This window comes from Mustelus asterias, chromosome 17, assembly GCF_964213995.1.
Source record: "Mustelus asterias chromosome 17, sMusAst1.hap1.1, whole genome shotgun sequence".
NCBI lineage: Eukaryota > Metazoa > Chordata > Chondrichthyes > Carcharhiniformes > Triakidae > Mustelus > Mustelus asterias.
In genome coordinates, this window is record NC_135817.1 from 63,356,309 (window position 1) to 63,500,487 (window position 144,179).

The 144,179-nt window shown below is 43.7% G+C and overlaps 2 protein-coding genes across 4 annotated transcripts; one reads left to right on the forward strand and one right to left on the reverse strand.

Annotated features, from left to right (window-relative positions):
• Positions 1-607: 607 nt before the first annotated feature.
• On the reverse strand, positions 608-106,081 carry urb1 (URB1 ribosome biogenesis homolog). Of its 2 annotated transcripts, none has more exons than XM_078232825.1 (39): positions 105,890-106,081; positions 104,434-104,573; positions 99,706-99,857; positions 97,881-98,013; positions 97,037-97,133; positions 96,468-96,553; positions 93,809-93,934; positions 89,798-89,928; positions 87,291-87,486; positions 82,928-83,065; positions 80,994-81,167; positions 78,697-78,859; positions 75,977-76,099; positions 73,055-73,167; positions 71,944-72,063; positions 67,780-67,896; positions 64,616-64,754; positions 63,037-63,207; positions 60,968-61,167; positions 55,955-56,179; positions 53,010-53,186; positions 49,934-50,798; positions 48,924-49,128; positions 47,289-47,475; positions 47,113-47,171; positions 43,618-43,808; positions 41,213-41,323; positions 41,065-41,128; positions 39,061-39,229; positions 38,774-38,876; positions 29,214-29,374; positions 23,216-23,327; positions 16,568-16,674; positions 13,191-13,334; positions 12,622-12,731; positions 11,945-12,100; positions 10,741-10,982; positions 4,982-5,566; positions 608-1,085 (listed from the first exon to the last, which is right to left on the reverse strand). In XM_078232825.1, exons 1-39 carry the CDS (start codon positions 106,020-106,022, stop codon positions 874-876), a joined length of 6,837 nt encoding a protein of 2,278 aa, XP_078088951.1. In that variant the 5' UTR covers positions 106,023-106,081; the 3' UTR covers positions 608-873. The 2 variants fall into 2 exon arrangements, with proteins under 2 accessions (XP_078088951.1, XP_078088952.1); XM_078232826.1 differs by having other exon boundaries at positions 75,977-76,095; positions 78,693-78,859.
• A 47-nt stretch (positions 106,082-106,128) lies between these two features.
• hemk2 (HemK methyltransferase 2, ETF1 glutamine and histone H4 lysine) lies at positions 106,129-121,079 on the forward strand. Of its 2 annotated transcripts, XM_078232831.1 has the most exons (7): positions 106,175-106,259; positions 109,278-109,409; positions 113,666-113,752; positions 114,395-114,485; positions 115,955-116,038; positions 117,557-117,698; positions 120,565-121,079. In XM_078232831.1, exons 2-7 carry the CDS (start codon positions 109,282-109,284, stop codon positions 120,669-120,671), a joined length of 639 nt encoding a protein of 212 aa, XP_078088957.1. In that variant the 5' UTR covers positions 106,175-106,259; positions 109,278-109,281; the 3' UTR covers positions 120,672-121,079. The 2 variants fall into 2 exon arrangements, with proteins under 2 accessions (XP_078088958.1, XP_078088957.1); XM_078232832.1 differs by lacking the exon at positions 113,666-113,752 and having other exon boundaries at positions 106,129-106,259.
• Positions 121,080-144,179: the final 23,100 nt, after the last annotated feature.

Below are 144,179 nucleotides of genomic sequence, written 5' to 3' on the forward strand. Positions count from 1 at the left end.
TTCAACACCGCCAGCAGAGGAAATTATTTACACCATCGGTTTTCAACCTACCGACCTCCGTGAAAGAATGCCTCATTGGATTTTGATTCTGGACCTATGTGAAACAATAATCTTTTCCTCCATGGTCTCTGCACTGCAATCTTTCTTTGCTCTATCTCTATGAATGCAAAGGCGGCAACATTGCGACTCTCTTCCTGCAATTCAGGTTCGTGCAAATAAACTAACGGACTGGAGGTCATCCTGTCCGACTTCTGCTGTGAGGTTACTGATAGAAAACTGGATTGCAATTAAGCTGAGGGGTTGGGGAATATGCTGCCGCTTATAAAGGAGCAAGCAAATCAAAACCCATTTCAGCTTACAGAAGGGTGATGAGAGGAGAAATTAGTGCTGTTTAAATTAAACCCCCCTCCTGTCCAAAACAGCTGACAATTTGGGCCATTTATTTATAAACCACGGTGTTGTGAAGATTCAGTGATGGAGGAGTAAACTGTGTGAGCGATTAATGTACTATTTACAGTTTGGAGAATTGATTTCTGTTAGACATTCAAAAGAAGACTATTGTGTGTTTGCAAGTGCCTGTGGAATAATTGCTAGCTCCAATTAACTGTAAAGTGCAGACTGCCATTTACTACAGGGAAACCATTGTACTCGTACATGCACGTGCTAAATCGTATTTACAGATTTATTCAAAACTTAATAGATTTTCAACATTGACAGGCTTAGTATCCAAAATACTGCATCTCTTGATGGGGCCTGAAGCATACATACACGCAACACATTCAATAACACAATTGTCAACTCTCCGATTTCCAGTAAAAAATATAATAAGATCTGTCTTTGATAGTAAGTGCAACTAACTGTGCCACTTTTCAATTACTGTCCTCCTATAAGGGAATCAATGTCTTCACAGAGAGATCCAATGGCATCTGTTGGCTTCTTTTGTTTTGCTTTAGGGCTTTTTGCAAACATTGGTGTTTCTTCAGGAGCTCCCGAGATCAATCTTACACGAGCTAGAAAGAATTGAGGTTCCCGTACTCCAAGCCACAAGTCCCACAAGTAATCAGACAGCAGAAACAATGCTGCAGCTGTGAGAGAAGACAGAATCGCACATTTTTAAAACATCTTACTTGTACTTAAAATGGTCAGATACATTTTACTGGGGACAATCTTTGGACTATTTTTGCTTTTTGAGGGTTACCTTGTAGAAGCATGTGACTATTTTCTTCCTCCCAAAGGCCCTACCCCCTCAAGCCATAGAACATAACATAGTTGAGAAGGGAGCTTGTGCCATCAACTGTAATGTTGATCATGTTGAAATCTATGGTGGCCTTGCCTCTCCCTTCCTCCAGCCCTAAAATCCTCCTCCAAATCTTGACCTATTGTGCCACTTCCTTTGTCTTACTGCTGGTGCCCTTGCTTTCAGCTGTCTAGCCCCCCCCGACCTGACTAGCCCCCACTACCCAACTCCCTTTCCGACACTCCCAACCCTACCTGCCTAGCCCCTACCATTCGACTCCCTTCAGGCACCTCCTTGACCTGACTAGCCCTCACCATCTGACTTCCTTCCTACCACCCACACCTAACTCGACCTGACTAGCCGCCACCACCTGACTCCCTGCCCGCACCCCGCAAATCGACCTGATTAGATCCCACTACTTGGCTCCCTACTTACTCACTGACTCTCATCCCCCTCAACCATCTGATCTGACTAATCTCCCACACCCCCGCCCTATCCCTGTAACCCCATGCATTTACCGCAGTTAATCCACTTGACTTACACATCTTTGGACACGAAGGGGTAATTTAGCATGAAGTTTAACAACACCAGGTTAAAGTCCAACAGGTTTATTTGGTAGCAAAAGCCACACAAGCTTTCGAAGCTGCAAGCCCCTTCTTCAGGTGAGTGGGAATTCTGTTCACAAACAGAGTTTATAAAGACACAGACTCAATTTACATGAATACTGGTTGGAATGCGAATACTTACAACTAATCAAGTCTTTAAGAAACAAAACAATGGGAGTGGAGAGAGCATCAAGACAGGCTAAAAAGATGTGTATTGTCTCTGGAGACAATACACATCTTTTTAGCCTGTCTTGATGCTCTCTCCACTCCCATTGTTTTGTTTCTTAAAGACTTAATTAGTTGTAAGTATTCGCATTCCAACCAGTATTCATGTAAATTGAGTCTGTGTCTTTATAAACTCTGTTTGTGAACAGAATTCCCACTCACCTGAAGAAGGGGCTTGCAGCTTCGAAAGCTTGTGTGGCTTTTGCTACCAAATAAACCTGTTGGACTTTAACCTGGTGTTGTTAAACTTCTTACTGTGTTTACCCCAGTCCAACGCCGGCATCTCCACATCATAATTTAGCATGGCCAGCCCACCTAACCTGCACATCTTTGGACTGTGGGAGGAAACCGGAGCACCCGGAGGAAACCCATGTAGACAGGGGGAGAACGTGCAAACTCCAAACAGTCACTCAAGTAGATCGCTGGCACTGTGAGGCAGCAGTGCTAACCACTATGCCACCGTGCCACCCTTAATTCAATTATTAATCAACAAGTATATTAGCAGAGTATATTGGATCTCATGGGATAAAGGGAGAGGTGGCTAGATGGGTGGAGAACTAGCTTGGTCACAGAAGACAGAGAGTGGTAGTGGAAGGGTCTTTTTCCGGCTGGATGCCTTGTGACTAGTGGTGTTCCGCAGGGCTCTGTATTGGGACCTCTGCTGTTTGTGATTTATATAAACGATCTGGAAGAAGGTGTAACTGGGGTGATCAGTAAGTTTGCGGACGACACGAAAATGGCTGGACTTGCAGATAGTGAGGAACATTGTCAGAGGCTACAGAAGTATATAGATAGGCTAGAAATTTGGGCAAAGAAATGGCAGATGGAGTTCAATCCAGATAAAAGCGAAGAGATGCATTTTGGTAGAACTAACGTAGGGGGGAGCTATACGATAAATGGCAGAACCATAAAGGGTGTAGATACGCAGAGGGACCTGGGTGTGCAAGTCCACAGATCCTTGAAGGTGACGTCACAGGTGGAGAAGGTAGTGAATAAGGCATATGGCATGCTTGCCTTTATAGGACGGGGCATAGAGTATAAAAGTTGGGGTCTGATGTTGCAGTTGTATAGAACGTTGGTTCGGCCGCATTTGGAATACTGCGCCCAGTTCTGGTCGCCACACTACCAGAAGGACATAGAGGCTTTAGAGAGAGTGCAGAGGAGGTTTACCAGGATGTTGCCTGGTATGGAAGGGCTTAATTATGAGGAGAGATTGGGTAAACTGGGGTTGTTCTCTCTGGAAATACGGAGGATGAGGGGTGACCTAATAGAGGTGTATAAAATTTCATATAAAATTATGAAAGGCATAGATAGGGTGAACGGTGGTGACGTTCACGAGGGGTCATAGGTTCAAGGTGAAGGGTGGGAGGTTTAACACGGATATCAGAAGGACGTATTTTACACAGAGGGTGGTGGGGGCCTGGAATGCGCTGCCGGGCAAGGTGGTGGAGGCAGACACACTGGGAACGTTTAAGACTTATCTAGATAGCCACATGAACGGAGTGGGAATGGAGGGACACAAAAGAATGGTCTAGTTTGGACCAGGGAGCGGCGCGGGCTTGGAGGGCCGAAGGGCCTGTTCCTGTGCTGTATTGTTCTTTGTTCAGAGGGAGGAAATTAAATCTTTCGGTTGGTAACAGTGTTTTGAAATGCACTTTAAAATAAAGGAGGTGTTCTGATCTTTAGACCTCCTCAAACGTTACAGTATTATTGTTTTATAGCATGGCCTATTATTGAAATTTTGGCCTTTCGTGCTGATCAAAACATGGAAATCAGGACAAGGAGAATGAAAAAGATAAAATGAGTTAATGTAAAAAACAGAAATCAAACAGACCAGAACTGTAAAAAAAAACCAGACTTTATAGCAATTCAAAGTGAATAATGACTCTTAGGATGGGAATAGAGGGATATGGTCCCCGGAAGGGTAGGGGGTTTTCGTTAAGTCGGGCAGCATGGTCGGTGCAGGCTTGGAGGGCCGAAGGGCCTGTTCCTGTGCTGTAATTTTCTTTGTTCTTTGACTGAAGTTTTGAGGAGAATATCATTAACCTAACCTTATGGACGGCACGGTGGCACAGTGGTTCACACTGCTGCCTCACAGCTCCAGGGACCTGGGTTTGATTCCCGGCTTGGGTCACTGTCTACGTGGAGTTTGCACATTCTCCCCGTGTCTGCGTGGGTTTCCTCCGGGTGCTCCGGTTTCCTCCCACACTCCAAAATTATGCAGGTTAGCTGCATTGGCCATGCTAAATTGCCACTTAGTGTCCAGGGATAGGTAGGCTAGAGGGATTAGTGAGGTAAATATGTGGGGTTACAGGGATAAGGCCTAGGTGGGATTCTTGTCTGTGCAGTCTTGATGGGCCGAATGGCCTCCTTCTGCACTGTAGGGATTCTATGATTTTCTTATTCAATTCAAGTTTCACCAGTTTCAACTTAGATGTTACTGATAGTTTTATAAGATTACAACAAAGTAAATCTTACACCAGCCCTATTTCTTATCATTTTAAGTGTCAAATCAAATATGGCAATTAGAGCCATTTAATGGACTAGGCTTTTAAGAGTTAAACCAAACAAGATCCTTTTACTGGGACCTTTCGACAAATTGGGTAAAAAGAAATATTATTTATATTAATTCGTGACACAGATTTCTCATGATGCTTTAACTGGGGAAACACATACTTTTGGAAGAGCTCCCCATTAAAATTTGAGTTTGTTAGTTTTTGTATTGAGGCGATCTGGCTCAAGCTGTATTCAAGTACTTTACAATAACTCTTGTGGTTAAATATGAATTTGGCAGAAATAAAAGTTAAAAAATCATTTCTGAAGCTTGATTTCATTGCGGCAGGAACTTGTAAATTTGGGAGTGGGGACACAAGACAATCAGAAAACAAAGGCCGGAGATAGATAAAACACTCACCTTTCCTTTCGTGATCCTGGTCTTTTAGTGCAGGAAGACAGACTGGTTTGATAACACTCTTGTATATGTCGTTGTCTACTAGGCCTCGAACCTCCAGCAGCTGAAGCATGATGGTGGTGAAAAGACACGAAGCCTCCCCTCTCAAACCATCTTCATCTATTTCATTGGTGACTCTACTGTAAAACTGCAGAAGATAATGCCGGAAAGCATTGTCCTTCAGAAGCTCTTGAGTCACAGCGCTGCAAGGCAGGATATTTCTCTGAAGCCATCTTAATAGAACCAAACTCTGAGGTTCACTCATTGGACTTTCAATTCCTGATTTTATAACCCATTTAACCAGCACACACGTGGTTTCTTTAACAGCGCTGCACACTTCAACCTGGCTTTCCAGAGAGTCAAAAGTCTCATTTGGGAAGACTGCATCCCAGTGAGTGAAAATGGACCTCAAAGATGTTCTACAGTCCTCTCGGCACGACTCTTCCACTTGGCTCTCTGTATCCTCTTGTGTATCATCTCTTTTCTTTCTGCTGTGCCGAGTTACTCCCCAACCAAGTACTTTAGGTTTGTTCCTCTCCTTGATAACTTCTGAAAGATTCATATAATGGAATCAAAGAACAAAGAACAGTACAGCACAGGAAACAGGCCCTTCGGCCCTCCAAGCCTGTGCCGCTCCTTGGTCCAACTAGACCAATCGTTTGTATCCCTCCATTCCCAGGCTGCTCATGTGACTATCCAGGTAAGTCTTAAACGATGTCAGTGTGGCTGTCTCCACCACCCTACTTGGCAGCGCATTCCAGGCCCCCACCACCCTCTGTGTAAAAAACGTCCCTCTGATGTCTGAGTTATACTTCGCCCCTCTCAGCTTCAGCCCGTGACCCCTCGTGATCGTCACCTCCGACCTGGGAAAAAGCTTCCCACTGTTCACCCTATCTATACCCTTCATAATCTTGTATACCTCTATTAGATCTCCCCTCATTCTCCGTCTTTCCAAGGAGAACAACCCCAGTCTACCCAATCTCTCCTCATAGCTAAGACCCTCCATACCAGGCAACATCCTGGTAAACCTTCTCTGCACTCTCTCCAATGCCTCCACGTCCTTCTGGTAGTGCGGCGACCAGAACTGGACGCAGTACTCCAAATGTGGCCTAACCAGCGTTCTATACAGCTGCATCATCAGACTCCAGCTTTTATACTCTATACCCCGTCCTATAAAGGCAAGCATACCATATGCCTTCTTCACCACCTTCTCCACCTGTGTTGCCACCTTCAAGGATTTGTGGACTTGCACACCTAGGTCCCTCTGTGTTTCTATACTCCTGATGACTCTGCCATTTATTGTATAACTCCTCCCTACATTATTCCTTCCAAAATGCATCACTTCGCATTTATCCGGATTAAATTCCATCTGCCACCTCTCCGCCCAATTTTCCAGCCTATCTATATCCTGCTGTATTGCCCGACAATGCTCTTCGCTATCCGCAATTCCAGCCATCTTCGTGTCATCCGCAAACTTGCTGATTACACCAGTTACACCTTCTTCCAAATCATTTATATATATCACAAATAGCAGAGGTCCTAGTACAGAGCCCTGCGGAACACCACTGGTCACAGACCTCCAGCCGGAAAAAGACCCTTCGACCACTACCCTCTGTCTCCTATGGCCAAGCCAGTTCTCCACCCATCGAGCCACTTCTCCTTGTATCCCATGAGCCTTAACCTTCTTAACCAACCTGCCATGTGGGACTTTGTCAAATGCCTTACTGAAATCCATATAGACGACATCCACGGCCCTTCCTTCATCAACCGTTTTTGTCACTCAAAAAACTCCACCAAATTTGTAAGGCACGACCTCCCTCTTACAAAACCATGCTGTCTGTCACTAATGAGATTGTTCCGTTCTAAATGCGCATACATCCTGTCTCTAAGAATCCTCTCCAACAACTTCCCTACCACGGACGTCAAGCTCACCGGCCTATAATTTCCTGGGTTATCCCTGCTACCCTTCTTAAACAACGGGACCACATTCGCTATCCTCCAATCAGTAACAGTTTGTAAGGACGCCTATTTATATAGGTAAGAATAACCTTCCATTTAAAAGGAATTTATTACATACCTATAATCTGTAGCCATCCCAACAGGCAAATGACTTTTATCTCATCAACAATTTGAAACATTCTATAGTTTAAGTAACTAATTTTGCCTCCTGTAAAATATTCCTTTAATATCAAATGATGGATTTTGGACAATAACTATTTGGGTTTGATGTTAATGCAAAAAAAGTAATTCTTTTAAGTTTTATTTATTAGCATCACTAGGAGGCTTACATTAACTCTGCAATGAAGTTACTGTGAAAATCCCCTAGTGGCCACACTCTGGCGCCTGTTCGGGTACACGGAGGGAGAATTTAGCATGGCCAAAGCACCTAACCAGCATATTTTTCTAATTGTGGGAGGAAACCGGAGCACCCGGAGGAAACCCATGCAGACACAGGGAGAACATGCAGACTCTGCACAGACAGTGACCCAAGCTGGGAATCGAACCTGGGTCCCTGGCGCTGTGAGGCAGCAGTGCTAACCACTGTGCCACCGTGCCGCCATTGGTACTGTCTGCATGATGTTTGTTATAGTTAGTTGGTGCAGGTTCACGTTACACCATTGTTAGAAACATGGTTTGTGGCAGGTTAGTTATATACCATATATACTTGTGTAAAAGTTGACCTCATGTAAAAAATGACCCCAGGACCTTTGGCCTAATAAAAAAGCCACAATTTTTCATAAACCCCATGTTAAAGTCAACTTTATTTTTCCAGGATCAAAGCCCATAATTGTAAAACCAAAGTGTATGTAGGATTGGGCTAGGCAGGAATGAAACCAACCAAATACTTCTCAAGGTGGGTAACAATAGTGAAAAGTAAATCCTAGTTGTCATAAAAGTTACAAAGCGATAATGCCAGTTTATTTTCTTTTTAAGAAGGGAGAGAATATTGTCTGAAATTTTGCATAGTGCATGATGGTCTCATTCAAAAAGCAAGGATGGATATTTGAACAAAATGCTTCAGAAGTACAATTACAGACTAGGTTTTATTGAGCAGAGAATCTGGTTTGAAAAATTTATTTAATAGACCTCAGCTCCCTTCATAAAAAAAATTGTTGAAATTAATTTGGAAATTAGTCAGTTTCCTAGCCACCACAGATCATTTTTCCATTCTATCTGGCCCAAGTCAAGCACGACCCCTTAGAAACACTACCCGTGTAATAGTCGACCCAATGAATTTTGGCCGAAAAATATTGGCTTCAAAAAATTCCAACTTTTACACAAGTATATATTCGTAACATCTCTAGTAAGACTGGTCAGAATAATTGTTCACATAAACGGGCTCAGTGTGACATCATGTAAGAAATAAACGGTGATAAAAATAAAAAAATACTGGAAGTAAATCATGATGAAACATAAGGAGCAATTTCCTTGAGCAATATGTCATTTGGTAGTAAATGGACTCCAGCTGTTTTGTTTACAACATGGTCTCTATCTCTCCAGCCAGCCATGCACAAGGCAAAATGACCATCCCAGTATAGCCTCGGGAGTTATAAAATCGTGGCAAGACTTAAACAAGGCAAGGTAAACTTAGTAATTTGTTGGTTCATTAGGGACCACTTATTTTTACGGCCTCCCATGGATTATTTCTTTAAATGTAAGCAGCTGTGTCAACAGATGAGCTGTCAGTCGATTAACCTACAAACTACACTTTGCAAATAGAGTAACCCATTTAAATGAGTTCATTCCAGTTAATTTAGAGATGCAGCTTTTTGTTGCATTTACATCTTCCACTAACTGGAGTGTAGCAAAGCATTGCGTGGTCAGGTAGCATCTGTGGAGAGAAGAATAGACTAAACATTTTGGTTCGATGACCTTGCAATAGAAGCAATGACAGGTCATTTGAACTGAAACATAGGGTAGAACTTTTCCAGATCGGGGGAGGCGGCTTTGGAGGCGGGAACTGGAAAATGGGCTAAAACAGCATCCGGCCAGCTGTTGACGTACACCCATCTCTTTATCCTCTTCCCAGAGATGGGCACGGGTAGCAAAGATGAGAATCTGTTCGACAGCAGTGGGAATCCAATCAAGGTAATTAAACAGCACTGGTTATGGACAACAACATAGCAATTTTGCAAGCATTACATTGGTTTCGTTGTTATGTCCATACTGGCCACTAGAAGGGGGTGACTGCACAGTGGGACATCGAAGCTGCTTTGTGACTGGAGGGGTTTTACGTGCTGCCAGCAGAAAATGGCAAGGCTGATGACTTCACGTCTCACAGCCTTGCCATCAAGCAAGGATTTTCTGGAGATGGACATCTCCAATCGCCAAGGGCCTAATGAAGTCTCAGCCACCCTACCCCTGCGGCACTCTCTGTGCCCAATTGTGGAGGTGGCTTGCTAGTGACAGTGAGTGGAGTCAGGACTTGGAAACGGTCCCATCTTTCAATTATTCTCAATATTGGTAAAATTCAGCCCTTCATCTCAGTTTCACTCTCCCCAAAACCTGTCTGGCCAGTTGAGCACTTGGTTTTTATTTTAAATATTTAACATCTGAACTGTTTTACTTCTGTTTCATGTATGGTCAACGTATCCGTATTTTCATATGACCAATGTACCCAATTGTTGGAAACACGTATACAAAGGCTCATCACTGGTTCAGTGTGGGAAGCTTTACCATGCACTTAATGATTTGCTGTATTATAACTGAGGCAGTAAAGGCATGACATCTTTCCTGAGCTCACAGGGTTATCCTGGAATGTTTACTGTGTGGATCCTGATACTTCGTCAAGAAAACCTAAGTATAAATAACTGTGGCAAGCCTAGCAGCTTGACAGCACTTGCACAATGCAGATCATGAAATTGTGACAATATATTTGGAGGTGTTAATATCAGGCTCCCTTGCTGAGGAACAGAAGCAAGATTCAGCTGTTGCACATCACTGAATCACAGAATTGTTACGGCGTAGGAGGCCATTTGGCCCATTGTATCCGCACCAATTCTCTAAACGAGCACTATGCTTAGTGCCATTCCCCTGTCTTTTCCCTGTACCCCTGCATATTGTTTCTATTCAAGTAATCATTGAATGTCTTCTTGAATGCCTCAATTGAACCTGCCTCCAACATACTTCTAGCCAGGATTTCAGCAGCAAATTTACATCTTTACTAACATAACACCAGGAAAACACAACCCATGGAGCACTCTGCATGGGGGGCATGGTGGCACAGTGATTAGCACTGCTGCCTCACAGTACCAGGGACCCGGGTTCGCTTCCCGGCTTGGGTCACTGTCTGTGCGGAGTCTGAACGTTGTCCCTGTGTCTGCATGGGTTTCCTCTGGTTTCCTTCCACAGTCTGAAAGACATGCTAGTTAGGTGCATTGGCCATGCTAAAAGTGTGGAGACCACGGGATTTTTGCAGTAACTTCAGTGCAGTGTTAATGTAAGTCTACTTGTGACACTAATAAATAAAACTTTAAAATAAACTTTAAAAACTACAAAACTCTATATCTAAATTATAAAAACAACAGATTCTTGGGTTCAGATTGAAGTCATATCTGACCTTTCGGATAAGCAGCAGACTTTTGAACCTGACCTTGTGGAAGGATCTTGAAATACAATTTATTTGAAGCCCATGGTTTAAGACACCTACCAATAATTCTAATAGTTAGTATTTCAATATTAAAATTGATTAGTTCGAAACAATGGAAAAAAGAAAAACTTACTTAGCAACTCCTTAACATTGTATTTATGGGCCAGAGTTTGCAAAGCCTCCTGTAAATGGAACTCCCTTCCCACAATGCTCCATTTATGTAACAGTAACAAGGCCTCATTGTGAGACATAACTCTTTCATTTATGGTAATCCGTCCCATTTCCTTGTAGTCATCAAAGGCACCAGAGCGATGATGCAAAACCGAACTCAATATCTGTAAAAATTCTGTAAATGTTCTGGCGTCAATCTTGATCCTGCCAAAACAAAGGAAATCAATGATTTGAAGCACAACATTTTCCTATTTTAGAAACAAAATTTATGAAGTGGAGTTGAAAGAGTGTTCTACAGATTTTCAAATTCTTTGCCAGATTGTGTACGATGTTTGATCCTGATATCACCCGAAGATTTGCGTGAGGGGTGGCACGGTGGCGCAGTAGTTAGCAGTGTTGCCTCACAGCTCCAGGGACTCGGGTTCAATTCTAGCTTATGTGTGTGGAGTTTGCACATTTTCACAGTGTCTGTGTGGGCTTCCTCCGGGTGCTTCGGTTTCCTCCCACAGTCCAAAGATGTGGGGGTTAGGTGGATTGGCCATGCATAATTGCCCTTAGTGTCCCAAGATGTGTAGGTTAGATGAATGAGCCATGGTAAATGGGTTATTGCGATAGGGCAGAGATGAGGTCCTGGGTAAGACACTATGTCGGTCCAGACCCAATGGGCCAAATGGCCTCTTCTGCACTATAGGGATTCTATGAGCATTGGAATGTTTTGCTGCAACACTTATGGGCATGAACTGATGTCCCACCATTGTGATCCTCTAACATATTCATGTGTTAGCCTGGCTCAGTTCATTATACACTAGTATGGAGCAGAACCACACCAGAGCTTTAGCACATAAGCAAGGCTTACATACTCTACTGAAAGGATTCTATGCTGTTGGAGATGGTGTCCTTTAGATGTTAGACCAGATTCCAATTCTAAATGGACAGTGAAGATCCGATGACATTAATGACAGAATAGCAGGGAATTCTCCTGATGTACCTCGGTCAATATCACCTTAAATGGGTTGACTGTTCATTCAGTGCTTGCTTTTCTGCATAACAGCAAAACTTTGAAGAACTTAAACCTGTAAAGTGCCGAGTAATTTCAAGCATTACGTCAGTAAGAATTCTTGCAGATTCTCATTGAGCAACATACATTACTTACATAGATTACTTACCAAATGTGTCGTATCAGAACAGTCAGAACATAGAGAAATTCATTTATAAGCAGAAGAGGCAGAAACCTCTTAGTCTTTTCTTTGTTTCCTAGGTTAGTGAACCACAAAGTGTGCAGCAGTGAGATTAAATCCGGTATCAATCTCTGCTCTAAAACTCTAAAAAAATACAAATGAGTTCAAATCAAATCCAATAGGCAATTATCTTTAAAAGTTAGTCTTTAAAAATCTTTAAAAGTATGCTTTAAAAGTTAAAGTAATGGTTTCTAAACAGCACGATAAAGCAATACAAAATCACGAATTAGCAAGATATCACAGGCTATAAGTAAACTTTCTTTGGAAGATTTCAAAACATCTTAAAAAATAAAAAAGTAAGTCATGGACATTATGTTGTGCCTTCATAGCTGTTTTGCAGTGGGTTGTACAACCACGCTTAAGCTGAGTGATATGCTCTCTTTCCAAAGTATTACAATTGGGAATAATAATTACAATTAATTAAAATATAAAATTGACACAAATATTATATTGCACAGTGACCATGTACAACATTTTAAAAACAAAAAAAAATGTACTCAGCATATTATGGCCTGGTAATTAACGACTTTGTTTAAACAGATGAAAAATATCTTCAATTACTTTGAAGGAAAGCTACTTGTCAATACCATACAGTGTGAATGTACCTTCTTTGTAAGATATGCAATATCCACGTCAGGAGGTTGTGGTCCTGGGTCAGCTGATATGCTGCTTTTGTTATGCGTGCAGCACGTAACAGAATCTGCATAATCTGTTTCTTTAAATTGAAGAAAAAGTTATTAAAATGATGTGAAAACATAAAAATTTGAAACCTAAACCAACTGTAAGAGCGGCACGGTGGCACAGTGGTTAGCACTGTTGTCTCACAGCGCTAGGGACCTGGGTTCAATTCCCGGCTTGGGTCAGTGTCTGTGCGGAGTTTGCACTTTCTCCCTGTGCCTTGTGGGTTTCCTCCAGGTACTCTGGTTTCCTCCCATAGTCTGAAAGACGTGCTGGTTAGGTGCATTGGCCATGCTAAATTCTCCCTCAGTCTACCTGAACAAGTGCCGGAGTGTGGCGACTAGGAGATTTTCACAGTAACTTCATTGCAGTAAGTCTTACTTGTGACTAATAAATAAACTAAATCAACTATAATATTCAATGACCGCTCCTGTTGCTAGAATTTCACATTTTACTGCCATTTTAGCATCCCTTCAGAATAGAAACTGTATCCTACCTCTGCTGTCTCATCACACAATGGGCTGTTGAAAAAGGCTAGGAGAACATGGATAATTTTCTGATGGTCGCAAAGCTCATAGCAGTGTTTGTCCTTTACGCCGTTGATGAGAAGTTCAAAAAGCCATTCACGTTCAGTCTTGTGCTGAAAAATTAAATGAAGGACGAAACATGAAAACGGGTATCGAAGGTAGGCATTCAGCTTGTTGCATCTGTCCCATTGCTACCTGCCTCCAGCGGGATCTTACATTGAAACTGGAACCGTTCACGTTTAGATTTGGCCAATAATTTCCTCTTCCCAAATCCCTCATCACTTGGTGGAAGTGCCTTAAGCTGCTGTATGGTTCCATGGACAATGATAAAAGTCCTTGGAAGACATTCTTCATGTGAAAGCCTAGATAATAATAATAAGCCTCAGGGATCGGTGCTGGGTCCACTGTTATTTGTCATTTATATTAATGATTTGGATGAGAATTTAGTAGACATTGTTAGTAAGTTTGCAGATGACACCAAGATTGGTGGCATAGTGGACAGTAAAGAAGGTTATCTAGGATTGCAACGGGATCTTGATCAATTGGGTCACAGGAGGACAGAGTGGTGAAGAAGGCATTTGTCATGCTTGGTTTCATTGGTCAGAACATTGAATACAGGAGTTGTGAGGTCGTTGAAGTGGTACAAGACATTGGTAAGGCAACACTTGGAATACTGTGTACAGTTCTGGTCGCACTATCATAGAAAGGATATTATTAAACTAGAAAGGGTGCACAAAGGATTTACTAGGATGCTACCGGGACTTGATGGTTTGAGTTATAAGGAGAGGCTGGACAGACTGGGACATTTTTCCTCTGGAACGCAGGAGACTTAGGGGTGATCTTACAGAGGTCTATAAAATAATGAAGGGCATAGATCAGCTAGATAGTCAATATCTTTTCCCAAAGGTAGAGGAGTCTAAAACTAGATGGCATAGGTTTAGGGTGTGAGGGGAGGGATACAAAAGGGCCCAGAGGGGCACTTTTTTCACACAGAGGGTGGTGAGTGCCTGGAACAAGCTGCTAGAGGTAGTAGTAGAGGCGGGTACAGTTTTCTTTTAAAATGTGCTTAGACAGTTACATGGGTAAGATGGGTACAGTGGGATATGGGCCAAACGCGGGCAATTGGGACTAGCTTAGGGGTTAAAAAAAGGGCAGCATGGACAAGTTGGGCCGAAGGGCCTGTTTCCATGCTGTAAACCTCTATGGCTCTATAATAAATTCTGGCAGATGAATGACATGTGTGCTTCCAGATGGATTGTGAACAGGAATGGAAACACTGCCCAAGATTTTTCTTGCCTTAAATCAGGGCACACGCACGCACAGTCCCACAGTCTGAAAGATAGAAACTAGAAGCAGGAGTAGGCCATTCGGCCCTTCGAGTCTGCTCCTGCCATTCATTATGATCATGGCTGATTTGATCCTTTCCCATCCCCCCATATCTCTTGATCCATTTAGTCCCAAGAGGTAAATCTAATTTCTTCTTGAAATCAGACAACATTTTGGCCTCAACAATATTCGGTGGTAGTGAATTCCACACATTCACCTGCCTCTGGATGAAGAGATTTCTCAACTCAGTTCTTAAAGGTTTACCCCTTATCCTCAAACTATGACTCATAATTCTGAACTCCCCCACCATTGGCCCGATTCTCCTGTTCCGACACGCACACTTTTTGGCTTGTCAGGTTGGGAAAATCGCGTGTAGGCCATTTTATGGGATTCGCGCATGTGTTCCCGACGCATGTGCGTTTCCCACAACCAGAGAACAGTCGCAGTCGGGACCACGCTGGAAACTGTCAGGAAGAGAGGTAAGTGATTTAAATCTGTTTTTACTGTATTTTAAATCTCATTATCAGGCCCGGCAAGGATTTCTCCGGGCCCAATAGCATCTCCCACCCCGTCAGGAGTATTTCACTCCAGCGGGGTTTAGAGTAGTTCCCCACTTGTGGGGAACTAGCAAGAGACCCTGCCAGAGTGAAGGGGGGGAGCAATCAGGGTTCCCAGGGGGTTGGGCGGCGGGGCGGGGGTAGATGGGTGGTGCCCCTGGGCATGGGCACCCTGGCAGTGCCAACCTATGGCCCTTAGCACTGCCCAAGAGGCAAAGTGCCCAGGCCCAGGAGGCACCCACCACCCCCCGCCAATTGGACATCAGGCAGTGCCAAGGGGACAGGGCCTTGGGGCCTATTGTGGGCAGGGCCAAGGGGGTGATTGGTGGGGGGTCCTGCTGCCACTCTGCATTGGGATCAGTCAGGGCTGGAGGGAGGCCAGCGATGGGGTGGGGTGGGGGGGCATTTGCCCCCCGGAGGGGGGGGAGGTGGTGTGTGTGTGTGTTTGGGGGGGGATGGGGGGAAAATCGCCACTGCTGGGGTGGTGGGGTGTGTGATCAGGGCTGGCCCAGAATGCTCCTGGGGGCTGTGATCAGGCTGTGGGGGGGCTTAGGGTGGCAGCACTGTGGGGGTCCCAGCAAACAGGAGTCTGACAGATCGGAGTACTGCGCATGTGCAGAGTTCCAGAGCTGTTAGACTCTGGCGTGAATAGGCCCCGCCCCCGAACTTTAAATGAGATTCACGATTGTGATGTGTGCATTACACAGGTTGTGGGAGATTCAGGCCTGAACTCCCACTGAAAAACAGATGTGATTTACACCAGTTTTCTCGTCAATTTAGCACTTTTGGGAGAATCTGGCCCATTGTTTCTGAATCCACCTTGTCTAACCCTGTCAGAATTGTATACATTTCCCTGAGATCCCCTCTCACTCTACTAAACACCAGTGAATATAATCCTAACCTATTTAGTCTCTCCTCATATGACATACATCATCCCAGGAATCAGTCTGGTAAATTTTCGTTGTATTCCCTCTATAGGAAGGATATCCTTCCTCCGATAAGGACGCCAAAACTGCACACAATAGTCCAGGTGTGGCCCAACCAACACCCTATACAATTGCAGCCAAACATCCCTATCCCTATATTCAAATCCTCACTATATGTGCTGGTTAGGTGCATTGGCCGTGCTAAATTCTCCCTCAGTGTACCCGAACACTGGCGTCGGAGTGTAGCGACTAGGGGATTTTCACGGTAACTTCATTGCAGTGTTAATGTAAGCCTACTTGTGACACTAATAACTAAACTTTAAACATGTGCGCACACACACACAAAGACTGACCAATACTACAGATGAGGAATTGAATTAACGAGACTTTGTTGCTCTGTGTGACTCAGCACCAGGCCACATAATGCCTTTGGTTATTGATGGAACAGTTATTTTCTTCTGTCATATTTGACATTTACATTGACTTTCAATTACCTAGAAAACAGCAGAACATAATTAAAAAGGAAAACAACTTTACCTCCATGTCAAAGCCGTAGAACAACTTGAAAAACCCAGGCACTTTCTTCAAATCCAAATACTGATGTGCCAGGAGGAACCTATTAATCTTCACGTACATGTGTTCCTCTTCAAGGAAATGGGAAAAATAATTTTTTAGAATTTATTTTAACAAAGAAAACCAACATTATACTTTCAAAGGTTTGCTTTCAAACATAACTCTTGGTATTTTCATTTAGATTTGATTGTTGCTTTCATTTTTGCCTTTCAATTACAAACCGATCACTCTTTTGTCAATAATAACGTTTCTTTGTCTAAGTTTCAAACCTTTCCTTGCTTTGTTTTTTAGCATTTAAGCTTGCCTTAACAAATTTGTTTTCAAATCAAATAAACAGAGTAAACAGAAGTGTCTCTTTTACTGTATGTAAACTTTTAAAAATGTTTAAACTTAGTGAAGAGTCAAGGGCTCACTATAGGTGATTAGTGAAGCGCTGTACAATGGTTTACACCGACCTGATTAAACTGCCGTTACGCATTGCTGACTTCCACTTTTGATCTCAAAACACAGAGGCAAACTAACATTGGTAACTTGACTCATTTACACATCTATCTGTGGAACAATGCTTTACCTGGGTACTGGACCCTGACTGCAGGACCTAGCTATGACTATAAATTGTCAAAATGCTCCTTGTGCTAGGTATTCATTATGTTATATGAATAGTTTATAATTCCACCTTATCAGGAATTTTTGTCTTAAAATGTGGCTTAAGAGCTATTAAATCGACATATAAATGACTCAAATGTCCCCTAAATTCAGATTTTTGTTCCATTTCTGGTAATTTGGAAGAATAAAGAGAAATTTTAAATGGACATTCTTTTTGTTGTACATTATTTAGCATCATAAGTGTATGACGATTGCTATTGAGGGATTCGTTCCAGTTCTCACTATGGTCTGTTGGACTTCTACCTGGAGCCATAAATCTTGGCACACTTCAATAAGCACATCTCAGCTATTAATATTTCCATGCATTCTATTTTCCAGTTCACATGCCATTTCAGCTTTTGACTTCTGTAAACAAAAGTAATCTTCTTTCCCTGTCTGGAACTTAATGAATATTCAAGTACCTAGATCAGAAAATTAACTATCGAAATCTTCAGAGATTTATCCATACAACTGTGTTAAAATTTGAAAGCTGATTTAATTTCAAACAAATTCCATAGTACAAAATTATAAATGGTATTGGAACAAATATGATTAATGACAGGTGACTCACAGATGATTCAGAAATACCATTTTACCAGAATGGAAACAGGAATGAGGAACTTTCTGTGGAGAGATGAGAGAAGCTGTGTTTTTTTCTATTACATGAGGGAGGACGAAGGGGAGATTGAACAGAGGTATTCAAAATTTTGGTGTGTTTTGACAGGGTACATAGGTGGAAACTGGCTCATTGTTGGGAGGATTGGTAACCAGAGGACAAAGGTTTAAGATAATTGGCAAAAGGCTGGGGAGAGGGTGGGGAAATCTGGAAAAGGCGGCATGCTGGCACAGTGGTTACTACTGCTGCCTCACAGCGCCAAGCATCTGGGTTTAGTTCTGGCCTCGGGTGACTGTGTGAAATTTGAACATTCTCCCAGTGTCTGCGTGGATTTCCTCCGGGTGGGTTTCCTCCGGTGCTGTGGGTTCCTCCCATAGTCCAAAGATGTGCGGGTTAGGTTGATTGGACATGCTAAATTGAACCTTACTGTCAGAGGGACTAGCAGGGTAAATACGTGGGGTTTACGAGGATAGGACCTGGGTGGGATTGCTGTCAGCGCAGACTCGCTGAGCTGAATTGCCTCCTTTTGCACTGTAGGGATTCTATGATATTTTTTCATGCAGTGAGTCACAAGGAATGCACTGAAATGGTGGAAGCAGAGTCAATAATAATTTTCAAAGGGGAATTGGATAAATGTTAGAAGGGTGCTATGGGGGAAAGAGGGCTAAAATGAACAACTCTTTCAAAACTCCGGCACTGGGACAACTGTCTGAAGGGACAACTGTCTGAATGAACACCTTCTGTGCTGTAGGATTCTATGATGCCAGCAGGTTCCTGAAACTAATACTGCCACCACAGAATTAATTAACACGAGCTTGAAATAGAGAGGTTGTAAACTTACTGATCAGAAATACCCCCCACCCTTCCAAAGTAGAAGAAATGTGAGACAGATTCCTACCAAATTTAGTGAATGGAAGAAGGTGGCTTGAATATGGAAGCCATGGAGTTGATATGCATGTATAGACATAGAGGAACAAATACTCAATGGAATATGGTGGTAAGCCAGCTTCATTGAAAGCAGGAAAGCTTATCCATAAAATGCAATTGATAAAGTTCAAACATTGCTGATATTAGATTGCTAATGTAACATTATTATTCCACTATCTTCAGGCCAGGAAAAGGGTTCAGAATTTTATCTATAGATACTTGAGGTCAAAAGAGAACCCTTTGACATTGCAAAATATACATAAGCTGTTGAAGGAACAGACTTGATAGACGACATGGGCTTTCTGATCCATATCTTCTTACGATCTCATCAGTCCCTAAAAGCTTCCATCAGATGGAACAGCAAATGGAACAAAAGTACCAGGCAATGGTACTTGAGACGAGAGACAATCCAACCATCTCCCCATGACATTCAATGGCATTACCATCGCTGAATCCCCCACTATCATCATCCTGCGGGTTACCATTGACCAAAACCTAAATTGTGCCATATAAGTACTGTGGCTACAAGAGCAGGTCAAAGTCTGGAAATTCCGCAGTGATTAACTCACCTCCTGGCTCCCAAAGGCCTGGCCAGTATCTACAAGGTAAAAGTGATGGAATACTCTCCATTTGTCTGGATGAGTGTGGCTCCAACACCACTCAAGAAGCTCGACACCATCCAGGAAAGAGAGGCCTGCTTGAATAGCATCCTATCTACCATCTTCAATATTCCACCCCTCCACCACTGACACACAGTGACATCTACACAGTGGCATTTACACCACTGATAAGATGAACTGCAGCAAAACACCAAGACTTCTTTGACAGTACCTTCCAAACCTGTGACCGTTACCACCTAGGACAAGCACAGGCAGATACACGGGAATGTCATCATCTGCAGGCTCTCCTCCGAGCACAGCACCATCCTGACTTGGAACTATATCGCTGTTCATTCTCTGTCACTGTGTCATAGTCCAGGAACTTGCTTCCTAAGTTTAAGTTTATTAATCTCACAAGTAGGCTTACATTAACACTGCAATGAAGTTACTGTGAAAATCCCCTAATCACCACACTCCGGCGCCTGTTCGGGTACACTGCGGGAGAATTTAGTATGGCCAAAGCACCTAACCAGCACGTCTTTCAGACTGTGGGAAGAAACCGGAGCACCCGGAGGAAACCCACGCAGACACGGGGAGAACGTACAGACTCCACACAGACAGTGACCCAAGCTGGGAATTGAACCCGGGTCCCTGGCGCTGTGAGGCAGCAGTGCTAACCACTGTGCTACCATGCCCCCCATTGCCACCTAGCAGCCCTGTGAGTATACCGACATTACACGGACTGCAGTGGTTCAAGGAAGTGGCTCACCACCGCCTTTTCAGGGACAATTAGGGATGAGCAATAAATGGTGACCTAGGCAGGGTCACATCCTGTGAAATAAAAATTTGTCATGCATGATAATTTTATATTAATTATGTTTAATTATATGCAGGTGAGGGACTTAGCTGGGCAGTCACTTGAGTCCCTATAAATAGACACAAATTAAAAATCGTGGTTATTGGGTTCGGAGGTCTAAGCCTGTACATGGGATCAGGAAGCTTTCAATCTTCAAGCCTGCCCTGCCATTCAACAAGATTATGCTCGCCTGATTGTGGTTTCAACTCCACTTTCCTGTCTGCCCCACATGGCTCTGTTGTCCATCAGAAACCTGTCCAACTCAGCCTTGAATAAATTCAATAATCCAGGCTCCACCGCTCTCCGAGGAAGAGAATTCCACACCAAGTCATTGATATGGATCATCATTTTTCAAGGCCTGTGGCACTCCACTAGTTACAGCTTGCCAACCTGAAAATAATCTTTTCATCCCTATTCTCGGCTTCCTGTTACCTAACCAATTCCCAATCCATGCTAACATGTTATCCCTTCCAATATGAGCTCTTATTTTATGGAGCAAGCTTTGATCTAACACCTTATCAACTGCCTTTTGAAAATCTAAGCACACCTCATCTATAGGTTCGGCCTTTACTGACGCTGCTTGTTATTTCCTCAATGAACTTAAACACACAATCACCATGCTAACTCTGCAAGGTCCCACCTCTGCTCTCAAGACCCCATTACGATTTTCTAAGTATCCTGCTATAACCTTTTTAAAATGGATTCGAGTTATTTCCCCATGACAGATGTTAGGCCAACCGGTCTACAGATTCCTGCTTTCTATCTCTTTTCTTTCTTGAACAAAGGTGTTGTGTGCATAGTGTATAACTCTAACTAAATATGGAAGTGCGCAAAGCTGGACTCCAGTGCATTCCTTCACCAACTGGTTTTTTGGAATGGAACAAAGTTTGGTATAACACATGGAAAACTCACTCAGCAGAGATTAATCTGCCTGAGTAAACAGTCTTACGTTTTGCTGAATTTAGCCACTGTGGACAAAAAAAATAAAGACCGTATTGCATATGCTGCTACACAAATAGTTTTTCTTCAGGCAATGGGCTTTGTTCCAACATCTGCCAACCACATTTAAGCAAAATTATTTGCAAATCATGTGAAGCCTCTTTTAGCCACTAACATTCAGCTTCCTGATTCAGCCACCATAAATCAAAATGCCACAGTGATCTTAATCATTCATGTTAAGTTCAAAAGACAGAAAGCAAATTTATTATTTTCTAACATTTTAATAGTTCACATTATGTGTCATGTTATGCACTACTGACCTGGCTGCTAGAGACACCGGCAAAGACCTCGCCAATCACACTTCAAATCTGAATGTGTGAAAACTCTGACAGTGCCATCAGAGATTCCGGGTCCCTCACAAAATACAACGCATTTCAACAGTCAGTGATCCAACCACCAGTCGAATCCTTTTCCCCTCATAAAGCCTGATCATACTATTCACCTAAAGCAGTGGTTCCCAACTGGTGTGCCATGAAGAACCCCTCCAAGTGCGCCGTGAAAATTATTCAAAGTGAGTCAAAGTTCATGTAATTAAACTAAAACTAACCTTTGTCTTCAGCTCTGTGGTTGGCATGTCCAAGACCCGATGAATCTTGGGCCTCCAGCACACGTGCAGCTTTTTCCCAGCCAGCGCATGTGTGGTTTAGATTTTTTATGTGGGTCAGGCCCGTGCCCATGACCAATCTGGGCTCCTCCTTGGAGCTGAAGACAGAGGCCTCATGTGCCTGAACCAAGAGTGAAAACTCAAAAAGGGGGCAAAAACCCTGGGAGAAGCAAGAGAGACAGAGGTTAAAAAAAACAAAACAGATGAGAGGACAGGGAGAAGTTCAAAACAAAGTTTCCAGGAAGGGAAGAAGACAGAGAAAATAGGAGGTATGCCTCAATTTTTTGTATACTGCGTAAAGGTGTGACATGACATATAAAAGATTGGGACCCACTGACCTAAAGGCTGCTGACTTGAATGGGCTACAACCACGTACCAAACTAGGAGAATGAGGAGCTCAAATAAAGTATTTGATTCATTGAAACAAACATTAACATAACTCCATAAATATTCCATGCCCACCTAAGTGGACTCTTGTGCAACTCAAATAAAAGCAAAATACTGCAGGTCTGAGATAAAAACAGAAAGCGCTGGGAAAACTCAGCAGGTCTGGCAGCATCCGCAGAGGGAGTGAGACAGAGTTTATGGGCAGTAACCTCCAAGCTCCCCAGTGTTGGATGGGGGGTGGGTATCCCAAAGATGTGCGAGGGAACTCTTCTCGGAACTTCAAAGATAAAGGCTTGCACGGCAACTACCCAGAAGTGCAAACTTCCTCTGGGCACTCGTCCTGTGCTGGGAATCATCCGAAAATCCGATTTAAATTACAAAAAGAATTACCCAGAAAAAGGTAGAAAAATTAAAACTCTTGTAACATCTGGGTAACTATTGTAAAGATGCAGACCTGTCCTCTGGCACTATCAACTACCGTAAGAAGTTTAACAACACCAGGTTAAAGTCCAACAGGCGTATTTGGTAGCAAAAGCCACATCAACTACCCACATCCCTCCACACAAACACCACACCAACTATCCTCCTCCACAATATTTCTCTGAGGTCAGATGCCCCCAAAACTCTCACCAATGTCTGACCAACCCCTCCCCGAAGTTCCAACCACCCCCACTCCCCTCACACCCACAGAGTCCGCCTCCCCCACCTCATTAATTTGAATCAGACCTTTAAACTTTTCTGATTTACAGCAGGAGACAGCTGGGCTGCCTGGATCTCGCTTTGCCAGATTTGGAAAGTCAAAGAAATTTTGCAAAATAACTGGGCACAGAGTAGTAATCCGAAAGATGATTACCATCACCTTCTGGCAGCTCACCACCACCTTCTCAAAGGCAACTAGGGATGAGCAACGTTAACCCACATGGATCAATCATTTTCAGCCTTAAAATGGATACAAGTTGAAAGCACTATTTTCACAAACCTGGTTTAAGCATCTGTTGAGCAACTTTAGCAATGTAAAGTGCCAAGCAAAAAGTGAACCTGATGTTAGGTTGTCGGATGCCATTTTTCACCACATCCAATAGATACAGCAGCTAGACAACAGAAAGAAAAGGGAAGTAACACATCATTAGAATCTGGATAACGTTAAAATGGGGAATAGGTACTCGTGCTTGGTTGAATGTAGGTTTGCGAGTCCAGTGACTTAAATAGGAAGAAAGTAATGCGGATGGAAAAAGAACGATATCGGGCACTGAAACTGAAAGGTCATCTTGCCACTTTATAAATCACCACTGTGACACAACTTAGAACAATGTGTACAATTCTGATCATCATAGTATTAAAAGGACATCACATCTATTGAAAGAATACATAAAAGAGCAACTAAAAAGATTGAAAGGCTGGTGGGATTGGATTATGAGCAGTGGTTATCGAAACTGGGTATGTTTGCATTGGAAAGCAAAAGGTGGGTGGAGATGTGATACGATAGCATTTCAGAGGATTTCTCAAGATACTAGATATTGCAGGCAATAGCAAACCAGTCCACCTTGTCCAGAACCGCAGAACGAGGAGACATAGAAAGTACTTGACGGGGATAAATTCAAAGTTAACAGAATTTCCATGAGCAAGTTGTCTATCAATGGAACAGACTTGTTGGAAGACAGCCAGATGCAGTTAGCATTGATCAATTCAAATTAAGATTCCTTTCAGAGAATAACATTTTGGAATACATATATATGAGTAATTTGAGACGTCGGCGGGATTCTCCGGTCTTGCAGGCAGTGCGCTCCCGCCCACGGCTTTCCCGCCAGCATGGGGTGGCGTCAATGGGAATTTCTATTGACATCGGTGGGACCAGAGAATCTCACTGCCAGCAAACAATGCGCTACCACCAGGTAGATTATCCTGCAATTATCCCTCTCTCCACTGTCTGTACCTGTAAAGACTTGATTATCTGTAAAGACTCTCATTCCAACCATTAGAGTCATAGAGGTTTACAGCATGGAAACAGGCCCTTTGGCCCAACTTGTCCATGCCGCCCAGTTTTTATCACTAAGCTAGTCCCAATTGCCTGCGTTTCACAGAATCATAGAATCTACAGTGCAGGAGAAGGCCACTTGGCCCATTGAGCCTTCATCAACAACAATCCCACACAAGTCCTGTCCCATCCCTGCAACCCCATACAGCCATCCTCCTAATCCCCCTGACATTAAGGGACAATGTGTCATGGTCAATCAATCCAACTCGCACACATTTGGCCCATATTCCTCTATACCAATCTTACCCATGTAACTGTCTAAATGCTTCTTAAAAGATAAAATTGAACCCGTCTCTACTACTACCTCAGGCAGCTCATTCCAGACACTCATCACCCTGTGTGTGAAATATTTTCCCCTCTGGACCCTTTTGTATCTCTCCCTAAACCTATGCTCTCCAGTTTTAGACTCCCATACCTTTGCGAAAATATATTGACTCTCTAGCTGATTTATGCCCCTCATTATTTTATAGACCTCTATAAGATCACTCTTAAGCTTCCTATGCTCCAGAGAAAAAAGTCCCAGTCTATGAGGCCTCTCCTTATAACCCAAACCATCAAGTCCCACTAGCATCCTAGTAAATCTTTTCTGCACTCTTTCTAGTTTAATAATATCCTTTCTATAATAGATGTGCAGGTTAAGTGGAGTGGCCATGCTAAATTGCCCCCCCAATGTTCCACGATGTGTAAATCAGGTGAAGTAGACATGGTAAATGCAGAGAGCCACAGAGATAGGGCAGGAGGATTGGATGTGGGTAAGATTTTTTCAGAGAGTTGATGTAGACTCGATGGGCCAAATGGCCTCCTCCTACACTGGAGGGTTTCCATGGTTCCATGACGAGGAACGCCTGAAATTGAAGTGAGGCAGGTGATTTTTGACCCATTCTTGACTACCAGCCGAGGGGTTGCGGTTTTAATTCATAAGAATGTGCCTTTTAGACTGGAGAACTGTGAAGGATAAGTGGGGAAGGTATGTGATCACTAAGGGGCCACACAGGGAAGGCATTTTGATAATAAATGTCTAACCTCCCCCGCCAATTACTCGCCTGATTTTGAACAAAGATTATCTTGCAATTGCGTCGCTGTCTACACATGCCGTGTTTGTGACCATCTCTCTACCTACCTGATGAGGGAGCAGCACTCCGAAAGCTCGTGATTCCAGATAAACCTGTTGGACTTTAACCTGGTGTTGTGAGGCTTCTCACAATTCCTATGTTGTTATCTCAATATTAATTTTCACTTTCAAGTAGAAAACCAAAATTTTGTGGATGCTGGAAATCCAAAAGGAAAACAGAAATACTGAAACTATTCAGCAGGTTAGGCAGCCTCTGAGGAGAAACAGAGTTTAGATTTACAAGAATGTTGTCAGGGTTTGAAAATTGCAGTCATGTGGAAAGTTTGGATGGGCTAGGTTTGTTTTCCTTAGAACAGAGGAGGCTGAATTGAAGTTTACAAAATTATGAGGGGCCGAGATGGAGTAGACAGGGAGGACCAGTTTTAGCTAAGGGATCAATTGCCAGGAGGCATAAAGGAATACGGAGAGAAGGTAGGAGAGTAGTACTAAGTGATTTGCTCATTCAGAGAGCCGGTGCAGGCTCTGATTCAGTTGTCAAGAAAATGCTGTAATGTACTATTAAGGAAGTCTAACAATTCACTTTGAAATTCATAATGTGATCAACATGCTTTTATCAAAAGGGAAGTTGTGTTTGACAACTTTATTCAAGTTCTTTTGAAGGTGTAACTTTTGGGTTAGATAAAGGAGGACCAGTAGATGTACTATGCCTGGATTTCCATGGGACCACACTAAAGGTTAATAAGCAAGAGCACTTGTGAGTTTGGGGTAATACAATAGCATGAAGGGAGGATTGATTTATGCACAGGAAGAAGACAGTAAGCATTAACTGGACATTTTAATGTTGGAAAGCTGTAACTAGCAAAGTGCGACAAGGATCAGTGTTGAGGCTTCAGCTATTTACAATCTAGATTTATGTCTTCTATAAAGAGACCAAAACTAATGTATTTACATTTGTTGATAATGTAATATGTATTTAATTTGTGTCTTCTACTGTGAAGACAGACACAAAATATTTGCTTCGTTTAATTTAGAAAAATGTGCTTGAATATGTAACAAAACTATCGCATTGGCACGCATGCGAGTCCTGCTACTTCACACTAAATGAGAGGTCAAACCATCACAAGGTATCATTAATGAGAATGACAAGATGTGTTGAGAACTGATAAAAGCTGCAGCCAGCGAAGCAGATTGGGAACAGATTTGATGATACAGCGTGTATGCCCTAAAGCGGTAGTGAGGATTCACAACTTCAATCAAGTGTTGGTCCTTGGTACTGAGCGGTACTGTGTAACCAGTCACTGCCAGATCAAGGTGATTTCCAAGATTTAGTTTCCCTCTGTGGAGAAGTAGAAATACAATCAGTGAGGCTGCAAAGAGAGATAATATTATAGATAGCTAGATAGACAGATAGATAAATAGCTAGATAGCTAGCTAGCTAGATAGATAGATAAATAGCTAGATAGATAGTTTAGGCACCACATCCAATGCCGCTTGGAACCAGGCTAACCGGGTCTGAGTTCCCTACTTTCTCTCTCCATCTTTCCTTTAATAGCAATATTATAATTGCTAACATTCAATCCACTGGGCATATTCTAGACTCTAGGAAATTTTGGAGAATCATAACCAGTGCATCTACTATCTTTGCAGCTATCTCTTTTAGAAGAATAGGACGTAAGCCATGAGATCATAGAGATTTGTCAGTTTTTAAGATCAAAGAACATTACAGCACAGGAACAGGCTCTTCGGCCCACCAAGCCTGCACCGAGCACGCTGCCCGACTTAACTAAAACCCCCTACCCTTCTGGGGACCACATCCCTCAATTCCCATCCTATTCATGTATTTGTCAAGACGCCCCTTAAAAGTCACCACTGTATCCGCTTCCACTACCTCCCGGCAACGAGTTCCTTGCATTCACTACTCTCTTGTGTAAAAAAAAAATCTGCCTCGTACATCTCCTTTAAACCTTGCCCCTCTCACCTTAAACCTGTGCCCCCTAATAATTGACTCTTCCACCCTGGGAAAAAGCTTCTGACTATCCACGCTGTCCATGCCTCTCATAATCTTGTAGACTTCTATCAGGTCACCCCTCAACCTCTGTCGTTCCAGTGAGAACAAACCAAGTTTCTCCAACCTCTCCTCATAGCTAATGCCCTCCATACCAGGCAACATCCCGGTAAATCTTTTCTGTACCCTCTCCAAAGCCTCCACCACATCCTTCTGGTAGTGTGGCGACCAGAATTGAAGTTTTTAGTCCCTTAATTTTCTCCAATACTTTTCTCTGCTGATATTAATTACCTTAAGCTCCTCACTCTCATTAGCCCCTTGGTTACCCTCAGATTTCTGGTATTTAATTTGTGTCTTCCTAATATGAAGACAGACACAAAATACTTGCTCAGTTTAATTTAGGAAATTGTGCTTGAATATGGAACAAGATTATCACATCAGCATGCATGCGAGTCCTGCTGCTTTACTCTATATGACAGGTCAAACCATCACAAGGCATCACGAATGAGGATGACAAGATGTGTCGAGAACTGAAAAAAGTTGCAGCCAGCGATGCAGATGATTGGTAACAGCGTGTATACCCTAAAGCGATAGTGAGGATTCACAACTTCAATCACATGTTTGTTCTTGGTACTGAGTGGCACTGTGTAACCAGTCACTGCCAGATCAAGGTGACTTCCAACATTTAGAGGGGGGGGGGGGATTCTCCCAAAAAAGTTGCAAGTGCTGAATTCGCGGGAAAACTGGTGTAAATCATGATTATTTTTTCAGTGGGAGTTCAGGCTCGAATCTCCCGCACTCTACGCATTGCAGAGGTCACAATAACGAATATCATTAAAACCCGGGGGGGGGCGGCCTATTCGCGCCGGAATCTGACAGCTCCAGAACTCTGCAGATGCGCAGTGGACCCGATCTACCAGCCTCTGGTACGCTGGCCAGGACCCTCGCAGTGCTGCCCCCCCCCTCCACCCAGCAACCCCCACAGCCTGATTGCAGCCCCCACAAGCATTCCCGGGTCAGCCCCGCCCCCATCCAGGAGCACCCTGATCTCCAGCACCAACCCCCCCCCCTGCCAGCAATCCAGCCACAGCAGTGACGATCCCCCCCCCCCCAATTGCTAGCTTCCCTCCAGTCCTGACTGGCTCCCAATGCAGATTGGCAACGGGACCCTCATCCCCACCAATCGCCCCTCAGCCCCTCCCCCTTGGCATTGCCCCATGCCCGGTGGGCAGTGCCAAGGTGCCCCCTGGGCTTGGGCACTTCACCCCTTGTGCAGTGCTAGGGGGCACAGGCTGGCACTGCCAGGGAGCACCCCTCTTGCTGCCCGACCCCCTGGGGGAGGGGCCCCGATTGCCCCCCGCCCCCCTTCACTCCAGCGGAGTCTCCCGCTAGTTCCCCGAAAGTGGGGAGTTACTCCAAACCCCGCTGGAGTGAAATGGCACTGGTGGGGTGGGAGATGCTATTGGGCCCGGAGAATTCAGTCCCTAGCCCGATAATCACTTTCAAATAACATTAAAATAAGATTAAAATTACTGCCGGTTTCCAGTGTGGGCCCGACTGCGTCGGATATCCGTTGCTGGGAGATACGTGCATGTTGGGAATGCATGCATGAATCCCGTGAATCGGCGCACATGCGGTTCTCCTGGCCTGACCCGCCAAAAAATTAGCGGGTCAGGAAGGGAGAATCGCGGCCTTAGTTTCTCTCTGAGTAGGTCAGCACACATCATGGATTACGCACAGTATGGGAAGCTCATAAACAGACTTCATTGGATTGGATGGATGCATTTTGGTAGCTTCTACAAAGCTGTAAAGGACATTCCTTAGTCTAAGATTGAAGTAAACTGTGTGCCATGCATTCCACTTACCTGCTGCTTTTCCTTAAAACGGGCAACTTCTAGATGCGTGTAGTAATTACCCAGGATGTGATAGGCAGCTGCTCTCACTTTAGGATCATAACTACTCAGAGCTGCCACAGTTAATCCCAAAGCATTAACATCCACAAACTTATAGCACTCCACCACAGATTCTGCAAGAGAAAAAGAAAACAAAGCTTTTAATTATCTGATGTCTCTTCACAGGAAAGTTTAATGTTGCTTCACATACACAGAATTATTTTTGAAGTGCCGTCACTTCTTTTGGGCCAAATGTGACAATCATTTTGCACATAGCAACATATCGCAAACTGCAGTGAGCTGAAATGACCAATTGCTTGGTGTTGGTCAAGGAAAGAATGTCAACTGGACGAATGAAAGATCTCCCTGTTCTCCCTGAAAGGACAGTGTTTGGAAAGCCTTACTTACAAAGCAGATACTAGAGCATGTGCTCACGGATCTAGAGCATATTGTCTATCATGGAGAAGTTGCACAGCCAGGAAAATTCTATCAAAACTCTATGGCAGCGATTCTACCATCCCGGCTGCGCGGGCTCGGAGAATTGCTCGGGGGAGGGGTTCCCGCAAGCGTTCGTGCCCCGCTAGTGTCTTCCAGTGTCGGATTTCTGGCGCAGTCTGCTCTGCACTGGAAATCGTCGGGGCTAGCATTTAAATGATACTAGCGGGCCCGGGGCGGAATTCTCTGGACCCGCTAAGTCTCTCCCACCCAGCCCAGAGTGTTTCACTCCAGCGGGGATTTCACTAGCTCCCCACTTTCGGGGAGTTAGCGGCCCAACCCCCCGCTGGAGGGGGGGGCAATCGGAGCCCCCCAGGGTGTCAGGCAGCATGGAGGAGGGGGGGTGCCCCCCTGGTTATGTGCTCCCTGGCAGTGCCAACCTGTGCCCCTAGCACTATAAGAAGTTTAACAACACCAGGTTAAAGTCCAACAGGTTTATTTGGTAGCAAAACCACAAGCTTTCGGAGCCTTAAGCCCCTTCTTCAGGTGAGTGGGAATTCTGTTCACAAAAATCTCCACATCATGACCCCTAGCACTACCCAAGGATCAAACTTCTCAAGCCCTGGGGGCACCTTGGCATTGCCTAATGGGCAGTGCCAAGGGGCAGGGCATATGGGGGCTGGGGCCTATTGCGGGGCTTAGGGCGTGATTGGTGGGAGTGGGGGTTCCCGCTGCCACTCTGCATTGGGATGGGGGCGGGCTGGGGTCTCTGCCTCGGGGGGGGGGGGGAGAGGCTGGAGATCGGTGTGGTCTGGGATGGGGATGAGGGCCGCGATTGTTCCAGGCTTGGGTCACTATCCGTGCGGAGTCTGCATGTTCTCCCCGTGTCTGCGTCGGTTCCCTCCAGGTCCTCCCACAGTCCAAAAGACATACTGGTTAGGTGCATTGACCCGAACAGGCACTGGAGTGTGACAACGAGGGGATTTTCACAGTAACTTCATTGCAGTGTTAATGTAAGCCTACTTGTGACTAATAAATAAACTTTAAAGATCAAAAATTAATTCATTTTCCACAGAATGGAAATGACGCACTCTGTATACACTGGTCTCATTCTGCGAACAGAGACTTTCATTAAAACAGACAAGGCTGCTTCTGAACTCCAGGAGAGAAAATTGATGATTTGAGCCTGTCTTGCATGTGACTGCATTTTGTTTTGATCTGGATTTCACGCAGTGTAGTGAACCAGCACATTGATGATGTTGCGTCACAGAGCAGAAGGGCACAAGCACTTAGCTGAAATTCATAGCAATGAAGCCAGTTAACCCTCACTCTGCCTTTCGTAACTTCAAGTTTCACAATGGTTTCGGTAAAGTTTGGCTGTTTGCCAAATCTCAACCAATGAACACAATAGTTTAAAACAATGCACCAGGATGCATTTAGAAAGTGGATAGGAGAAACTGTACAAATCATTTTGATGCAGCTAAATTAGCTGACATCCTGATATGTATCAAACTGTCTTAATTTCTTTCTCTGCAATTGTTCCCCTAACTTGTGGTTTCAACACTGAATTACAATTTTGAACTTATAAATGCGATTTTCCATTTACTTAATGCAATAGATTCGGTTAAAAGACAAGTACTGAGCTAGCTGTCGATAGATTCTCAGAATCAGGGATGCAATTATGGAACAAATTACAAAGTAGAGATTGTTATATTCCACGCACCTGGACCTTAACATCGTTGGTTAAGGTTGAAACTCATTGGCCAGTAACATGCTGGCTCCCCGGTGTTGTTCTGGGGATGTATCCCAAAAATACACTGGGAAAATCCCTCTTGAAAGTCCCTAGGTAAGGGTTTATGTGGCAATTGTCCAGAAGCGCCAACTTGCCCTGGACAATTGCACTATTCTGGGAACCTTCCGGCAAAGCAATTCTAATCACTAACTTTGGATTGTTCAGTCAGTGTTACGCTAATAGTTACTCTGAAAGAGTTAGAAGAAATAAAACCACTTCTAACTTCAGCATAACTATCTTAAATACCCAGACCAATCCCACACAGGTCTCCCCCACATTTTCGGTCTCCCACTCTCCCGACCCCCAAGGGAACTCCCCCCAATTTCTCCAAAATGAGCGATTTTTTGCCAGGTTATTTGAAATTGTTTTGCAGAAAGTATAGCAAAAGGAGAGTCGGCCTCAGCCAAGCTCTCACACAAGTTTACATTGATAGAAATCAAGACCAATTATTTTATAGGCACATCAAAAGACTGAAAACTATAAATCGCCAATCCAGAAGGCGGCTGAAACCATAAACAAGATCAGGAGCTGAGAGTCTTCTGAAAATTACAGAACAAAAACTTGCTTATCTTGTGGTTCCTGGGTCCTTGTACAGTACCAGTGGTGGGTCACATGGGAGATGCTCTAGATGTAGTAATTATATAAAAATTAGGGGTTTACTGACGCATGTGATCTTCAATAACCAACTGATTAGCCAAGTTCATATGATGAATGCCAGCTACCAAACTGAACAAATGCATACAGACGCTCTTTCAACATGGGATCGAGACACATCAGTGAGGTCAACTTTAAAGGGAGCGCTGCGTAATTACTCTGCTTTTCAGGTTAATACCGACTCTGGGTGTCAAAATTGATTCATTTACCATCCTTTTTTTAAATTCATTCGTAGGGCACGGGTGTCACTGGCTGGGCCAGCATTTATTGCCCATCCCTAGTTGCCCGAGCACAGTTGAGAGTCAACCACATTGCTGTGGCTCTGGAGTCACATGTAGGCCAGACCATGTGCAGATTTCCTTCCCTAAAGAATATTAGTGAACCAGGTGGGTTTTTCTGACAATCGACAATTTTCGTCGTTATCAGTTTCGTGGTTATCACGTAGATTCTTAATTCCAGATTTTTAAAAAATTGAATTCAAACTCCACCATCTGCCAGGATTCGAACCCGGGTCACCAGAACGTTGTCTGAGTTTCTGGATTAATAGTCTAGCGATAATACCAATAGGCCATCGCCTTCCTCCAGTACAGATTTTTACAAAGATAACAACTCTTTGCAACAAATGCATGAAACACTGAACCGACAGGCACATCTTCTTTGTACATTAATGACATCCATTTTAATGGTGTCTCTCAGAAACGTCTCAAAGGTCTTTATTCTGAAAAGTATTATGTAGAATCCCTACAGTGCAGGAGGAGGCCATTTGGCCCGTCAAGTCTGCACCGACCACAATCCCACCCAGGCCCTATCCCCATAATCCCATGCATATACCCTAGCTAGCCCCCTGACACTAAGGGGCAATTTAGCATGGCCAATCCATCTAACTCACACATCTTTGGGCTGTGGAAGGAAACCGGAGCACCTGGACGAAACCCACACAGCCACGGGGAGAAAGTGCAATCTCCACACAGACAGTGACCCAAGCCGGGAATCAAACCCAGTCCCTGGCATTGTGAGGCATCAGTGCTAACCACTGTGCTACCATGCCATCCACATGTAGCTGGACTCAGGAGCTGTTAGTTAAAAAAACAAGTCAGTAGTCTCACAACACCAGGTTAAACTTCTTACTGTGCCCACCCCAGTCCAACGCCAGCACCTCCACCTCATTAAAAAAAACAAGATCCATCAAACAATTGCACAATCCATCTTGGCTCATGGAGAGAAGCATGTTGGTCGAACATTGAGGAAACCTCGTGTTCCTTTACCAAATTGTGCTATGGCATTTTCCACAGAAAACGATTGGAACAAACGTGGCTCATAGAAATCATAGAAACCCTACAGTGCAGAAGGAGGCCATTCGGCCCATCGAGTCTGCACCGACCACAATCCCACCCAGGCCCTACCCCCACATATTTACCCGCTAATCCCGCTAACCTACGCATCTGAGGACTCTAAGGGGCAATTTTTAACCTGGCCAATCAACCTAACCCGCACATCTTTGGACTGTGGGAGGAAACCGGAGCACCCGGAGGAAACCCACGCAGACACGAGGAGAATGTGCAAACTCCACACAGACAGTGATCCGAGCCAGGAATCGAACCCGGGACCCTGGAGCTGTGAAGCAGCAGTGCTAACCACTGTGCTACCGTGCCGCAGGCTCGACACCTTTTCTAAAAAATGGCATTTTGACAACGCCGTACTCCTTTTTGCAGATGAAAATTGAACCAACTGGGCCAAGCTGAGACGGACCAGCTGAAATTGAATACTAAATTATGTTCTCAGGATGGGGACTTGTCTGAGGGATGTGTATTGAGACACCGCAGGGGTCTGCAACTTCTCACATTCTGCTCTCAACGGGCTTAGATCTAAGCTGAGAATGTGCGATCTTAAAAGAAAATTCCTATCTAGTTGCTAAAAGTGGAAAAGATATTGCACAGAAGGAATTAGCTTTCATGTGGAGATCAAAATCTCCTGAAATAGAAAGAAACCAGTCTGCTTTCCAAAAGAGAGATTATGCCCTTGACCTGGACAACTTCACTCTGAACTACAGCCACATAAATAGCATTTAATAACCTTGAAAAGTGAAATGTGCCTAAAATCGTAAAGAAACTTGTAGCGACAGATTTATGTTGGGCAAATGCAGTTTCTTTCAGATTTCAAGGTAAGAAATTCTTATAAAGCAGCTACATATATCACAGCTACTCGAGACAGAATGACACTTTTAGTTAAGATGCAGCAGAGACAGTAAATAGTCAGATTGTAGACTGGTTAGGGAAGGAGGGCAGAAAAGTGGCTTTGCTTAATAAAAGCTCATCAGAATATTTTCACTGTAATTATGACAAGTTAAAACTTAAAAATTCGACCATCTTATTGCTGACCACAACCACTAGTAACATCCAGCATAACATTTTCAATTATTTATGGCAATCTTTGGAGCTGCGGATTAATAACATTTTTAATGGTGTTTGTTTGCGATAATCACATTTATCCAAACACAGATGTTGAAACTCTGCAGACAGGTTTAAGGGAACAGTAAAACAGAGTTCAAAGGAAACCATTGAGTGGCCTAGAGGAATAAAGTTCAAATTACACCAGGTACAGACACTGGCGCAAATGTTAAGTGCTTACATAATATTTTTTGTAAATATTAAGAGTATCTAACAGTAGGGAAATGTGGGCAAATCATATTTAAAACACAAGTCGTACACTTGATAATTTGGATGGACAGGGTTAGAGCCGTGTAAAACTCCTTCTTTCTAATCTTGACTCATTTATTACAGAAAACTAGACGTAACGGACTCGATTTTAACTCATTCAAAATTCATCCACTTGCTAAGAGTTAACATTCAGCGCCTGATTTAACAAAAAAATGATCTTCAATTCACAAGACACCTCCTGAGGGCTCTCCTCACTATTGATAGCCATCTGCTGCTCTCCTTTGCCCTGTCTCCCCCCCCATCTTCTCTTTCCACTGTTTCAAGTCTCCCTGACTACAAGTTAGCCACTGGTTTTAAAATGTCTCTGCTCGCCAGTTTAAAACCCTATCCCTCAACCACGTTTGCTCTTTCAGATTTGGATCGTCAAATTCCTGGGTTTCTCAGGACCTCAAGACCAATCTCGGCAATGGACTACCTTGCATTAAAATATAAAATTCAGTCGCTGCCTTTGATTAACTTTCATTAACCTAATGACCTTTCCGCCACCGCTGGTCTAAATGAGAGACTTGAATCCCATGCTGAGCCTGCGACTGGCCACTGGTTACACAGATGTTTCACCTTCTGCTCCAGCCTGCTCCTGGCCAGAGATTCACTCATCTCGGTCAAAGTACAAACCCCTGCCGCCCTCTGGGTTTTGTGGTGACCATCAACTTTGTTTAAAGTTTAAGTTTGTTCATTAGTATCACAAGTAGGCTTACCTTAACTGCAATGAATTTACTGTGAAAATCCCCTAGTCGCCACACTCTGGAGCCTGTTCGGGTACACTGAGGGATAACCGAGCATGGCGAATGTACCTAGTCAGCACGTCTTTCGGACTGTGGGAGGAAACCGGAGCATCCGGGGGAAACCCACGCAGACACGGGGAGAACGTGCAGACTCCACACAGACAGTGACCCAAGCCGGGAATCGAACCCGGGTCCCTGGTGCTGTGCGACAGCAATGCCAACCACTATGCCACCACGATGCCCATCAGGCCTCTCTTCCCTTGAATTTAGAACAATAAAAGGCGATCTCATGAAATTCTTAATGGACTTGACAAAGTCTGTGCTCGGAGGTTGTTTTCTGTGGCCGGGAATCTCGAATTAGCAGCCGTTCTCCAGCACTCCCCCAATTGAGATAACGTGAACCATGGTGTCATGTTTAGTGCCAAGGACTGGAAGAATGGGCCGCATCTAAGTGGGGATATGGACAGTCATAATCAGTGCTGTGGCGTCAATGGAAATGTCATCCATGCTCTTGCTCGGACCTTGCTCGTTTGCTATACTTGCTTTTAAACCAGGGTAACCTTTGTCTTTCTGATCAGGTTAACATGTTTTGATGGATCCCTTGAAACCTTCTTGTGAGGCCTTTGGGGGCTGCAGACTATTTGAGTACCCCTACCTTAAGTGGCCAGTAAGAAGTCTCACAACACCAGGTTCAAGTCCAACAGGTTTATTTGGCAGCACGAGCTTTCGGAGTGTCACTCCTTCTTCAGATGAGTCAAATGGCCAGCCCAGTTCTCGATGGCAGTACATTATTGTGCAGCATCTGCCATCTAGTGGCCTTATTGCAGAACTGATGGAACTACAAAACTACTTACTATTTTGACATGATGTGGAGATGACGGCGTTGGACTGGGGTAAACACAGTAAGAAGTCTCACAACACCAGATTAAAGTCCAACAGGTTTATTTGGTAGCACAAGCCACTAGCTTTCAGAGCGCTCACCTGATGAAGGAGCAGCGCTCTGAAAGCTTGTGGCTTGTGCTACCAAATAAACCTGTTGGACTTTAACCTGGTGTTGTGAGACTTCTTACTGTATTATTTTGACAATTAAATAGTAATATTTCATACATAGAGAATACCCTGAACCCAAGGACGGATGCAGTGACAGAAATCAATGATAAATGACCAAAATAAGACACTTTTCTGACTTCAGGGTTACCTGTAGCCTTCACCCTAACACAGATTGTGAATCTATAGCTCAGTGACGGGCAACCGAAGCGAGTGAGTGGGCTGCATGAATGGCCCTCCTTCACCTGAGTGGACTGCAAGATTGAAACCAGGCTTATTCACTAACCATAACCCCATGAATAAGATTAAATACATTTAATACACACTGAATATTTCATAACGAGTTACAGAAAAGGCTCAATCATTTATATATTGATGGAACTAGCATAAACTTCAAATGATAAAAACAAAAGAAATATTTGGATGCAGAGGGAGCACATGGCTCCACAGTCAATGTTGTATGTAATCAGTACGAACCTCACTTCACTTGCCCTTGCTTTAGGTGCATGTCACCTCAGTTTTTTTTAGTTCATTTATTAGTTCCATAGGTAGGCTTACATTAACACTGCAATGAAGTTACTGTGAAAATCCCCTATTCGCCACACTCCGGTGCCTGTTCGGGTACACTGAGGGAGAATTTAGCATGGCCAATGCACCTAACCAGCACATCTTCCGGACTGTGGGAGGAAACCGGAGCACCCGGAGGAAACCAACACAGACACAGGAAGAACGTACAGACTCCGCACAAACAGTCACCCAAGGCCAGAATTGAACCCGGGTCCCTGGCGCCATGAGCAGCAGTGCTAACCACTGTGCCACCGTGTCGCTCAGTCATACAGGTGTGAAAAAACTACATTGACGGAAATCAACAGAATGTGGCAACCCTGCGCAACAGCCTACAAAATGTCTCGTGGGCCATACTCAGAACCCAGATAGCTCGCATGTGGCCCCCGGGCCCCAGGTTGCCCACCACTATAGCTATAGCTTCTACAAAGGATAGGAATCATGTATTACTTTTATAGTAAACTTCTGGCATTGATGTGGTGTCTTCTTGGGTGTTAATGAAATGCCAAAAATGCACTGCTTAAAAAAAAAGGAAATGGCTTATTGGGGATGGGGTGTGCTGGGTGTGTGTGTGTGCTGGGTGTGTGTGTGTGCTGGGTGTGGGTGTGTGTGTGTGCTGGGTGTGTGTGTGTGCTGGGTGTGTGTGTGTGTGTGTGTGTGTGTGTGTGTGTGTGTGTGTGTGTGTGTGTGTGTGTGTGTGTGTGTGGGGGGGGGGGGGGTTGAGGGGGGGTGATACTGTACATGAAATAACCTAGGAGAGGTGGAACTGTTTTTATGGACACTGGCTGTGGTGTAAAAGGGGCGGAAGTAAAGTCTCAACAGGAAAAGCTAAAATCAATGTCACCTTTCACATTTCAATGATGGGTACTTTGTAATCATTAAAAATCATTCCAGCCAATGACACTTGATGTCATGTTTGTGACTCGCAGTAAGTTACCCCAGTTTCCTAATGCCTTGACACGAGGGAACCCACCTCCCCGCCCACCACGCCTCACCCTGAAGCAACCCTGCATGAGCCTGCTTGTTGTCCTCCCTGCAGGGTGAGCACCCGTGTTATCCACCACTGGGCCCTTAAGTGAGCACCAATTATCCATTTAAGGGCCACCCATGGGACCTCCCACCAAGAACTTAACAGAGTGGATGTGGAAGTTTAGGAGGGGGGGGGGGGGATGGGGAGAGGAGGTGGGGGTGGGAGTCCTGCCTGCCACCCTCCCACCTGATTAAATGCTAGCCTCACCTCCAACATCACCACGAGGGCGAGGGGGGGGGGGTTAGCACTACTCACACAGCCAAGAACCTGTGTTCGATTCATGGCTTGGGTGACTGTGCAGACTCTACACACACATTCTCCCCGTGTCTGCGTGGGTTTCCTCCGGGTGCTCCGGTTTCATCCCACAGTCTGAAAGACCATGCCGGTTAGGTGCATTGATCCGAACAGATACCGGAGTGTGGTGACTGGGCAAATTTCACAGTAACTTCATTTCATTGTTAATGTAAGCCTGACTTGCGACTAATAAATAAACTTTAAATATCTTCATTTTTGATAGGCTCAGTAAGCTAGAGCTGGAAGGGTCACCTTTTCAATAAATTTTTACATACCTGGTGTCATTAATCCACTGAAGAGAGGCAGCAAGAAACAAGGGTCGTAGAGATTGTGGGGCTCCTTAATGCTGTAATCTTTGAAGATTAACTCCTTTCCCTCCTGAAATACAAACAAAATAGCGATACGGATCTGACTGTGTTGTAAAATACGGTTCGGCATAAAATTGGACATGTTCAGAGTGACGGTTAACTTGACTTTCCATCAGCCGACTCCTAATGCCCTCGGAACGTATTAATATACGAGGAGAGTAAAAAAAACCCGAAGCGATATAACTAAAACGCACCTCTGGCAGGATATGGCGACGCTGTGGGAAGTTGATAATTGTCTGGAACATCTTCTCCCTGTCCAGTAGCGTTAGGATATCCTCCATGCTTGGCTGTTGCCATAGGGACTGCCCCAAGCTCTTGCGAATCTTGAGGTGTTCAACCGCAGCTGGGCCCCACAACAGCAGCCTGAGAAACAGATGTTTAACACCATTTATCTGAAATTCAACTATGCATCTCTGTTCAAAAGCTCAGTGGAAATTGTGTCACTGGCACATACGTTTTCTTAGCCTGAAATGTTCACAAGGGGTTTTGTACCGTGAAAAATGCGTCAATGAAGCAGAACATTGTTTGGTAACTAAGGACATCACGCTCAGTTTCAGTCACCCCATGAGGGGCGGTATAGTTGAAACAATGGAATTTTCTACGACCATCTTTCACAATTCTTAGTGTTTCTTTTAAGAAGATACATGTTTTGCTGGAAAACAAAAGATCAGCAAGACCTTCCTCTTATCAGGATTTACAATCCCATCCTTCTCCAATTACAAATTCCTTTCCTCTTAAAGCACAGGTTCCTGAATGGTGGGGTCAGTTTCCAGATGCTAGGTGCTGTGGATGGTCTTACGTTAAGGAATGTTCACCAAACTATCAAAGAAAACATAATTAACATCAGTGTTCTGAAGAAAGTCATATTCGACTCGAAACGTTAACTGATTTTCCCTCTCTACAGGTGCCCCCAGACCAAGTGAGTTTTTCCAGCACTTTTCACTTCAATTTTAGATTTCAAGCATTTGGTTAAGAAAGCCCAACGCTTCCATTTTCTCAAAAGGCTAAGGAAATTCGGCATGTCCAATGCCGACTCTCAACAATTTTCACAGATGCACCATAGAAAGCATCCTTTCCAAATGCATCACAGCTTGGTATGGCTCCTGTTCTGTCCAAGACTGCAAGAAATTGTGAATATAGCCCAGTCTATCACGCAAACCAGCCTCCCATCCATTGACTCCATCTACACTTCCTGCTGCCTTGGAAAAGCAACCAGCATAATCAAGGACCCCACGCGCCCCGAACATACTTTCCTCCACCTTCTTCTGTCGAGAAATAGATACAAGAGTCTGAGAACACGTACCAACCGACTCAAGAACAGCTTCTTCCCTGCTGCCAGTCTTTTGAATGGTCCTATCATATATTATGCTGATTTTTTTCCTTACCCTATCAGTAACTGCAACACGATATTCTGCACCCCAGCCTTTCCTTCCCCCCTATGTACTCTATGAACGGTATGTTTTGTCTGTATAGTGCGCAAGGAACAATACTTTTCACTGTATCCCAATACATGCGACAATAATAAATCAAATCAATTCCGCAGTATTTTTTTGTATAATTAACATTATTTTGTGAAACCAAACAACACAAGTTCTTTGCACTTTATCTTTTTACTAATTTTTCTCCATCAACTTTATCCATTCCTTTCACCTGAAATGTTTACTCCTTGATAGGAAATGATACGCAAGTCCTAATGCCCCCCTGTACTTTGCCCGACTGGTCATTCTTCACATGGGGTTTTTGGCAGCGCATGTCAGTAAAGTATTGGATCCCGAGAGGCAGCAGGGAAGAAGCTGTTCTTGAGTCGGTTGGTACGTGTTCTCAGACTCTTGTATCTATTTCTCGACAGAAGAAGGTGGAAGGGAGTATGTTCGGGCGCATGGGGTCCTTGATTATGCTGGCTGCTTTTCCAAGGCAGCAGGAAGTGTAGATGGAGTCAATGGATGGGAGGCTGGTTTGCGTGATAGACTGGGCTATATTCACAATTTCTTGCAGTCTTGGACAGAACAGTCCAAAGACGTGCAGGTTAGGTTGATTAGCCATGATAAATGCTCAGGCCTGGGTGGAATGTTCTTTCAGAGGGTTGGTGCAGATTCGATGGGCCGAATGGCCTCTTTCTGCACTATAGGGATTCTATGGTTCCATGGGTTACACTATTATATTAAATGCAGATTTCACTTGAAGCAAAATGAACTCACCTGAACTCAGCAAGACTTATGTTGTTTTTCTCATAAGACTGAAGGATCATCAGCAGTTTCTGATCTTCACAAAGGAAAAGGATAAATAATAAAATGGGAATGATCACATTTGCTGTTCAGTTGTGTAATTTAAACATAGAAGATTTACCTGTGTCACAGAGTGTTGCTCCATAAGCCCCCAGTAAAACACCAAAATGACTGCTGTTGCACACAGATGGACATTTTCTGACCAAAACCAGTAACACGTCAATTAGAGCATCTAAAAGAATCACAACATTTTAATCAAGGACCTTTAGGAGTGGTGTTATTTCATGTTGTAATACATTGTGCCAGATTACATCAATAATCACAATGTATATCACCAGCAGCAGTCATGTTCAGTTTTGGGCGCTGAAACTCAGTAAGGACATAAAGACTTTGTATGAAGAGTAAGTGAATCACAGAATCCCTACAGTGCAGAAGGAGGCCATTGAGACCATCGAGTCTGCACCCAGTGCCTAACAGATAATGTTACCCAGGCCCTCTGCCCTGCAAGAAATAAAGGGGGGATGTGAGGGGGAATTTTGAGTGGTAATGATAGTGAGTGCTAATGATCTTGCACGCCACCTACAGCTGGTGGAAGTGGAGATGATCAAAGATTTCAAAAGGAAACTGGATGGCCACTTGAGGGAAATAAAACTTCCAGCGCCACCAGGATAGAACAGGAGAATGGGGCAGATTGAATTCCTCTGGAGAGCCAGTATGAACTCAACGGGCATGGAAGTATTATGAGGAGAGGCTGAGTAGGTTGGGCCTGTGACTCATTGGAGTTCGGAACAAGGAAGTGCCAGTTTCTCTTCATAATTACAACCCGCTAATGAAACTGGGCAAAGTGGCTTTGACATCTGCGATTTTTGAGAACATATTTTGTTACCAGTGGTTAAAAACAAAAAAAGAGGAAAAAAGGTATTTTTGAAATGTTTCTGTATTTTTTTTGTTGACATTGTTGCACTGCTACTGCTCTGTTCACCGTCGTGGAGTTTGATCACTGGGTTTGGTGCCACATGACATTAGAACAGTTGATCCGGGTTAAACTGCGGCCAACTGGCAGGAATAAACAACTCACTGAGTAATAATCAAATTACAAAATCACGCATGTGGATTATTTTGCTTCCAGAATGGAATTTTGGTTTTAGCTGATCAGCATGTGAGATTACCGAGCGGATTGCATTTGACATTACAGCTCTCTACCATAACAAGAAGCCTTGAAAGGGAAGAACAGGAGGAGAAATAACTGTGTGTCTGGAAACTTGCTGCTGAAAATAGTTTGGATTATAGCCAGCAGAAAGCGTATGTTCAAAATTCTACAATATTTTCTCTTTTTCTTAATGATTAAATGAGGTTATCACCCTAGTGCAACAATTCTAACAGTTATTCACCCCCTTTTATACACAAAACACATACTTCCAGGAGACATCTCTACATGAGGCAGCACAGTGGTTAGCACTGCTGCCTCACAGTGCCAGGGACCCGGGTTCGATTCCTGGCTTGGGTCACTGTCTGTGTGGAGTTTGCACATTCTCCCCATGTCGGTGTGGGTTTCCTTCGGGTGCTCCGGTTTCCTCCCACAGTCTGAAAGACGTGCTGGTTGGGTGCGTTGACCCGGGGAATTTCGCATTAATAAAAAATAAACAGATAGTGGCCAAACGGGCCATCTAAAATGGCAATTTGTAAAGCACTCTGGGACAATTGAGCAAGAACTAAAACGACAGGCTGCAGCCTAAAAGACAAAGATAAACAGGCTGCAACCCAGACGAGTGAATACACAGGATATGGGTCATCTCCAGGACAAAAGAGACTTTCTGGTCAAACTGGGTTGTTTACTAGACATAGGGGCGCCGTAACCCCTTATTTGGGAGGGAGGCGTGTATTCTACATGCCCTCAGCACCATAGACATGGCCGTTGGGGGACACACCCAGAGATTGGTGTGGCAGCACCCAATTGGACTTTATCGATCAGGGTAATCAAGTCCTGATCGATTGATTGGCAATGGCCAAAAGGGGCACGAAACCCAACGGGGTATAAAGGGTGCTGCGCAACCAAGAATCTCTCTCTCTCTCTCTGACCCCACGAACGAGCTACAACAACGGTGACCGTCGCCAGCGACGACCAGCACGAGGAGAGCCACCACACCCGAGAAGGAAGGAAGACCAGAGCCAGAGTGCCAGACCAGACCAAAGGACCAGACTACACCGAGGATAACCGAGATCAGCGCACAGATAAAGGCCAATATCTGCTTGGGTATTTGTCAGTCACACAAAGTTAAGTCAAGGTCTTGTATTGGACTTGAACTTTAGTATTTTCTGTAAGATAACTTATTGTTGGTTGGGTGGGTGATTATTGATTGTGTGTTTTAAATAAATATTGGTTGTACTAACAAGACCTCTACTCGCAGTTATTTGTCCGCCGTATAAGGATTAAAACAGACTGTGCGGCAGGCACAAGAAGATAAACAAATAGAAAACCATTTATGATCCAGTGCCAATCCCAGGGGTCAGTTTATATGGTCATACCTCTCGCTTTTGCATTTTCATCCGGATCCTCTCTGGCCCCCAGCATGGTTGGCAGAAACAGGGAGTGATTTGTTACCATCACATGGATCATAGGCAATGGAATCAAACCTTGAGCCAGATCTTCATTCTCATATAATACGGTTATTAATTTATGAAGGGTTTCCATAAATGCCCAATCTCTGTAGCGATACCTGCCATTGTAAGAGGGAGATCATTCGAAGCAGAAATATAATTGGAACTATGTACATGGACTCTGACTTGTGCAATTAGGTTTACTAATTTATCCATTCTATTGTGCTTGATGCTCTGGTGAAAATTCCTTTCCTAAGCTCTAAATACACCACCTTTCATGCATTCTCCTCCTTGCACTTTCAACATCTAGAAACAAAAACTACTTGCACCATCTTTTGCTCCACAACATTATTTCATAAGATCTCAAACTTCACTACTCACCCTCCCCAGTCTTTCGTTCTTCCTTCTCCAGGTTTTAGAGAAGCTTAACTTGGCCCCAGCCTTGCCAGTCCCCGACACAATTCAAAATGAGCTAGAAATGAGCTTGTCCAGACCCGTAGGATGATATCACATTCCGACCTCAGCCTGCCCCACTCCTCTAGTATGTTTACTGTTTGAATATCTCAGTCTCTTAACATCTTGTTCAACTTTCTCTGTTTATTCCCATTACCCCCTCTTTCTCGCTCACCATTTTCTTGTCAAATTCAGTAAATTTGCTGATGACACCAAGATTGGTGGAGTAGTGGATGAGGTGGAGGGCTGTTGTAGGCTGCAAAGAGACATTGATAGGATGCAGAGCCGGGCTGAAAAATGGCAAATGGAGTTTAACCCTGATAAATGTGAGGTGATTCATTTTGGTAGGACTAATTTAAATGTGGATTACACAGTCAAAGGTAGGGTTCTGAAGACTGTGGAGGAACAGAGAGATCTTGGGGTCCATATCCACAGATCTCTAAAGGTTGCCACTCAAGTGGATAGAGCTGTGAAGAAGGCCTATAGTGTGTTAGCTTTTATTAACAGGGGGTTGGAGTTTAAGAGCCGTGGGGTTATGCTGCAACTGTACAGGACCTTGGTGAGACCACATTTGGAATATTGTGTGCAGTTCTGGTCACCTCACTATAAGAAGGATGTGGAAGCGCTGGAAAGAGTGCAAAGGAGATTTACTAGGATGCTGCCTGGTTTGGAGGGTATGTCTTATGAGGAAAGGTTGAGGGAGCTAGGGCTGTTCTCTCTGGAGCGGAGGAGGCCGAGGGAGACTTAATAGAGGTTTATAAAATGATGAAGGGGATAGATAGAGTGAACGTTCAAAGACTATTTCCTCGGGTGGATGGAGCTATTACAAGGGGGCATAACTATAGGGTTCGTGGTGGGAGATACAGGAAGGATATCAGAGGTAGGTTCTTTACGCAGAGAGTGGTTGGGGTGTGGAATGGACTGCCTGCAGTGATAGTGGAGTCAGACACTTTAGAAACATTTAAGCGGTTATTGGATAGGCACATGTAGCACACCAGGATGATAGGGAGTGGGATAGCTTGATCTTGGTTTCAGATAAAGCTCGGCACAACATCGTGGGCCGAAGGGCCTGTTATGTGCTGTACTGTTCTATGTTCTAAATTCAATCTTCATTCAAAGTCAACTTGCTTTTCCCTTCCAACTTCTCTGCCCACTCACGTTCTCAACCTCAGCTTCCATATCCATTAGCCGTCTTGCTATTATTTATGACACCTGGGCCTCAATGTTCACCAAGATGTGGAGTCTGGCTGAAAATGGAGATTCTAGCAATCTTAAAGACAGGATCTCATTAACAATTTTAAGCTCTTTTTCTCTCCTGGGAGCTGGGAAAATGAAGGGAAACTTTGTGGCAGTATGCCAAAACCAGAAGCTCTTGGGGTCACCCAAAAGCTACTGGGGGATTCGAGAGGCCTATGATAGGGAGGGCTGGAGGAGGATGTCAGCCGGGGGCTGGGGGAGGCCAAATGCTTCCCTGAGGGGCCAGGGAAAGGAAAGCATAAATAGTTTACAAATTATTACCAGCATTATTATCACTAATGCTTCCTCTTCCCTTCTCTTCTCATTATCCTTCCTTCTTGTCCCTTTGCTCTGAGGCTGGAGGTTGCCAGCTCACATGGTGTGCTGCAACATCCACTTGTTGGCAGCTTCCTACTCCACTTCACCGAATCTCCCGACGTCTGGGAAACCCATGCCACAAGAGTCAATTTTAAATCAGGTTCCCATTTGCATTGTAGGAATTAATGTCAAGGCCACAATTTCAATTACTCAGGCTTAAATTTCTTTGAAGCGTTGGCTGGGAAAACATCCCCACCAACTCCAGCAGCCCCAGAGCCAAATTACACTCTAACGAGCACTGACTGGCATAGAATTCTGCTCCTCACTCAGAAGTCCTGCCTTGGAGAGCTACTGGTCAATCAGATTGGCCGGCAGATCTCCAGTCCTTCCAGGCACAGTGTTGCAGTGGCCAGAAGAGGCATTGCAGGGAGCTGTCTGGCACGAAGTCCCAGGACCCAGAGGATAGGTAAGTTGCTGGGGTCCCAGGGTTGGGAGGGTAGGGAACACCTGTTGGGTGGAATTGCCAGGGAGGTCCAAAGGTGAGCGGGCCTTTAGGGAAGAGTGCCTTCAGTCACAAGGGGTCTTCTGGTGGAGCCTCCCCTCCACTTATCTCCCACCTAAGATCAAACTTACTTTATTTTCACACTGCTCCCCTTATGCCTAAAAATTGAGGCTGGGCAGGAAATGGCCATTAAATGACTACAGGAGGGCGTCTCATCCATGGCCCTGCCTGGTCCAACATAAAATGCCAACCAGGTCGGTGTGGGCAGAAATCCGGAGGGAATACCATAATTGCAATTTCATGCTCCCCCTCCCCCCATAATCTTAGAACTTGTCGGGAGAGCGTATAAATTCTGTCCCAGGAAAACATTTGCCAACCACTTCCATATCTGCATCCCTATTGCAGAAACCCACCCTTTCCCTCCCCAGTGGGCCACTTGTCACTTGTTCTTAGGTTTTGCTGCATTTTTGTTGCAATCTCTTCGAGCTCTACTCTGGTCCACCACCTTGTACGGTATATAATCAAACATTTCCCCTCTCTTTAGTTCGGATGAAGAGTCGTGTGGACTTGAAATGTTAACTCTGTTTTCTCCCCCCACAGATGCTGTCGGACCTGCTGAGTGTTTCCCAACATTCTGTTTTTTGTTTGAGATTCCAGCCTCTGCAGTATTTTGCTTTCATTTCCCGAACACCTCACTCATTCCTCTAGTGCCCTCTATACTTCTGACCTTTAACACTCGTGTACGTGCATACACCCAAGACCATCAACTTCCACTCAGCATTCATTCAAACGATAGCCAGAATCTGGGAGTCAACAGTGTGCAGTATCACAAGAATATGGTTTAACAATTAACATGCTTTTTATGCAGCGCTATTATTACATTTAAATGTAAATGAGTATACATTTTAACTTACTTTAGTCCTTTCATTAAAAAACTGCTCCAATCATCTGAGTTGACCTCACCAATTGAAACCTGCAAATAGAACAGAATACAATGGAAATAAATTTGGGTCCAGTGGTTTGGAAGTGCAACATGATTGATCTTTGCTGGTTGAATCTGAGTAAAGATATATATATATAGAAAATTTACCACCAGCTCCTGTAACCTGCCCAGCATCACCATTTCAGTCTCCTTCATGTTCTCCTCCTGCACCTTGCTGCTGCTGTAGGTGACTGTTATCCAGCAGAGACAGGCCTTTATTAGGGATTTCCTCCAAGAACATTGGTCCGCAGGGTATTCCCCCAGTGCACTGGAGACTGCATCTGCCAAAGTCCATCTGCAATTAAATGACTCTACGTTACAAAATCTGCGAGTTAGAAAAGAAATGGGGCCTGTGAAACTGACTACAGAACACAAAATAATACATATAGCTAACACTGAGTGCCTCTGAAGTTTGCATAAATGCACTGCTCACAACAGCCAAGTATCCCCTGATGACCAATCATGTAAATTTATGAGGGCTATGAAATAGAATTAGAGAAGACCACAATATTTAGGAACGTGGTTTTGGAATAGAGCAAGCTAAATTCATACGCAGCATTTGAAGTCCTCAACAGCTTGCTCAGTGGGTCCTGCTTTTGTTTCTGAGTCAGCGATTTACGGGTTCAGGCCCTATGCCACAACTTTGGGCAGACAATCCTGGTGGTCCTGCATCAGAAGTGCACTGCAGGGGTGCTAACTTTTGAATGTGATGTTAAACTCTGGCCCCTCTATAAGTGTACACAAAAATGTCTGTGGTACTACACTCAAGTAGTACTGCGGGGGGCCGGAGGGGGGGGGGGTGGGGGTGGTGGTGGTAGTTCTCACTATGTCCTGGTCAACATTTATCCCTCAATTGACACCCAAAACAAATTACGTGTCATTTCTTTCATTGCTGTTAAAGTTTATTTAGTAGTCACAAGTAAGGCTTACATTAACACTGCAATGAAGTTACTGTGAAATTCCCCTTGTCACCACACTCCGATGCCTGTTCGGGTCAATCAACTAACCAGAAAATCTTTCAGACTGTGGGAGGAAACCAGAGCACCTGGAGGAAACCCACGCAGACATGGGGAGAACGTGCAAACTCCACACAGACAGTGACCTAAGTTGGGAATTGAACCCAGGTCCCGCTGTCAGCTGCAGTGCTAACCACTGTGCTACCATGCTGCTGTTTGTGGGAACTTGCCGTGTTCAAGCCTGCTGCTGGTTATTTCCTACATTGCAACAGAGACTAGTCTTCAAAGATAGTTAATTGGCTGGAAAAGTGCAATGGGACATATAAAAGCTGCTCCATAAATGCAATTAATTCATTCATTTGTTCTATCAAGGTTTCATGAAATCCACAAACTGAAAAATACAGTTAAGAACCCATAGAACACTTTAGAATCATTTATGGACCGATGCAAAAATGACATTAATGATACTAACCTCTCCCCCATCCCTTCAAATGGAGCAGAAAATTCAGTTGTATCGAGAACCATAAACCACGAAAAGGAATATCGGAATTTCAGTGACTTCAGGTGCATGGATTCAGTGTTCGAAATTCCTTATATACACCCCTCAACGTCTCTACCCTAACCCATTTCTAAAGAGCCTCCTCAACATCCATTCTCCCACCCAACATTTTAGGCAACCCTCCTTCTTTGATTCAGTATTGTTTCCTTATGTCGCTTTGGGATGCTTCTCTATTAAAGGCACTATGTGAATGCACATCATTGTTGGAAAGAAAATGAAGGAATCTACCTTGAAGAGTTTGTTGTTTTCTCCAGCACTGTGGGTAGCTGTTCCATTATACACGACACATCCTCACGTGACGACAATAGCTGTGTCAATCTGGCAAGCATTTGCATCTGCAAATCAAGTTCATCAGACGGGTCATCTGAAGCAATGGAGCTCACGAGTTTCTTCCATAAGGCCTGTCTGATAACCATCAGGACGTCTGCAAGTACTAAATTAGGACAAGAAGACATCTTTAGACCCTGCCAAAGAGTTGAGTGGATTACTTGGTCCTACTGGGTATGTCACAAAGGTGTCAATTTAATACTGGTTTGTTTCAATGTTCCATTTTGTTATTTCTGCAGAGGCAGCACCATCTGCAACGACTGGGGCATGACAAAAGTTCATCTGGAGTACATTTTTATTGAAGCCACTTCCAATTTCAGATAAGCATTTCAGATAAGATTTATCACTGAAGGTTCACTTTCACTGCCAAGAATAACATCAGTTTGAGAAATTACAGCTTGAGACAATCCAATGGATCTGCTACGTCTGCACGCCTTGCACACAAGAACAGCAATCAACTGTGGCAAAGTTAGCAAGACACACCATGGCCGGAATTCTACCGTCCCGCCCGCCACAGGAATCGGAGCGGGTGAAGGGTGGACCATGGAAAGGTCTGTTGACCTCAGGGCGGGATTTTACGGTTTCGGGACGAGCAAGGCCATAAAACCCCGGCCCATATCCCCCATCAACCCAACTCATAGCCCTCTGAGGCCTGGAGAGTGAGTCAGTTTATACATCAGGAGAAATGGTACACGACCAGTGGCTGCAGCAACAACTTACTGTCAATAACAAATTAAAACATTTCGATCATGGCCTTTGCAAAACGTTAATGGCAACAAGAGAACCCGAAAGATTTTCATCACAGCCACCATTTTAATAATTTTCCCTGAAATAAGCGAGGCAGACTTAAGAGGGAGAGAGAAGAATAGTAATAGAACATTATATATTATACATACTAAAAAGCTAATCACCTTTCTTTGGTCGGGCATAGTCATTCTTTCCTCGGTACTGCAGATACGTGCCAAGAAGTGAAAGGTAAACTCCCACATTTTTCCGGAGATATTTAATTCTCCCTGCATCTAAGCACCAAAGTTCCAACTGTAAAAGGTGAGTCCTACCATGCTGAATGAGGAGCTTGCAAATAGAGAGGGAAGTTTCAGTCATGTGATTCAAGCAATGAGCAAATACATCTGACCCAATGAGCTGTGCGTAGATTGGTTCTTTCTCTAGGGCTCCAAGAAGAACCTTCATCAACTCTTCGCTGTTGGAGGACTGCAAGAGTGCTCCTAAAGCACTGAAATGGTTGCATGACAGCATGAGCTCGCCTCTGTCTGGAGTCTCCTGGTTATTTTCTGTAAGGATTTTGACCAAAGTCTTGCCATACATGCTTAACTGTTTCGTTCCATCGCCGCCATTCTCAGGTTCACTTGGAATGACCAAAAGCTCTTCTGAGAGTTCCAACATGGATGCCACAACCTCTTTGAGCTGAGCTGTGTCCATGTAGCCATGCAAAATGTCCAGGCCTTCTAAAGGTAAGGACTTCTTATTCCCCACTGTTGATTTCTCCTTGGCTATCTTTTTCATTTCAAGTTCCTTCAATGCACCTTCTGCTATAGCTTTAAAATAAGTTAACAGTATATTCGTGCGGCCAAGTCTATGCAACGATGGGGCACTCTGCTGGAGGAGGTTCAAGGTGCCAGAAGTAAGGTGGGCTGACAGCATTTTGAAACTGACGGGGTTCAGGCTATGCAGTGGTGGGGTCTGTAATTCCAAAGCCAAGAACCACTGTTCCAGTGTCGGGTGTTTAAAAATTGCCAACAACATGCTTTCCAGAACCTGAAATTAACAGTGGAAGATTAAAGACACAACATCAACAGTGAACCAGTTGTTTGGTAGGACAGAACTTGAATATTGCTGAAAAGGCCGACATTTTGCCAAGGTTTGTTGCCTTGCATTTATCAGGACAAACACAGGAATGCCAAATTTCAAACAATCACAACAAGACTGAAGGGTGCTGATTGGTTGGCAAGTCGACTCTAATTGCTCAAAGCATTGCCATGGAGAAAGCAAGGGGGAACTATAGGCTCCCCAAGCTCCTGAGGAATTCATAAAGAAGGCACAAGACTTCAACATATTCCTTTTGTTTGCAGAGAACTATCACTAACAACCAATTTAAGATATGATATAGTATGCTTTGTCTGTATAGCGTGAAAGAAACAATACTTTTCACTGTATACTAATACATGTGACAATAATAAATCAAAGTAAATCAAGATAATCAGTCGAGTTTGTAACATGACTCATTTATACTGGTGGAAGTGACAACATTCATACATTAGGACCCATTCTCTGCAAACAAAAGGAATATAATCAAGCTTTATGCTTTTTTAATTACCTGGGAGCTCGGGGAACTTATAGTTCCCATTGCTTTCTCCATGACAATGTCTCGGCCTATCAATCAGCACTGTTTTCTCCTCTGGCATAAAATGTTGTGATGGTTTGAAATTTGGCATTCTTGGTATGTCCTGATGAGTCAAAGCTTCGCCAACATGTCTCACTCTTTAACAATAAGCAGTGAAAACTAAAGTGGGAATAGAAAATGTTGCAAATGCTTATAATTAGGATAGCATTCCAAAGGAAAAGGCAAATTAAAATTTCAGGTGGACTATTTTATTAGATTCAACATACTCAACCTACTCTGACAGAGTCCCATCAGAAATATCAGCCTATTTTTTCCTCTTTCAGATAATTAACCTACCTTGTTGGCTTTATTTCCGGAAATAGCAATGATATTAATCACTGACTCCATCACTACCCAGCACTGTACAACTTTAAGAAAATCTTTCCTCCCAGCGACTTTGAAGCATTGAAAGCCAAAAAGAAATCCAGGGTATAGATGGTGTCCTCTAACCTTTATGTAAACACAATCTCTTCAGTCTGGTAACCTCTGAAAGGAGAATTCAGGAAATTCAAAGCATCCATTTTCTCCCTTAACTCATACCAAGGATGCTCCAGGTTTGATTATCAAGTTTGTGCAGTTAGGTCATTTTAGTTAGGGAAACAATAGAGGCCTTGAACCCAAAGCCTCTAGATCGGTAATGGAAAGAAAATCATGTAGGTTTCCAAATGATTATCCTGCAAGTCCTACTAAAGTTCCCATTTCTGAATACTGGGTGGGGTCAAGTTCAGCAACAATCAAGGCATCCCTGTGGTCAAATAGGGCAACTCGCCTTTACATTCCCACAAGAATTCAACAGGGGTTTAGACAGGAAAAAGTTAGCAAGAAAAACAATACCAACACAGCCATGATTTTAAAACATACATTCTCAAAAGAATACTCTCATATGACATAAATCATCCCTCGACTGAGACCATTCATAGGCTGCACTACAGACAGAGGGCGGGAATTTCCGTGTGCCCGTGTGGCATGTTTCGTGGCAGAGGCAGCCCCCCCCACTGGCTGGCGCTGTCACCGGGGTTTCCTATTCAATGCACCCACACTGCCGGGAAACCCACGGCAGGGGTTCGCCATCAGCGGGACTGAAAGATCCCGCAGGCGAGAACAGCCTGAAAATTTGCGTACAAGATTATGAGGGGCATGGACAGAGTGGATGAGGAGCAGCTGTTCCCCTTAGTTGAAGGGTCAGTCATGAGGGGACACAAGTTCAAGGTGAGGGGCAGGAGGTTTAGATGTGATGTGAGGAAAATCTTTTTTACCCAGAGGGTGGTGATGGTCTGGAATGCACTGCCTAGGAGGGTGGTAGAGGAGGGTTGCCTTGCAAATCTTTAAAAAGTACCTGGATGAGCACTTGGCACGTCATAACATTCAAGGCTATGGGCCAAGTGCTGATAAATGGGATTAGGTGGGAGGTCAGGTGTTTCACATGTGTGGGTGCAGACCTGATGGGCCAAAGGGCCTTTTCTTGCAGTATGATTCCGGCCAGAGATGCTATTTTGGGTCTCTTCAACATGTGGAAAATTGCACTTTAACCATAAAGACACAAAAGCCTCAATGTAGAAACAGAACAAAGTACTCTGAGGGATTACCTGATCCTTCATTAGTTCTCCATCCATGATTGAATCAATGTCGATGAAAAGCTCAGTTTCACCTTCATTAATAAATTTAGTCTCAATGGTATCATCAATCTGTTCACATCTCCGTAATAGCAATTTTAAGAGATCCATAAATAGTCCGATCAGTGCTAATCCAATGCCTCGTCCCAGCTGAAATAACAAACAGACTAATAACAAGTTGAAGGGTGATTTAAAAAAACAAACTGTATTCTTCAAGGAATTACAAAATGGTTACTAATGAAGTAATTATTCTTCAGCTCCTATTTATTCCTCAGAATTATTACCAAAATTGCTAAGTGGGGAACATTTTCAGGAGTAATAACACTGCTTTGAGACAACTGACATACTCCCGAAGTTCTGGTCCAACACACTGAAGAATCACAAGACCAATGGCAGGCTGCACTACTGACAGAGATGCTGTTTTAGGCATCTTCAACATATGGACAGTGAAATACTAATGAGCACAAAATCACAGGAGCAATGACTAAAAATAAAACCCTCAAAAGTCCAATGAACATCTTGTAGAAAAATTAGTGAATTTTCACAATCAATTGCTGGCACGTGGCCGGATTGAGTGATGCAGTGTGTCACCTGAGTTCTAAGTGTGAATCCAACCTGACTGTTTGCTATTAACTGTTTTATATACAAACACACAACAAATGATCAACAGGATAAGATCTACTGGACCATTCTGCCTGATCTAAATGATTGTAACGTTTTATGCATTCACTCCCCATTGTGAATAGATAGTTCGAATCATACTGAGCAGGAAAGAACTAAAAATGTCACTGAAAGTCAAGGTGCCAAAGGTGATATTGTGGAAAGTGCTGCACTTTCTTTAGGGCCATGTCAAAAGGGCTTTGAGAAATGTTTTATAGATAGGAGATAGGTCACTAGACATAGAACACAGGCAGACATTTCATAGAAACATAAAAGATAGGAACAAGAGGAGGCCATTTGGCCCTTCGAGCCTGCTCGGCCATTCATTACGACCATGGCTGATCATCCAACTCAATAGCCTAATCTTGCTTTTCCCCCATAACCTTTGATCCCATTTGCCCCAAGTGCTATATCCAGCTGACTCTTGAATACATTCAGTGTTTTGGCATCAACTACTTCCTGTGGTAATGAATTCCACAGGCTCACCACTCTTTGGGTGAAGAAATGTCTCCTTACCTCCGTCCTAAATGGTCTACCCTGAATGCTCAGACTCTGATCCCTGGTTCTGGACTCCCCCGCTATTGGGAACATCCTCCCTGCACCTATCAAGTCTAGACCTGTTAGAATTTTATATGTCTCTATAAGATTCCCCCCTTATTCGTCTGAACTCCAGCGAAAACAATCCTAACCTAGTCAATCTCTCCTCATATATCAGTCCTGCCATCCCCAGAATCAGCCTGGTAAACCTTCGCTGCCCTCCTGCGAGAGGAAGAACATCCTTCCTCAGAAATCATCGATCAGTTTTTACACAATATAATACACATCATAGAAATCATAGAAACCCGACAGTGCAGAAGGAGGCCATTCGGCCCATCGAGTCTGCACCGACCACAATCCCACCCAGGCCCTACCCCCACATATTTACCCGCTAATCCCTCCAACCTACACATCTCAGGACTCTAAGGGGCAATTTTTAACCTGGCCAATCAACCTAACCCGCACATCTTTGGACTGTCACATAGGCCATCTCACAGACTGAAACGGTACACTGCTGCCCCCCCGCAACCATGTAAATACTACAGGAGTGTTGTTCCAATTGGAGCCAACCTGACCCTTACACATTATATGTGTACAGTATTCTCTCTGTAAGCTCATGTGAAACTATCTATTTTCAATAGCAAGAATTTGCATTTTATATAGTGCTTTTCAAACACTTGGTACTCCAAGTAGAATAATTACTTTATCAGCAATATTTATGCCCAGGGGACAGTAAATAATGTAATTTTGCATTCGAATTTCCAATACTTCTCTTAAACAAATTAACTAAATCAGCATTTCTTGCAACTCTTGATTTGAGAGCAGAATGCTTTCAAAGGAAAATCTTGTGATGTGCTTTAAAATAAGCAGAACCAAGGGGCGATCCTCTTTTCCTATTGGAAGTAAGCAGCAATACAAAAGTAAAATGCTGTGGATGCTGAAAATCTGAGACATAATCAGGAAACGACGGAAATGCTCAGCAGGTCGGGCAGCAGTGGTACACTGGGGAGACCATGCTACGACAACGGATGAATGAACACCGCTCGACAATCACCAGGCAAGAGTGTTCTCTTCCTGTTGGGGAACACTTCAGCGGTCACGGGCATTCGGCCTCTGATCTTCGGGTAAGCGTTCTCCAAGGCGGCTTTCACGACACACGACAGCGCAGAGTCGCTGAGCAGAGACTGATAGCCAAGTTCCGCACACATGAGGACGGCCTCAACTGGGATCTTGGGTTCATGTCACACTATCTGTAACCCCCACGACGGCTTGCAAAATCTCACTAACTGTCCTGTCTGGAGACAATACACATCTCTTTAACCTGTGCTTAACGCGCTCTCCACTCACATTGTCTGTACCTTTAAGACTTGATTACCTATAAAGACTCGCATTCCAACCATTATTTTGTAAATTGAGTTTGTGTCTTTATATACCGTTTGTGAACAGAACTCCCACTTACCTGACGAAGGAGCAGCGCTCCGAAAGCCAATGGCTTTTGCTACCAAATAAACCTGTTGGACTTCTTACTGTGTTTACCCCAGTCCAACGCCGGCATCTCCGCATCATTGCTGAATACTTCCAGCATTTCATATTTTTATTTTCAAGGCAGGCCTAGTGTAAGATACTGCGGGGAAGTTATTACAACATTAAATGGACAGATAATCACTGGATCTAAACACATTCTTTTCCCCAGTTATCCTGGTAACAAATACCACACTCACTTTTCGAAAGTTCTCCACGGAGGTTCGGATGTACAAAATCACCTGCTTCACAGCCAGAACTAGATCGCAGAGATGCAGTTTTGTAATTGCTTGCTTCAAATCTTCTTTCACCTCACCATTTAGGAGGCTGCTGGCTCCCATTTCATACACACCCATTAGAAGACTGCAGAACGTAACATCTTTCAACGGTGCTGAATTAGTTGCATCTGAACCAAACTGTTCAAACTGTGGGCAAGTTCCAAGACAAAAAAAAGTTGGTTTTTGCGATTCATTAAGACATGAACATACCGCAACAAAAACCATTTCCTGCATCTTCAGATCTTTTAGCACAGTTGGAGAGTGTTTTACCTTAAGAACAGGTTTATGATTTTATTTCCCACGGTGCATAATGTAAATTCTTTCCCGGCATTTATAATGAATAACTTAAAGTTTAAAAACAATGCTCCCACTTTGTTGAAACAGTTAAAAATTTTGCTTGAATTCTTCAGATGCAATGCATTTATATGTTGGGGGTAATTCTCCCAGCTCGCTGCTGGAGACCTAAGCAAAGGCTGTTTAGTGGGCTCTCCGCTGGGCACCATGGCCTCTGCACGTCTCCGGGCCCCGGATTTCTGGCGTCGTGAGCTCCACGCCAGAAATCTGCACGGAGCTGGTTAAAATATTTAAATCTTCATTTTAATATCATTAGTGAGCCCGGGACTGAAGTCTCCAGGCCTGCTAGCCTCTGCCCCCACCTGCCAGGAGTGGTTCACTCCAGCGGGGTTTATAACAGCTCCCCACTAACAGAGAGCTGGCAGCCTGACATCGCTGGAGTAAAGGGGGGGCTATGGAGTCCTCTCCCGGAGGCCAGAGTTAAGGAAGGGTGCCGCTTGGGCATTGTCAGATGGGCAGTGCCAGCCCGTCCCCAGCACTGCCCAAGGGGCAAAGTGGTAATGCCCAGATGGCATGTTGGCACTACTCACCGGGCATTGGGCAGTGCCAAGGGGGCAGCGCCTATGGGGGAGGGTAGATCGGTGGGGGTGGGGGACCCTGTTGCCACTTGGGATCGGTGACAGAGGGAGGGGGGACAGCGATTGGGACTGGCCATCGGGGTGGGTGGGTGGATTGGCATGCCGTGGGGGGGGGGGGGGGGGGGGGGGGGGGGGGGGAATCAGCGCTTGCGCAATGGCTCACTCAGTGCTATGCTGTCGGCCTCTCCAGCGGGAATAGGTCACGCCCACTAATTTTTATCATGATTCGTGCTAGGGCACTCTGCAGAGCACAGAGTGTGGGAGATTCATTTTGAAAATCCCACTGAAAAAAACCAGCGGAAGTTACTCCAGGTTTTACACAAATTCAGCACTTGGAATTTTTTTGGGAGAATCCCGGCCGTTGTTTTACATGATCTCAGGATGTAGCAAAGCACATCTTAGGCGGCATGGTGGTTAGCATTGCTGCCTCACAGCGCCAGGGATCAGAGTTTGATTCCGGCCTTAGGTCACTGTCTGTGTGGAGTTTGCACGTTCTCCCCGTGTCTGCGTGGGTTTCCACTGGGTGCTACAGTTTCCTCCCACCATCCAAAGATATGCAGGGTCGGTAGATTGGCCACGCTAAATTGGCCCTCAGTGCCAGTGTAAATTAGCAGGATAAATATGTGGAGCTACAGGGATAGGGCCTGGGCGGGATTGTAGTTGGTGCAGACTTGATGGGCCAAGTGGCCTCCTTCTGCACTGTAGGGATTCTATGATTCTCTATCACAGCCAGTAACTTACTTTGTGAGGCATTGGTGTTGCTGTAGGGAAATGCAGTGGCCACGTTACATAGCAAAGTCCCACAAACAGCAATGAGATAAATGACCAGGGCTGGGATTTTCACCAGCCACATCCCTCCAAACCCCTCACAGCAGGTTTTCTGACAGCGGACGTTGCTGGCTATTGGAGGCCAGTAGGATCTTTCAGTCCTGCCAGTCAATGGCCATTTGTGCTTCTCGCCGATTGCGCCACTTGGGATCCCACCAACCAATAGCAATCCAGGCTCACCACTGGAAAACCCGCCATGAGGGAAGGGGCGGGGGGAATCCGGTCCGGAATTTTTGTGCTGATGTTAGTTGAAGGATGCATTTTCATTAGAACACCCCGGGAGACAGCTCCTATCCACCTTTGAAGAGTGAATTGGGATCCATTTCACCCGGGATGGTAAATCAGGCATTGATTTAACAACTCTTGCAGAAGACAGCACCTCCAACAGTCATGCATTTCTTCAATAATTAATTGAACTGTCGGCCTAGATTGCAACTAGGGCATGAACTTCATGTTCCCCCGCCGGGGGGGTTTGTGGGCGACGAGGGTTGGTGCTGAGCGTGAAAAAGCACAGATGGGATTGTGGCTGGATTCCTACCCACTCCAGGGTGGACGAGCCCTCAGGGGAAGCCAGCCCCAATTTTAGGCTGGCAGAAGTAGTTCCCGAATATGGGGAAAGCCTGAAAATAATTGGTTGTAATCCTCGGGTGGGAAGATGCCGGGGGGGGGGGGGGGAAAGAGACGACGACACACACCATGTCCAGTAAACACCAGATCTCCTCTCCCCGAACAAACCAATCCCCCACTGTCCACACCCCCAGGTCCCCCCTACCCTCTCCACACTGCGAGATCCCCCTTTCTGGGATCCTAGGGCTTAGGCTCCGGGGACTGATTGCAGTCCCAGTCCTGCCCACTGCTGCTGCTGGCAGGGACCAGGGAGCTGTTGGTCAATCTGATTGGCCAGCAGTTCTCCAAGGCAGGCTCCCTCCATCCTGAGTGAGAAGTGGAGGTCCTGTCTGTACCCATTAGCGCTCACTGGAGTGTGAAGTGGTTGTGGGGATGTGTTCTCCGCTGACCCTTCAGATGGCAGGATGGGAAACCCCACCATTCCAAAAATCCTGGCCTGGGAATTTTCTCGAGGCTTCCTCTGCTCCATTGCTGGAGTTTTATTGGAAGTTTACCAGACACTAGGGATGTAGTGGTGGAACAAGCAACCAAAAGGTGGAACAAATGGAGGATGGGTGAGGAAAACATTCGGTGTTAGAGGAGTGCTGCGAGGAGGAGGAGGGGGAGGAGGGGGGGGGGGTGGAAGAAGAGATAAGGCTGGGGGAGTTCACAAAGCTATTGAGAAATTTGAAAATAAGGATCAGAATTATGAAAAACTGACATGCTGGGGAATGGGGAGTCTGTGGAGTGAGGATGTTGAGAATGTGGACTTTGATAGAGTATGGATTTATGGTACTTATAATTGACATTTTTGAGAGTCAATTCAGGGCTGGGGAGTTAAAGGGGGAGGAGACAGAGCCTGAAATGGGAAACATTGTGGAAGTAGAAATGATCTTGGTGATGGAATGGATTTACATATCTATCTATGTAAATCCATTCCATCACCAAGATCATTTCTACTTCCACAATGTTTCCTATTCCAGGCTCTGTCTCCTCCCCCTTTAACTCCCCAGCCCTGAATTGACTCTCAAAAATTTGCGGATTTGCAGAAGGAAACTGTACTTGTGGTCAAGCAGGACATCATACTGACTTAACCCAAGGTCAGAGACTTGGAGGTATTGTCTAGAGTTTAACGGTGAGTTTAGGAGCACAAAATTTTCTAATACTTAGCTGGAGGACCCTTGGTTCATTCAGGTCTTGACACACTGATCAATTACGTAGATAAAATAAACTGTCCTTTAATCAATAGATGGTGGAGAGAGGCCTGAAGGCAAAGGATTAGGGGTGGAGAGAGAGCACAAGGTGGGGGGTGGGGGGGTGTTGGCAGACTGTCAGGGACAGGGAGAGAGCATAAGATGGAGGGTCATGGACAGGAAAAGGTCACAAGGCGGAGGGTCAGAGATGGGGAGAGAGCACAAGGCAGAGTGTCAGCGATGGGAAGAGGCCACAGGCAGAGGGTCAGTGACGGGGAAAGGTCACAAGGCAGAGGGTCAGTGATGGGGAGAGAGCACAAGGCAGAGTGTCAGCGATGGGAAGAGGCCACAGGCAGAGGGTCAGTGACGGGGAAAGGTCACAAGGCAGAGGGTCAGTGATGAGGAAGGATCTGTAGTGACCAGGAAAATCCGAGAGCGAAAGACCCAGGAAGCAGGCTTGTGAGCAAACAGGAAGTACTGTACTTAGAAAGTTACATTTTCATTTTATATTTTAAAATGTACCTATTTTTTACTTTCTCCCTAAGTCGGAATTCCAACCTACAGGGTGTAATGTTCAATGTTTTTCTAATGAGGAAGGTCCTACAAAACCTAACTTCAATCTTAACTGTGATATCTATGGGAACCGATGTTTTGCTTAAATTAAAATTCAGAAACACAACCACAATTTGAAGTGTGGACTTTCTGTACTGTGAATGGGGTGGAGAGCAAATGGAACGCTAAAACAAAATGTCGAGCATTCCATGATTTAGGCATTCCATGTCTAAAGAAAGCTTTAGACAGGGTAAGATTATTGCTTAATTGACTCTGAGTATTAAAGTTCAAAAAAAATCTTTTTAAAGTTTATTTATTAGTGTCACAAGTAGGCTTATATTAACACTGCAATGAAGTTACTTAAAATCCCCTAGCTACCACACTCCAGCTCCTGTACACTGAAGGAGAATTTAGCATGGCCAATGCACTTAACCAGCACATCTTTTGGACTGTGGGAGGAAGTCGGAGCACCCAGAGGAAACCCGCGCAGACATGGGGAGAACATGCAAACTCCACACAGACAGTGACCCAAGCCGGGAATCGAACCCAGGGGTCCCTGGTGCTGTGAGGTAGCACTGCTAACCACTGTGCCACCCTATTAACAGTAAAACATACATAATTAAATTAAATTAAATTATAGATTCTGTAGTGCCAATAAAAACTCTGACATTTCTAGGAATCCACACATTGACAATCAATATGTAAACCATAAAGGAAGCAGTTTGAAATTAATATTAATACTAACAAGACGGGCACCCAGTGATTCCACTATTAAGTGTCAAACCCCACTGTTGGAGCGAACTCTTGTGGAATTCAATTCTTACCAGCGTTTCCTTGGCTTGCTGTGGGATCCAAAGACTGTAATATTTATGCAGCTGGAGATTAATTTTGTGCACAGGTTTGTTTTCAGGCAAGGAATCCAATTCCTTGTCATACATCTGCAATACTAGACACAAAGCCAATGGATCTTGTTGAACATGTAGAATGTCAGTCGTAACAGCAAAAAGGTATCTCAAAACAGCATCTGAAACAGCACACAGTAAGATGGGGATCAGTAAGTGAGACAGCTGCCGATTTAGTTTGATTTGATTTATTATTGTCACAAGAATTAGCATAGTGAGAAGTATTGTTTCTTGCACGCTATACAAAGCATACCGCTCATAGAAAAGGAGACAGTGCTGACTGTAGTGTTACAGTCATAGCTAGGGTGTAGAGAAATATCAATTTAACGTGAGGTAGGTCTATTCAAAAGTCTGACGGCAGTAGGGAAGAAGCTGTTCTTGAGTCGGTTGGTACGCGACCTCAGACTTTTGTATTCTTTTCCTGATGAAAGAAGGTGGAAGAGAGTATGTCCGGGGTGCGTGAGGTCCTTAATTTTGCTGGCTGCTTTGCCGAGGCAGCGCGAAGTGTAGACAGTGTCAATGGGTGGGTCACTGGTTTGAGTGAAGGACTGGGCTTTGTTCACGACCATTTGTAGTTTCTTGCGGTCTTGGACAGAGCAGGAGCCATACCAAACTGTGATACAACCAGAAAGAATGCTTTGTATGGTGCATCTGCAAAGGTTGGTGAGAGTCGTAGCTGACATGCCAAATTTCCTTAGTCTTCTGAGAAAGTAGAGGCGTTGGTGGCCTTTCTTGACTATAGTGTTGGCATGGGGGGACCAGGGCAGGTTGTTGGTGATCTGGACACCTAAAAACCTGAGGCTTTTGACCATTTCTACTTCATCCCCATTGATGAAGACAGGGACATGTCTTCCACTACGTCGATGACTATCTTCTTTGTCTTGTTGACATTGGGGGAGAGATTATTGTCGTCGCGCCAGTTCACCAGATGCTCTAGCTCTTTCCTGTACTCGGTTTTAATATTGTTTAAGATCCGACCCACTATGATGGTGTCATCAGCAAACTTGAAAATCGAATTGATGGGGGTATAATCATTAGGTGTATAAGTATAGTAAGGGGCTAAGAACATGGCTTTGTGGGGTACCAGTGCTGAGGATGATCGTGGAGGAGTGTTGTTGCCTATCCATACTGATTGAGGTCTGTGGGTTAGGAAGTTCAGGATCCAGTCACAGAGGGAGGAGTTGATAGTTCCATTCAATTGAGGCTGAGGGACAGGTTTAAGATGTCAGATTACATTACCTCTAAAGTAAAGACCTCACCCATTAAAACTCATTCAAATGTATTGGTTTTTGAAAAATATTTCTTAGCTGCTATTGTTAGTGATAAAACCAAATAACATGCTATAACCCACTTCAACAGTTGTGTGGGAATTCTGAGCTAGTCTGGCAATAAAAGTGAGCAAAGAAGGACGATGCTGAATTCTGAATCATGAGAGATGGCATGACTGGCCTTCTCCTGAGGACTTGTCAACAAGGATCCATGGAACTATTTTGAATAAGATGGGGAGGGAAGAGAAAACAAAATCACTCCACCTGTCACTTTCTACAACTGTCCACTTCCATACAGCTTCTTCCCTGCTGCCATCAGACTTTTGAATGGACCTACCTTGCATTAAGTTGATCTTTCTCTACACCCTAGCTATGACTGTAACACTACATTCGGCATCCTCTCCTTTCCTTCTCTAGGAACGATACGCTTTGTCTGTATAGCGCACAAGAAACACTACTTTTCACTATATACCAGTACATGTGACAATAACAAATCAAATCAAATACACTTTCATGATGGGTTAATTTGATGTTATCTGGAATGTTATGTGAACGAAATTGAGCATACGCACCGGGATTCCAATCAAAATACCTCGTTTGTGTTTGTGTCAGTAAAAAATGCAAAACTTCAACAAAGATATCAAGATTAAAATCAGAGGGATAGGGAGTTCCACCATTCACAGTGAAGCTCTTTTCAAAAAGGTCATTCAGCGAGCGGTTCACCTGTTCCACTACAGTTTCCTGAAATCATTTTGTTCTTGACTTCCAGAGCGGCTGCGACCACAGGACTGAAAGGAAAGGTCTGTACAATCATATCCTCGTTCAGCGTAAACCCAACCTCATCATCCAGACCCTCACTGGTCTCCATCATAACGTCTACCATATCCAGAACATCTGAAGGAGAAGAAACGGTTGGAGAATCATTGCATACGAAATGAATATAATTGGCTTAATAATCTTCCATTTGACCTTGTGCAGTTCATGGTAGTTCCAAGAGCTTAGCTAGACAAAGTTCATTTTACAGGGATATTTATTCTAGCACAATTTATTCCTCATTATACATTCAAATTAATAGGGCACTGCTGATTTATAGGAACAGCTTATGTTGAAGTTTGCACATTAATTTCATATGGGGAATAAATATAGGGTACTTCACATGAGAATTGTACCACTACAGTTGGCAGGGGATTTGATTATACATTGGTGTTTTCATCTTCACAATCTAGGTTCAAATTCAGCCCAGATGACAGAATGAAAGTGTCTCCATTCTGCTGGGCAAAACATCCTCTATAGAAGCGGTATAGATGGTCTTATTTCAATTGTTAGTACACGTGAGTCGACAACACAACATTGTTCCTATCAGCAATGCGACTCGGAAAATCCACAAAATCACTGCTGTAGAAAGCAGAAAATTGTTACACCTATATAAGGAGGCACTCTCTTCTGAAGTCAGGAATGAAGTACATGGTTGGGGTCGGAGTAAAAGGAGTTCTAACTGTGCAAGATTTGTCTTCAGGAATTCTCGAGGGAAAGCGTTTTACTGACCAGGGCTAACAACAACCTTTATGTAAATAAACAGCTAACCACAAAAACAGCATTGTTTGCTTCAAGGGGTCAGCAAATGCTAGAAACGTACATGGAAAGATTCAGCACCCCCACTGCATGCCATTTGCGAAACATGAAAAGTAACATTAAAGCACGGTGGCACAGTGGTTAGCACTGCTGCCTCACAGCTTCAAGGACCTGGGTTCGATTCTTGGCTTGGGTCACAGTCTGTGTGCAGGTTGCACATTCTCCCTGTGTCTGCGTGGTTTTCCTCCGAATACTCTGGTTTCCTCCCACAGTCCAAAGATGTGCAGGTTAGGTTGATTGGCCATGCTAAATTGCCCCTTTAGTGTCCCGGGATGTGTAGGTTAGGGGGATTAACTGGGTAAATGTGTTGGGTTGTGGGGATAGGGCCTGGGGTGGGATTGTTGACGGTGCAGTCTCAATGGGCCGAATGGCCTCCTTCTGCACTGTAGCATTTCTGTGATTCTATGATAATGGTCAGAAGATTATGGGTATGAACAATTTTCTAACATCTGGTTCTGGAGTGTATTATAAATGCTGAAGTGGAAAACCCCAGTCCAGGGTCTGTCTCAACTATGCATTTCGTTCCACCGAAACTAGCGTTATTGGTTGAAACATTTAACTGACTGATTAAATTATCATTTACTTTCAGAACGGTTTGGATTTGCTGGTTGTATTTTGTGCAGTTACTGTAAGAGCATCAGCACTTTTCTTTAATTTCTTCCCTGCTCACCATCAATATGCGAGATAGGCAAACTGACAGTATCCAAGTCCTGTCCACCAAGGTCTGCTTGCAGCATGCTAGCTTCTCGTATTACATCTGAAATCCTGTCTGTGTAAGGATATGGATTTGATATTAACTGCATCAAAACCTAGGAATAACACACAAAGCATAAACTAAAATAACACATATGGGAAAAGGAAACAAATATTTGTGAAATTATACAATCTCAAGTCAAGAGAAACTGAAAATCTAATTAGTTTCACTCAGCGGCATCATGCTAACTGCTTCACTTGTTGGATCCAGTTAGTCTGTAGTTTTTAAATGCTGCAATTTCTTATGATATCAAGCGAAGGAGTCAGGTGATGGTACAGCACCAGTGGCCAGTGCCATGGAGAGGGGCGATACAGATATCCACTCTGTCAGGTTTCTGATCTTTCGGTGTGGGCACTTTTCTCTAAACTAGTGGAGAGAGAAAACAGGCTTCTGGCTCAGTGTTTGCCACCACAGGAAAGAATGACCAGGCTGTACAATCATACAACACTACCTACAGCATGGATCCTCTCACAGGGAGCATACCAACTGTTTGTAAAAGTTTCTATGGGAATGTGAGGAGAAAAAGATTGGTGAAGACTAACGTAGGTCCCTTACAATCAGAAGGAATCTACCCTTAGGGCTTTCACTCTAATGAGAGCTGCTTACTGGTAGGCAGCTCTTTTACAGGGATCCAGACAACTATCCAGTAACCCATTGGCTCCTTTTTGGGTCCCAGGCTGGGATCCCCCAACCATCCCAACTAAATTGGCACTTCTGCAAATTTTCTCCATTTTTCACTTGCCATCAAAACAACATCCGGCAAACTACTCGGGCTCTATCACTGCAAGAAGATGAAAGGTTAGCCAAAGAGCCCAGGTCCCACCTGCACGAGCAGCAGCCGGGTCCAAGTTGACTAATGGCTCCCCCTGGCCTGTCTTCGGCCTTGCTACTGGCAGAGATCTTCCAGGCTTTCGGACTCTCCCTCCTACATTTTCTTTTTCTGCTTCTCCTTGGCCTCCCGCAAGATGTTGAACAGGTCAAACCCATTGTTCAGCAGCTGGTTGAAAAGCGATTGGTGACAGTGCAATGGAAAATCTCCTGCCTGGTGGCAGCAGGACCAGCCAGACTAATTGTTCATTGGCCTCTAATCACAGGTTCCCATCCTCCTGTCCTTGCTGCTCCTCCAATCATAGACTCTGGTCGCTGGAGGAGTGCCTAGAGCAGGAGGAGGAAATCTGTGATTGGAGGAGTTGAAGCAGTGAGCTTGAGAGAGACAGAATCTGTGATTGGAGGAGCAGTTCTGTCTCTCCCACGTTTGCTGCTCCTCCAATCACAACTCTGCAGTCAGTTCCCAATCTGACTGCAAGACAGCAGAGTCACAATTTGCTTTCAGCCCCTTGGATAAGCTTTGGAAGTCAGAACATATATCTAAAATGGCGGATTTCTGAAATACCAATGTTGGGAATGCACCAAATGGTGGAAACTTCTCAACCCTGTAACGCTTATATTTATTTAGTACCATTCTTGGGCCGAATTCTCCCCCAAAAATTCTAGTGGGAGTTCAGAGAAGAATCTCCCACACTCTGTGCAATGGATATCATTAAATATCACTGGGTGGGGCTTATTCCCACTCGGGAGGCCAGCAGCATAGTGCTGAGGAGGCCACTGCGCATGCGCCGAACCATCAGTGCCGAGATTGGGCACGCACAGTAGCCCCACACTGCCAGCCTCCCGATTGCTGGCCAGCACCCTCGCAACACCGCCCTCCACCCCCCTCTCTCCCAACAGCCATTTCCAGGGCAGCCCCGAACCTCCTCCCCCCAGCACCTCCCCAACTCCCGATTCCGACCCCCTGCAGTCCTGGCCCCCACAGCAGGCTAACCATCCCCACACCCACAGTCCACCCTGATCGCTGGCTTCCCTCACCGATCCTGTCTGCAGAGTGGCAGCGGGACCCTCCACCCCCACTGATTGGCACTTTGCCTTTTGGGCAGTGCCAGGGGGCTCAGGTTGGCACTGCCAAGCTGCCAATGCCCAGGGGGCACCCACCCCGCTGCCCAACCCACTGATTGCCCCTCCCCTCTTCACTCCAGCAGGATCGGGTCGCCATTTCCCCATTAGTGGGGAACTACTGTAATCCCCGGTGGAGTGAACCACTCTGGCGGGGGGATGCTGGCAGCCCGGAGACTTCAGTCGCGGACTTGCTAATCACATTTAAATGATATTAAAATGACCATTTAAATGGTCTTTGCACCTCCCCGCCGATTTCCAATGCGGATGTGACACTGTCGGAAATCCGGCGCTGGGAGACGCTATTGGGGCAGGAACGAATGTGCGAACCCCACGAATCGGCCGACATGAGAATCTTCTGGCCCACTGCGTTAACAAATTAGCATAGCGGGATGGGAGAATCACTCCCATGATTTCAGGTTATTGGAAAGTGTTTTAAGAGTCAAATATGAGTGCCATCATTGCTGTGATGTAGGTGTGCATAGCAACCAATTAGTGCACAGCAAGATTCAACCAACTGTGATTGAGATCCTCTGTTTCTGGTGGTATTTGTTGAGGGATATATGTTGGCCATGACATTGAGAGAATTCCCCTGCTATTCTGTAAATAGTGTCATGGAATCATGTACATCAAACTGGAGGGGGAAATGGGGCCTTGGTTTATTTCAATTTGGAGACCAAGGTTCCATATTGGAAATATATCACTGTTCCTTCACTGTTGCTGACTCAAAATTCTGGAACGACCTCTCTAACAACATTGTGGGTGTACCTACACCACATGGACTGCAGTGGTTTAAGAAGACGACTCACCACCACATTGCTGTGGGCAATTAGAGATGGGCAATAAATGTTGGTCTGGTCAGCAATGCCTATAATCAAAGAATGAATTAAACAAAAAAGCAGAGACTGACACTTAATCTCCAGAACAACCGCTCCAACCAACATAAATGTTAAAGAGTAATGAGGTTTAAATAAAATCACCTCAGACCTGCCACCAAAATCATCTCCCACTCTAACTGATTGTGGAATTGGACTGAGTGCTGAGCGCTTAAAGAGCAAGTATTAATTGTTGCATTTCCAAGTAGTTATTATTTACATTATACAAGACCTATCAGTATAATCCATACTTACTCTTTCAAGAAATAAAATGACACTCTCTTGTTCTGATTCAGAAACAGACCAAAGACCTTTCATCCACATCTCTAGTTCTTTCCAGGTGTATTCAAAAATTCCACTCTCTTTTAAAACCTAGGCAGGAAACAAAAGCATGCAACACTTCATGGTTACCCCCAGGGAGATTAAATGTTGCAGGAGAACATAGGGTAAAGGAAAGTCAAGGAATGCTTGGTAATAGTTATTAAACACTGGATAAAATTTATTTAAATTGTGGTTCTGAATTGATTCAAAAGCTAAACCTTGTAGCTTTATTTGAAAGGACAACCCACCAATACATACACATGTAATCTAGTGCCCTAAGTTTTCAGTTTAAAGTTTATTTATTAGTGTCACAAGTAGGCTGCAATGAAGTTGGGGCGGCACGGTAGCACAGTGGTTCACAGCTCCAGGGACCTGGGTTCGATTCCCGGCTTGGGTCACTGTCTGTGTGGAGTTTGCACATTCTCCTCGTGTCTGCGTGGGTTTCCTCCGGGTGCTCCGGTTTCCTCCCACAGTCCAAAGATGTGCGGGTTAGGTTAATTGGCCATGCTAAAATTGCCCCTTAGTGTCCTGGGATGCGTAGATTAGAGGGATTAGCGGTTAAAAATATGTAGAGATATCTGGGTGGGATTGTGGTCGGTGCAGACTCGATGGGCCGAATGGCCTCTTTCTGTACTGTAGGGTTACTATGATTTCTATGATATGAAGTTAATGTGAAAATCCCTAGTCGCCACACTCCAGCGCCTGTTCGAGTACACGAAGGGAGAATTTAGCATGGTCAATGCACCAACCAGCACATCTTTCGGACTGTGGGAGGAAACTGGAGCACCCGGAAGAAACCCATGCAGATACGGGGAGAACGTGCAAACTCCACACAGACAGTGACCCAAGCCGGGAATCGACTGTGAGGTAGTAATGCTAACCACTGTGTTACCATGCCATCCCAATTCCTTTGATTTCAAAGGAAATCAACAGCACTGCATCCAAAAGGTAGGTCTTCCGACACTGAGAACTAAAATCCCTGATCTGCTATTCACCATTTAATGGGCTCACAAGAAATTCAGTTTAATAGTGAATCATTATAGACTTGCGCAACAGAGTACCTCAGACTGTCTTTCTCAAAGAACAATGAGCTGGATTTTAAAGCTCCCTTGCCAGTGGGTTTGATGGGGAAGACCTGTAAAATCCAGTAGCCGGCCTTCCTGCTGCCTACCCACCAACCAACCTGTCTCAGACAGGAGGGTGGGGGAGACATTGGGCAGCCCCGCCATTTAAGGGCCTCATATTACCACCGCTGGTATTTTATCAATGGTGGAGGCAGGCCCACGACATGCAAGAAGCCTGGCACCGGGAATGGTCTGTGTGGAGTGCAATTGCATGGCCCCACCATTGAAGGCCACCTGGACGCATCAGAATCACTCTTTCCTGACCAAGCTCAACTCCTCCTTTGTCCCTACCCCTCCTGGACTCTTGAAATCGGCCCCTCACTGAGATCCCCGACCCTGGGCTGCTCAGTATAGAGGACAACCCTGTAGTACTAGCTGTGGCCACCCTTCCTGGTGGCGCTGCTGGGACAACAGAATCTCGGGCCACCCAACTGGCCGGCAGCTCTCTTAAGGTGGGAATTATCCCCGAGAAAGGGGTGGAAGTGCGGTCTTGAACTAATTAACACTGCCCTCAGTGTTAAATTGCCACAGAACAGCCGTCAAGATTGTTGGTGGATTCCCCTGATGGTGACCAAGATCCCCCATAACATCCAGCCTAATACCTTGCTTTCCTTTACTGGGACACTTGTTGGTTTGAATTTGCTGTGTCACATCAGCATATATTCACTGAACAACCTGCACATATTCGTCACGTATTTTAAAGAAATATTGCATGCTACGATTAGAGACACTTCATTCCAGATTTTTGTTCTCTTCTACTCTCCCAACAAGTCACCTTTGGACAGGATGCAAGAATAGGCAGTTTCACCTCACTGGTTTGTAGCTTGCATGATCACAATTTAGTATTATAGAACAGATAAATTATGATTCTGAACGTCATTTGTATGACGGGTGTACAAATCCATGGTTTAAGACCGATTTCTTATTCAAAACGGCAATGTTCATGGTATTGTTAGGGTGCCAGATCAGAACAAACAAAGAACAAAGAGAACAAAGAACAATACAGCACAGGAACAGGCCCTTCGGCCCTCCAAGCCCGCGCCGCTCCCCGGTCCAGGATTGAATCCTGAATCCAGGATCCCCGCCCAATTTTCCAGCCTATCTACATACCAATATCCTATCCACCGAGCTGTCCCTCACAGCTATGATGCTTTGTTCATCACAACCTATTAACTCACCCCCACCCCCCCCCATTCCAGACCATGTGATCTCCAGGGAGAGGCGAAAACCCAGAGTGAAAACCCCAGGGCCAATATGGGGGAAAAAAATCTGGGAAATTCCTCTCCGACCCCCTGAGGCGATCGAAACGAGTCCAGGAGATCACAATGGCCCTGATCGGAAAATGCTTCCCAACCCTAGTCATTTCCACTTCCACGAACACCATATGAATTCCCTGCCCCCGAGACTGGTTCCCAACTATCCGCAGTCTCGCTCTGTACTGGCACCAGCAAGATGATCATAGAATGAAGCCTTGAAACGAGAAACAAGGAACAATTAGCCCGCGCCGCTCCCTGGTCCAAACGAAACCACTCTTTTGTATCCCTCCATTCCCACTCCGTTCATATAGCTGTCTAGATAAGTCTTAAACGTTCCCAGTGTGTCCGCCTCCACCACCTTGCCCGGCAACACATTCCAGGCCCCCACGACCCTCTGTGTGAAATATGTCCTTCTGATATCTGTGTTAAACCTCCCCCCCTTCACCTTGAACCTATGACCCCTCGTGAACGTCACCACCGACCCGGGGAAAAGCTTCCCACCGTTCACCCTATCTATGCCTTTCATAATTTTATACACCTCTATTAAGTCTCCCCTCATCCTCCGTCTTTCCAAGGAGAACAACCCCAGTTTCCCCAATCTCTCCTCATAACCAAGCCCCTCCATACCAGGCAACATCCTGGTAAACCTCCTCTGTACTCTCTCCAAAGCCTCCACGTCCTTCTGGTAGTGTGGCGACCAGAACTGGACGCAGTATTCCAAATGCGGCCGAACCAACGTTCTATACATCTGCAACATCAGACCCCAACTCTTATACTCTATGCCCCGTCCTATAAAGGCAAGCATGCCATATGCCTTCTTCACCACCTTCTCCACCTGTGACGTCACCTTCAAAGATCTGTGGACTTGCACACCCAGGTCCCTCTGCGTCTCTACACCCTTTATGGTTCTTCCATTTATCGTGTAGCTCCTCCCTATATTATTCCTACCAAAATGCATCACTTCGCATTTAGCGAAGCCTCAAGGGTATCTTATGAAGCCAAATTAGAGACCAACAATTTTTCTATTTTGGTCTAAATGTGAGGAAAGGATGCTTTACTGCAGGAGTAATTCCAAATCAGAAGCTAATTATGAACCTGATTGTCCACTTTATTGGCTTGGGTTATTTGAAAATGTGCAAAAAGGCAAACTGTACGTTTTTCATGTTGCTCATTAAAGCATAGTTTATATTAAGGGGAGGTGATAGCCCAGTGGTATTACCGCTAGACTATTAATCCAGAAAATCAGCTAATGTTCTGGGGATCCGGGTTCGAATCCCGCCACGGCAGATGGAATTAAGAATCTACAGATGACCATGAAACCATTGTCGATTGCCAGGAAAACCTATCTGGTTCACCCATTTCCTTTCAGGAAGGAAATCTGCTGTCCTTACCCGGTCTGGCCTACATGTGACTCCAGAGCCACAGCAATGTAGTCGACTCGCAACTGCCCTCAGAAATGGCCTGGCAAGCTACTCAGTTCAAGGGCAACTAGGGATGGGCAATAAATGCTGGCCAGCCAATGGCACCCATGTCCCATGAATGAATAAAGAAAATAAAGCACATCAATTACATTTAATTAGATTTAACAGACCTTGGGTGATACATTAATGGTAAATTTTCCTGACACATTCCAGCCAAATTCACAAATGTTATTTAAAGCTAACAGTATGCATATATTAGATTATAGGAACTAAATGGCAATTAAAATCTCAACTCACCTTTATAATGAGATGCTTGGTTGATGTTTGTAGTTGAGAGTTCTTGCTAGTCACATACATTTTAATCAACAAATAAAACACTGACTGTTCTCCACTATTCTTGTCCATATCTGTTATATCCTACATACAAATAAGAACTAGAAATCAGTTGTTGCAGTCTCTTAACATCTCCTCATCAGAATCATGAATCTCTTTATGAATACATCCAGCATTATGATCAGGTACACTATGGACCTTTGCAGTTTCTAAACATATTACATTTTTCAGGATTACTACCAGAATGCCCTGAAAACTATTTCAAAGTTCACATTTGTAGAACCCATTTATCATGATATACCCATGCTTTCCTCCCTCAAAGGAGAACTAGATTCTAGCTTGTTGAAAAAGTGCCACAGAAATAGGTTCCACATAAAGAAACAAAAGACTTGCATTTCTCTGCACAGCCAGAGTAAAGTTCTGGCCACCACATTACACAGGAGATTTATGGGAAAGCTGCAAGGAATGGAGAACTTTAGCTATGAAGGTTGGGTAGACTGCTTTATTTTCTTGCAGTAAAAAAGGCTGAGGGAAGAATTAACTCAGGTGTATAAAATGGTGAGGGCCCACATAGTGTGGATGGGAAGAACCTATTTCCCTTCGCATTTAAAGTGACTAGCAGAAGGATTCATGAGGGGGCTTGAGGAGGAGTTTTGTTTCACGGAAAAATGGTGGAGATCTGGAAATCAACCGGAAAGGATGAGTAAGAGGCAGAAACGCTCAGCTTTTCTTTGAAATGCCGTCATAGGATCCATTACATTCTCCCGTGAGGACAGACTTGGCTCAACATCTCATCTGAAAGACAGAACCTCTGACAATACAGCATTTCCTCGGTACTGCACTGAGGTGTTAGTCTAGATTCAGTGCTCAAGTCTCTGGAGTGGGACTTGGAACTCCCAACCTTCTAAGTTATAGGCGAAGGCGGCAGTATGAAGCCAGAGTTGAAGTCATTCGGCAATTAATACTGAATTAATTTGATTTTGACAGTCAACTGAAAAGGAGATATTGCAACTTTATACCTAAAATGCCATTCCAATCTAAACAGACACAAAAGGTTTGTCTAATAGAATTGTACCTGAACTCTGAACCATGCAAACTTATTGGCAGGCAACTCCAGGGAAAGCTGCAGTATGCGGTGCTGTAGAACAGGAGCAATTTCCTGTCTCACTCCCTTCTCGCTTACGATGCCTGGAAAACAGGAGTTGAACACCTCACCATCAGTGCAGAACTCAACATATTCCTCACATGGAAATTACAGCACACAGACATGTCATTCAGCCCAAACAGTTGTCTATTTGTTCCCGAGTTTACGCTCCACACAAGTCTCCTCCCAGCCCTCCCATGTAATCCTATCATCAACTGCCAATCCCTTTCTCCCTCATGTGGTTATCTAGTTTTCTTTTGAATGCACCCAAGCTTTCTTCGTTAACCATTCCCTTTCAGAGCAATTTCCACATTCTAACCACTCCTTATTCAGGAATGGAAGACAATCCTTTGAGAAACAATCTATTTGTAATTGTCGCAAATTTAAATTTAAGATGAATGCGCTCACTGGATGTGAACATAGGAAAAAATATACAAACATGATTGACATCATTCTTATTTAAGAAGGCTTGTTGCGCTAAGTTGAGAGATGTCGATGCTGCAGAATAGAACAAGTGATCTATTCAGTGACATTATGAAGTAACGCAGATATCATTGTGGTTTCCATCCCTAAATTAAATTTAATTGGCGCCAAGTTGGAAATAGATCAGTGCTATGTAACAAGATCCACCAGTAATTGAACTGGGATCCCCAAAACAATTTCAGTTAGGGCCAATGCAGAGAGAAGGAACATTCATTTATTGGTCTGGGCTGGATTCCAACCCCTGTCCTAGTTGTGAAGGGGCACTGGTGAAATCTAATGTTCTAAATATTCCCCATCAGCTTTTTCCTCACTCACTTCTTGTCTTAATTTGCAGCTCTCTGCTTTAATCAATCTTCCAATTGTGCAGCTCATTAGTGCATCACTGTACTGACTTTAGAAAATAGTTGTTAAACTCACTGTTACAACCCCAATCAACTGCTCTATCTGTGGCTTAAAGGAATTAATATTCTTCAACTAAAAGCAGAAAATCATGGGACTGGCCATTGATTTCCTAATATGTGATCCCAGTGAATGAGGTTTTTCACCAGGAGAATATATTTTTACTCAATCATTAGAAGTAAATGAAATAACATTATAAATAATGACAATGTCTTTCATTGCATATAGGCTGCCTTACTCCTGGGAAAACGCACAATTATCAATTGCTTATATATAAACCACAACCTGAATGTAACCAGTTTTTGGTGCTTAAAATGTGCAAACCATCTTTCAGTAAATCATCCACCACCTTAAACATTCATTTGCTTGATCACTGACGGACTCTGGCTGCATAGAGGGCCATATACCAGAGGCACTGCAGCAACTGGCCAAAGCACCTCAAACAGCAATCCCTAACCCACAAGCTCCACCGCATGGAAAGACAAGGCCAGCAGGCCCTGTTATTTGTCATTTATATTAATGATTTGGATGAGAATATAGGGGGCATGGTTAGTAAATTTGCAGATGACACCAAGATTGGTGGCATGGTGGACAGTGAGGAAGGTTATCTCCAATTGCAGCGGGATCTTGATCAATTGGGCCAGTGGGCTGACGAATGGCAGATGGAGTTTAATTTAGACAAATGCAAAGTAATGCATTTTGGTAGATTGAACCAGGGCAGGACTTACTCAGTTAATGGTAGGGCGTTGGGGAGAGTTACAGAACAAAGAGATCTAGGGGTACATGTTCATAGTTCCTTGAAAGTGGAGTCACAGGTGGACAGAGTGGTGAAGAAGGCATTCGGCATGCTTGGTTTCATCGGTCAGAACATTGAATACAGGAGTTGGGACGTCCTGTGGAAGTTGTACAAGACATTGGTAAGGCCACACTTGGAATACTGTGTGCAATTCTGGTCACCCTATTATAGAAAGGATATTATTAAACTAGAAAGAGTGCAGAAAAGATTTACTTGGATGCTACCGGGACTTGATGGATTGAGTTATAAGGAGAGGCTGAATAGACTGGGACTTTTTTCTCTGGAGCGTAGGAGGCCGAGGGGTGACCTTATAGAGGTCTATAAAATAATGAGGGGCATAGACAAGGTAGATAGTCAATATCTTTTCCCCAAGGTAGGGGAGTCTAAAACTAGAGGGCATAGGTTTAAGGTGAGAAGGGAGAGATCCAAAAGTGTCCAGAGGGGCAATTTTTTCACACAAAGGGTGGTGAGTGTCTGGAACAAGCTGCCAGAGGTAGTAGTAGAGGCGGGTACAATTTTATCTTTTAAAAAGCATTTAGATAGTTACATGGGTACGATGGGTATAGAGGGATATGGGCCAAATGCGGGCAATTGGGATTAGCTTAGGGGTTTTAAAAAAAAAGGGCAGCATGGACAAGTTGGGCCAAAGGGCCTGTTTCCATGCTGTCAACCTCTATGACTCTAGGCCCATGGTGACACATCCATGTTCCCCTCTAAGTCACACTCCATCCTGATTTGGGAGTATTTCACCATTCCTTAATTGTCACTGGATCAAACTCCTGGAACTCTCTCCCTGATGGCACTGTGGAAACATCTCCACCACACTGACTCTAGGGACCCAAGAAGGTGGGTTGCTACACCTTATCGACAACAATTCCACACCTTATCGACAATAATTAGGCAATGGCAATAAATGCTTGCCTTGTTGGCGATGCAGCATCCAGGTAGTGAAAAAATAAAGAGAAATTATGCTACATTTTCACATAAGTAACCATTGGTACCTAACTTCATATAAAAAGAGACCATTGTCCGTGAATGAAAAGATGCCACCTGCAATGAGTTAATGCATCTAATTTGGATCCACCCAATTCCACTTTTCAAACTGCCAGTGGTTTGTGAGCAACGCATTTCCCAGTAGCCATGTAGTTTTGAAGAAATATAGAATATTTACATACCTTTAAGTAATTTACTGAAATCAAATGTACACTGTGAAACCAGGTGAGGGACCACTTTCTGGTAAAGGCACATAACCTCGAGCACAATTGCCTTCAGAACAGTGGTCTCAGCATCATCTCTACCTAGAGAAGAAGATAGGAAATCTGACTTTACTAAGATAAATTACATTAATGTAATTAATTTATTAATTAATGGCGGCACGATAGCACAGTGCCAGGGGGCCTGGGTTCGATTTCCGGCTTGGGTCACTGTCTATGTGGAGTTTGCATGTTCTCCCCGTGTCTGCGTGGGTTTCCTCCGGATGCTCTGGTTTCCTCCCACAATCTGAAAGACATGCTGGTTAGGTGCACCAACCCGAACAGGCGCCGGAGTGTAGCGACTAGGGGAATTTCACAGTGGCTTCACTGCAGTGTTAATGTAAGCCTTACTTGTGACTAATAAACTTTTAAAAATTAATGCACAGATTGCATGTTTAATATGACCAAAAGTGTTTAAAAACTTTAATTACAGGTTTAATTTTTTTTTAAATCAAGGGTTTGCAATCGTAAAAATAAAGCGCGAGGCTTGTAAAGTTTTGCTGCTCTCAACTATTTGACTACTGCTGTCATGTACTGAGCACTGGTCACAATTGTTTAACACATGTTAACAATGATGGAATAATTCAAAGCAAGAATCATAACTTTGATGATAAGATTAATGAGGTGACATAGTGAAAGAAACTGAGTAATGCTATCACACATTCAACCAGACTACCCAAGTACCTCAACATAATCCACACAGCTGTACTGTTAACTTGAGGATTGCGCGCAATTCACCGTCGGATTTGGTTTTATTTCTCATAGAAATAATTTACTAAGAAATGTACGAGCAACTACAAAGAAAAAAATCATTTCAATGTTATGTTAAACTTGCCATTTATTTTTTAAACATACTTTCCCCCGTTTTCCACCTGACTTTGAACCATATATCTCACACTTTGCTGATCATCCACAATTTCGCAATGTCCAATGGTGATTTTTGAATTGTTTGTGAAATGAATGAGAGACTGACTGGGGCATATTTATTTCCCAGCCTGAATTGGCTTACAGCAGTGGAAGGGGTCCTTGTTTTTGGTCCCCACAGTGGTAGTGGACCCATCGTGGGAGTGATTCAAGCAGTGGGAACTTGGACGGTGACAACATTGAATACAGGGGCGGCACGGTAGCACAGTGGTTAGCACTGCTGCTTCACAGCTCCAGGGACCTGGGTTCGATTCCCGGCTTGGGTCACTGTCTGTGTGGAGTTTGCACATTCTCCTCGTGTCTGCGTGGGTTTCCTCCGGGTGCTCCGGTTTCCTCCCACAGTCCAAAGATGTGCGGGTTAGGTTGATTGGCCATGCTAAAATTGCCCCTTAGTGTCCTGGGATGTGTAGATTAGAGGGATTAGTGGGTAAAACGTGTAGGGATATGGGGGTAGGGCCTGGGTGGGATTGTGGTCGGTGCAGACTCGATGGGCCGAACGGCCTCTTTCTGTACTGTAGGGTTTCTATGATTCTATGAGTAGCTTAGCTAGGAACAGACCATACTTAGGGAACATTTTGGTGAAGGCAGCATGAGTGACAAACAGTTTTTGGCCCGGTCATCCATTATTTCTACCAGAAGCGTTAAGAACCTATTTTTGCTTTTAACATATTTACTACGTATTGGGTCAAACATTGTTGGGCAACTCAGGCGTGTCCAGTGAAGCTTTCACCTGCACCCTTTAGCTGGAAACCTTTTGGCTTTAGAAGTAGTTAAGAGTAAGAGTGGATAATGATACAGCAAGATCATCAGCCGCACGATTGGGTCTCTCGAATCAACGAGAGTTAAGGATCGAGAGAAACAGAGGGCAAACGTGGGTGGGTGAATTCAAGGCAACATCAAATCAGCTACAGAAAGAGAAAAAATAAGGGGGAAAGACTGCTTTAAGAGAGAAAGAGAAGATAAGGTTGTTTTTAATTTTAAAATCAGACATTTAAAAAAAATCTTGAACAATTCACTAACTGAAGGAATGATAATCCATACTTTTATTGTTCCCTTTCTGACAATCATTACCGATTGTCACATCATTAAAGGGCTCTTAAAATTATTAATTACTAAAATAAGGTTTATGTGGTAAGCTTATTGGTTAATTAATGTGAAATGAAGCAACATGGGGAGGTTAACGACCATTTTGTCAAAGTTAACGTCAGAGAGTCTCGAATAGGGGGACAAAGCTACAAGATAAAGGGGAGGTCATTTAAAATTGAGGTGCGTAGAAATTTCTTCTCGCAGAGGGTGGTGAATCTCTGGAATTCTCCGCCTCAGAGGGTGGTGGAGGCTGGATCATTAGAAGTATTTAAAGTGGAGGTGGATAAATATTTGATAGATCAAGGAATAGAGGGCTATGGGGAAAAGGCACAGAAAAGGAGTTGAAGGCGGCATCGATCAGCCATGATCGTATTGAATGGCGGGGCAGGCTTGAAAGGCCTGGTGGCCGACTCCTGCTTCTGTTTCATGAGTGAGTGGAACAAATCATCCTGCAAGTTTGGGTGACTTGCAATTATGGATTGTCTCTTTCTCACTACAAGTTGCTGGCCTATTTGCACGTTAACATTGTGCATCATTCACATGCTGTTATTTTGTCTGCAAAATATTAACTTTTACAATTTAAACCACACAAGCAACTTCCCCTCCCTTCCCACTCTGAGAAAAAAACCTACCATGATGCTCTGTAAAATCCGATATCTCATTTGCTTCCTCTGGTGCACGGGTGCTTTTTGGGTTTTTCTCATCCCCCTGTTCTCCTTTCCCATCTTCCTCTTTTCTTTCATTTTTTAAAAGAGATTGCCATGTAGCTACAATGCTATTCATGTCTGGCAAATGCTGTGTCAAAAAAAACACATTCGTGTCACAGAATAGTATAGGCATTCCAGAAAGTGGTATTTCTGCAGACGTAAGGATTATTAAAATAGCTTTTGTAAATCTGGATTTTACTGATGGAAATTATTACTGAATTTGACCTAATATTCTTGTGAAGTAGTTTACTTATTAGTCACAAGTAGACTTACATTAAGACTGCAATGATGTTACTGTGAAAATCCCTTCGTCGTTGAACTCTGGCACCTGCTTGGATACACTGAGGGAGAATTAAGCATAGCCAATGCACCTAACCTGTATATCAGTGGACTGTGGGAGAAAACCGGAGCACCCAGAGGAAACCCACACAGACACGAGGAGAATGTGCAAACTCCACACAGGCAGTGACCCAAGCCGGGAATCGAACCTGGGTCCCTGGTGCTGTGAGGCAGCAGTGCTAACCACTGTGCCACCCATGTGACAACTTTAATCCTAAAGGATTAGAATGATTTGACAGGGCGTAAACTGTAATACTGTAAATTGGTGTGAACATAAATGTTTGGTAATAATTATGGAAGTGAATGTTAGATTATTTTGATCATTACCCATTCAATTTTTAAAAATGTTTAAATATTATCATTCATGCCAATTAGTAACTTTCATTCCTATCCCCTAATAGAATGCATCTCATTTACACATCTTCCCAAATGATTTCACCTCTTGCTAATGGGGAGCCTGTAGGTGATTTATATCCAGAAGGCATTCGATAAGATGCCACACAAAAGTTAACACACAAGGTTAGTTCACATGGGCCAAAAATAGAAAATGCTGGAAAATCTCAGCACGTCTGTCAGCATGTGTGTGGAGAGAATAGCGCCAACGTTTTGAGGCTAGATGGCCCTTTGTCAGAGCTTTGTCAGCTCTGACGAAGGATCATCTAGGCTCGAAACATTGGCTCTATTCTCTCCACACAGATGCTGACAGACGTGCTGACATTTTCCAGCATTTTCTGTTTTTGTTTCAGATTCCAACATTCGCAGTATTTTGCTTTTATTTTAGTTCACATGGGATTAAGGGTAATTCATTAGCTTGGATAGAGGATTGGCCAACCAACAGAAAGTCGGGATAAATAGATATTTTTCATTGGCCATGCTAAAAAAATTCTCCCTCAGCGTATCCGAACAGGCGCTGGAGTGTGGTGAATGGGGGGATTTTCACAGTAACTTCATTGCAGTGTTAATGTAAGCCTACTTGTGACACCAATAAATAAACTTTTCTGGTTGGCAAGATGGAACTAGTGGGGTGCCACAGGGTTCAATCCTCAGGTTCCAGCTCTTTACCATCTATGTTAATGACTTGGATGCAGCGATAATAGGTACCATAACCAAATTTGCAGATGACGCGAAAATAGGTGGGATAGTAAGTTGTAATGATGAAATAAGAAATTTACAATGGATATGGGTAGGTTAAGTAAATGGGGCAGAAAATTGGCAGATGGAAAAATGCAAAGGCAAATTATCTAAATGAAGAGAAACTTCTGTGTGCTTCAGTGCAGAGAAAATACATTCATAAATGGATATGAATAGGTTAGGTAAATGGGCTAAAGTTTGCCAGATGGAGTTTAATGTAGATAAGTGAGGTTATCCACTTTGGTCAGAAAAATAGAAAAGCAAATTATTACCTAAATGGAGAGAAGCTTCATAGTGCTTTGGTGCAGAGAAATCTGGGTGACCTTGTGCATGAACCACAGGAAACTAGTATGCAGGTAATAAGGAAACAGCAGGAAATAAGGAAGGCAAATGGAATCTTGGCGGTTATTGCTAAAGCAATAGAATATAAAATTAGTGAAGAGTTGCTGCTACTGTACACCTCTGTGAAGCGTACTGACGTATTCTCCACATTGAAGGTGCCACATAAGTACAAGTCGTAACCAAAATCTGATCCAAAAGCAGTTTGTCCAGTGTAACTTGTTAACATTGGAATCCTTTTACAATGAAGTGCACGTGTTAGTTTGTAGGTGAGAACAGCTATTACTAATTGGGGAAAGATTAGGCAATTAATTTTAAGTCTATAAGAACTGGTTTACACCAGGGTATGGGAGGAAAAAAGATTATTTGCTGGTGCTCTGGTGTCTTCTTGACATGACGGCAGTCCCAAATACCTTGCTGAAGGTCTCTCTGTACTGTTGTGCAAAGTCCGCCATTGTACTGGGAGTGTAAATCTCAGAGTTTTGCCACACTTCCTCATTTAGGCAATGTTCAACGTTCTTCAGAGCCCTCTTCATAAAATATGCAAGCAAGGAGAAGGTATTGTGTTGGACTACCTTATTTGTAAACTGAAAGTAAAAAGAGACAATTCACTAAATTTACTTTTCGATGTGTGACATTATGAGACTGATAAGAAAATAGTCTCCATTGCGATTTTTAAAAATTGGAAATAAAAGCAGAACACGACTGAGACAGTGAGCCTATCAAAGTCAGAGAGTTGAGTTACATTTTGCATGTGATTCTTAGATAAAAATACACTTGACAGAAATTATCACTACGTCTCATTTTTTTAGAAGAAAAAAACTGGAGGGTTAAAATAAAGTACCTTCATTATTACAGAAACCTTACTTTATTTTATAGCTGCACACTTCAGTGTTATGGAAGTCAGCAGCTCGAATTGGATCAGGGGGATAATTTAGTTCTGCTAATGTTCTCAGCATAGTTATATGGCCCAAAAAATTAAAGAATCAATGTTCCTTTTACTTTTGCAACAGGAAACGCCAATTTCTGCAGGTGCAAAGGTCAGGAAAGAGGGCCAAAGACCCATCATGGACGCTGCCTCCTCTTACGATCCAAGGCTTTGCTTGTGGAGCAGAATAGGAACAACGTGGTACGAAATGGGCATTTCCAGGCACAGGGGAACCCCGGGCAGCGGGATTCAGTTCGCGTTGGCTTTAGCAGTGAATGGGTGAGCAGCTGGATATCCCAGTTCCTTCACTGGATACTTCAGCCTTAGCACCCTGGACCTCAGCAATCATGCAGCAGGATCCTCGTCTTTTTCCGAACAAAAAGCCCTGCCAATAGGTACACTTGTGCCAAGAGTAAAAGTCGGCAACATTAAAGTCGGAGATGCCGGATGAGTCACAGCTCTATCTAGGAAGACACTTTTGGCACACTGTACCTGCCCACCACCTGGGCTTGTGGCAGGGAATTAGCCCAAAATCCCCCAAGCAAGTCATCTGTTTTGTGCAAATTACCTGGGACCACCTCCAGCACTTGTTAACTAACATAACCTTTGTGATAAGTACAGTTTAAAAGCAGTGCAAGTTAAAAGCTTTGTAACAACGTCTGCAGTGGACACAAACAAACCTAGTCACGTTTACACAAGTAGTTGATTCAAGTCCAGTCCCCCTGGATGCAATTCTGGTTATAAATGGCCAAATTTTCTATTTTTGTCCTGATATACTGTACCTTCCCATACTTGTAAGGCAGTGCAGGCAATTGATAGTTTTTGAATTTTTTTAACTCATTTACGGCTTGGCCCGCATTTATTGCCCATGTCTAATTGCCTTTGCACTGCCATTTCAGAGGTTGCTGTGGATCTGGAGACACATGTAGTAGAGCAGACTAGGTGAGGACGGCAGATTTCCTTCCCCAAAGTACATTAGTGAACCAGATGGGTTTTTATGACGATCGGCAATGGTTTCATTGGTCTTTTAATTCCAGATTTTTATTGAATTTAAATTTCACCATTCGAATCCAGGTCCCCAGAGCTTTACACTGGGTCGCTGGATTACTAGTCCAGTGACAATACCACTACCCCACCACCTTCTCAGATGCACACCAGTCCTATGTTTTACTATGTACCATATTGCATTTTCTGGCTCCTGATGCAAGAAAGGAATCATATTAGGCAGATCAGTAGTAAAATTGGTTGTAGAGTGTGCAGTAATTTGCCTTTCTGCTGACAAATGTTTTGTATATTCTGAATAATTTGGATTTTAAGAAACAAATAATTAGTAATTTTTTGTTTACACTGATTCCCTGAGTAAATATGGCTTTAATTTTGATTTTAAGAAACAAATAAATATTAAATGTTTTTTCTTACACTGATTCCCTGCGTAAACATGATTTTAGTAGCCACTGGAGGTAATGTTGTGACCATCACCATCGAGAGGAGACGAGGGACTGGGATGAACTCTTTTGTCCTGAAGGCCTTGGAAATCTCTGGCTGAGCTTCGTAAATCTAGAATAGAAGTTCATAGTACAAAACAAAATTTATGAGGAGTATGCATGATCCAGTGTTCACTTAGATAAATCGTTTCTTACTCAGGTACCTTTAATAAAAGTTTAAATATTTACTCTATTCACTGTCTATTCTCAGTTTAGTTTTAAACAAATACCACACTGTAGAGATTAAACATACAAAGAATTTACTGTGAAGTATCACAAGTTTGCTTGTCAAATTGTTTTCCTCAGTTATTGCTAACACTTGCCGTGAATAAATCGAAACTGAGATAGCATGAATGTGCTGGCTTAAAGTTGGCAAACTAAAGGCTGCAGTTTTCGCCAATATTTCCTCTAGGCTGCTTGGCTGCACACTAACACAAAAGTCCCTACTCAGAGTGTACACAAGTTATCGCAAAAAAAGTAAAGACCTTCACAAACACGTACGCACACGCAAAGAAAGATCTGGTTTCAACAAGAGTTTTCAGGGAGAGAGTATCTGCTTTGCAGAGTTCCCTTCATCCCATACATACAGTGGTCCTGTTTTAACAGATTGTGGCTATTTCTGTGCACTAACAGACTATTTCTGACTTTGATGGACCCTGAAAGAAAACACTCCTCAGTTGCAATTATACTACAAATTTGTGCTTGTGAACACCATCTTGCTCAGCTGTGGGCCAGGTGGTGCATAATCTTCAAACTACTTTTTGAATGTTGTGCTTTTCTCCCTGTCGATGGAATTTTCCGGTGCCACCCGCCATGGGAATCATAGTGGGCAGGACAGGGACCATGCAAAGGTCCGTCGACCCCGGGTGGGACGTCAACCCCGACCTAAGTGCTGGCTCTGATTTTGCAGTCAGTGGTGAAGCATGGGTGCTTGCTGCTGACCTTGAAGAAAGCTGCCCACAAAGATCCAGCAATCTTTTCAGTGTGGCTTTCCCCTTTCCTTATGGCAGTTCAAATCTGGGAGCAAGTCAAGGGGATTGTCTTGGTGTGAAGTAGCAGTGATGTCAGCAAGCAGGGAATGAGTCATACGTACTGAAGTAATCGCACACAGTTACCCAGGAAGTTAAAGGCACCCAACTTCTTTAACTTGCAATTTAAAATTTCGGACAGCAAAGTAAGTTATGATTGGATTAGCATAGAAACTGAAATAAAGATAAACGATTGAAAAAAAAGATTTTACTGAAATGTGCATTTTATTATGGAGAAACTTGACATTCCACAAATATAAAATTAGATTTTCAGTGTCAGTGAGGGTGTTTAGCAGTAATTATGAAGTCAATATGTGATTGAAAACCCGATTAGACCTCTTTCAAGGATTTTTACATCAAGACCAACAGTGCCTTGATGTAAAAAGAGTAATTAAGAGTGCATGTTCTTGTCAAATTATAGATTTCCCTTTGATATTTTCTGGTAGTGTCTCAACAGTGAACCGAAACAAAGTCACAGACAGCAACCTCTGGATTTCCGCATTATTCTGCGCTCGCGCGAGCTTAGAAATTGCTGTCAGTTTCAGTGCAGCAATGGTGATGTACACCAGCAGCTTTGTTGTCATTATCAAAGGAAGTCCAGACCTTTCCAAATTTATTGATTACAAATCAATTAAGTGCTCTTTCACAGGCATAGCATTTTTGTTTTCTTACTAAGATTCCTCCTTTCTTTACAGATGGTGCCTGACCTATCGAATGTCCAGCATTTCCTGTTTGTCTTTCAAACACTTGTGTTGTTAATGCATCAAACCCATAGTCCCAGGTTCATTGATTCCATTGAAACCAATTAATATAAATTCATTGCATGAATTAATGGACATAGCACCAGTGTTTTAAACTGTTCTCTTTGCGTGGATATTTTCTAAAGTAATTGAACAGGAGTTTGCCCTTGAGTTAAAGTTTATTTATCAGTCACAAGTAGGCTTACATTTACACTGCAATGAAGTTACTGTGAAAATTCCTTAGTCGCCACACTCTGGCGTTCCTGTACACTGAAGGAGAATTTAGCATGGCCAATCCACCTAACCTGCACACCTTTGGACTGTGGGAGGAAACCGGAGCACCCGGAGGAAACCCACGCAGACACAGGAAGAATGCGCAAACTCCACATAGAGTGACCCAAGCTGGGAATTGAACCCGGGTCCCTGGCACTGTAAGGCAGCAGTGCTAATCACTGTGCCACCCCGGATATGTTTTCACATATCCTTCACCCCATGATGATAGAACTACTGAACGGTCTGTTAGGGTTTGTTAACGTTAAGAGAAATCGGAACACCCACTGATCCACTAAAAGAAGCTATGCCACAATATTTCATTTTTTAAACTAAAACAAACTTCTCTGTATATAAAGAGGAATGAAACAATTAAAGGAAGTACTGATCACTTAATACTATAGCTTACAAAGATTTATGCTATAAACATATATCTCCTTTTTATTTGTCCCCAGAGTGCCCATTTATATTACAAGACTCTTGAAACTTCATTCATGACTTTAAGGACCAACCCAAAGGAATGCCACAACTCTCTGGAATTCACTTTAATTCTCCTCGATGTTCCTCCAATGCTTTAAGATAAGATTTTATGTGGATCCTTTCTTTCATTTTATGACTAAGCCCTGTCATTTTTCTTTAAGGCCTCAAAGTTGCCGACTCCTTGGTCTGGTTGCTGGCAGGTACCAAATTACCTTCTCACCGCCTTCCAACTCTGCAAAATGATTTCTGCCAACAAGGCTCTGTGAAGACCATTGTAGGTTTCTTCCTCTAGCTTCAAACTAGGCAAATCTTCCTCTTCCTCCCCGTACAAATTTCAAACTGAGCTCAGGTCCCCCATCTGCATTGCACGCAATGAGTGATAAGGATAGTGCTTTTTCCGCTTTAGGTGCAGAGCAGGTATAACTAACATTCATCTTCTTTGGCTCTTCCAGCTCAGCGAGCTGCAGTCTATATCAAACTAAAGCTGCCTTCTGTGAGAAACACCCAGCTAAATTAAACAAATGAACCTTCTATTCCCCCATAGTCCATCTCCATAACAACGTGGCATGTTTTGTGATGTTCTCAAAAAAGAATGTGAATTAATCATTTTACCTACAATATTAACTCTTTGATTCTGTAACTTATACAACTAATTTATATCTCTTATGGAGTTTTGCAACCCTCCTCTCCCAGAATTGATGGCCCTTTAAAGGAACTCTCTTGTTTACAATTGGCTTTCAGCTTCCTTTCATCTGAGACTTACATAAACAACTTAAATGTTTTAATGAAGGATAGATCTTCTGATTTCTTACAAGCTGAAAGATGGGTCATTCATTGCTCAATGCCTTCACATTTTATCCTCTGACCTTGTAAGACAGGTTAATTAAACCTAGGGCAAAATCTTGAGCCCACATTCGCCGTCTGCGAGGTTGCCGGTGGGGATTCAAGGCCCGGAAGTATCAGTTCTCACTAGTGAGGACATGCTTTCAGACCTTCTTTGCCCCCTCGCTGGCGACATCATCAGGTTCACGCTCACAGTGATTGAGCAAGGGGTGGTGGCAAAGAGAGAAGGGGCCGACAATCATTTTGGGGGCTGGGAGGCGGGTAGAGAAGGGGCTGATGATCACACTGGGGGGTGGGGCCAAAGAGAGAAGGGGCTGATGATCACACTGGGGGGTGGGGCCAAAGAGAGAAGGGGCTGATGATCGTGGGGGGTAGAACTCCGAGTGAATGTTCGCTCCAATCGTGGGTGGGGAGGGGAGCCCCTGAGGCCTCAGTGGTGGGGTTGAGGGAGGCATATTGGAGCTCTGATTAAAGGGGGCCCCGAAAGATGACGCCCTGATCTCTGAGTAGTCAGGCTTTGCCATCGTGTTTAAGCCCCACCCCCCTCCATGACGGCATAACAGGCCCTTGATTTTTGTTGTCAGAGTGTGGTAGAATATGCAGAGAATACCGACCAGTCTTACCAGAGTAAACACACCAGTTTTCTCATAACACAGCCATTTGTTGATAAGATTTTGCTCCTAGTCTTGTTTGATTTGCAGTTACATTGGGGTTGTTTATCAGTTTCTTAATTATTCATTTATCTTACATTTAACACTTTACTCTCCAACCTAAACGTTATAACCAAAAAATGAAGATCAACGATGAAATTAGATGATTATGCTAACCAGCATTTCACATGTGCTCCAGAATTAATTTATTGATGTCTTACAACTGTAATACATTATAATCAGCACCAAGTCTGAAAGCATCTGCGAGCGAGTTAGTTGCTCCCTACCTTTCGAAGTAGTTTGACATTGTCCAACCAGACTGTCTTAGGTCTAGGGATAAAGGAATACTGTGTTTCCTTGAAGAATCTGTTCAATAAATCAGGACACACTTTGAGGATGTTCGTCATCAAGTCAGCCACCAGTGCATCTTCTGTGGCTGTCTTTAAACACAGCAGAAATCTCAGCAGCGCAATATTTCCTCCCCTGCATGTGCAATCATAGTTCACAATTAAAAAAATCTCTTTAGATCCGCAGACAATCCATTAATGAACACCAATAAGTTCATAAGCAATGTAAAAATTAAAACAAAATATGAAGCAACTCATGTTAATGACCACTTTCTGCATTTCAACAAATATCCCCTAAAATCCGAGAAGCCAAGTAAAGACAGATGTGTTACAACCCATGGTTAGGCACTTGTGAAAACAAAGAAGAGGCCAAATGGAAATACCCTGCTCAAGTAGCTAAACCTCCATGAATCCAAGTGGCGCCACAAAAAGCTACTTACCCCCAATCACTTCCATGGCAGAAGTTCTACATTTTCACCATTCTCTGGTGAAGAGATTTCTTCTGAATTCCCTATTTTCTTTCTTGGTGGCAATCTTATATTGACGATCTCTCTAGTTTTGCCCTTTCCCACAAGTGGAAAACTTCTCCGTGTCTACTTTGCCAGAGACTTTCATAAATTTTAAAGGTCACTCCACTTGCCAACCAAACAGCACTCTCTTCTCATACAGTTTAGATGTGTTGTCTCCCTTGGATTATCGAGAAATGTCCCGATGAAAAACTTTTGACAAAAAATAGCTATTTCAGCAATATCTGATACTCTATTTTGGGCATGTCTGGGGAGTTTGTGCGAATGTTGCTTTTGCCTTAGTGGGTAGTTGGACATGTTTGTATATTTTAAAACTTTTTGTTAAAAATTTCTGTTTTTTTTACCCAAGTGAGTTGTGGTAATAAAACTAACTTCTTACTAGTTAACCCGAGGAATCTGGTTGCTTTATTTCATACACTGATAAATATATATTGAATTGATAATATAGTATCACCTCATTTCTAAATTCAAACAATGTTTATAACCAACCCAAGAGTGGGGACAAAGAGCGAAGTGAGTTCACCCCCTTCTAACCTGGTCGTGTCACTGTAAAGAATTTAACAGATTAGTTTAGTAAGACCTTTCCTTTTAAAATTAATGCTGACTATTTATTATTATATTTTTGGTTTTAGATGTTTTTTCTATTTTCTCCTTTAGCAGGGATTCCATTCCTTAAGCTAACGTAAAAGGAGATCCAAAGATCTTCTCTCGAGATATTAAGAGTAAAACGATTGTTACCGAAGCGATGAGGCTGATTTGGCACCAAAATAGAAATTTATTGTGGAGGTAGGTTGTGGCCGAAGTATTAAATGAGTATTTTGCATCAGTGTTCACCAAGAAAGAGAGCTTTGCCAAATCTATACGAATAGAGGAGGTCGCTTGGATGCTCAATGAGACAAAACTATCTAAAGAGGAGGCACAAGGACCACGGGCAGTAACTAAAGTAGATAAGCCCCCAGTCTGGATGGGACATCTGCTAAGCTGCTGAGGGAAGTAAAGCTAGAAATTGCAGAATTGCCAGCACAATTTTCTAATGGGGACACTGCCAAATATTCATTCTCCCCTTATTCAGAAGAAGGGGAGAATGATAAACCTGGCAAATACAGGCTAGTAAGTGGTGAGGAACTTTTCAAAATGATTATGTGGACAAGTAACGATGATAAAAGCAGAGCCAGTGTGAACTTGCATTCGAGTGATTTGATTACGTTTTTTGATGAGGTAAAAGAGAGGGCAGATGAGGGCACGGCCGTGTATTTTCTGTAACTAAACTTTGAAAGATGTTTGATAACCATATGAGGCTTGTTAGCAAAACTGCAGCTACTGGATGTGATGACAACATGAATACAGAATTGGCAAAGGGATAGAAAACATGGTTGCGGTGGATAACTGTTTTTGGTAAAAGATAAAGTCGCCATAGTCCCAGATGCCTGTAGGCTGCTCTCCCCTTTGAGAGAGAAAGCTGACTGGTGGTGATTTAACCTGAGGATCACCACACCTCAGGCGAGGGGCAAGGCTGAGAATGAATAACCTTAGCTGGTACAGAAATTGAACCCGTGCTGTTGGCATCGCTCTGCATCACTACTAACCAGCTGTCCAGCTAACTGAGCTAATCTGTAATCACATATAGGCCAGACCAGAAACGGACAGCAGGTTTCCTTTCCTAAAGGAAATAGTGAACCATATGAGTTTTTATGACAATTGACAATGGTTTCGTGGTCATCTTTAAGCTTTTAATTCCAGATTGTTATCAAATTCAAATTTCAACATCTGCCATGGTGGGATTCGAACCAAGGTCCCCAGAGGTGTCTGTATTACTAGTCCAGTGACAATACCACTATGCCATCACCTCCCCAAAATATTAATATTACGACATACAAAAGTGGCTTTGGCGCAAAGCTGCCAGTGCAGTGAGATTCCTACCTTTTAGCTGTACCCAAACTAGAATCATAGAAATTGATGCCATGTTTCAATGAGCAGCAGAGATCCATCAAGAAGCTGTGTACAAGTTCTCGAACCAAGTCTCTCCCAGCCACTATGGAATACTGGTCACCCTGAATGGATTTAAGAAAGATGCAAATGTTTAATTTTACAGTATGTTCACAGAGTATCACATTGCACGTGCAGCAGAGAAATAGGCAATTTGTCCAATTGGCTGGAGTTTATTTTCCACATGAGACTTCCTCCCCCACATCTCACTTTATTAACATACCCTTCCTCTCCCATGCATCTAACTATCTTCCCCAGAATTGTGTTTATGCGGTTTGCCTCAACTACTGCACGTGGGAGCAAGTTTCACGTTCTAAATATTCCCCGAAGTAAAGAAGTTTCTCCTAAATTCCTTACTAGATTTTGCAATATTCAGTATTGCATTTTCAGTATTATGTTTATGATTCTTATCTAAAACACAGACTTCATTCATGCTGGAACCCTTTTCAAATATTTACAATGTAAGTATTCACAACAGGCTTCACTATCAATTATTTTTTTAAAGCACAGCTACTGTTGTCCTTTGTGTACAGATGTAACAGCCAAACTTGGTACAGCAAAGTCCAATGAAAAGCAACCAGTTACACTATTCTGGTGGTGCTGGTTGAAGAAGAAATATTGGCCAGAGCTCCCTCAGGCTCTGTAGAAAGCTGTTACAGAATCTTCTAGGTTCACTTGAGTAGGCAGAGAGGACCGTGTTTTAATAATTCATTCAAATAGCAGTACTACTGACAATATAATATTTGCTCAGTACTGAAATGCCAGCCTAGGTTCTGCGCTTAAGTCGTGGTGTTTACCCCCACAAGTTTCAGACTGAAAATATAGCAGAAGATTTTGACAAGTTATACGGATGGCGCTATGTATAAATCCTTAAATACATCTATATGAAATCCTTTGCCCATTACTTCACAAGTTTAAAATTAAGATGTCTATGCCTCTGTGAAATTCCGATAAAGGATTTTGCTCTCACCCTGTTTTTTAGAAATTCATTGAAGAGATGTGGGTTTCACTGGCCTCAGTGCTCAGCGCCAACTGCCAGTTTCCAGATGCAATTTTACATCTCATCCGCTTCATCCTGGACCACAATATCTTCACCTTCAACAACCAGTTCTTCATCCAGACACACGGAACAGCCATGGGGACCAAATTCGCACCTCAATATGCCAACATCTTCATGCACAGGTTCGGACAAGACTTCTTCACAGCACGGGACCTTCAACCGATGCTATACACTAGATACATCGATGACATTTTCTTCCTTTGGACTCATGGTGAACAATCACTGAAACAACTCTATGATGACATCAACAAGTTCCATCCCACCATCAGACTCACCATAGACTACTCTCCGGAATCAGTTGCATTCTTGGACACACGCATCTCCATTAAGGACGGTCATCTCAGCACCTCACTGTACCCCAAGCCCACGGATAACCTCACGATGCTCCACTTCTCCAGCTTCCACCCTAAACACGTTAAAGAAGCCATCCCCTACGGACAAGCCCTCCGTATACACAGGATCTGCTCGGATGAGGAGGATCGCAACAGACACCTCCAGACGCTGAAAGATGCCCTCATAAGAACAGGATATGGCGCTCGACTCATTGATCAACAGTTCCAACGCGCCACAGCGAAAAACCGCACCGACCTCCTCAGAAGACAAACACGGGACACAGTGGACAGAGTACCCTTCGTTGTCCAGTACTTCCCCGGAGCGGAGAAGCTACGGCATCTCCTCCGGAGCCTTCAACATGTCATTGATGAAGACGAACATCTCGCCAAGGCCATCCCCACACCCCCACTTCTTGCCTTCAAACAACCGCACAACCTCAAACAGACCATTGTCCGCAGCAAACTACCCAGCCTTCAGGAGAACAGTGACCATGACACCATACAACCCTGCCACAGCAACCTCTGCAAGACGTGCCGGATCATCGACACAGATACCATCATCTCACGTGAGAAAACCATCCACCAGGTACACGGTACATACTCTTGCAACTCGGCCAACGTTGTCTACCTGATACGCTGCAAGAAAGGATGTCCCGAGGCATGGTACATTGGGGAAACTATGCAGACGCTGTGACAACGGATGATGACAATCACCAGGCAAGACTGTTCTCTTCCTGTTGGGGAGCACTTCAGCGGTCATGAGAATTCGGCCTCTGATATTCGGGTAAGCGTTCTCCAAGGCGGCCTTCGCGACACACGACGGCGCAGAGTCGCTGAGCAGGAACTGATAGCCAAGTTCCGCACACACGAGGACGGCCTCAACCGGGATATTGGGTTCATGTCCCACTATTTGTAACCCCCACAGAGTTTCACTGGCTGTCTTGTCTGGAGACAAAACACATCTTTTTAGCCTGTCTTGATGCTCTCTCCACTCATGCTGTTTTGTTTCTTAAAGACTTGATTAGTTGTAAGTATTCGCATTCCAACCATTATTCATGTAAATTGAGTTTGTGTCTTTATATGCTCTGTTTGTGAACAGAATTCCCACTCACCTGAAGAAGGGGCTTGCAGCTCCGAAAGCTTGTGTGGCTTTTGCTACCAAATAAACCTGTTGGACTTTAACCTGGTGTTGTTAAACTTCTTACTGTGTTTACCCCAGTCCAACGCCGGCATCTCCACATCTTCACTGGCTAGGCCAGCGTATATTGTCTATCCCTAATTGCCCTTGAGATGGTGGTGGTGAGCTGCCTTCCATGGGGTGTAGGTACACCCAAAACGCTGTGAAGGAGGGAGTTCCAGGATTTTGACCGAGGGACAGTGAAGGAATGGCAATTTAATTTCAAGTCAGGATGGCACTTTCAGGTGGTGGTGTTCCATAAAATCTGCTGCCGTTGTCCTTCTCGAGGGTAGTGGTCGTGAGTTAGGAAGCCGCTGTCTAAGGAGACTTGGTGAGTTGCTGCAGTGCATTTTGTAGATGGTAAACACCGCTGCTACTGTGTGTCGGTGGTTAAAGGAGGGAATGCTTGTGGATGGGGCGCTAATCAAGTGGGCTGCTTTGTCCTGGACAGTGTCAAGCCTTCTTAAGTGTTGGAGCTGCACTCACCCAGGCAAGTGGAGAGCAATTCTTTGCACTCCTGACTTGTGCCTTGAAAATTGTGGACAGGCTTTGGGGAGTCAGGATGTGAGGTACTCGCTGCAGGATTAGGGAATTAAATATCAACCACCCGATTTAATCTCAAATGTGCCCTATTAGGCAATTATTAACATTTGAATTTTAGAACATAGAACATAGAAAAGCTACAGCACAAACAGGCCCTTCGGCCCACAAGTTGCGCCGAACATGTCCCTACCTACTAGGCTTACCTATAACCCTCTATCTTACTAACTTCCATGAACTTATCCAAAAGTCTCTTAAAAGACCCTATCGAATCCGCCTCCACCACCACTACCGGCAGCCGATTCCACGCACCCACCATCCTCTGAGTGAAAAACTTACCCCTAACATTTCCTCTGTACCTACTCCCCAGCACCCTAAACCTGTGACCTCTTGTGGCAACCATTACAGCCCTGGGTAAAAGCCTCTGAGAATCCACTCTATCAATACCCCTCAACATCTTACACACCTCTATCAGATCACCCCTTTCTTTGACATTAAGGAGTTATTCAAAAACCAACAACAAATTGAAATATAATATTCCACAAAGAAAAAGTACTCGCACTGTATGAATGCAGCGCCAGAGCCAATATGTCTGCCTCAACACCAGTGAAAGAAACTCATTCCATTTACCGGTGTTGCATATAAATACAGCCCTACCATGGATTACCCCAGATAGAAGGGAGCTTGATACTGATAAAGGTCAGTTAATTGCAGTGGCTACTAAGAAGAGAATGAGATCAGACATGGCACTAGCAGGTCATAGTTCAAGTCAGGCATTTTGATTCTACAACAGAGAAATCAAGCCATTAGAATTGTTTTTAAAAAAAGAGACTCACCTTGTCATTATCTACATGGACATCAACAATTCCATTCCATTGATATAATGAATGAATATGGTTCAAAACACCTGCACTGAAAAGACGAACCTTCTGTGTTTTACTTATGGCTTTATTTTGGACCACCTAGAAGACAGAAACGATATGAAAGAATTTTCAATCTCATTGATATAATCCTTAAACCAAGAGCTTCTCGAGGTTAAAGATGACGCGATTAAATAAAAAGAAAATCCAGAGCTTGCACCCACAATTTTCCACACTTACAAGTACATTCCTCCAGTTAATGTGCACAAAATAGTTAATCTGAATGAAAAGCTGTTTCTTGCTCACAACGAATTTCCACTCACAGTCGCACCCAGGGGAAAATATAGACAGAAATCTTAGCCAAACCTTAATGATGTAAAGTGTGAAGGCTGAATGACTGTAGAGTACATCTCAGTGCAGTTAGGCAGCAGCATTGGTAGAAACCTAGCTTAAATGCATGGAGATAAGATTTGAAATCCGTATTTTGTTTTACTGTATTTGTATATTTGATTTGGGCACCTGGCATACAAACCAATTTAATTTATAAAAATGTATACTGCATTGCATAGAACATAGAACATAGAAAGCCACAGCACAAACAGGCCCTTCGGCCCACAAGTTGCGCCGATCACATCCCCACCTCTAGGCCTATCTATAGCCCTCAATCCCATTAAATCCCATGTACTCATCCAGAAGTCTCTTAAAAGACCCCAACGAGTTTGCCTCCACCACCACCGACGTCAGCCGATTCCACTCACCCACCACCCTCTGAGTGAAAAACTTACCCCTGACATCTCCTCTGTACCTACCCCCCAGCACCTTAAACCTGTGTCCTCTCGTAGCAACCATTTCAGCCCTTGGAAATAGCCTCTGAGAGTCTACCCTATCCAGACCTCTCAACATCTTGTAAACCTCTATCAGGTCACCTCTCATCCTTCGTCTCTCCAGGGAGAAGAGACCAAGCTCCCTCAACCTATCCTCATAAGGCATGCCCCCCCAATCCAGGCAACATCCTTGTAAATCTCCTCTGCACCCTTTCAATGGCTTCAACATCTTTCCTGTAATGAGGTGACCAGAACTGCGCGCAGTACTCCAAGTGGGGTCTAACCAGGGTCCTATAAAGCTGCAGCATTATCTCCCGACTCCTAAACTCAATCCCTCGATTAATGAAGGCCAGTACGCCATACGCCTTCTTGACCGCATCCTCCACCTGCGAGGCCGATTTAAGAGTCCTATGGACCCGGACCCCACGGTCCTTCTGATCCTCTACACTGCTAAGAATGGTACCCTTCATATTATACTGCTGCATTATTACATTTCATATCCTGTTATCTTGTTCAGTTGTCTTTTCATAAAAAGGCCCAGGTTCTCAGTCAGTGACAAAATGGCAGCATTTGCCACTGACTATACAAAAGAATCTGTACTTAGCTGGTTTTAGGCTGCAGTGAAAACTTGTTGCAGCAGGACCTACAGTCAGGGTGAAGAGTGAGGTTTTCCAGCGCAGTGCAATGTTGGCAAAACTGTGCTCCCTTGAGACGTCAAGACCTGAAGACATGCCCTGGAGGTCAGTCTTCAGCTCAGTGACAGGTGAATTGTTTTTAAAATTACTTTTGAAATATTTAACAACTTTTATGGCATTTTTAAAAACTGACATAAACTTTTAAATATTTTTAAAACACTTTTATATGGCTTTAAAAGGCTGCTGGAATCGGTCCCGTGGATATTAATGCTCCTCACACCCACTGGCTCCTCTTCACCTGCTCCTCCTACACCCTGACTGCCACAACCCTAGCTCCTCTCCCCCTCCCCAGACCTCCACGGTTTTTCAGACTTGTTGATATTGGAAATGGCACTTGATGGAAGGGGAAAATCTCAGGAGGTTTCATTATGGTTAGCACTGCTGCCTCAGAGCGACAGGGACCGGGGTTCGATTCTCGGCTTGGGTCACTGTCTGCGTGGAGTCTGCACGTTCTCCCCGTGTCAGCGTGGGTTTCCCCCGGGTTCTCTGGTTTCCTCCTAAAGTCTGAAAGACGTGTTGGTTAGGTGCATTGGCCATGCTAAATTCTCCCTCCGTGTACCCGAACAGGCGCCGGAGTGTGGCAACTGGGGGATTTTCACAGTAACTTCATTGCAGTGTTAATGGACACCTACTTGTGACTAATAAATAAACTTTATTTTACTTATATGCTTTGTGTCCACCACTATTGAGAAAGAAAAATCCAGGCTGATGTCCAGGTCATTTTCACTCTAAACCCATCATGATGAAGGCAATGACTTTAAGGGGCAATACCACATTGCAGCTATAATATTTAAGTTGCAAAACTTTGTTGATAGTGAAATGGAAATTGTAACAACAGTGAGAATAAGTCACATTTTTTGTGACTCGATGAAGTGATTAAGGCATTGCTGCAAATGATCTGATTAGTAAACTTCATCAACAGAAGTTTTGAACATCATGTTACTTTTTCCCATTTTAACAGCGGCAGCTAAAACAGCAAAGCAGCATTGATAACTTTCTGTTAATAATGCCTTACATACAAAGGGTTTGCGAAATTGAGGATCAGGATTCCCAGACATCTATTGAAGATTTGAGCTGAAAAATGAGTTAAAAAGATCAGTATCCAGACTGACAAACCTTTGTTTTGAAAGTTGACAAAAGTAAATTTATGATAGAAATCCGATCTTCTTTTAGTCCAGAAGTGAAGATATCTGAAATGAAATCTTAAAAACAAAATGCACAAATTAGGTCAATGCAATTTTAACTAGCAACCATTTGATTATTGTTATAACTTTTCTTGTCTCCATTTTATGGTTGCTACTATCATTACTGTTCCCAACTTTCTTCCTTATTCTTCTCAAGCTCCAAAAACACACTCCTTTGATCGCCGGCATTTTAATCAAGATTTATTGCTTGGTCTTCGACTCTTTAACACATATTTTTCGGAAAGATTTCAAAGCTATCGAACGTCAGTCCTTTCCTCTTATAATTTCCAATCTGGTCATCTCGTATTGCTTTACCTGCTTTTCTCTCCATCTCTTTCAACCTTGGTAGTATCCCACACTACAGTACGCATCATACATTTCTCAACGAGGACGAAAATGTATTCATACAAACTGTCTGGAAACTATTTTGATAGTGTTTAATGCAGGGACATATATATACTATAATAGAACAATCTCACTGAATAACAAGACTGAAAATACCTTTTAACTCCAGGATTTGGTTAATAATGTTGTGGTCACCAGCAATTAGGAAGGAAACTGTGAACTGGATATAAGCCATGCGGACATCAGTCCTTCCCTAAAGAAAACAAACACACTGTCTTTAAGAATACCAATTCTGAGGATATTTTCTATACAAAGTTATGGATATGTGCACAGCCAGTTTTACTACAATGAAAATACGAGTTATTTAATATTTCTTTTGCTTAAAGACAACATATCAACAATGCACTGAGCACCAGAGGTGCTGGACTCTGAGGAATTAGTGTACCAGGTGGGTTTTTACGGCAACCAACAAAGTAAAGGTAAAGTAAAATTTATTTATTCGTCACGAGTAGGCTTACATTCACACTGAAATGAAGTTACTGTGAAAATCCCCTAGTCGCCACACTCCGGTGCTTGTTCAGGTAAACGGAGGGAGAATTTAGCAATTCACCTAATCTGCACATCTTTGGATTGTGGGAGGAAACCGGAGCACCCGGAGGAAACCCATGTAAACACGGGGAGAATATGCAAACTCCACACGGACAGAGACCCAAGCCGGGAATCAAATCTGGGTCCCTGGTGCTGTGAGGCACCAGTGCTAACCACTGTGCCACCAAGCGCCCCGAAATGCCGAACCTAATGGTTCCATGGTGATCGTTAAAGTTTTAATTCCAGATTTTTATTGAATTCAAATTTTGAATTTGGGTTGAATCCAGGTCCCCAGAACATTACCCTGGGTCTCTGGATTACCAGTCCAGTGACAATACCATTACACTACCACCTCCCCAAATAAATTACATTTATAAGAAACGGTTAAACCTTTACAGAATAAAGCACTCACCATTTTATCTCTCTTTTTCAATAAGCCTGGCAGCATTTTGTTAGTGAAATCAAAATGGCTCAAGAAATCCCGAGCAGCATCTGGACCCTGGCTCACCATTGCAGACATTAAACCCAAACACACTCGGCTGTACCTATTGCAAAAACAAAATCAAATTAAAAGCACAAGACAGAAAATACTTGTCTTATGATAAATATGTGACTAGCTGATGTTATATGGAATTATATTGCTATCAAAAATCTATATTTCAAAACACCAATAGGCCAGTGCAGTTTCAAGTAAATCTGTGTAAATATCAGGGTAAGTGTAGCACAACAGTCCATGTTTCTGTGGTTCTGGCCATCTGATTGCACTGTCATTGGAATCAGGATCCAATCTGTGCAGGGTAAAACTGGTAATCGTAAGTTTAAACCTCCCACGTAAGCATTATGATTTTATTGAGGGCCTATTGATAACATTGGCGTAATGTGCACAGATTAACTCCAAAATGTGTTGTTATCCCAGCTCCACTCCAGTTCCTGATCCCCGAATTCATCGCGCGGATTGATGCTCACTGGCTAGAATTTGTAATCTAGGTACCACTTAAATACAAAAGCTGCAGACAAGCATAAAAATATTTCTAAATAGTGTACATTATTAATGCTGAATAGAGGAGGTATGATGAATCTGCTGTTAGAATTCATAAACAAACAGTAACATTTCTGTTTTGTCTGGTGCAGCATTGAGAAAGGGTCATCCAAACCCGAAATGTTTCTATCCTCTATTCCTTCTCCACAGATGCTGTCAGACCTGCTGAGATTTTCTAGCATTTTCAGTTTTTGTTTCAAATTCCAGCATCCGGAGTAATTTGCTTTAATATTATTATTATAGTAACATTCCTGAGGTCTGATCAATCCTGGAAACAGATTTACCTATCTTTCTTTCTGAGTTGTCATAAAATGCATGGTGCAGAAATGTTAATTCATCCTATTTTTTCAGATGCTTGTGCATCATAGAATCTTACAGTGCAGGAGGTCATCATTTGCTCCAATGTGCCAAAGCTGAAGGAGCAATCCAATTAGGAATGCCCTCTGGATCACAAAAACTCACTGAAGAAAAACGAATCCTCGCTATTTCCCCTCAGCTATGTATTTTTAGCACTTTCTGAATTGTATTTCCAGCATCTGCAGACTTTTCTTTAAATTGCTATTTCAAACATCTTAATTAATATATAGAGTAGATGTACCTTCTATGGATGTTGGCTGGAAGTATTAGCTTAGCTCAGTGGTAGCACTGTTCAAAGGGTTACATGCTCAAGCCCCACTCCTCGATTTGAGCATCTAAGATACGTTAACAATTCAGTGCAATACTGACCGAGTGCTGCATGGCTGTAGGGGTGCTTTTGTTCAGATCAGGCTTGAAACCGAGCTCCGTTTAGAGGGGTGTAAAAGATGCCAGTTCATATTCCAAAACAAAGTGGGAAATTCTCCCATTATCCTGGCCAACTGCAGATTAATTTTATATGTATTTGCCATTTGTGTGTCTTTACAGTGTACAAATTAACTTCTACATTTGACTATAAAACAACAATAACTATGCTTAACAATAATCCACTGTTTCTGAAGTGCTTTGGGACTCTGAGAACCTCAAAAGTCTATATAAATGCAAATTCATTTTTTAAAAAAACATTGTACCAAAATGGAGAGAAATAAATAGAAAAGTTGTACATATATAATACTGTAAACAATTGGTGACTGAGTTTTAGGATTATCTACAGCAAAGGACTATAAATGTTGCCTTTCCAACTCCTTTATTAGCAGCTGTCAGCTTACTCTGCAATACTGACCTGTGACTTGCTGAGTAGAGCGCTGTATATATTAACTTCATGTAGTTATGCAGCAACATCTTCACTATGTTCATTCCCACTGCACTAAAATGTGTAAGGTCACTGGCAGTCCTCAGCAAAATGGCCTCCAAGGTTTGGAAAATCAGAATCATCTGAAGCACAATACAAAAAGGGAAAGATTTTTGCCATGATTATTTCTCAAATGACAACTAGTCAAGGTATTATGGCTACTTGCTAGACTAGTGCATCTCGCATGGCACTGGTGCAGTGGGTTGGGTGAATTACAGTTTGAGCACAATGTTGTGTGACCAATGAAGGTTTATGCTGTTGCTGTGTTTAAGCTTGCCTGCCCTTTAAAGCTTCAAGGTCAGACTGCACTGGTGAAAGGAACTTACCAGTTGGCAAATATCCTGTAAATTTTCAAACACACACCAGAAGAAACCAACATTAAATGATAATGTTTTTTCACACTTTCAGGCCTTGAAGTATGAAGTGACAAGCATGCTGGCCAGCAGATTTATATTAAGAGTTGATAGATGTGTTCTCCACGACAGAGGGGAGACCAAACACAAATTGGCTGATTGCATTGTGAAACAATTTCATTTGGTCCACAAGTGTGACCCCAAGCTTTCAGTCACTTGTCATTTTAATTCTTCGCCCAACTCCCACTATAATTTCTCTGGCTTTGGTATCTGTCATGAATCTGCCTAGTAACAGCAGAAACAAGAACTTGGATGTGATCTGCCCAGCAACAGGTAAAATCCTGCCTAGTGACTGCAGCAGCCAACATTCAAAGGGAATGGTGAGATGTGACCTTCCCAGTATGAGATGAGGAGGTATTGAAGCAGAATCAGGTTTGAACAGCCCTAGCACCAAGAAACAGCTTACCTAGATGACTGAAAGATCAGTGCACATTTGAGAGTTACAGAATGTGAGGGATACAGGCAGCTCATATATACAGTTGGGGAATCAAAGAGGAATCAGCACCTACAGAAGCAGGTAGGCCAGTTTAACATCTCACAACCAAAGACATTGTAACATCTACAAGCCGACAAGCCAGTTTAACCCAGGGTAGATTTAATGATGAAGAGAGATTGGATAGACTGAGTTTGTTTTCCTTGGAACAAAGAATGAGGAGGACACGGTTGAGGTATAAAAAATTAAAAGGGACATAGATAGAATAGATAGGGAGAAACGTTTCCCCTTGGTTGAGGGATCAATGGCCAGGGGGCATAGATTTAAGAGAAGGGGCAGAACGTTTACAGTGGATACGAGGAATAATCTTTTCACCCAGAGGATGGTGGGAGTCTGGAACTCACTGCCTGCAAGGGTGGAGCAGGCAGAGACCCTCATAAAATTTAAGAAGCATTTGGGTGTGCACTTGTGATGCCAACCCACCTCCCCGGTGCCGGTAAAATCTTGGCCAAAATCTGTAATTGACCAGCTGGATGTACTTTGTGTTTCACAACCAAACTTTGCTGGTGAGAAGGCTGAAAAGTGTGGACTGACTGCAGCATGCATGATGCAATTAAAACATTGTATTTCACATTAACGGGAAGGTGAGGTGGAGGAATAGAGTGAGGTGGAGGATGAATGTGTGGCTGAGGGACTGGTGCAGGGGGCAGGGATTCAGGTTCCTGGACCATTGGGACCTCTTTAGGGGCAGGTGTGACCTGTACACAAAAAACGGGTGGCACTTGAATCCCAGGAGGACCAATATCCTGGCGGGAAGGTTGACTAAGGCTACTGGGGAGAGTTTAAACTAGATAGGTTGGGGGGAGGGGATCGAGACAAGGAGACTGGGAGCGAGGAAGTTAGCTCGCAAACAGAGAAGGGTTATAGACAGTGCAAGAGGGAGGATGGACGGGGGATAGAGAAGGGGAGAGCTCAGACCAAAGGATTGAGATGTGTTTACTTTAATGCCAGGAGTATAGTGAATAAAGGGGATGAGCTCAGAGCGTGGATCGATGCCTGGAAGTGTGATGTGGGGGCCATTACGGAGACTTGGATGTCTCAGGGACAGGACTGGATACTCCAGGTGCCAGGATTCTGATGTTTCAGGAAGGACAGGGTGGGAGGCAAGAGGGGGGGTGGAGTGGCACTGCTGATCAGGGATAGCGTCACAGCTGTAGAGAAGGTGTATGCTGTGGAGGGATTGTCCACAGAGTCTCTGTGGATGGAAGTTCGGAGTGGGAAGGGGTCGATCACTTTGCTGGGAGTTTTCTATAGGCCACCCAATAGTAACAGGGAGGTGGAGGAGCAGATAAGGAAACAGATCCTGGAGAGATGCAGAAATAGCAGAGTTGTTGTGATGGGAGACTTTAATTTCCCAAACATAGATTGGAATATCCCTAGGGTAAGGGGATTGGATGGGGAGGAGTTTGTTAGGTGTATTCAGGAGGGTTTCCTAACACAGCATGTGGACAAGCCTACAAGGGGAGAGGCTGTACTTGATCTGATACTGACCAATGAAACTGGACAGGTGTCAGATTTCTCAGTGGGAGAGCATCTTGGGGATAGCGATCATAACTCTATCTCCTTTATGCTTGCATTGGAAAAAGAGAGGATCAGGCAAGCTAGGAAAGCGTTTATATGGAGCAAGGGGAAATTTGAAGACATAAGGCAGCAAATTAGAGGAGTAAATTGGAAGGAGGTATTCTCAGGGAAAGGTGCTGAAGAGAGGTGTTCAAGGAATGTCTGTCTAGAGTTCTACAGGACAACATTCCGAGCAGACAGGGAGGTGTTGGTAGGTTAAAGGAACCGTGGTGCACGAAAGCTGTGTGGGACCTAGTCGAGAAGAAAAGGAAAGCATACAAAAGGTTCAGAGAGCTTGGCGAAGATAGGGATCTAGATGAGTATACGGCTTGTAGGAAGGGACTAAAGAAGGAAATTAGGAGAGCCAGAAGGGGTCACGAGAAGGCCTTGGCAGGTAGGATTAAGGAAAACCCTAAGGCGTTCTATAAATATGTGAAGAGTAAAAGGATGAGACGTGAAGGAATAGGGCCTATAAAAGGTGAAGGCGGGAAAGTCTGTACAGAACCAGTACAAATGGCAGAGGTGCTTAATGAGTATTTTACCTCGGTTTTCACAGAGGAGAAGGACCTGGGTGGATGTACTGCGGGCCTGCGGTGGACTGAAGAGATTGCGGTGGACTGAAAAGATTGAGTATGTGGACTTTAAGTGGTTGTGCTGGAATCTTTGAATGGCATCAAGATAGATAAGTCGCCGGGTCTGGATGGGATGTACCCCAGGTTACTGTGGGAGGCGAGGGAAGAGATTGCAGAGCCTCTGGCGATGATCTTTGTGTCGTCGATGGAGACGGGAGAGGTGCCGGAGGATTGCGGATGTGGTTCCTATTTTCAAGAAGGGGAATAGGGATAGCCCAGGAAATTACCGACCGGTGAGTCTAACCTCAGAGGTTGGTCAGCTGATGGAGAAGATCCTGAGGGACAAGATTTATGAGCATTTAGAGAGCTTTAGTATGCTCAAGAATACTCAGCATGGCTTTGTCAAAGGCAGATCGTGCCTTACGAGCCTGGTGGAGTTCTTCGAAAATGTGACTAAACACATTGACGAAGGGAAAGCGGTAGATGTGGTTTATATGGATTTTAGCAAGGCGTTCGATAAGGTCCCCCATGCAAGGCTTCTAGAAAAAGTGAGAGGGCATGGGATCCAAGGGGCTGCTGCCCTGTGGATCCAGAACTGGCTTGCCCAAAGGAGGCAGAGAGTGGGTATAGATGGGTCTTTTTCTAAATGGAGGTCGGTCACCAGTGGTGTGCCCCAGAGATCTGTTCTGGGACCCTTGCTGTTTGTCATTTTCATAAATGACCTGGATGAGGAAGTGGAGGGATGGGTTGGTAAGTTTGCCGACGACACGAAGGTTGGTGGGGTTGTGGATAGTCTGGAGGGATGTCAGAAGTTACAGAGGGACATGGATAGGATGCAAGACTGGGCGGAGAAGTGGCAGGTGGACTTCAACCCAGATAAATGCGTAGTGGTCTATTTTGGCAGGTCAAATGGGATGAAGGAGTACAATATAAAGGGAAAGACTCTTAGTACTGTAGAGGATCAGAAGGACCTTGGGGTCCAGGTCCATAGGACTCTAAAATCGGCCCCGCAGGTGGAGGAGGTGGTTAAGAAAGCGTATGGTGTGCTGGCCTTTATCATTCAAGGGATTGAGTTTAGGAGTCCGGGGATAATGATGCAGCTATATAAGACCCTCGAAAGACCCCACTTGGAGTTCTGGTCGCCTCATTACAGGAAGAATGTGGAAAAGATTGAAAGGGTGCAGAGGAGATTTACAAGGATGTTGCTTGGACTGAGTGGCATGCCTCATGAGGATAGGCTGAGGGAGCTCGGTCTTTTCTCCTTGGAGAGACGTAGGATGAGAGGAGACCTAATAGAGGTATATAAGATGTTGAGAGGCATAGATCGGGTGGACTCCCAGAGGCGTTTTGGGGGGGGGGGTAGGTACAGGGGAAATGTTAGGGGGAAGTTTTTCACACAGAGGGTGGTGGGCGAGTGGAATCGGCTGCTGTCAGTGGTGGTGGAGGCAAACTCAGTAGGGTCTTTTAAGAGACTCCTGGATGAATACATGGGACTTAATAGGATGGAGGGTTATAGGTAGGCCTAAAAGGTAGTGATATGTTCGGCACAACTTGTGGGGCCGAAGGGCCTGTTTTGTGCTGTAGTTTTTCTATGTTTCTATGAAATGTCAATTATATTCACCTGATTTTCTGTCCGTCTCTCTCCATCAAGAAGCTTAAAGATTTCTGTACATTCAGCTGAAATTTTTATGTATCCATCCACAACATCATACAATTCAGAGCAAGGCAATTTCTTGGCTATGGAAATAAAGGTCGCTAAAGCTGCAAAAAAAAAATGGGGGTTTTAATGTTAAAATCTATTACATAGACTAAGTGCTGGTATAAAATGCAAAAATTACAAATGTTAGAAATCAAATACGAACAGGTAATCTTGGAAATACAGAGGTCTTTTAGATGTCAACACTTCCTCAGTGGTGCTGACAAAGATTTATGTTTCAAGGTACAGACCCTATGCTTTTGTTCAGATGCGATAACCGAATTGTGTATTTATCGTATTTTATTTTTAGTTTCAGACAATGGTCATCCAGTTCTGGTTGGAATATCTATCAAATCAACGCATTCCTACAACTGGAGAGCTGACTGTAAAAGTCCTCCTAAACCTTTTATCTGGGCGGCATGGTGGCATAGTGGTTAGCACTGCTGCCTCACAGTGCTCTGACCCCGGTTCGATTCCCAGGCTTGGGTCACTGTCTGTGTGGAGTTTGCATGTTCTCCCCGTGTCTGCGTGGGTTTCCCCCGGATGCTCCTACAGTCTGAAAGACGTGCTGGTTGTGCATTGACCCGGACAGGCGCCAGAGTGTGACTACGAGGAGAATTTCACAGTAACTTCATTGCGTCCAAATTTAGATGTGAAGGCTTTAGAGAGGGTGAAGAAAGAATTTACAAGAATAAATAAGCACGAGGAGAATGTGCAGACTCCGCACTGACGATGAACCAAGCCGGGAATCGAACCCAGGTCCCTAGCTCTGTGAGGCAGCAGTGCTAACCACTGTGCCACCAAAGTTGTTCTTTCATCTCCTTCAGCAATAACTCTGCCTCCGAGTGACCTGGCACCACTACTGCTAACAGACCGACCAACATCAAGGCTTTTCACATCACCTTGTGTCTTGCACAACTGGAGATCTCAGGAAGAGAATGGAAGATTTAGTTGTTACCAGCAGCAGAAACAGTGAGTCAAGTCACAGAATCCCTACAGTGCAGAAGGAGACCATTTGGCCCATCAAGTCTGCACCAACCACAATCCCACCCAGGCTCTATCCCCAGAACCCCACATATTTATCCCACTAATCCCTCTAACCCATGCATCCCGGAAACTGAGGGGCAATTTGGCAGGACCAATCAACCTAATCTGCAGATCTTTGGACTGTGGGAGGAAACCCACGCAGACACGGGGAGAACGTGCAAACTCCGCACAGACAGTGACCCAAGCCGGGAATCGAACCCGGGTCCCTGGTGCTGAGAGGCAGCAGTGCTAACCACTGTGCCACCGTGGATTCCACTTTTGCCATGTGCTGCAACCTCTCAGCACAGAGAGTGAGGGGGAGGTTTGACTGTCCAGCACCGATTGCTGTTCTCACCTCTCTCCACCCTCTCAGGGGTTTGTAACATGCTTTTGAACTGGGTCCCTGTGAACTCTATCATCACACTCCTGGCTGCTTTACTCTCGGACGCCGGGGCAGCAGATTCGCTTATCTTCCTTTTTTGCGCCATGTTTGCCCAATGATGAGGGTTAAAGCCGGTTTTCTCACTCCTCAGCTGACATTTAAACACTTCCCCCGCATGGCAAAGCTGTCGACCGAAGTGTCCGTCCCCGTGTACAGTCCGGGTGAGGAACAGGTTCCCCCTGTGTGTGGTTCCTGCCGGAGGCTGAAGCAGACGGACAGACTGGGCCCCACCGTGAGGAGGTTGTGGTCCCGGGTTGGAGATCACGACAGCGGGATCGCTGAGGTATCAGAGTCCCCTTGGCAGTTGCGGTGTATGTTTGAAGTGGATTTATTGGTGTCACAAGTAGGCTTAAATTTACAGCAATGAAGTTACTGTGGAGATCCCCTGGTAGCCACACTCCGGCGCCTGTTCGGGTACACTGAGGGAGAATTTAGCATGGCCAATGCACCCAAACCAGCGCGTCTTTCGGACTGTGGGAGGAAACTGGAGCACCCGGAGGAAACCCACACAGACACGGGGAGAACATGCAGACGCCGCACAGACAGTGACCCAAGTGCGGAATCGAACCCGGGTCCCTGGTGTTCTGAGGCAGCGGTGCTAACCATTGTGCCGCCTACTTGTCTACGGTTGGTGCCAATCGGACAGCACAGCAGCTGGGTCTGACTCAGGAAGCCTCCTGCCATTGATGGCTCAGGCCTGGCTGGGGAGGAAGCAATTCCCTCCCTCCCTCCCTGTCACAGACAGCACAAGCTGCTCAACCCTGCATTCATTGCACAAAATGGTTTTATTACTGTGAAGGTATAAGTCATGTGCTACCAGCAAAACAAAAATACTCATTTGAAACCCAGTGATTAAAGCTCAACAACACTGCAAAAAATCTATTTATCTTTGCTGATTTGATCTATTATTGTCACGTGTATTGGTATATGGTGAAAAGTATTATTTATTGTGTACTATGTGGACAAAGCATACCATTCATAGAGTACAAAAAGGAGAAGGAAGAGGATTGGGTGCAGAATGTAGTGTTGCAGTTACTGATAGGGTGTTGAAAAAGATCAACTTAATTTGATTTGACTTATTATTGTCACATGTCTTGGTATGCACGGAAAAGTATTGTTTCTTGCTCGCTATACAGAGAAAGCTTACTGTTCATAGAGTACATAGGGGAGAAGGAAAGGAGAGGGTTCAGAATATAGTGTTACAATCATAGCTAGGGCGTAGAGAAAGATTAACTTATAAGATAGGTCCATTCTAAAGTCTGATGGCAGCAGGGAAGAAGCTTTTCTTGAGTCGGTTAGTACGTGATCTCAGACTTCTGCGTCTTTTTCCAAACGGAAGAAGGTGGATGAGAGTATGTTCGGGTTGCATGGGGTCCTTGATTATGCTGGCTGCTTTTCTGAGGCAGCAGGAAGGGATCTCTCTGGCTCTTATTTGGCATTTCTGTGGCTCTCCAAGAAGTTATCAGCAGAGTCAGAGCAGCCTTCTGATGTGGCTGTGGCTGCCATGATATAAAACAATTGACAGTCTGAGTATTGGCCTGTTTTGATCCCCTCCCCACCTTGACAGGCACTTGTTTTTTACATATTGGATCATGGAATGTTCTGATTTGTGAAATTGGGTGTAAACCAACTCGCATTTATAAAAAGTCTTAAAGGAGAAAAATGTCTCTTCACAGATGTAATGAGAAAAATTGATACTGCTACAAAGAAGGGTGACAAAAAGCTTGGTCAAAGATGGGTTTGGGGGGGATCTCTTAAAAGAGGAAAGGAAGGTGGAAGGGTTTATGGAGCAAATTCCACTGTGCAGAAAGCGCAAGGGCCAAGAGTGGGATGAAGGAGTGGGTGCAGAGAGAATCAGAACCAGGGAATCTTGGGCAAGTTGTGACCTCTTGTTACTGCTCATGTTGACCACCCCCAGTAACTCTACTCTAGTTGTTAGCTTTGACAAATTAGTGATACTTTTTTCACAACAATAAGTTAGACATCAAAAGAGAAAATGCTGGACTGTCTCAGCAGGTCTGGCAGCATCTGTGAGGAAAGAAAAGAGCTGATTCCTTAAATGCATATATGACCTGTCAAAGCTTTGTCAGCTTTGACAAAGGGTCATCTGGACTCGAAATGCCAGCTCTTTTCTCTCCTTACAGATGCTGCCACTCCTACTGAGATTTTCCAGCATTTTCTCTTTTGGTTTCATATTCCAGCACCTGCAGTAATTTGCTTTTATTTAAAAAGTTAGAGATGCTGATTATTAGGATTTGTATTGCTGGTGCTTGTAAGACGTGTTTAGAAATCTGAAGCTTTGAAATTATGCGGTGAAATACCAGCATTCAACTACTGCAATGATTAAAATGAAATTCTTTCCTTTGCTATTTTAACAGAAAGGGTTCATCAGCCAAAATTGAGATTTCAAATTTGAAATCTATTTTAAAATGAGTCTAGGGCCCAGAGTGTGTATTTCCTGCAGCGATCGGTTATTCATCCAGGACTTTTACTGTCATCAAGTGATGTTGACAATTCTTCAGCAGTGATGCAGACTGGAGCTCTCTCGTGGCAAATCTCCAGTAGAGGGAAATAATTCATAATTTTTTGTTTGGTTGAGATTGGGGATGCAATCAAATCAGGAATCAAATGATCGGAAAACTAATTGGATCTCCAGAATGGCTTTTGTTACATTACACTGGCACAGTGGCACAGTAGTTAGCACTGCTGCCCCACAGCGCCGAGGACCCGGGTTCGATTCCCGGCTTGGGTCACTGTAAGTGTGGAGTCTGAACGTTCTCCCCATGTCTGCGTGGGTTTGCTCCGGGTGCTCCTGTTTCCTCCCACAGGCCAAAGATGTGCTGGTTAGGTGCATTGGCCGTGCTAAATTCTCCCTCAGTGTACCCAAACAGACACCTTAGTGAGGCGACTAGGGGATTTTCATGGTAGTTTCATTGTAGTGTTAATGTAAGCCTACTTGTGACAAATAAACTAAAGCATAACTGTTATATTAATATATGGCAAAAGTTTGATTTTCTAACATGTTTGTGCTCTATCAGTACATTCTAGTGCATATACTTTGAAAAATGGGAACCCTGATACTTTGCCTGCTTGTACAGTACAGAACGTACCTTTAAAGAAAGCATGGATTCAGTATATTACTTGGTGTTGCTTGTTTTCCAAATTTCCACCAGATATATATGTCCTGAATCCAATACTACGCTCAACAGTGTAGACGTTAATTTCAAAATTAAATAACTGATTGTGTCATGAACAAGTATCAAGGCAGAAGAGAATAATTTGTTCCTTTTCTTTTAAATAGAAGGATGTTTTCGACACCTATCAGTTCCCACGTTGGCCGTGGAGAATTCACTGATGTGTACGATCCAGCAGAGGACACCTTCCTATTAATGGATGCCTTAGAAAGGGATGTGAATGAGATAAAGAAACTCTGGTACGTCATTAGCCGAAGGATAATGAAATATGCAAGAACATTATATTTTCTGCCTATTTTTCAAGTATAGTATTGTGTTTTGTCTTGATACATCAATTATTTACAACTTTTTTCTCATGGTAAATCAGCTATGTCTTTTCCGAAGCACAATGACAGCTTTGTATTGTATAGCCCACTTAACACAGGCACAATTAACAGCTTGATCAGAAAGTTTAACGAAGGCCTTACCATACTCCTTATACACCTATGATTGTGTGGCCAAATTCCCCTCCAACTCAATTTTCAAGTTTGCTGGTGACACCACCCCAGTCGGTCGGATCTCGAACAATGATGAGACAGAGTACAGGAAAGAGATGGAGAATCTGGTGAACTGGTGCAATAACAACAAACTCTCCCTCAATGTTAACAAAACAAAGATAATCATCGACTTCAGGAAGCGTAGTGAAGGACATGCCCCTGTCTACATCAATGGGGATGAAGTAGAAATGGTCGAAAGCTTCAAGGGTTTTAGGTGTCCAGATCACCAACAATCTGTCCTGGTCCCTCCATTCCGACCTATTGTTGAGAAAGCCCACCATCGCATCTACTTTCTCAGAAGACTAAGGAAATTTGGCATGTCCGCTACGACTCTCAGCAACTTCTACAGATGCACCATATAAAGCATTATTTCTGGTTGTATCACAGCTTGGTATGGCTCCTCAGCTGTCTAAGACTGCACGAAACTACAAAGGGTCATGAACAAAGCCCAGTTCATCACTCAAACCAGCTTGCTACCCATTGACTCTGTCTACATTTGCCGCTGCTTCGGAAAAGCAGCCAGCATAATTAAGGACGCCACGCACCCTAGACATTCCCTCTTCCACCTTCTTCCATCTGGAAAAAGATACAAAAGTCTGAGGACATGCACCAACTGACTCAAGAACAGCTTCTTCCCTGCTGCCATCAGATTTTGAATGGACCTATTTCACATTAAGTTGATCTTTCTCTACTAGCTATGACTGTAACACTACATTCTGCACTCTCTCTTTTCCTTCTCTATGAACGGTATGCTTTGTCTGTATAGCGCGCAAGAAACATGTATACTAATACATCTGACAATAATAAATCAAATCAAATACATTAACACTGCAATGAAATTTCTGTGAAAATCCCCGAGTCGCCACACTCCGGTGCCTGTTCGGGTACACTGAGGGAGAATTTACATGGCCGATGCACCTAACCAGCACGTCTTTCGGACTTTGGGAGGAAACCGGAGCACCCGGAGGGAACCCACGCAGACACGCGGCGAACGTGCGGACTCCACAAAGACTGTGACCCAAGTGAGGAATTGAACCCCTGGGTCCCTGGCGCTGTGAGGCAGCAATGCTAAGCACTGTGGGGACAATATCTAAGGAGGGGGAATCTTTTACAATGTCAACCAGCGGGGCATGGGGGTCAAGAGAGCAGGGGTGAGCTTCATGGACAATATGTGCTCTGAAGGCATGGTGGAGATGGAAGAGAGATTAGAAATATATGGGGGATTCAAGGCTAAGCAGGTGGGGAGGGGAGTCTATTGAAAAGTTTAACTTTACAGAAAAGTGGGGGAGCAGAGGAATTTTATATTGGGTAATTCTTCTTGTATTGCGATAAGCTTGGCATGTGTCCCTTTAGTGTAATGTTTTAACTGGGGCTAAGATAGGAGTTTAATCTATTTGAATATAAAGCAATATATTTTCATCTGAACAGATCCATATATACATTTTAAAATTGTGTTCTTTTCAGCTGCCCAAGTAATTGATCTTGATGGACCAGGTGCCTGGCTACATCTCCTCCATAATAGGCCAACTGTTTATATCCAAATTGTTAGGGGCCAATCGTATGTGATACATTGTACATCTTGCTGTGTGACATGAATTGAGCAGCTGAGAGACTGCTTCATTGGTCTGCCTTGTTGCTGTGTTCTGCTTTCATGGTATTTTATCCCCGCTGTTCACCCTTTTCTCCTGACCTCGCCTGGCCCCAGTCTCAGCACCAGACCTCCCCATTCCTGAGCCGAATGACAAGTCTTCCACTATCAGCTTCTTTCCATTAAGAGATTATTGTCACTAACAATCACAAAAAATGTTTTATTTTACCTTACCGATAGGGTGTCAAATCCAGATGAACACACAATGGAAGCACCATGGTTAGCACTGCTGCCTCAGAGCACCCGGGACCGGTCACTGTCTATGCCGAGTCTGCGAGTTCTCCCCGTGCCTGCATGGGTTTCCTCCCACAGTCTGAAAGATGTGCTGGTTAGGTGCATTGGCCATGCTAAATTCTCCCTCAGTGTACCCAAACAGGTGCCGGAGTGTGGTGACTAGGGGATTTTCACAGTAACTTTATTGCAGTGTGAACGCAAGCCTACTTGTGACGCTCATAAATAAACTACCCTAAATTATGAAGCAAAACCAATTGCAGTACTGTGAGGAAATTCTGTTGATCACAGGGCAGCTCTTTTCTCTTTACCCTTACCCTTCCATTTTCTTATGAAGATGCGGGAGGGTGGCACAGTAGCACAGTGATTAGCACTGCTGCTTCACAGTGCCAGGGACCCGGGTTCGATTCCCGGCTTGGGTCTCTGTCTGTGCAGAGTTTGCATGTTCTCCTTGTGTCTGTGTGGGTTTCCTCCGGGTGCTCCGGTTTCCTCCCATAGTCTGAAAGATATGCTGGTTAGGTGCATTGACCCCAACAGGCGCTGGACTGTGGCGACTAGGGGAATTTCACAGAAACTTCATTGCAGTGTTAATGTAATCCTTACTTGTGACAAATAAATAAACTCTTTATGCTGCCTTTTCCCTCAGTAAGCCTTCATGGTAGAGGGGCAGCCAGATTCCTCGTGCAAGCAATCACTTTCATGTCCGAATTAAAATAGGGAGTTGGTCGCCTTAGTAACAAGAAGAACCATTTTTAAATTTAGTCAAAAATGCAGAGAGCTGTTACTCAAATTCCAATAACGTTAAAACAAAAACAGGACAGACACATTTTAACAACATTTTAAAGGTTATTACAAAAGAGTTGTTAATTTAATGATACTTTCTCACAGAATTTTAATGAATTTAATTTAATTGTGATCGGAATGGATTTGATTGATCAAGGCTGAGAACCCTTCTCCAGCCATATGCAGGTCCAGACCCACAAATTGTAGAACTCCCCGACTAAACTGTATATCAGGGATGACTTTCTGGTTGTACCACAACTTGCTTTGGCTCCTGCTCTGTTCAAGACCGCAAGAAACTACAAAAGATCATGAATGTAGCCCAATCCATCACGCAAACCAGCCTCCCATCCATTGACTCTGTCTACACTTCTCGCTGCCTCGGAAAAGCAGCCAGCATAATTAAGGACCCCATCACCTTGGACATTCTCTCTTCTGCCGTCTTCCATTGGGAAAAAGATACAAAAGTCTGGAGACATGTACCAACTGACTCAAGAACAGCTTCTTTCCTGCTGCCGTCAGACTTTTGAATGGACCTACCTCGCACTAAGTTGATCTTTCTCTGCACCTTAGCTATAACTGTAACGTTACGTTCTGCACTATTTTGTTTCCTTCTCTATAAACAGTATGTTTTGTCTGTATAACGTACAAGAAACAATACTTTTCACTGTATGCTAATACATGTGACAATAAATCAAAAGAGATGCACGATATTATTTTGTCAGTGAATAACTGACAAATCATGCTGTAAAGTTTTAGCATTTTGAGGATTCTGTGACAATTGGATATGTAATTTTGACAAATACCCAGTTCTGCATTTTTACCAGTAAACTATTTACTAACCAGTTGAAATATTTTTTAGTATCGGGGCAGTTATATATAATTTAATCTAATTTTGTAAACAAGCCATGCCATTTGAGGCAGCACGGTGGCACAGTGGTTAGCACTGCTGCCTCACAGCGCCAGGGACCCAGGTTAAATTCCAGCCTGGGGTGACTGTCTGTGTGGAGTTTGCACTTTCTCCCTGTGTCTGAGTAGGTTTCCTCCGGGTGCTCTGGTTTCCTCCCACAGTCCAAAGATGTGCGGGTTAGGTTGATTGGCTATGCTAAATTGACCTTAGTGTCGGGGGATTAGCAGGGTAAATAATTGGGGATAGGGCCTGGATGGGATTGTGGTCAGTGCAGACTCGATGGGGCGAATGGCCTCCTTCAACACTGTAGGGATTCAATGATTCTATATATGAAGAATGCAAATACTGCTAATTCCTGTAGAAGAATGTAAAATCGTGTTATTTTTCCAGTCCCAGGATCTGCCTTGAGGTTGGAGCAGGATCTGGCGTTGTTTCTGTTTTCCTAGCTTCTATTGTTGGGCCCGGATCATTTTATCTGTAAGTAGGTAATCTGGCAGATTATTATTTGTTGTGGAATGATAAATAGGTCAATGTCAAAAAAAGAAAATCTGTGGCTACCATTAAAACAAACTCAGAAAGGCTGTTGTGAAGGTGAATTGTTGAATGGAGAATTGGGGTTTGGACGTTTGTCCTTCCACAAAACATAGAGAGTGTTGGCTGATTATTGAGGGGCATTATCATTCAGTTTGGTATCCTGTTCAACAGCTTCTTATAGATTTTAATCGGGTTTGTGAAGAGACAAAAATCTGCTACTCAAAGTCTTAGCCGCTAAGACATTTGGCAGCAGAAACGATGGAAAATGGTGAGATTTGAACTGTTGGCACAGTAGTTAGCACCGCTGCCTCAGAGCGCCAGGGACTAGGGTTCGATTCCCGGCTTGGGTCACTGTCTGTGTGGAGTCTGCACGTTCTCCTCATGTCTGCGTGGATTTCCTCCCACAGTCCAAAAGATGTGCCGGTTAGGTACATTGGCCATGCTAAATTCTCCCGCGGTGTACCCAAACAGATGCCGGAGTGTGGCAACTAGAGAATTTTCACAGTAACTTCAGCGTTAATGTAAGCCCACTTGTGACACTAATAAATGACATGCGTCTTCTTATTCTGTGTTGTTCATTTATAGCTGTACAGATATTAATCCTTTGGCTGCTGCTTGCTCAGTGGAAAGTGCAAGATCTAATGGAGTGAACCTCCAGCCAATCATTACTGACCTGGTGAGTCATGAGTTCCAGATAACCTAAAAATATCCTTCTCAAACATTGTAATTCTGTGACTATTCAGTGCTGTTCATCAGTAACATTTTTTTGTAGTACCGTTTGCTTGTCATTACCCCCGTCCTATAGAGATATCAATGGCAACATTGCTGATGCAATTACCTACTAAGCAGTTGCTGCGCTCAGAGAAATTCACCAAATGTTGAGATATGTGAGAAATTATAACGTGCTTTAAATATAAGGTTTTATTTTCTCCCTCTCTTTTCCAACTCCTCTTTCTTGTTTGATGACGTAATTGACATTAACAAGATAAAATACATATGGAATAAATCTTTCTGATACTTTTTGTGGTTCGGTGCATTGGCCTCATTAGTTTGTGCACACTCATTGTTAACTTCCTGACTTTGGCTACAGGTTAATGGAGGGTTGCGTAGAAGGCCAACTGCTTTCATGCAGCGGTGGAGAGAAGGTGTGAGGGAGAATTATGCTGATGCTAGGGCAAAGGGTACTGTTGGCCTCTTCAAAGAATAAGGGTAGGTTTCCCATGTTCTGAGGAGACCTTGAAGAGGTAATGGCCTGCAGTTTGATCTTTTCATCTCTTTCTCCAAACCAAACCACCCTAAGCTACAAAATCACCATAACCAGTGATCAGTGGAGGGAAATTGTCCGTTTCCCGTTGGTGGGTAGGCATTAATGGTAGCACTATTAAAATGAATGGAACGTGCTATGTTCCCCCATATTGTACCTTTGCTTTTTGAACATAATTAAAGTTTATTTATTAGTCACAAGTGAAGCTTACATTAACGCTGCAATGAAGCAACTGTGAAATTCTTCTCGTCACCACACTCCGGTGCCTGTTCGGGTCAATGCACCTAACCAGCACGAGTTTCAGACTGTGGGAGGAAACCAGAGCACCCGGAGTAAATCCACGCAGACACGGGGAGAACGTGCAAACTCCACACAAACAGTGACCCAAGTTGGGAATCGAACCCGGATCCCTGGCGCTGTGAGGCAGCAGTGTTAACCACTGTGCCACCGTCCATTGAGTAGTTGATAGAGGGGGGGAGCTATGTTAGCATTTTCAGTCGAAGCTTTGCATAGGGCTCCATCAGGGAAATAAACAACTCCCTCAATACTTTTTTGACATGCTGCTTGCCGCCACCTTCTGCTTCTGCTGGAGTGAGTCCTGATGCTTCAAGGCCTGGCGTGAGTATGGGAAGTCTATCTTTTGCATGTAAGTGACCTTGAGAGCCAAATTATATTTGGGAACAGGGAGCATCTCTGGATTGAGTAAAAGTTCCGTCCTGATCAGGGATGCATTCCAACCGAGACTGGATTGAAAACCCATGGCAATGACTTTAATCAAGGAACAAATTGAAAAGGTGTCCCAGTGATTTGTTTATGTTCCTTGTACAAACTTTTCCTGAAATTAACTGAATTCCTTTTACTTTTTATTTTCTTATAAACAGGTCACAGGATTATTGCCACGATTACAAAACCAAGTTGATGTGTTAATATTTAACCCACCCTATGTGGTGACTCCCTCAGAAGAAGTAAGTATATGTTTGTGAATATAAGTTTAACAATTTAGCTTTCTAAACGCAGACTGGCTTTTTTGTGTATGGTTGTCCCAGCGCCCAAGCTATGCTGCTGTTAGCGTACTGTTACTGTAATCAGTTGCTCAAAAGATTTGAAGTACTCAATTTCCAGAAATATTCAGAAACAAACCCTAATCTAAGAAAAATTCTCAGTTACGCGGGTGTCCACCGGGTGCTCTGGTTTCCTCCCACAGTCCAAATAGGTGTAAGGTTAGGTGGATTGGCCACGCTAAATTGGCCCTCAGTGTCTCAAGATGTGTAGGCTAGGGAGATTAGCAGGATAAATGTGTGGGGTTATGGGGATAGGGCATGGGGTTGGGCCTGGGTGGGGTGCTCAGTCAGAGAGCCGGTGCAGACTCAATGGGACGAAAGGCCTTCTACACTGGAGGGATTCTATGATAGTGCAAATTAAATTATGTTTGATCTACCAGTATTACTTGAACAATGTGTCTGTCTCTGTCTAGCCGCCCCCCCCCACATTCCCTCACTCCATCTCTCCACCACCACCATGAAAATGGGTCCCTGCACCGCACCCCGCACCCCCCTCCCCGGCCCCTTCAAGGCCGATGATTACATTAAAAAAAGAGGGCTTTGCATAATTATCGGGGGCGGGAACCTGATTGGGGCCGGCGGTCCGGGTGAATTGTGACGGGTGTGCTGCCTAGCAGAAATCCTGATTTAGCCCCAATGCCCGATTCAGTGGGCCGTCAGGATTCCCGCCAGCGGTGAATCCTAGCCAGTATCTTTACTGCTCCTGAATGTTGATCTTGATGCAACAATGGCATAAGGGAATATTATTCACAGGAGGCCGTGAGAAAGGACTTGCATCCTCCAACCATGCTCCCATTGGTGCAGGCACAGTAGAATTGAAAATATCTGCAACAATCTAAGAGCAGATACTGGCATTTGAGGCCAGTATCAAAATGTCTTTTGGGGATTTATCATGTAATGCTGGTGGTTTTAAAAGATTGGGATGCACTTGGTCCTCTATCTGGCTTGAATGTTTTTTGTTATAAGCATTCCCTTTTGGTATCTGTACCCTTCCTTGATAACTATCTGGGGTCACCAAAGCCATGATAAATTTCATGCTTCCACTATCCAGCATAGATACGAGAGCAGTTAATATGTTTCAGGTCAGTTGGAGAAGTATGTATTAGTGTCACAAGTAGGCTGACATTAAGACCGCAATGAAGACACTGTGAAAATCCCCTAGTCGCCACACCCCGGCACCTGTTCGGGTACACTGAGTGAGAATTTAGCATGGCCAAGCACGTCTTTCAGATTGTGGGAGGAAACTGGAGCACCCGGAGGAAACCCACGCAGACATGGGGAGAATGTGCAGACTCCGCACAGAGTGACCTAAGCTGGGAATCGAACCCAGGTCCCTGGCGCTGTGAGGCAGCGGTGCTAACCACTGTGCCACCATGCCACTCCTAACACTCTATGCTGAATTGTGTTACTTTTATCTCTCAGGTAGGCAGCCATGGCATAGAGGCATCTTGGGCTGGTGGTGAAAGAGGTCGGGAAGTCATGGATCGGCTATTTCCTCAGATCTCAGCCCTCTTGTCCAGTCAGGGATTATTTTATCTGGTTGCAGTTCAAGACAATAACCCAGGTGAGACAATATGATTCCGAGTTGGTGATAGCCAGGTAATTGTGGAAAGCAAAAGTGAGGAAAGGTTCCCAGCACATTAAATCTATTGATTGTGTCATCTTCCCCGTTCTGTCTTCAACAGAATGGAGTGTGGATATATGTTTTTTTTTTAATTCTTGAACAGTAGTTTTCAAACGTTAGTGAATGGAAAGCAGGTAGATGCCATGGGCTGTGATGGGGGAAATCTCGTGGAGAGAAAGAAAACAAAAAATAATTTCTCTAGATAATTCTCAGCCAAGTTACTAGTGATCAGATGAAGATTAATGATCTGCCTGCCACCTTGAATCGAAAATTATGTTTGCTGCAAAGTGAGGTTCTAAAGAAGGGGATGGAAAAGATTCATATTTATTGTGGTTTGTGGTGTATTCTTTTTTGTTTGCTTGTGTTTATGATGGTGTATACTGAAACCACAACAGGGAGTTGGCCAGGAGGAGTCGCAGATTGAGCTAGCTAAATCAGTTAAGATATTATCAGTGGGTTTAGCTTCCTCTCATTGGGTCCAATATTTTTTTTTAATGTATTCATAGGATGTGGCTGGCTGGGTCAGCATTTATTGCCTTTGAACTGAGTAGCTCGCGAGGCCATTTCAGAGGGTATTTCTTTTTAAGAATCAACCACATCTCCAAGCCAGTTATTCAAAATGTAGCACTAACACTCCCCTGAAACAAAATACTTTCATGTAATCGATAGAATGAGTGTTGAAACTATAGGATTCTTAAGTTTATATGGAGCGTTCGAGTACCTATTCTGGTCTGGTCATATGCTCCCTGTTTTTTGAGAGAACTTCTGAGCTGACAACACCCATGTTTCTGCTTTAGCTAATCAAGATTTAACAATCAGGAGATATGCATTAGGTGCCTCTCAGTTATTCTTCTCTTTCCTCTGTGGAAGCTTTCTTCGAGCACTGCAGCTGAAAACAGAACTGGTGGGTCAGTCTTGGGGATAGTGTAAGTGGAGGATATACAATAATATCATGCTTCCATCATGCTGCAGTATTTCACTAGCTGAGCTAGTGAGCCCAGATGTTTATTTTTCCTGTAAAACCTCCATTCCGTAAGTTTACTTTTTGAGTTTTTTGCTTTAATTATTTGTGGTTTGGGAAAGAAATCCCAAATCTGGCCTTACTCATTTCCTAATTTCATGGTAGCACAGTGGTTAGCACTGCTGCCTCACTGCGCCAGGGATTCTGGGGAAACTGAAGGGTCTGAAGGTGGATAAATCACCTGGACCGGATGGACTACACCCCAGGGTTCTAAAAGAGATAGCTGAAGAAATTGTGGAGGCATTAATGGTGATCTTTCAGGAATCACTGGAGGCAGGGAGGGTCCCAGAGAACTGGAAAGTATCTAATGTAACGCCGCTGTTTTAAGAATGGAGGGAGGCAGCAGACGGGAAGTTATAGGCTGGTTAGCCTGACTTCGGTCATTGGCAAGATTTTAGAGTCCATTATTAAAGATGAGTTCGCGGAGTACTTGGAAGTGCATGGTAAAATAGGACTGAGTCGGCATGGCTTTGTCAAGGGGAGATCATGTTTGACAAATCTGTTAGAGTTCTTTGAGGAGATAGCAAGGAAGTTAGGAGAACCAGTGACGTGATTTATTTAGATTTCCAAAAGGCCTTTGACAAGGTGCCGCATAGGAGACTGTTAAATAAGTTAAGAGCCCATGATGTTCAGGGTAAGATCCTGGCATGGACAGAGGATTGGCTGTCTGGCAGAAGGCAGAGAGTGGGGATAAAGCAGTCTTTTTCAGGATGGCAATAGTGACATGCTGTGCCTCAGGGGTCAGTGCTGGGACCACAACTTTCCACAATATACATTAACGATTTGAAAGAAGGAACTGAAGGCACTGTTGCTAAGTTTGGAGATGATACAAAGATATGTAGAGGGACAGGTAGTATTGAGGAAGCAGGGGGGCTGCAGAAGGACTTGGACAGGTTAAGAGAGTGGGCAAAGAAGTGGCAGATGGAATACAATGTGAAGAAGTGTGAGGTTATGCACTTTGGAAGGAGGAATGGAGGCATAGACTATTTTCTTAATGGGGAGATGCTTAAGAAATCAGAAGCACAAAGGAACTTGGGAGTCCTTGTTCAAGATTCTCTTAAGGTTGACGTGCAGGTTCAGTCGGCAGTTAGGAAGGCAAATGCAATGTTAGCATTCATGTCGAGAGGGCTAGAATACAAGAGCAGGGATGTACTTCTGAGGCTGTATAAGGCACTGGAGGGATTCTATGATTCTAAGAAATTTCTTTATTAGCTGGAATGAGGTTTGTGATAAAGATGGATGGTATTCTTGCTTCACTGCTGTTGTATTGATGGGAAGGAATTTTAAATATTAGTTTTCTGGCTCTACAGATCAGTTAACTCGGCACAAAACTAGGAAACATATTAACTTGTGTGGCTCAGTTAATCCTTTAATAGCTGAGGCATCCGGAATGCACATATTTGACACTTAAAATGAGTGCTGATAGTTATACTCAATAAGCTTCATAGCTGAATTTCTAAACTTAGTTTCAGCTTCAGCCCAGTTCATGGGAATTAATATGTACTGCGGAAAAATGTTGACATCATCTTTAACCAATCACAATATAAATGTCCATTTATCATTGTGGAAGAATTAAGTGATGGAAATAGTAAAGAAATTGAGTTTTTAATGGAAAGCTTTTTCCATTTGTTGTTACATCTGAATGCCTACATTTCTTCACGTGACATGTGAAAAAGGTTTCAGAAAAATGCACTTAAATGTTTCTCACTTTCGAATGCAAATTCCATAATTTATGCAGCAGAAATGCTTCTTTTTTTATACTAAAAACATTGTGTTCTATTACAGAGGAGATAATACAGTCACTGAAGAGCTCTAGTTTAAAAGGGACTGTGCTTATTTCGAGGCAAGCGGGGAGAGAACATCTTTCAGTGCTCAAGTTTTGGAAAGCGTGATTGTTGGGTTCCAGTTCCCTCCATGTTAAGCGGCACCTTTAAAAACTGCGATCCCAGAGAGGAGAAGCAGCCCTACCCGCTGCTTTCTTTATGACTGGAGAATTGAATTGGCAGTTTCGGATTGATGTAATCCACTTGAAAGTACCGTGGAAAGCCTGGAACATATTCTGCGGAAAACTGAGGAGATAGTTCTGCATTATAAATGGACACTGAAAGAGACTTGTCACGGAGAAGAATTTCTGACAGTTTTCGAAAGATGAAGAGTTAATTATTTTATGCTGAAGATTGCATAAGTCAAAGTAATATGTGAAATACTTTAAAACCACCCGAGCTCACCATTTTACAGGATACCATTCCATATGGTTCATGCTCAGAACAGTAAAGGAAAACAAAAAGATGCAACCAAACTATATGCTGAGGTTTAACATTGTAATGTTTGACGGACTATTTTGGAAAATCTGAGATCTGTTACAAAAACAAAACAAGCCGAACAGCTCGCCATCTCCATGGGCAAAATTTAACAAAATTGACACTTTGGGCAGAATTTCCCCATCCCACCCACCACGGGAATCATAGCAGGCTGGACAGGGACCATGCAAAGGTCCGTTAACCTAAGGTGGGATTTTCTGGTCTTGGGGCGCGCGTGACTGGACAATCCCACCCTTCGTCCCTCACCCTGTTCCTTGCCTTCCTTGGAAGCTATTATGTCATGTATTTTTTGGGCAGCAACTGGGAGGTTGCTTCCTTTGAAGTCAGCCCAGTGCCACAAAGAGGTCTGGAGCCACCGAGTCACTCAAACCTGTGCCCTGAAAGAAAGTTATGTTTACAAAGCCTGCTGTAGCTGTGGATTCTGCAGACTCGGGGAGGGGGACGAGTGGGAAGAGCAGTGAAGCAATGGAGTCCAAATCTCGAAAGATATGGGGGTGCCTGGCGCAGAGTGGGCAACAGTGTGGTGATTGGTGGCACAGTTGGAACCTAGCAGGGAAGAGGGTTGGTGGTGTCCTAGCCTAGCAGGCCCAGGGTGGCTATAGGGTCCTAGTGCAACCCATGATTCAGCAGGGATGTGTTTGGCAGGGCTGGGGAGGACGAGAGAGCAGCAGAGCCCAAGTTTCCACAGGGTTCAGAAGGCCCAGGTGAGCAATAGCGGGAAGGGGACGTGGAGTGGGGCTGTGAGGGTGGAAAGGAGTCAGCAGCATAGGCTATGGAGTGACTGTCAACAGGTCGGGTCCCTTGTCTGAGTGCCTTTGAATGTGTGCCTTCCCCTCTGACTCCACTGGACCCCCGCTCTAAGCTTCTTGCATGGCAACTCTCCCGCCCACTGCTCTGTGAATACCCGCAGCAGTTGGGTGAAACCCGTAAGTGGGCATTAATTAGTGGGCCACATTGATGCCAGAGTGGGAACGCTGTCCAGGAGCCTTTGTGCCACCAACTTAATTGGGGAGGAGTGGGAAGGCAGCCTGGTCCTCACGCCACCTTTCTGCCCGATGAAATGCTTTAAATCCCTTACATCAAACTTGTCATTGGGGAAGATAACTTCCACCTCATAATGTGATACACATGCATAATCCTAAAAAACGACACATCAGATTGTACATAAACATGAATTTCTATCAACATGATTAAGATTTTACAACAAACCTCTCGAATTAAATTCATCATTCAAATTGAATATATAATGTTCATCATGAAAATAATAAATTCATCACCTCCACCAACTCCCCATCCCACCACTATTGCCCCTTATAGCCCCCATGCCAACTCATATCAACCCATGACCCCTTATTGCCCTGCCCATGCCAACCCATCCACCACCCCTGGCTTTTCCACCCTTTGCCAGCTCTCTCCGTATGCATCATGAGCAGAACTTAGGAGCCACATTGGTACAACATATAATGGTAGATCACATTGCATTGCACTGGAGGGGGTGCAGAGGAGATTCATGAGGATGCTGCCTAGTATGGAACATTTAAAGTTGGATAGGCTTGGGTTGTTTTCGTTGGTGCAGAGAATTGATGAAATCGAATGATTGCATCTTGATCAAAGATATGTAGCCCAAAGGCACCACCTTGTTGATCCTTCAATGAAACAGCAGGTCTTGCAAATCTGATTTAGCTTCATCATCTTGAGTACATCTTGCCTACAGTGATGGAGAAGAACCTGCCAGCCAGTCACTAACACCTGAGACTCAATACCGATTACAGAGACTACTGAGGCACAAGAAATGTAGGTTCTTTTGAAATATCTTCGAAGAATATATATTAAAGTGTTATTGGTTTTATTTTCAGTACACCAGTAGAGGGGGCTAGTGTAGTTTCAGCTGCCTTTTTTGACAAGAGTAACTTCTCTGTAAAGTTTAGGTGGAAATGTGTGTCAAGTGGGTCAGAGTTCCTAACAGCTTAAAGTAGCTGCAGTGTGTGAGAATTTGTAATCGCTAACACAAAACAGATTGCACACGACTGCAAATAAGTACATTTTCTTTCTATGGAGTTGGTGAATCAGCTATTTGCAGCTCTGAGGGATCACACTGAGTTTTTCTTTACTCATTGCCTCTTCCTTGAGTAGAAATCAAATTGAATCCTAGAAAGAAAGAAGTGAATTTATATAGCGCCTTTCACAGCCTTGGGAGATTCCAAAGCCAGTGAAGTTCATTTGAAGTATAATTGCTATTGCCATGGCACAGACAGTTTTAAAGAACAGTACAGCACAGGAACAGGCCCTTCAGCCCACCAAGTCTGCGCCAATATGTGGTTTCTATCCCTCTGTTCGCCTCCCATTCACGTGTCTTATCAAGATATTCCTTGAACGTTGCTAACATGCCTCCTTCTACCAGCTCCAATGGCAGTGCATTCCAGGCACCCACTACCCTCTGTGATAAATTTACCCTGCACGCTCCCCTAAACCTACCACCTCTCACCTTAAACCTGTGCCCTGTTGTAGTCGATCTTGGGGAAAAAAAGCCTCTGACTATCCAGCCAGGGTGGCACGGTGGCACAGTGGTTAGTAATGCTGTTTCACAGTGCCAGGGACCCGGGTTCGATTCCCGGCTTGGGTCACTGTCTGTGTGGAGTCTGCACGTTCTCTCCCTGTCTGCATGGGTTTCCTCCGGGTGCTCCGGTTTCCTCCCACAGTCCAAAGGTGTGCGTGTTAGGTGGATTGGCCATCTAAATTGCCCCTTAATGTCAGTGGGACTAGCAGGGTAAATGCATGGGGTTATGGGGATACGGCCTGTGTGGGATTGTGGTCGGTGCAGACTCGACGGGCCTCATGGTCTCCTTCTGCTCTGTAGGGTTCTATGATATCATTTGTACAGCTCCAAAACCTCTCACCAGCAGTAGCTGAATCATAGCCTTTGGCCTTGCTAAATCCCGGTGTTCCACTACTTTCTCTGCTTTGTGAAGGCTTGATTAAAAGCCATCCACTTGACCAGGCTTCCCTTCATCTACCCAGAGTCCCAACATGATAGCTCATTTGTTTCTTTTTTTATAAAATAAATCTGACCCTGAAAAGTTATTTTGAGGATTTCTTCTGTTACAGGTGATTATTTTCATATTTTTGCTTCTTTGCAACTCAGTTTTTAGAAACATAGAAAATAGGTGCAGGAGTAGACCTACACCACCATTCAATATGATCATGGCTGATCATGCACTCTCAGTATCCCTCTCCCGCTTTCTCTCCGTACCCCTTGATCTCTTTAGCCGCAAGGACCACTTCCAGCTCCCTCTGGAACATATCTAACGAACTGGCCCCACAGCTTTCCGTGATAGAGAATTCCACAGGTTCACAACTCTGAGTGAAGTACTTCCTCATCTCAGTCCTTAATTCTTAGAATGTGACCCCTAGTTCTGGACTTCCCCAACATCGGGAGCATTCTTCCTGCATCAAGCCATCAGGATTTTATATGTTTTTATGAGATCCCTCTCATTCTTTTAAATTCCAGTGAATATAAGCCCAGTCGATCCAATCTCTCTTCATATGTCATTCCAGGAATCAGTCCGGTGAACCTTTGCTGGATTCCCTCAATAGCAAGAAGGTCCTTCCACAGACTAGGAGGCCAAAACTGCACACACTTAAGATGTGGCCTCTCCAAGACTTATATAACTGCAGCAAGACATCCTTACTCCGATACCCAAATCCTCTTGCTATGAAGGTCAGCATGTCTTTAGCTTTCCTCACCACCTGCTGTACCTGCATGCCAATCTTCAGCAACAGTTCCACCATGATATCCAGGTCACATTGCACTTTCCCTTTTCCTAAACTACCATCATTCAGATAATAAGCTTCCTTCCTGTTTTTGCCACAAATGTGGATAATCTCACATTTATCCAGATTATATTGCATTTGCCAAGTACTTGCCCACTCAGCCTGTTCAAGTCACCGAGCAGCCTGTTAGCATCACAGCACACACTGCCACCCAGCTTAGTATCGTCTGCAAATTTGGAGATCTTGCATTAAATTCCTTTATCCAAATCATTCATGTATATTCTGAATAGTTGGGGTCCCAGCACTGAACCCTGTGGTACCCCACTAGTCACTGCCTGCCGCTTATTCCCTATCTCATTTGGCACAGTGTTCTTGTTTTTTCACACATCTAACATTTGAGGGCCATACCTTATCCTCACTGCCAATCCCATTGTGATTTGATTTATGATTGTCACATGTATTGGGATACAGTGAAAAGCATTGCTTCTTGCGCGCTATACAGACAAAACATACCGTTCATAGAGTACAGTAAGTAGCCTCACAACACCAGGTTAAAGTCCAACAGGTTTATTTGATAGCACGAGCTGTCGGAGCGGCGCTCCTTCATCAGGTGAGTGCCTATAGGGGAGAAGGAAAGGAGTGGGTGCAGAATAGCTTGTTGCAGTTACAGCTCGGGTGCAGAGAAAGATCAGCTTAATAGGATCATTCAAAAGTCAGATGGCAGCAGGGAAAAAGCCGTTCTTGAGTCAGTTGGCACGTATTCTCAGACTTTTGTATCTTTTCCCCATTGGAAGGAGATGGAAGGGAGTTCTCCTGCTACTTCCACAGGTCAAAAGTTAATTCCACATGAACAGGGGCAGACTTTATCATCTTAATGAGTGAAAGTACTCGACTGTTGCTCTCGGTTGCAGAGCAGTTTCACTCTCACTGACAGTATGGGTAAAAGCCACCTCCAAAGCCTGAAACTATGTCAACCTTCGGAGTTATTCAGGTGAAGGCAGTGTGTGGCAGGTTATAGAGAGAGAAACTGTTGAAAAAAGCAGCAAGGCTTTTCAATTAAGTGTGAAAAGGCTCTCCATTTCAAACTTAATTTACACCAGCATGATTATTAAACAGATTCCCATTTGCTCTGATTGGTTTGGGCAGAACTGGCATGCCTTCTGTTCGAAACGAGTTGACATGAAGCTTGTAGTGTGAGGGGCAGTCTATCCTCTGATGTGTATTGAGACATGCACTTATTCCCTTCACGCAATCAACTTGCCCAGGAGGATTCAATATACTTAGAGATGTATCGGAATCATCCCTAATGTTGAGAATTAGCTGGTAATAAATTATCCACCAACAAAGCATTGTGCTTGAGTGGCTATTTCTATAATTTCCATCGTGGGTTGAAATTACTGTTACCGTACATCGATTTGAAATCTAAAGTTTTACAGGAATTAATTGTTACATTGAAAAAGTAGTGGAAAATAACTGCCTCTGTACTCAACTTTCAGTTTTGCAAAATGCTAACGACTACAGAAAACTTAACAAGCTGTAGGCGTGGATGGTTGTACACTGTGGGGTGCTTCTGCATTTTATTTTTAAAAAAGATATGGAAACTTTATCTTGGCAGTTACCGAGTCCCATGAAAGTTATCTTGCTACATCAGGAACCGATAATACTACTTTTATTTAAAAAGTGCTCCTTTGCTCTGCATGCTTCCTTTTTGTACATGTTGAAACCACAACAACCAAACCTTGGGGAGAGATATGGAAAGCACTTTGTTTTAGTGGCTTGAGAATTTTTTTGTTTTTTGTAGCTTCCTCTTTGGGTTTAACTGATGCACCCAAATACGTTTGTTTGTTTATTTTTTGATTGTTGTTTTCCGATGGTTTTAACCTTTTCCAATAATTTATCATCAGCTTTCCTTCACCTCCGATCAAAGCTGTAGCGTGCTATTATAACATAATACAAACCAACTCAACCCCATGGTCCTTGCAAATGACTGTCCAATCTCTAAAATCTATTTCTTCTCCAGATTTCTTGAATGTGTTGTCCCGTGCCAAATCTGTAGCTATCTTTCTAGGAACTCCTTGTTTGAATCTGTTAATGAGGTTTTTGACCCTGTCACAGAAACAAAATGACTGGATGATAAACTGGCAATGATAAATTGCCATAAATGAGGGATTTAGAATAATAAAACTCTGAACAATTTTCAGACTGCTACAGCGAAGCATCTGAGCTTTAATAGACCCTTTGTTCACCTTCTTGACTGAGAATTATGAAGTTAAAGTTTTAAAGTTTATTTATTAGTGTCACAAGTAGGCTTACATTAACACTTCAATGAAGTTGCTGTGAAAATCCCCCAGTCGCCACTCTCTGACGCCTGTTCGGATATACTGAGGGAGAATTTAGCATGGCCAATACACCTAACCAGCGCATCTTTCGGACTGTGGGAGGAAATCGGAGCGCCCGGAGGAAACCCACGCAGACTCGTGGAGAATGTGCAGACTCCACACAGACAGGGACTAAAGCCGGGAATCTAACCTGTGTCCCCGGTGCTGTGAGACAGCAGTGCTAACCACTGTGCCAGCGTGCTGCCCTATGCTTTGATCATAAACCACATCAATGCCAGATCAACCACTGCGTTATTTTTCAGTCCGATGGCTGTGGCACAAATCTTGGTGAAATAATGGTGAGTGCCATTGCCAATAATGGAGGCAGAGTGGCAGGAATGAATTTTTCTTGCTTTGGTGAGGTTGAGACATAATGGCACAAACGTGTCACCAAACTATGCCACTCTCATTGCTTAACCATACCAATATGTTTTGGAATTGTTTTTTGCATAACAAATTGGGGGCAGTAAATACATTATTAATAAGCCACAGATTTGCAGCAAATTCTGGCCCGCTGTTTTCTGATTATGAATGTTCTGCTTAATTTTTGATTTAAAGGCACCTAGTTAGATCTAGCAGACAAGCAAAACCTGAAAACCAGAAGGGCTGACATAGTATAAAAGCAAAATACTGCGGATGCTGGAATCTGAAACAAAAACAGAAAATCTCAGCAGTTCCGACAGCATCTGTGGAGAGAGAATAGAGCCAGCGCTTCCCATCTGGATGACCCTTCATTAGAGCTAACTACAGTGACAGCCAAGGTTTAACATTTACTAGCTTCCAGCTCCCACAGTAAATCCTGGGCTGCAAAATTGGCTTTGCAATACTGATAGTTCCAGTGCTACAGGAACTGGTTGAGTTAAAAATGGCTGAGGGTCCTCTCTTGGTCTGGTCTGGTCTGGTGCAGCTGATCACTATTTTGCGGAGGGCAATAGTCCATGTACATGCCAGAAGTAAATAGAGTGGGCAGATTATGATGTCAGTCAACCTATAATGTTGATTTGATGCCTGATCTGCCATATCAGGCTTTACTGTTCCTGTAAATGCCCTTAGTTCAGCAACAAAAGGAACTCAAACCCAACCCTTCATCCTCCACCTCTGCACTATCGAAAATTATCACCAAGTGAGGTGCTTTCAACTATTTATTTGATGCAGCAGAGCTAGTGGAATGTGTGTTGTCAGACGTTGCTTGAGTCTGAGGATGTGTTGTTGGAAGTTTGGAATGAGCTGTAAACCTTCTGGTTCTTGTTGGAATATGTCTGCAGATTCATGGTGGTCTCCTCCAGAACCTGCCCTTGCCACCACGACTTCAGCAACCATCTTAGGTGGAGGAGGAAGAGAAGGAGGCAGTAGCTACATTTGTTTTTGCAACATTTTGTCCATGAGCATCTCATCACACTCCAATTACCCTGGACAAATCCCAGGTCCCTGTTGCTCAACACTTCCCCAATTTACTATGCCTCTGTTACAGATCATCCTTTTGGCCACAAAGAACAAAACATTCCAATGCAACCATTCCTTATCAACTTTATGCAACAACACTTCCAGTACTCTTGCAATATCCAGCTAGTCAGCCTTGTGCATTCAATTAGTATCTGTGGGATGTCATTGTATGGCCAATTCTCCAACACAGTGCTAACCCAGTGGCTAGAGCATGGCCGGTAGAAGGCTGTTGACTTTCAATGGAGGAAACCACAGTTGACCTTAACAGACACCTACAGATGCTGAAAGACACACTCCTAAGAACAGGATTTGGTGCTTGACTCATCGATCGATAGTTCCGACGCGCCACAGCGAAAACCTGCACCGACCTCCTCAGAAGAGAAACATGGGATACGACCGACAGAGTACCCTTCATTCTCCAGTACTTCCCCAGAGCGGAGAAACTACAACATCTTCTTCGGAGCCTTCAACATGTCATCGATGACGATGAACATCTCGCCAAGGCCATCCCCACAACCCCACTATTTGCCTTCAAACAACTGCACAACCTCAAACAGACCATCGTTCGCAGCAAACTACCCAGCCTTCAGGAGAACAGCAACCACGACACTACACAATCCTGCCACAGCAACCTCTGCAAGACGTGCCAGATCATTGACATGGATACTACCATCACCTGTGAGAACACCACACATCAGCTACACAGTATATACTCATGTGACTTGGCCAACCTTGTCTACCTCATACACGATGTGGAGATGCCGATGTTGGACTGGGGTAAACACAGTAAGAAGTCTCACAACACCAGGTTAAAGTTCAACAAGTTTATTTGGTAGCACAAGCCACAAACTTTCAGAGCGCTGCTCCTTCATCAGGTGAGTGAGAGTTGTGTTCACAAACAGGGCATATAAAGACACAAACTCAATTTACAAAATAATGGTTGGAATGCGAGTCTTTACAGGTCATCAATTCTTAAAGGTACAGACAACGTGAGTGAAGAGAGGATTAAGCACAGGTTAAAGAGATGTGTATTATCTCCAGCCAGGACAGTTAGTGAGATTTTGCAAGCCCCAGGCAAGCCGTGGGGGTTACAGATAGTGTGACATGAACCCAAGATCCCGGTTGAGGCCGTCCTCATGTGTGTGGAACTTGGCTATCAGTCTGTGCTCAGTGACTCTGCGTTGTCGTGTGTCGTGAAGGCCGCCTTGGAGAACGCTTACCTGAAGATCAGAGGCTGAATGCCCATGACTGCTGAAGTGTTCCCCAACAGGAAGAGAACAGGAACAGGAAGATTGTCGAGCGGTGTTCATTCATCTGTAGTCGTAGCGTCTGCATGGTCTCCCCAATGTACCATGCCTCAGGACATCCTTTCCTGCAACGTATCAGGTAGACAATGTTGGCCGAGTCGCAAGAGTATCTACTCTTTTTTTGAGTAGTCTTTGCCCTGCAAATCTTATATTTTCTATCCCCTTTTATTTTGCATAAGAAAAGGAAGCAATGTTGCCACCCTCCCATCACATTTGAGCGTGTGCAAATAAACTAACCCCCTGAGCTCATCCGATTACGAATTTGCTGTGGGGTGATGAATGCAAATTGGGATGCACTAAAACCGAGTAATACTTCCAATCTCCCTAACCCAGAACGACCCTCTCTGAGGTCCTCACGGAGGCCAGATTCCTCCCCAAATTCAAAGAGAGTGATGTAGAGTCTTTTTTTTGCCACTTTTGAGAAAATAGGACAGCTAAAATGGCCAGCATCTACCTGGACATTTTTAGTTCAAGTGCAGCCATCAGGGAAAACCACTCACAAATAAGAAATCTTTCCCTGTTCCATGATTTTCTATGTTACTCTCAATTACTTTCCACAGCTCCGAGTCAAAGGCTTGGGTTCAGGGAAGGTGCCTAGTGCACCATTGGGGTGTCGAAGCTGTTGAAGACAGAGGGGAGAAAGTAATGAAGAGAAGATGTGCGCCTGTGTGAAGGGAGGAAGGAACAAGCAGCGTACACAATTCCTGAAAGTCATTGTTATTAATGATGCTTCTAAAGACTGATTACGATTGTGAAAACATCAGGACATGGGCTGAGAGTGCCAAACGTGCAAATGCACATTGCAGCTTCTTCAAGCCACTTCAAAGGTAAGACCGAATTGTTGAGCATCGTGTCAAATCTCCACCTGCCAACTTGCAATGTTTCCTTTCGTCACCTCGTCATTCAGAAACTTACATTCCAAGGTTCCTCAATGCTTTGCTTTAGACAAAACCCTTATCTCCGTTTTTGCATCTTAGGTTTGTCGGTGACTGCATTTAAAATTAGTGATCAATAACGTCAACATTTGCAGCTGCCTGCTGCAACCACAGAATGTACTTTAGGCAGTTTGGGATGCTCTTAATCATCTACGTCAGATGTTGCCGCTGATAGTTTCTCTGTCATACCTCACACCTTTTAAATAGAATGTGTAATGGCTGTGAGTGCTTGGAAGGAAGGACAAAAAGTGTAACTTCAACACACATTCAACACATGTTTTTCAAAGCTGTTTGACATCTTGGAGATTTTACCATTTTTGGTCAGATGGAATGTCAAGAGGCTGGTGTATTGATGTTCCTGACTGGAAAGTTTTTAACTTCTCTGGTACCTAAACCCAAGAAGTTCCAATGAATAGAATTTACCTTATTATTTTAAGCTATTTGATCTGGGCACAATAAGCATGAGATAAAGGTAGAAAATGCTGAAAATATTCAGCAGCTCTGGCAGCATCTGTGGAGTGAGAAGCAGAGTTAACGTTTGAGTCAATGACCTTCCAAAAGATAATGAGAGATTTTAAGCAAGAACAGGGGGAGGAAAGGAGGGGTGTGGGGGAGGGGAAGGAAAGAGCAAAATGAAAGGCCTGTGATGGGGGGAGATGGGGGAGGAAAGAACAAAAAGAAAGGCGCAGAGAGCCAGAGAGATTAACCGTAAAAAAGGATGAGACAAGGAAAGTAACAAAGAAACAAAAGAGGTTTTTTAATTGTCTACCTCCGTACAATGCCATCTTTAGCCACACATTCCTTTTGACATTTTAGGCCACCAAATTGACTGGCCGGTGGCTGTAATGCATGGTTCTTGAGAAATTTTGTGGCACTTTTGAAAGAAAGTCTTCAGTTGAGAAACAAGACAGAGGCAACTAAAGGGAGGATCGATTTCAGCAAGGAGGCAGTGAAGAAGATCACAATCAGCCTGCAGACATGCCTGGATGAGATGCAGCAAAGTGGTGTGAAAAAGACTGCTGGCTGTTCATGGGAGGAAACCTCTAAAGGGTGCCTTATATGGCACGTGGAGGGAGAGGGATGAGACACTGAGTGCCACCTTTCTCGTTCTGAAACTGAAGACCCATACTGGAAATACTCAATGACTCGATGAGGGCAGACAAGGTAAGAGACCAGCCGCACTCCCCTTTCTTCACTGGGCACCCTGGGGTCTAAAAATAGTTTACCTGCCAAAATAATTAATTGCACAATTTCATACTGCACTATGGTTAAAAAGTTCACTCATTCTGTATCTTCCAACATGATTTTCCATCACCCATACATGGGATGACTTGTGTGCAGATGTTTTAATCCCTTTCCTGCACTTTAAATAATATCAGCTGTTATAGAGTCATAGAGGTTTACAGCATGGAAACAGGCCCTTTGGCCCAACTTGTCCATGCCGCTCAGTTTTTTTACCACTAAGCTATTCCCAATTACCCGCATTTAGCCCATATCCCTCTTTACCCATCTTACCCATGTAACTGTCTAAGAAGGCCAGATGTCTTCTTCACCACCTTGTCCACCTGTGACTCCACTTTCAAGGAGCTATGAATGTTCTGTTACTTCAGCTGGGAGATCTCCCACTCATGCTCTCTTCCAACTGAAGCACTAATTCCTGTTGTGCTTGGGCACAATATCTGCGGAAGGCAGGAACCAGAGGGATAATGCTTGACATCAAAGAGCTCACCCCCTACATGGTGCAGGCCATAGAACTGGTTGGGAGGCTCTTTTGCTCAAGCAGTAGGAGTTTCTGAGATCAGTGAAATAATGGAGGCTCATTGGTGTTGGCTAGACAGTTGCCATGGCATTCCTGTGAAGCAGTCTGACACCTGAGACCTAAATATGGTGAGGACTGATCGCTTAATATTCAAGGATATGAAGTGTTTTAGAAAGGATAAGGAAAGTGGAGAGGCCGCACTGAGAGGAAATATATTGGAAGGTTGGAAAGGCTGGAAAGAAGGGAAAGCTCTTGAGGGGGCATGGAGAGAATCCATTTGGCAAGAATTGAGAAGCAGAACGGGTATAATCATGCTACCATAGGCCGTTAAATAATGGGAGTGAGAGAGAGAGCGAGAGAGAGAGCAAGAGAGAGGAGAAAACCTGCAGGAAAAGTGAAAGAACTATAGGGTCATAGAGTCATAGAGGTTTATAGCATGGAAACAGGCCCTTTGGGCCAACTTGTCTATGCCGCCCTTTTTTTTAAACCCCTAAGCTAATCCCAATTGCCCGCAGTAGAGTCATAGAATGGTGATACTGGGGAACTTTACTTATCTAAATATCAATTGGGATCAACATAAACAGTAAGAAGAAAGAGGAATTTCTGTAATGTGTCCATGGGAAACTTCCTTGATCAGTATGTATTCCGTCTAACTGGAAAGGAGGCATTACTGAATCTGGCATTAAGGAGTGATGTGAGTCAAGTGGTCCCTCACTCTCAAAGGTTTAGGTCGGTTGAGAAGAACAAGGAGGATTAATTTATCTTTTTCACAGTCACATAGAATGTAATTTGTGACTTTGGCAAGAGTCATTTCAGTTCTGTGATGGGGCAGAATACTGATCCAAACATGGAGTTTTGGGATAGATGGGTACGGACATGGGAGGTGAGAGCATGTTCATTGACCTTGGATAGGAAAGGCAGCTAAGAGGTGGGGCTAGGTTTGTAGTTGAGGAAAAGAGCTTTCAGAGTTCAGTTGCTGGAGAGAGTTGCTGAATATTGCAGCCTACAAGCAGTCTCTCTCTACAAAATCTGCCTGAAAGCTTCAAGGCTGTTGACCCAAGTCAAAACAATTACGTCTGGAGTTGCTAATTATTTTTAAAGTAGTCTCTAAGTCTAGAAGAGAAATATTGCTTAATTGGAACTGAATAGTGATAAGTTAGAAGTAGTTTTTTTTTCATGTTCAAATATTGTTCAACAGTTAGGAATTAAACTGTTTCATTTTGTCAGAGTTATACTTAAACTGTGTTATGAATATAATTTGTTTTGATAAAAAGATCCCTAATTTGTCAGTGAATTTGCTCCTGGGGCAAAGCACCCTTTCCTTTATGCCAAAACAGAAAAATTGTTGGTGTCAAGCCTGGCTTCATACTGTACCTTGGGGTTTCTGATCTGGTATCCTAACAGGAGTTGAAGTCATCAGTCCCAAAGGCAACAGAGTGTGAATTCTAATGTTCTTCTGATATTCACTCGGACAACTGTAAAGCAAAGATGAGGTTAGAACCTCAATATTTCACAAAAATGGGACATTTCTAGAGCATCTGCTCATGAGAAAATACTTAGAGGATGGGAGTAAGCAGTGTGGTCAGCTCACAATTATATTAACATGTGGCTATTGGGCCATTTTACATAAGAGGGCTGATTGCCTGAAGAATGCCAACATTTTTCTGGATCATTTGGGGTCAAGATTCCAGGCTAAAAACACCCAATTAAGCCCCTCAGTTGAACTGGATGTCAGTCCCTTTGGACATCCGGATTGCTAAGCGTTCAGAAGGCATTTATCATGAATATTGTGAGTGAAAACACTATCCAATCATTTCCACATACAAACATATGAATTAAGAGCAGGAGTAGGCCACTTGGCACCTGAAGCCTGCTCTGCCATTCAATAGATCATGACTAATCTGATTGTAACCTCAACCCCAAATTCCTGCCTACCCCCAATAACCTTTCGCCCCCTTGTTAATCAAAAATCTATCCAGTTCTGCTTAAAAATATTCAAAGACTCAATTTCCACCACCTTTTGAGGAAGAGAGTTCCAGAGACTCACAACCTTCTGAGAGAAACATTTCTCCTCATCTACATCTTAAATGAGTGACCCTTTATTTTTAAATTCTAGAGTTCTAGATTCTTTGACAAGAGGAAATATCTGCTCCACATCCATCCTATCGTTACCCGTCAGGATCTTAAAGGTTTTGTTCAAGTCACCTGTCAATATTTATACTCTTATGAATACAAATCTAAACCTCGCCAACCTTTCCTTATAAGACAACACGCCCATTCATGGTATTAGTCTTATAGACCTTCGCTGAACAACTTCTAATGCATTTATATCTTCCATAAATAAGGAGGCCAGTACTGTACACAATACTCCAGATGCAGTCTCACCAATGCCCTGTACAACTGAAACATAACCTCCCTACTTTTGTAATCAATTTCCCTCCCAGTAAATGAAAATGTTCTATTAGCTTTCCTAATTACTTGCTGTACCTGTACACTAGCCTTTGTGATTCATTCACTCAGAACTCTGCAATCTCTCACAAAGAACATGACAGCACAGGAAACAGGCCCTTCAGCCCTCCAAAGGGGACGTTTAGATTTAGACCATTTAGATAACGTGTATTTTTTAATTCTTCTGGCCAAAAACGGATAATATCATATTTGCCCTCATTATACTCCATTTAACAGATTTTTGTCCACTCACTTAAGCGATCTACATCCCTGCGTAGCTTCCTTCTGTCCTCTTCACAATTTGCTTTCCTCACTATCTTCGTGTCATTGCAAATTTAGCAACCATACCTTCAGTCCCTTCATCCAACTATATAAATTCTAAAAAGTTGAGGCCCCAGCACTGATCCCTTTGGCACACCACTCATCATATCCTGCCAACCAGAAAAAGACCTGTTTATGCCAACTCTCCTGTTAGCTAGCCAATCTTCAATCCATGCCAATATGTTACCCCCTACATCATAAGCTTTTATTTTCCCAATAAACTTTGATATGTCATCTTATCAAACATCTTCTGGAATTCTAAATACAGTACATCCACCCCTTTATCCACAGGACATGTGACTCCTTGAAAGAAGTCAAATAAATTGGTTAAACATGATTTCTCTTTCACAAAACCATGCCTGATTGCCCTTAATTTTTCCAAGTGCCGTGCTATAACATCTTTAATTCTGGCTTCTAACACTTTCCCTATGACAGATGTTAGACTAACTGGCCTGTAGTTTCCTACGTTCTGCCTCTCACACTTTTTAAATCGGTGCTCTTCCATAACGAAGATGGAACTCCTGCTCATCCAAACTCCTTGAATCATCAGGGTAGGATCTCTTCCCCTTCCGGGTCCCGTGCAATATTCTGTCCCTCTCACCAGCTTTCCTGATGCACATCAGACTCGAAGGATATTCAGACTCTCTGGGCCCGATTTTACCATCGCGTTGCGCCCATTTTCGGGTGCGAAAACTTGGTAAAGTCGGGCATGAGGCGAGTAGCGCGATCTGTGCCCGCCTCTGCACCGGTTCCCCCTTTATCAAGGCCTGAAAATGACCATGATTGGATGCATTTGCATGCATTTAAATTGACTTAATGGGCTGCACGCCCAACTTTGCTGGCACGTCCCCCTTTACCACCGCGTTCACCCATCCAGAATTGGCGCGAAACAGACATGCTCCGGGTGGGTCCGATTTGGGCGCTCCAGTTAGTGAGGAGGTAAGTGCCAAGCGTCCGATGGCTCTCTGCTTGAGATCGGGGGGGGGGGGGGGGGGGGGTGCGGTGGCTGATGAGTGGAGAAGGTGGGTCCGACAGCTCTCTGCTTGACATCGGTGGGGGGGGGGGGGGGGGGGGGGGAGGTGGGTCCGCTGTCACTCTGCTTGATATCAGTGGAGGGGAAGGGGTTCCACTGCCATTCTGCCTGAGATCGGGGTGGGGGGGAATGGAGGGAGGGGCCCACGATTGGTCTGGGTGCTGGAGGGTGTGGGGGATAAGGGTTCAGTAATGTTGGGGGGAATGGGGCAATGTCTGTGGGTCCAGGGGGAGGCATTATCCAGCCCGGGAGGGACATGGCAGGAGAGCAACATTTTATCTTTTTTTCTGCGCATGCGTAGTTGGAGGCGCAGATCAGAGCTACAGGATTTCAGGGGCATTAAGCCCCGCCTACAGGTCTGTGCAGCACGATCCGGATTGGTTGATATTCTTTCAGGCAGCATGCGTATGGGGGCGCCTGAGAACGGGCTAAAAGTCGGATCTGAAACACTCCCAGTTTCAAGTCCGCCCAGCACTTAGAATCAAAATGGTAAAATAGGGCCCTCTGTCTCCAAAGCCCTGAAAACATTGGACAAAACAAAAGGAAAGGGAGCAGGAAAACTGAATAACTGGGACCTTACAGCCAGATGGCAAGGGGGGTGTGCTTTATAACTTTGAAAATAATTCCAACATGAAACTGAAAACACAGTGTGCAAAAATCTGCAGCCTTATCTTTCAAGTCTGCTGAGATCGAGGGGTTGCTGGACTAGAAATGCAAATTTTTAGAATAATGTTAGAATGCAAATGATTGTTATTTCCTGGAATGATGACTTAACCAAAAATAAGATGATGACAGATTAGCCATCTCATCCATATCGTTACCTAACTGATAATTGTTATTATGTTATCAAAGTATCACTATCTATGATGCAAAACCTCTATGAATCCCCTGACATCTACAATCACGTACACTATTACGCATTTCTGTGTATGGGAGTAAAACTCCAGCCTTTCTGTCCAGCCTAGGAATTGAAAAGTCTTTGGAAACATCTTACTATTTCATTGTCTGCACAAAACAATGAGTATGGGGTTGTTTCTGTTAGTTTTACATCCAGAACCAGCACATCCTTGCCAGAAATGGCTGAACCAACATGGAAGATTATGGAATTTAAAATGTGGGCGAGCTATTTCAAAACCATTTATGTTCATGTTTTCTGCAATCTTTTATGCTCAAGGTACAATACACTAGAATCAGACCCCAGCTGCAACATTGATCAGGTCTCCTGGACGGCACGGTGGCACAGTGGTTAGCACTGCTGCCTCACAGGGTTCGATTCCCGGCTTTGGTCACTGCCTGTGCGGAGTCTGCATGTTCTCCCCGTGCCTGCGTGGGTTTCCTCTGGGTGCTCTGGTTTCCTCCCACAGTCCGAAAGACGTACTGGTTAGGTGCATTGGCCATGCTAAATTCTCCTTCAGTGTACCCGAACAGGCGCCGAAGTGTGGCGACTAGGGGAATTTCGCAGTAACTTCATTGCAATGTTAATGTAAGCCTCACTTGTGATGAACAAATAAACTTTAATGTAAGCCTTACTTGTGACTAATAAATAAACTTTAAACTTTAATGTAAGTCTACTTCTAAGACTAATAAAATAATAATTAGTTGTGTTTGTTAATGAGTGTTGGCTGGGGAGATTTTTCATACAGTGCTTATTTGCTTCAGTGTCCAGGCACTAGAAGTCACATTTTAGAGTTTCCCCGTCTCAAAAAATATTCAATTTTCAAAGAAACAAACACCAATGAAATGATTAAATGATTTGTTATGGTTTTATTAAAGTTATTTTTAAAGCAGATTCCTCACCGTGCACCCTTGTTAAGAATGACTATTGTTGAAGTTAACCCATTTTCTGCTGCATTAATAATACTGATCTCGGTTACTATTGTTAAATACTTCACAAAATACACTACAAGAATCATAGATTCCCTACAGTGCAGAAGGAGGCCATTTGGCCCTCGAGTCTGCACCGACCACAATCCCACCCAGGTCCTATCCCCATAACCCCATGTATTTACCCTGCTAGTCCCCCTGACACTAAGGGACAATTTAGCATGGCCAATCAACCTAACCCGCACATCTTTGGACTGTGGGAGGAAATTGGAGCACTGGGAGGAAACCTACGCAGAGACGGGAAGAATGTGCAAACTCCACACAGACAGTGACCTGAGGCCGGAATTGAACCCGGGTCCCAGGTGCTGTGCGGCAGCAGTGCTAACCACTGTGCCGCCCAAGGAATACTTCTTAAATGGAAACAAAGAGAAACAATTACTTTCTGTTATGCTGCCCAATTGTGCTGGTTCATGGAAGATTTTATGTTTGTGATTATGCAAATTGATCTGATCAGAAACTTAAAAGATAGATTAAAACCAGAATGAACCGAAATACATTTTGGGGACAGTTTTTGCCCCACGCTTGAAGCTAAAATACTACCCCATTAGAATTTCATTCTGAAGAGAAAGTTCAAGATGATTAGGTGTTTGCCCATAATTCAGATACTACATCCTGGATTTAGACTGGTAAACAGAGAATTTCTTGAATCTTAATTTAGGCCACAATAGTCATAATAATGTTGTTTTTTTAAAGTTCGTTTCTGGCGTGCGGGCATTGCTGCCAAGGCTAGCTTTTACTGATTACCCTAATTGCCCTTGAGAAGGCAGTGATGAGCTGCTTTCGTGAACTGCTGTGGTCCATGTGTAAGCACCCTTATGCTGTTAGATTGCAAGGCCCAGGATTTTGAACCAGTGATGAAGGAACAGCAATGATCTTTCCAGTCAGGACATTGTGTGATTTGGAGAGGACTTGGAATTGGTAGTGTTCCCAGTGGTGGTACCCAGTTGGTAGATATTGCAGGTTTGGGAAATGTCTCCTATTGAAGATGCCTTGATGAGAGTGCATCTTGTAGTTGGTGTTGTCACTGTGCGTCAGTGCTGGAGGAAGTGAAAGTTTAAGATGGTGGATGAGATGCCAATCAAGCAGGCTGCTTTGTCCTGGATGGTGCGGAGCTTGAGTATTGTGTGAGCTGCATAAATACTGTAGCCATAAGACTAGGTGAGAGGTTGGGAATTCTGAGGTGAGTAACTCACCTCCTGACTCCCCAAAGCCTATTCACAATCTTCAAGGCAAAAGTCAGGAGTGTAAGAGAATACTCTTTACTTGCCTGGATGAGTGCAGATTAAAGCATGTGGTACAACTCTAACACATCCTTCCTATTGGAGATAAACTATGCAAGAGTAAGTTGTAATCACAGTTGTTACCTTACATGATGTGCTTGACAACTCTCCATTTGTCCATTGTTAATTCTTTCAAAAACACTGAGCGAGCTATTTTACTGAAGGGTGAAACGAGGCCCTGAAATGGCCAAAGTGTTAATACAATTAGCCTGTTTGAAAGTCCAAATTTTTGCATACAGTTTTGGTCCTAATCACTGATTGCCATAACTTCAATTTGCCTTTGGTGCAAAACCAGAGACCTGCAGTTTAGTACTCAATGCTGATTAGACACAATGTTCATGGTACACAATATGTGGACTTCTTAATGCACCCACTTCCACTAAAGGTTTGGAGTGCTCTGCCTCGGATGCACTTCAGCATCACTCAGTCACCAAAGCCGAGGATGCACAGGCTCTTGGATGCAGCATTGGGTGTATGGTCCTCTATCCACACTGGGGCAGGACACTCCCTCACTCTTCTGTGTCTCTCTGTCCTGCAGTAGTTGGTGAACCTCTGCCTGGCCTCATGTCTTCCATTCATTCCTCATCTTATAGCAGGATAACCATTATTCCTTGCCATCAACTGAATTTAACTTCTTTACCAAGCCGGTATCTTGGCTAAACCAGCTTCTTTACAGTGTAGGATCCCATCTTGGCCACCTCAGAGGTTCATTGGTACTGAAAGTATTCAACAGAAATCACCCCCTGAACAGAGGCATCCGCTGACCCAACATGTAACATGCTGACAAAAAATGGATGGATTAAAAACTTGTGGCACAAAGCTTGTTCAGCCCCTAACTTAGACAGAAAGAAATCGCGGTTAAAATGAAGACTTAAAGTTCCAAGAAAAAGTACACATGAAACTTGTAATCTGTATCTTTAACTTATGTTATATCGAAAGGCATCATGGAGTAACTCTAGTAACCCATTTATCTGGATAAGAAATAAAGTCAACTTCCCAAAAATGCCACATACACCACAGATTATAATGAAGTTCCCATCTATTTTTGGTGGGAGATTCCTGCACCAGCTTTAAACCTGATCACAAGTGCATGTCTACCCATTATGTGCAAGAATTGAACAGAACCATATTTGCATTTCACTATGTCCGATTCTGCTCATTCAGAGCAAAAGAAGTTGATTCTCGCAGTGAGTCGATCCAGTGCACCAGGAACACCCCACAAAGCAGAGTATTAAAAAATGCACCTTCGCCATCGGGTTAGTGCTTTACTTTAAAAATATTTATCTCTCTAATGTTGCGCCGTTTTATTTGTCTCAATGTTACTCTCCAGCAAATGGCTAGGAAGTTCCAAAATGTGGCCTGAAATCATTCACTCTCAGATTTTCCTCCTCAGTGGACCATCTCTGTCCACTCTAAGATCATTGTGTCAGCAGTCTTGTCTTGTAAAGCTTGCTAAATGCCAGAGATCTCAAAAATTGATTAATTCTACACAATACCATCACTGTTATGGTAGTTCCTCTTTAAGAACAGTTGCATCACTGAATCGATCATATCAGCATTTTTGTCACCTATGACTATTAACCATCAGTACCACAAATAACGCTTTGAAGGACTTGCAAACAGCCAGAATATTTTCCACACGCTGCATGGTGCATTTTCACACAACATCATCTAACTAGCACACTGCTCCCGCGTAAATGTCAGACAAGCAGCAGCAAAGCCAACCCACTCAACAACTTTCGATTGCACTTAACACACCTTATCACATTTTGCATTGGAACAGGATTGTTTAAAATCTCTAACACTGTGTTGCTGACATGGCCGTTTTGAATTTGTTTCTCAATCGAAAGAATTTGCGTTCTCCTCCAATGGAATGCAAACTTCAAACCGATGCTTTGAAGTGGAAGGGCAGCTTTGTTGGTGGTGTGTTTTGTCCCGTTAGCACTTAGGTATAAATGTGAAAAAGTCAATAGACTTGAAGTTTATTTAAATAAACACACAACATTCCCCCTCCCTCCCCCACCGATCTTCCACAAGATCGTTGTTGGATTGTCACTCTACTTGAGCCTTCCCACACCTAAGCATTGCTCCACATTTCTTGCCTGGTCTTTTGAGTCTGGTTTCTTTTATTTTGCAAAAACTATACTTCATTCATAGAATACCCGAAAGAACATTACAAGCGTTCCAAAATGGCCTTCACAAAGGGCAATAATATTGAGATTCTTTACTTACATTAAGTTACCTTGAGGTGTTTCAATACAGTCGAAGGAACATTACCACATTTCAAAAGGTTAAAGTTTATTTATTAGTGTCACAAATATGCTTACATTAACACTGCAATGAAATTACTGTGAAAATCCCCTAGTTGCCACACTCCGGCACCTGTTCGGGTACACTAAGGGAGAATTTAGCATGGCCAATGCACCTAACCAGCACATCTTTTGGACTGTGGGAGGAAACTGGAGCACCCAAAGGAAACCCATGCAGACACAAGGAGAACGTGCAGACTCCGCACAGACAGTGACCCAAACCGAGAATCGAACCCGGGTCCCTCGTGCTGTGAGGCAGCAGTGCTAACCAAAATGGTCCTTACAAATGGTTCAAAGGTATTTAAAAGTTGTCTATATAAATCAATTTTCACTCTGAGGTGCTTCAGTACAACTGAGGTGCCTGTAATATTCACTGTATGCGTTGAGTGAGCCATTCGTCCCGAGGAGGTTCTGCTCCCCTCAGTTCATCATGGCTGAAAGGTCTTAGATGACGATCTTCCCCATTGTGTTTCTCTTCTCTGGGAATGCGGAGAGCAGCTTTCACTGGAGAGCTCCACCACAGCCAATTGTTAGGAAGTATTGTCATTCTTGTAATGTGGGAAATGTGGCAGGAAATTTGCACACAGAAAGGTCCCACAAACAGGAATGACATAATGACCAGATAATATGCTTTTGTGATGTTAGTTGAGGGATGAATATTGGCAAGCATATGGCGAAATAAATCCTTCTGCTCTTCTTTAATAGTACCATGAGATATTTATGTTTACCTCAGAGAGCAGATGGGCATTGATTTAATGTCTCCCCTGAAAGACGGCACCCCTGACAGTGCAGCATTCCTGCAGTACAACACGGAATGCCAGTCTAGATTCTATGCTTAAATTGCTGGAGTGGGATTTGGACCCTTCTGACTGAGAGAAGAGCTGGACCAAAGCTAACATCTTGAGGGCAGAGTTAGTTAAATGCACCTACCATTGACATCAAGGCAACCTGTGACTGAGTGTGACTTCATGGATCCCTAGCAAATCTGAGGTCAATGGGAATCAGGGGAAAATTTTCCACTTGTTGGAGTCAGGTGTGGAACATAAGAAGATAGTCGCTGGAGTTTAATGAGCTCAGCCCCAGGATATCACTGCAGGAATCCCTCAGAGTAGTGTCCGAAGCCCAACCATCTTCAGCTGCTACCATCATAAGGTCGGAAGTGGGGATGTTCGTTGATGACTGCGCAATGTTCATTCATGACGCCTCAGATACTGCCACGACTACAAGAGCAGGTCTGAGGCTGGGAATTCTGAGGCAAGTAACACACTTGCTTCTGTACAGCACTCCCTGCAGTATGTACATTACCCTTTGGCACAAACAATGGCTAAGGAGAAGGATATAATCTTAACATCCAAGTGTGCATTTTCCATGATTACAACATTAAGCATAACAAGGAGTGTGTGAAAGGCTTTGAAACAATTGTGAATAACTTGATAAAGCATATCTATGTGACAGTAAATAAAAAGTTTGCATCCAGCACTTATCCATCACACACTGGCATATAGTTCCGGCTGTAAAATGATCTTAGAAAAATAAGGAAAACTAAACAGTGCATCCGGAATTCAGCAAACAATCGCTTGTTAAGCTGAGAAATTGACGAGTATTTGCAATTGATTGGATTGCTATTGGAAGTATTTGAGCTATACTGTAACAGATCAGATTAGCAGCTAAATATCACAACCATGGGTGGGGTTCTCCTTTATTTACCTTGTCTTTATTTGCTTCTTCCAGCAGATTGCATTGCTGCGGAAGGAGGTAGGCTGCGTCCAACCCTGAGTGACTACCAATTTTGTATGTTTGTAGTTGAATTTCAAGCAGTAATGCAAGTGACATTGCTCCTGAAGAACAACTTTAGCAAATGCAAGCATAAAAATGGAAATCTTTAATTGTTGTTGTATGCAAGAGATTCCCCACATGGACAGAAACTAATACACAATCTATTTCTGGAATGATGGACCAACACTGTGTTGTGAAATCTTGTTTAACATCAGAAATTATTTTTGAATTCACTGGCTGAAAACCACGAACTGGTTTTCATTTAAAAGATGAAAGCCCCATTCCAGTGACTTGGGATCACAGTCAAAGATGGCTGCACATTTACATTACTGTACCTCCTATATTCCAAAGTTATTGAAACAGAACCAGCTTGGTGGGGTTCCCACGTACCTGCTGCCATTATGCTTCTCACTGGCAGAGGTTGGATGCTTGGAA

Coding starts and splice junctions, on each gene's coding strand:
- urb1 (XM_078232825.1), bottom strand. CDS start 106,022: ATGGCGCAAAAAAGGAAGATAAGCGAATCTGCTGCCCCGGCGTCCGAG. Junction 61,168..63,036: donor AGGAAACTGTAGTGGAACAG/GTGAACCGCTCG, acceptor GTGCTGTTTCAG/ATGCTGTTTTGAGATACCTT. Junction 23,328..29,213: donor GTTTTAAGGAAAAGCAGCAG/GTAAGTGGAATG, acceptor TCTGTTGTCTAG/CTGCTGTATCTATTGGATGT.
- hemk2 (XM_078232831.1), top strand. CDS start 109,282: ATGTTTTCGACACCTATCAGTTCCCACGTTGGCCGTGGAGAATTCACT. Junction 109,410..113,665: donor AATGAGATAAAGAAACTCTG/GTACGTCATTAG, acceptor TTATTTTTCCAG/TCCCAGGATCTGCCTTGAGG. Junction 113,753..114,394: donor GGGCCCGGATCATTTTATCT/GTAAGTAGGTAA, acceptor GTTCATTTATAG/CTGTACAGATATTAATCCTT.